This window comes from Mobula birostris, chromosome 17 (assembly GCF_030028105.1).
Source record: "Mobula birostris isolate sMobBir1 chromosome 17, sMobBir1.hap1, whole genome shotgun sequence".
Lineage (NCBI taxonomy): Eukaryota > Metazoa > Chordata > Chondrichthyes > Myliobatiformes > Myliobatidae > Mobula > Mobula birostris.
Window position 1 is genome coordinate 11,601,663 of NC_092386.1, and position 144,179 is coordinate 11,745,841.

General features: G+C 42.4%; 1 protein-coding gene across 2 annotated transcripts; it reads left to right on the forward strand.

Annotated features, from left to right (window-relative positions):
- The first annotated feature begins 427 nt into the window (after nt 1-427).
- hapln1b (hyaluronan and proteoglycan link protein 1b) lies at nt 428-119,512 on the forward strand. 2 transcript variants are annotated; one of them, XM_072281039.1, is made up of 6 exons: nt 429-504; nt 47,064-47,240; nt 60,264-60,407; nt 94,646-95,020; nt 104,742-105,044; nt 118,056-119,512. In XM_072281039.1, exons 3-6 carry the CDS (start codon nt 60,302-60,304, stop codon nt 118,340-118,342), a joined length of 1,071 nt encoding a protein of 356 aa, XP_072137140.1. In that variant the 5' UTR covers nt 429-504; nt 47,064-47,240; nt 60,264-60,301; the 3' UTR covers nt 118,343-119,512. The 2 variants fall into 2 exon arrangements, with proteins under 2 accessions (XP_072137139.1, XP_072137140.1); XM_072281038.1 differs by lacking the exon at nt 47,064-47,240 and having other exon boundaries at nt 428-504.
- The last annotated feature ends 24,667 nt before the right edge of the window (nt 119,513-144,179 follow it).

The following is a 144,179-nucleotide window of genomic DNA, read 5'->3' on the forward strand; positions in this document are numbered from 1 at the left end:
CACTTCTCTCTCTGTCCAAAGAAGGAGCATTACTGACAGCCCACACACTATGAAAGGGCACCGAACCTACACAACGCCACACCCGTTGTCAGGGCATGGAGCCAACACTGAATAAACAGGCGGAGGGAGGAAAAACACTTCAAAACCACATTTGAACTCATAAAATGCCCCTGTGTTCGCGCGGCGCGTCTGTCGTTTAAGCCATTCCTTTCTTAAACTGGACTGTCCCTTCTTGCTGTAAAATCAAAGCTGCTTTTTCCAGTTGCTTGCTTTTGCAAATGGCCATGTATTAGTATCAGATATCGCCGCACGTTTCCCGCCGGTCTCTCGCACTTTCCAAACTTGATAGGATAGTTGACTTTATTCCTTGTTCTGGCCGACGCGCGAAGCTATTTATGACGTCGTGGCTATTTCCTCTTGGTGGGAAATGTGTCTTCTTCTTCTTCCTCTGTGAACCCAAAACACCACCACCCGGAGCAACAGACGGACACAGATCCCAAGAAGGTGAGCTCAGTGCAAATCTGAATGAACTCCGCTGGGGAACCAAAGGCGGGCGCAAAGACACCGGGCAACGCGGAAAATTCAGCGGAAACCCCGGCAAGGTGCTTGTGTGTGTGTGTGTGTGTGTGTGTGTGTGTGTGTGTGTGTCTGTTTTTGACAGGTCTTCAGACTGAACGACAGCTATCAAGTAAGTGTGAGCAATATGTAGGTGCCCAGTTCACCACAGAACTGGGTCCGTGGTAAAACAAGGGGGTCCTAGACCTTGGAGTGTGACTGCATCCGATTCTTGACTGATCAGTGCATTGAGATAGTGAATGACAGTTCGTGCGGGATACTGCCTCGCCTTTCTCATTAAAGGCAGCCAAAACAATCCAGGAAAAGTATTTAAGATTTTGAAAGAGAATGAAATGACTTTTTTTTGAAAAGTGGTTCATCGTCGGCATCAGAAAGCCAACGTTCGTATCCTCAGCGTCGGACTGAATGGTGACTTGAAAGGGATGTTGAGCGCAAGTTGTTGGTGTGTAGGTTGGTAGCTTGATGCTGGTAGATGGGGAGGTGATGGTTGAGATACACAAACTGCGGTCTACAAGTGGAGAAGTGAAATTGATAGTTCTGCTGTGAGATCCGGCATGGATTCGATGGGCCGAACAGCTCCCGTTCCGTGAGGAAATATTAAGTGTTCCGCTGCGGCGCGGAGTACCTAGCCCGGTGTTCACGGGTACAGCTGTCTGTTCACGTTGCATCTCAGAGCCCGATTGTGCGTTCAAAGTTCATTTTAGAGATCGAGAGGGGACATTCCAGTTTAACAAGAGCTCCGAGGCATCTGTAGGGAAGATACGGTATTTGTGACTGGCTGCGCGTTTGATTCATGTGGATTTCGTTAGCGAATTCTTTGCAAAAAAAAAACCCTTCCCAAATCTGCAGATGTAACAGAATTTAAATATATGTTGTTTGACCTGTTTTAGATAGGGAATGTCAATATTTATATGAAAAAAGGACCTTGCAGTTATCATAGTGACAAAAATTCTGGGCATTAAAATTTCCCAGGATTATTATGTGGTCTTCTTTGATAATACTCAAAAAGAAATCAGATCCAAGTCTATACTGAGATTCATCAAGCGTGAGTAATTAAGTTTTTGACATTGTCCGGGTGGTGATGGAGGGGAGTCATTTTTTTAAAAATCTAAAATAAAATTTCCCCAAACCAAACCAGCATAGTCCAGCGTCTATCTAATAACGAAAATCTAGAAATCCCACTTCTAGTGCGTATCGCCCGTTTTGATACATTAGCAAAACTCTACATCTCCAGCGCTACTTTCACTTAAACTTGTTGCGAAAACCCCGTACGCACGTGCAAATAAATGATGTGCGTTTTATGTCCAAACAGTCTGTTTTTCTTCACAAGGTACTCTGGAAGACCGAAATAACGATCAGTTAATCCGGCCAGTTTCAAAAATATGGAGAGGCGGTTCGCTAAGCAAAATAGTTGGCGTAGAGTGTGAGGGAACCCAGTACTGTACACTGAGTACAGTAATTCCCTTATTTTTGTTCGAGTGAATGGGTACTTGTGAGATTCGCTCTGCGCGCTGGGAACTTTATACGGAGGCTACGCGCCACCTAGTGCTAATCAGGAAAACCTTTTTCTTCCGTCTCGACGGCAGGAAACGCACACAAACTACTAGAGGAGCTCAGCAGGTCAGGCAGCATCTATGGAAATGAATAAACAGTCGACGTTTCGGGCCGAGACCCATCATCAGGCCTGGACAGGAAGGTGGGAAGAAGCTAGCATAAGGAGATGGAGGCTGGGGAAGGAGTACGGGCTGGCAGGTGGAGATCGGTGAAGCCAGGTGAGGGCGAGGGAGGGGAGGGGCGTTAAGTCAGAAGCTGTGAGGTGAAAGGTGAAAAAGGTAAAGGGCTGGGAAAGAAGGACCCCGATATGAGAAGAGAGAGGACCATGGGAGAAAGGGAAGCAGAGAGAAACCAGCGTAGGGAAGGGAGATGGGGAGAAATTACCGGAAGAAGGAGAAATTGATGCTTATGCTACCAGGTTGGAAGCTACCCAGAAGGAATATGAAGGAGGCCCTGAAGAAAATCTCGGCCCAAAACATTGACTGTTTATTCGTTTCCATCGATGCTGCCTGACCTGCTGAGTTCTACCAGCATTTTCTATATATTGCTTAGGAATATGAGGTGTTGCTCCTCCAAGCTGAGAGTAACCCTTCCCTCACCCACCTTCCCCCTCACCTGGCTTCACCAGCCTGAGAGTAACCTCACCAACCTTAATATTGACAGCCTTTTTTAGATGTATGGATTTAGAGTGACACAGCGTGGAAAAGGCCCTTCAGCCCAACTAGTCCATACTGACTGTGTTGCCCAGCTTGCTGAGTTCATCTGACCACGTTTGGATCACAGTCCTCTTAACCTCCCCTTGATGACTTTTAAATATTGTTAAAGGGCCAGTTGTCAACCCCAAATACACATCAGACTCTGTGTCCTTTTAAATCTCACGCCTCTGATCTTAAACCGATTTCAAGCTTTGTTCTCAGAACAAATTAGTTGGTCAATTAATGTATAAATTAATTGATAAACTAACGGTACCCAGGTATTTATTTATTTAATTTATCTAGAGATACAGCATGGAACAGGCTTTTCTGGTCCAATATGTAGAGGACCCCGTAACACCTGATTTAATCGTAACCTAATCACGGGATAATTTACAATGACCGATTAACCTACCAACTGGTACATCTTTGGACTGTGGGAGGAAATGCATGCGGTCACGGGGAGAACATGCAGACTCGTTACAGATCCCCGAGCTGTAGTCGCGTTGTGCTAACCGCCATTGCTACTGTGGCGCCCCGTCACATTTCGAATTATAAAGGTGGCTGGCAGCTGGGTTGCAATGTCTGTGATTCTCACATCTCAAATACCACAGGAAAGCCCTTTTGAAAATGATAATATGAAGAGGACATCTTTTTATTTGTTAATGATTCCAATGTGTCAATCTATGTATGTGCGTACGTTACTGGTCAGTATATCAGTCCACACAGTTAACTGAAGTAAACATATACAAACATGCAGAACTCGGGATTTTGTTGTGTCCTAGGATTCCCAGTATCTTGTGGAATCTCTGTACCAGGCAGAATACTTTGAGTGCAACATTCAAGTTTGTCAAATGTACATCACAACATAGAGTACTGTCCAAAAGTCTGAGGCACATGTATATAGCTTGGGTGCACAGTACTGTAATAATATTAAATATTGCACTGTACTGCTGTGCAAAAAATATATGTTATAAAAAAAAACAAATTTCATGACATATGTGAGTGATGATCAAACTGATTCTGATATGGGTCTCGATTGTGGACTGAGAGTGAGAAGGGGGCAGAGAGAGGGGAATCATAGTTGGGGAAAAGGGGAAGGGAGAGGGGAGGGAATGGGAAGCACCAGAGAGATATTCTGTAATGATCAACAAACCAATTGTTTGGAATCAAATGACAAACACAAAATACTCTGCAGATGCTGGGATCAAAGCAACACTCACAACACGCTGGAGGAACTCAGCAGGTCGGGCAGCATCCGTGGAAACGATCAGTCAACATTTCGGGCCGGACGAAGGGTTCTGGCCCGAAACGTTGACTGGTCGTTTCCACGGATGCTGCCCGACCTACTGAGTTCCTCCAGCGTGTTATGAGTGTTGGAATCAAATGACCTTGCCTGGTATCTCAGGGCTGGGTGTGTCTGCACCTGCGCCACCCCCTGCCCCTGGCACCCCTTCTCTGCCACCTGTCCCACAACCCTACCATAGCGCTCCACCCTCACCATTCCCAACATCCTTTCCTGCTGCCAGATTTACAGACTTGCTCTCCATTCCATGTTGGCAAATACAGTACTGTACAAATGTCTTAGGCGCCCTAGCTATATATATGTGCCTAAGACTTTTACACGGTACTGTACATTGAAATGCATTATTTGCACTAACAACTAACATACCCTAGGGTGTGCTGGGGGCAGCCCACAAGTGTCACCACACATTCCAACGCAAAACTATCATGTCCACAATGCTTGCAGAAGAATATAGAACACAACACACAACGAACAGTAACAGCAAAAACTAAACAACATCCGTTCCTCCTTCCCACACACACACACACACACACACACACACATACACATTATGCAAAACACTGTGTTGTTCCTCTCCGCTCCTTGTGGTGTACCAGGTGGCAACTGAGCCATTTCTTTAGCACTTGCCTGTTTTTACGAGGCCGAGTTGCTAGCTCGATGCTCAGCCCAGCATAGATGGAAAGGGTGCACGGAGCCAGCTGGATTCAAACCCAGGACCACTCACCTCAAAGTCTGGTGCAGATGCCTCTACACCACTGGCTGGCAATATCAAAATGTAGATCTCAGCATAACATGTGCCCTCATGTTTAATAATGCCATACCAATTCTTGCAGTCATCTTTGGCATGCTAACAACGTCTGAAAGCTTCTAAAAACATTTATTCTTAAAGAAAAGAATATTGTCATGTTAATTAAATAGTTGGTCAGATGCCGGTGCTGTTTGGCAAGCTTAAGCTTTTAATGAGATTCATCTGGAACTGGGCAGTTTAGTCCATCGCATAACCTACAAGGTTTTGCACAATGTCCTCTTCACTGAGGCAGCCCAGAATGTTGTGCAAATGTAATGCAGTTCAATACTAAAACTCTATAATGTGTCATATCGAGTTCTGCTGGAGATTTTGAAGTGGACGGGAAAAATCATTGCAGACACTTCAGGAGAGCAGTAAAGGCTATTAAAATAAAAACTTCACATCATCATAAAAGTTTCTTCCCTCAGGCAGTTAATCTGATCAACCATTCTAGTCTTTTACCCCACTCACTGCACTATAAACACTTTATATGAAGTTATTTACACTGTAAATAAAGGCATCCATTAGTCTTCACTCTCCAGGGCGCAGGCCTGGGCAAGGTTGTATGGAAGACCAGCAGTTGCCCATGCTGCAAGTCTCGCCTCTCCATGACACCAATGTTGTCCAAGGGAGGTCCATTAGGACCCATACAGCTTGGCACCAGTGTCGTCATAGAGCACTGTGTGATTAAGTGCCTTGCTCAAGGACACAACACACTGCCTTGGCTGGGGCTCAAACTCACGACCTTCTGATCGCTAGTCGAGTGCCTTAACCACTTGGCCATGTGCCCACACACACTGTAAATACATGCCAGTATTCATGTGTTCCTGCACATTGTATTCCCTAATCATGTACCTCTAACTTCATTTTGATATGATTCTTTATTCTTTATTATTGTTGAATGTTGTTGTTTTTTGTTGCATGTCAAACCACAACAAATTACTAATATATGTAAATGTATCTGGTGAATAAAGTTGATCATTGATAAAGTTCATTGGTTCAATGGTTCCATTTAATAACAGCGAATGTGTGCTATATACAACCTGAAATTCTTGCTCTCTGCAGACACCCATGAAACAGAAGAAAACCCAGCAGAATGAATGACAGAAAAACATTAGAACCCCAAAGCCCCCCTCCCACTCACAAGCAGCAGCAAAGTATCAACCCTCCCCCTCCCCTCCCTCCACTTTCCCAGTAGGAAGCATCATCCCGCCCCCCCCACCACCACCGAGCAAGCAATAGCAAAGCCCCCAAAGAGACCATGATCTAGGTCCATCAAAAACTACAGTCAATAACCCAGCACTTCGACTTGCCACAGGCTCTCTCTCTCTCACTAACCAGGGAGAGAGAGGTGTCACCCTCCCACAGTGAGAGGGAGACTCACAGATCGCTGTTTCAACGTTACAGTCTGCAGCGACACTTATTCGAGCCCACCTGACTTGGGAACCAGCAGACTCTCGTCTCCCTATCGAGAGAGAGAGTGAGAGAGGTCACCCGAGTGCAGAGGCCTCCAAAATCTGCACCCCGTCTCGATGTTCCAATCTCCCACGACCGTGCAGTTGATCATTGGAAGAATATTCTAATTAGTTCCTTATAAACCTACAGTCCTTTTCCTTTTTGTATACATAAGATATGTAAAACATATTCCCAGTTTCCTTTTGCATGCTGTAAGGTGATGTACATTTGAATCAAGAATTATTACTGAACACCATTCTCTGCAAGGATCAAGGTTCAATTTTATTTGCCATACACATTTGCATGAATTTTTCTTTTGTAGTTGGTAATGGACTGAAGGACTTTCTAGACTGAAGAACAGTCACTTGCAAAGAAGTGGTTTCTACTTTGACTGAACGTCAGTTTTGTCAGCTTGGAATGTTGTTTCCAGCTTGTATCCGGCCTTTTTGACCTCCCCTTTATCTCCACCCTTGTAGACCTCCTCCTTCGCCAGACACAGCTGTGTAAGCTCTGCGTTGAACCAGGGATTATTATTGCTGAAGCCTGGTGATTGTTTTACTGGGGGTGCAAACATCTTCACAGAAGCTGATATAGGAGGTAACGGTGCCAGCGTATTCATGCACTGTTGGTACTACAAGACCATAAGACATTGGAGCAGAATTAAACCATGCAGCCTTTGAGGTCTACTGTGCCATTCCATCATGGCTGGTTTATTTTCCTGCCCTCCCTGTAACACCATGCTCCTGCCTTCTTCCCTTAACCTTTGATACTCCTACTAACCGAGAACCCTTTAACCTCCACTTGAAATGTACCCAATGATTTGGCCTCCACAGCCATCTGTGGCAATCAGTTCTACAGATTCACCAACCCCTGGCTAAAGAAATTCCTGCTCATCTCTGTTTTAAATTAGCATACCTCCACTGAGAAGTTGTGACTTTCTCACAATAGAAAATATCCTCAGCATCGTATCTGGACCTTTCAGTAATCAATATTCACTGAGATCCCCCCTCTTTCTTCTAAACTCTAGTGAGTGCAGGCCCAGAGCCATCAAGTGCTCCTCAAATGTTAACCCTTTTATTCCTGGGATCATTTTCATGATCATGCTCAGAAGTCTCTCCACTGCCAGCATATCCTTTTCTAAATACCCAAAACTGCTCACAGTACTGCAAGTGTGGCCCGATCAATGGCTTTATAAGGCCTCAGCGTTGCAGCCTTGTTTTTGTATTCCAGTCCTCTTGAGGGGAATGTTAACATCACATTTGCCTTCCTTACCATCAACTCAACTTGCAAGTTAACCTTTAGGGAATCCTGCACGACGACTTCCCAATTCCCTTTACATCTCTGATTTCTGAATTTTAAAAAGTTAATTAAAATCATAATTATGAGGACACGCAGTCCCTTTTTACTGTCATTGAGTAATGCATGCATTAAGAAATGATAAAAATGTTTTTCCAGAATGATATCATGAAAACACATGACAAACCGACTTAAAAACTAAGAAAAACCACATAATTATAATCTATAGTTACAACAGTGCAAAGCAATACTGTAATTGGATAAGAACAGACCATGGCACAGTAAAAGTCTCAGACTCCCTCGGAAGTCCCATCATCTCACGCAGACGGTAAACCTCCAGCGCCGCAAACTTGCCAATGCAGCATCCCAGAAGCATCCAACCACAGCCCGACTCCGAGTCCGTCCGAAAAACTCCGAGCCTCCAACCAGCTCTCCGACACTGATGCACTGAGCACCATCTCTGCCGAGTGCTTCGACCCCGGCCCTGGCAACAGGCGATATGCAAAGCCGAGGGATTTGGGGCCTTCGTCTCCGGAGATTCTCGATCACACAGTAGCAGCGGCAGCGAAGCAGGCATTTCAGAAGTTTCTCCGGATGTTCCCCTGCGCTTCGCAGCTGTCCCCCATCAAATACGGATTGATGCACGGCCCCTAGTTACACATATCGATATCAATTCGGAACGGTCGCGCGTGCTGCGTCGCGCCGCCTTCTTCTCCTCCCTCCTTTCAATTGATTGTCATTTTAAAGATGCGCAAATAGGGTGTCAGATACGGGAATATTTTGGAGAGTCAGGAAAGTACACTTTGTGAACAGCAATTTACTTTGTGAACACAAATCCAACAAAACAGGACGATCCCGGTCATTAAAAGTTTTTTTGCTAATCTCTCACGCTGTGACAGAGAATACACTTTAAATAGCAACACACACACACAACGCTGGAGGAACTCAACAGGCTAGGCAGCCAATACGGAAAAGAGTAAACTGTCGACGTCTCAGGCCAAGACCCTTCACCAAGATGGGAAAAAAAGATGAGAAGTTCAAGCAAGAAGATGGGGGGAGTACAAGCTGGTAGGTGATAGGTGAAACTGGGAGGGGGGAGTGGTGAAGTAAAGAGCTGGGAAGTTGATAGGTGAAAGAGATAAAGAACTGGAGAAGGTGGGAAGGGGGCAATTATTGGAAGTTCGAGAAATTGATGTTCGTGCCATCAGGTTGTTGGCTGCCCAGGTGGAATATAAGGTGTTGCTTCTCCAACCTGAGTATGGCCTCATTGTGGCAGTAGAGGAGCCCATGGACTGACATATAGAAATGGGAATGGGAAGTAGAATTGAAATGATGCATGAACATCAATTTCTCAAACTTCTAGTAATTGGTCCCCCACCTTCACCTTCATTTCCATTTCCTCCTCAGAACTTATTGCCTACCTCTTTCTATATGGGCGCATTGATGACAGTTTACAAATGTGTGAACTATTTTGCCATTTTACAGTCTGCAGGTTCTCTGAGAAATTTAAGAGAATTTTCGGCAAACTTTCAGCCTTTGATAACCTAATCTACATTTATCAAAGTCAAAGTCGAGTTTATTGTCATCTGCACAGGTCCATGTGTGCACAGGAGAAATGAAAACGTACTTGCTGCAGCATCACAGGTCACACAGTGTCAGGTCCACAACGTTCACAAGATAAGAAATGTAAATAGTATGCAAGTTTTAACAGAAAGAACACAATTAGAACGAAAAAGTCCATTTTAGTGCAAAGTCATCAAAGTGATCATAATGTTGATAAATTGCAGTGATCAGGGTATCACAGATTGGGTCACATCCAGTAGCTGAAGGGAAGTAGCTGTTCCTGAACTTGGAGTTGTGGAACCTCTGGCTTCTGTATCTCCTGTCTGACGGCTGCTACAAAATAATGGCATGGCCCAGACGGCAGGGATCTTTGTTGATATATGTTGCCCTCTTGAGGCTGTGTTGAGTAGTACGCTGGGTCATACCACTGAGCAAATCAAGTTTATCATCATCTGACTTTACATATCTACCACCAAACTAAACAACAATCTTCCAGACTACAGTGTGCCCACAAAATATACATCACACGTGGCACATAAAACAATATATTACCACAAAAAAAGTTAAAATCTAATTTAAAATGCATGTACTGCACAACACAGGTAAACAGCTGGTTGTCCTAGTGATGAGGCCTCAGTGGTGGCAGGGTATTTATTAGTCTGACAGCCTGAGGGAAGAAGCTGTTACCCAGTCTGGTAGTGCTAGTCCTAATGCACCAGTGCCTCTTTCTTGATGGTAGTGGGTCAAAGAGATTGTGGGATGGGTGGTAGGGATCTTCAGCTAATTTTCTCCAGTCCTGACGAAGGGTTTTGGCCTGAAACGTTGACTGTACTTTTTTCCATAGATGCTATCTGGCCTGCTGAGTTCCTCCAGCCTTTTGTGTGTGTTGCAGGGATCTTCAACGATGCTTTGGGCCCTTCATATACCACACTCGCAGTAAACATCACAAGTAGGGTGAAGGGGGCCTCGGATGATCCTCTTAGCAGTTTTTACTATCCTCTGTAGGGTCTAGTGCTCTGATCCCTTGCAGCTTCCTCGCCACCCAATGATGCAGCCAGTCAGGAGACTCTTAATGGTGCTCCTGCGGAAAGTTATGAGAATGGGGGAAAGGGAGCCTTGCACGCCTCAGTCTTCTCTGAAACTGCAAACACTGTGTGCCTTCTTAACTAATGAGATGTTCTGGGGCCAGGTTAGATCATCCATTATGTGTACACCAAGGAACGCTGTGTGCTTTTCACTCTCTCCATGGCAGAACCATTGGCATACAATGAGGAGTGGTCAACCTACACCTTCCTGGAATCCAGAAGCATCTTTCTTGTCTTGTCCACAGTGAGATTCAGAAATTAATTTTAATTAGGATAAAACTAAAAGCAATAAAGATAAAGTAATGGAAATTATTTTCAGCTGAATTAGTGATTTGCCCTATCTGTTTATTTAAAACCATTTGTCGGTATTCAGGATTATTGTCCACACTTCTCTGATTCAGCAAATACACACTTAAACTCAATGGCTGCTTTATTAGGTACACCTTCTTATTAATGTAAATATCCGATCAGCCAATTATGTGGCAGCAACTCAATGCATAAAGGCATGCAGACATGGTCAAGAGGTTCAATTAGAGAGTAGTAGGGCAGGGTTTGGGATGTATGTGTCTCAACTTGGAGTTAAGATTGTTCACCGGGTTTCAGATGGTGTTTCTGTCTTTGCAACAGAATTATTAGCAATCCCCTGGGCATTATGGTGGATAGAAGACTCCTGACCATGTAGGGTTATCATCTGTTCGGATTCTGCTGCTGCCTTAGAGGGTATAAAAAGGGAATAAATCAAAAGCTCGTCCTGACATAGTTATTGAGATTCTCTTAGTGTTGTTTAGAGTAGGGAAGATGGGTTGTGCCGTTAGGTTTTCATTGATACCTGGGCATGCTGGGGTGGAGGGAAATGAAATTGTGGATGGCATTGCAGAGCAGGCAAATAGAAATTAGAATTCCCCTAGGCAGAGCAGAATTGAGAAGTAGGATTAAAAAAGGTATAGAGAAGAAGTGGCAGGAGGATTGGGAAAATGAATTAAGGAGCAGGCATTATTTTTCTAGTCACCCACTAGTTAAAAAGGTCTCAGACTGTTTCCTTTTAAGTCGTAGAGATATGGTGAAATTAACAAGACTTAGGTTGGGGCATTGTGGGTTAAACTATTATTTAAAGATAATAGGAAAACATCCTACTGGATTATGTGACTGTGGTAGTCCAGAGACAGTCCAGCATGTTTTGCTGAGCTGTAATCGATACAAAAATTGAAAGAAGCATGTCGTTCAAGAGGCTATTTGGCTTAAATTTATTTTGGTTTTCTATTAAATCTTTGTTTGGCCATCAAGAGAAGCAACATCTGATTGAAGAGTTTATTATTCAGTTTATGTGTGAGACTAGGTTATATTCGAGAATTTGAATTCCTTGAAGTTCTATAATTAATTATACGTCCTGTGGAGGGCTGTAATACGCCTAGATGCATCTAAACAGCCAGAAGGAGAAGAAGAAGTTCAATTGCAGTTCAGACCAACCATCGGAAATGGAAAGAAATGCGAACTAAGTGACTTAGACTGTGGAATGATTGTTGGTGCCAGATGGGTTGGTTTGAGTATCTCAGAAGCAGCTAATCTCCTGAGAATGTATAGAGAATGGTGTGATTTTAAAAAATATTTTCCAGTGAGCAGTGGTTCTGATAGTGAAAAGGCCAAGTTAATGAGGGAGGTCAGAGGAGAATGGCCAAATTGGTTCAAGCTGACAGCAAGATGACAGTAATTCAAATAACTACATGTTACAACAGTGGTGTGCAGAAGAACAAATCAGAATGTATAACATGTCAAATCTTGAACTGAATGGGCTACAGCAATGGAGATTCAAAGTTTAAAGTAATTTTATTATCAAAGTACATTTATGTCACCATATGCAACCCTGAGATTTATTTTCTTGTGGGCATTCTCAGTAAGTACAAAAAACACAATAGAATCAATGAATAACCACACACAACAAGACCAACAAACAACCAATGTGCAAAAGACAACAATTTGTGCAAATACAAAAAGAAAGCAAAACAAATAGAATAATAATAAATCAATAAACAATAAATATCAAGAACATGAGATGAAGACCCTTGAAAGTGGGTCATAGGTTGTGGGAACATTTCAGTATCAGGGTGAGTGAAGTTGAATGAAGTAACCCCTCTGAATCAAGAGGGGAGGATTGACAGGTTATAACTTTTCCTGAACCCGATGGTAGGGGCCCTGAGGCTGTTGTACGACCTTTCTGATGACGCAGCGAGAAGAGAGCATGGCCTGCATGGTTGGGGTTCTTACCAGTGGATGCTGCTGTCCTGTGACAGTGCTCCATGTAGTCGTGGTCAGTGGCGGGGAGGATTTTACCTGTGATGGACTGGGCCGTATCCATTACTTTTTGTGGGCTTTTCCATTTAAGGGCATTGGTGTTTCCATACCCGGCCAGGATGCAATGTACTGTCCGCCCTACACCTATAGAAGTTTGTCAAAGTTTTAGATGACTTGCCAAATCTTCACAAACTTCTAAGAAGGTAGAGACACTGCCATGACTTCTTTGTTACGGCACTTACATACTGAACACAGGACAAATTCTCTGAAATGATAACATCAAGGAATTTTAAATTGCTAACCTTCTCTACCACTAGTCATCCAATGAGGACCTCCAATCATTATCATTCACTCAGTGGCCTCGTTATTAGATACAAGAGGTACCTAATAAAGTAGCCCCTGAGTATATTACTGACTGCCCATTAGGGCAGCCATGAAGGTCCTCCGTCTCTGGCGGTGTTCAGGGCTTCCTCCTTCATGCCAGTAACTTTGTTTCAGTTTTCACTACTCTCAGTCACGCAAGTCTCGGGTGGAGACTCAGGAATACTGCCACACTCAGATGTAGGAGGACGTTTCTTCACTGTTTCCATAACAATTTTGTTAAACCTGAGCTGAACCCCTGAACTCTCTTAGTCTGGCCTCTACCCTTTGTACCCCTTGACCTGTCTGGCAGGGCTGACCCTACCAAGAGCCAAAGCATAAAGTCCTGACTCCAGCCTGCATTGCTGTCTGAATTAGTGAGGCATGCAAACCTCCGAACACAAAGACAAGTTCATGGTCTCTTTGGAGGACTGAGTATATATGCAGTTCTTAAAGATGTTCTACACCACAGACTTTAGAGGTAATTCTAAATCTTCCAACTTTTAACATGCCAGTCCTGGCAACATTTGAAAAATGTAAATATATGTGTAATGTTGAGTAACAGTGTTGCAATTGTTATCTATAAGTCTGGCTATTCATTTAAATTATGTATGGGCAGTTGTGAAGTAATAATACCAGGAAAGCACAATTAATCACATTTAATTGCATGGTTTTATGATTCACTGAAGAACTATGTGCTCCTAAATTGTCAGTGGTTTCCAGATGGGCTCTATTAATTACGTAGAAAATTGTTTCCTCCGTTCCATCATCGATTGTTTTCTGTTTGTTCTTGATTAGAAATTCATTTGCTCGGCGGTATAAATGTGCAAGTACCGGCTGAGATGGAGCTTTGCTGTTCCTCCGCAGAATAATTGACCTTTTAACTGCAAAGAAGCCGTGGACTGTGAATGGTTAAATAGCATAACAAATTGCAAATTGTCATTTTGTGCTTGGGTACCAGTGCCAGTGGAAATGGTAGATGCAAGTATGATTTCAGCATGAAAGAGAAATGTGGATAAGTTCATGGATGGGTGGGGTATGGAGGGAGGGCTATTGTCCAGGTGTGGGTGATGGGACTAGGCAGAATAATAGTTCAGCATCGACTAGATGGTTGAAGGGCCTGTTTCTGTTTCTGTCTCTAGCGCTCTGTGACTCTATGACCTATCAAAGTTCAAAGTACACTTATTATCAAAGTACGTATACAACCTTGAGATCCACCTTCCCCACAGACAGTCACAAAACAAAGAAGAACCGTGGAACCAGCCTGTCCAAAGAAAAACATCAACCCCCCCCCCCCCACACTGCACGCAAGAAATCGTACAAATGGCAACAAAAAAAATGAGCAAAAAACACAAAATATAAAACACTAAAGACAGTCCATCAATGCATCCATACAGAAAGAAATAGGCGGTAAGATGTGAACACTTTGAATACATGATAGATTAACCACAGTAACTACTTGTAAAGTTTAACAAAATACACCAGGCCCTGGCTTCGGCCTGCTACGGACATGTTTCAACTTCATGTTCAAACATCTCCAGATTTTCCAAACATATGCAGATGTTTCACTGAGGTATGTGCTGCCATCAGGTGGCAATAATCAGGGCTCCAGCCAGAAGATTTCATCCCCAGTACGAAGTCTGCAGTTTCAAAATAAAATGTAGGTACTTGGTTACAATTTTCAGCAAAGCAGACATAGTCCAGTTGCCGTGGTAGAACTATGTGGTATACAGTCTGCAGTCAAAGACAGTTTATTTCAGAAAATGAAGTTTGATTCCACTACCTTACTGTCTTCTCCAAGCTGCTTGTAAGTTCAAAGTACAAAGTAAATTTATTAACAAAATATGTATATACTACCATATGGTACCCTGAAATTCACTCTCTTGTGGCATTCACAGTAGAACAAATAAATACAACAGAATCAATCAAAAACTACACACAAATGAAGACTGACAAACAACCAATGTGCCAAAGAAGACAAATTGTGGAAATATAGAAACAAACAAATAAATAAATAATACAGAGAACATGAGTAGTAGAGTCCTTGAAAGTGAGTCGATAGGTTGTGGAATCAGTTCAGTGTTTAGATGAATGAAACGAAGTTATCCACGGCGGATCCAGAACCTGATGGTTGAAGGGTAATAACTGTTCCTGAACATGGTGGTTTAGGACCTAAGGCTCCTGTACCTCCTGCTTAAAGGGAGTAGTGAGCAGAGAGCTCAGCCTGGATGGTGTGGGTCCTTTATGATGGATGCTGCTTTCTTTTGGCAGCCCTCCCTGTAAACATACTCATTGTTGGGGAGGACTTTTCCCTATGATGGACTGGGCTTGTATGCAGCACTTTCTGCTGACTTTTCTATTCTTGTGCATTGGTGTTTCCCTATCAGGCTGTGATACAGCCAGTCAGGATACTCTGCACTGTGCATCTATAGAAGTATTAGCTGACATGCCAAATCAGGGCAACTTCTAAGATGGTTAGGTGCTATCGTAAACGCGAGAAAATCTACAGATGCCAGAGATCCAAAGCAGCACCTATGAAATGCCAGAGGAACTCAGCAGATCAGACAACATGTATGGAAAAGAGTAAACTGTTGAAGTTTCAGGTCCTAATGACAGGTTTCGGCCCAAAACATTGACTGCTTACTCTTTTCCATCAGTGCTGCCTGGCCTGCTGTGTTCCTCCAGCATTTTGTGCGTGTTGCAGTGGGGCTGGCAAACCTTCTCTGTGATAGCCCTTGTATCAGCAGCCATGCCTTCACTTACAATGCTTTGGATAATAATCTTCAGCTGAGGAAATATCCATGACACTTCACGTGTTCTCCCCCAATGAACACGCATCTGCTTAATTTTGCTCCACTTTGTTCCCCTTGACTCCCCTGAACCTACATCCACATACCTCAACTACATTTTGCCATCCTTGGTTCAGTCCCTTCCTACCTACAGCTGTGAAACTTCTTAGGTTTTAGCTTATTCTCCTCCAGCCGCCTGACCTGCTAAGTTCTTCCAGCATCTTGTGTCTGATACCAAAGATATTCTGTGGTGATATGCTACTGAATTTACTGGGGGAACTATAGGTCTACCTCTCCATAGATGCTGCCTGACCTGCTGAGTTCCTCCAGAATTTTGTATGTGTTCCTCTGGACTTCCAGCATCTACAGAATCCTGACGAAGGGTCTCGGCCAGAAACGTTGACTGTACCTCTTCCTAGAGAAGCTGCCTGGCCTGCTGCGTTCACTGGCAAATTTGATGTGTGTTGCTTGAATTTCCAGCATCTGCAGAATTCTTCGTGTTTACATCTACAGAATCTGCTGTTTACTATTAAGGTTGTCACAGTGGCCACCAGCCGCATTTGGGCATCTCGGCTGGTTTGCTGGAGTTACTGATGACTCGCTGGAAGTTGCACGCAATGGATTATGGGGGAGTGTATGTCCTTGTGATTGTAGTTACATGATTTATAGTTCTGTCAAGAGCAACATATGCCATTAAGCCAGCTTTGACTTATAGATGACACACTCTTGGCTGCAGAAATATTTACCTTAGTTGAATAAGCAGGTGGAGTGTCTGAGAAGTACGAGTAGATGAATGTTTTCACTGAAAGAACTTTTTGACTCCATTTCTCATCAGCCTTGCCCCTTGGCAACGTCAGCGGAAAGCATAACATCAGTTTCCACGTTTACTCTAACTGCACCCTTCCTCACCAGCACCTCCCTCATACCTTCCAATCTATCGTACAGCTCATCTGCACGCATTACTCAGTCAGTCATGTCTTCCTGTTAAATATATAAAAAGAAACTGTTGTCCATTCATCAACGGAACTAGGATAAGAAACTCACTACACAACTTGTGATTAATTGAAGCTCATACATCTGCACAAACGACAACGTAACTATATTGACCCGGAGCCAACAACTTAGAACATGAATCCTACTGTTCCCTTTGTATCAATACTGTACTCACTCAGACAACTTTTCCAATTTATAACACCTCTCCAGAGTTATCACTGATAGTGCACTCGATGTGTCCACCATTACATTTATTCCTTACCAATTCAAATGTAGCATTGAAGCAGTTTCAATGTAGCATGTAGCAGTTTCTTTGAATATATATCACCTGATTGACCCTTGACACATTTTTATTGGCTCTGGTCCAGGGCTACCAGCAGCAATGTTCTATGGTTCCTGGCCCCAGCCTTGTACCTTTCAACATTGACTGGTTCAAACCATCAAAGTAGGTGACCCAGTCTAATGAAATTACGGATTGCCTGTTCAGCAGGTCAATTTACATAGTGAATAGCTACTTGCCTGAGAACGCTCTCAGGTTTAGCTGGTCATGAGCTGAAGTTCCTTGTGTCTATATATAATTGATCTCACTAGATTATCCCAGAACAAGAATCATTTCAGAGTCCACAAATGGTGGGGAAGGTAGGGGGGAGACTGCAAGGACGGTCTCACAAAATGCGCATCTCCATCTCCTTCAAGCCCATGGCAAAAATGAAGAAGATTGAGTTGTCTGCTTCCAATGTCCTTGAGCCATTCAGGTTCAATGTTTTCATCCATATTTCAAATCTGCTATGGCCAACGAAACAAATCCATTGTCTTTGGACTCTGGCATATTCCCACACAATCAATTCCATCCCCTCTTCTGGTCCTCTCAAACAAAAGTTCAAAAATCAATACACTGTTTGACCTTGAGTTAATATGATGAATTAGTTTATTATGGTAGTTCTCAGGTAAGGACATGTTCGGCACAGCTTTGTGGGCTGAAGGGCCTGTATTGTGCTGTAGGTTTTCTATGTTTCTATGTTTCTATGAGGATGGCTCTCGGGAGGCTGTATCGGACAGGCTGCTTGGAAGCTTGGAGTTTTCGGACGGATGGACTCAGGGTCGGCTGGGGTTGGCTGTTTCCAAGGTATCGGCAAGTTGATGGTGCCTGGAGGTTTATGGCAGGGAGTTTCTCCCTTTTGCCGCCTGCTATCAGGGACTCAGAAGTCAATCGACTCGGGACTTTGAGACTATTTTTACTGTGCCTATGGTCAGTTCTTTATCAAATTATGGTATTGCTTTGCACTGCTGTAACTATATGTTATAATTATGTGGTTCTGTCAGTGTTAGTCTTTGGTCTGTCCTGTTTTCTGTGATATCACTCCAGAGAAACATTGTATCATTTCTTAATGCATGTAGGTATTTCTAAATGACAATAAAAGAGGACTGAGTGTTCTCATAATCTAATCTAATCTATGCTCACATGTTCTGAGGAATAACAGTGAGAAACTTCAATTTGCATACCATCCATACAGACCATTTTCATCAGATTCAAATTAAGATTTATTTACCACATGTACATTAAAACATGGAGTAAAATGCATTATTTGTGCTAAGAAGACCTTTTCCACCTTCACACACACACACACACACACACACACACACACACACACACACACACACACATGTACACAGAGAATCTTTTAACCCCAGGACAGGCCACCTCCACGCCTCCAGCCTCTAGTAGATTCACATTCTAATGTCACAGACATTAGGTACCTGATTCCCCAGGGGACTCTGAGACCCAGGGTGTTGGTTTCACGTCAGTGCATTGAGGTTGAAGGGGGAAAGCAATAACAGGTTGTAGAATGTAATGTTGCAGCTACAGAGAAAGCGCGGTTCATACAGATAATAAGGAACAAGGCCATAACGAGTCAGTTTGTGAGGTCAAGAATCCATCGTACTTGGGAAACACTCAATTGTCCTACAACAATGGGGTTCGAAGCTGTCCTTGAGCCTGGTGGTACGTGGTTTCTGGCTTTTGTATCCTCTGCTCATGGGGAGGAAGAGAAGAGAGAATGTCCAGGATGAGAGGACTCTTTGATTTAGCTGCCTGCTTTACTGAGGCAGAGTAGACACAGTTTTTTTAAATTTCCTCAGTTCATTTTCTTTCCATTCTACAACTGAACATGAGGTTTGTAGGGGAATCACTCTGCATCCATTCTTGAAACGTTAATATCTAAATAAGAAATGAATATCAAAAATAAACTGCAGGTGTTAGATAGATTTTGGATTAGGTTGAAGGGTTGGTGCAACTTTGTGGGCTGAAGGGCCTGTACTGTCCTGACGAAGGGTCTCGGCCCAAAGCGTCGACTGTACCTCTTCCTATAGATGCTGCCTGGCCTGCTGCGTGCACCAACATTTTGTGTATGTTGCTGTACTGTGCTGTGCTGTTCTGTGTTCTATGTTTGAAATAAAAATAGAAAATGCTAGAAATACTCAGCAAGTCAGGCAGCATCTGCAGAAAGTGAAAGAGAGCTAACTTTTCAGGTTGAAGCCTTTTTAATTTTTCCCACTGTAATTCATGTTATGATGAGTTTCCGGTTTTTTGTTACTCCTATTTTATTGCTAACTTGTGTAATTTTGATCAGCTCTGTGGCCTACAGTCAATGAACAACACCGTGCTAAATTGAAACGATCTGAACTAAACTGTACATTTCTAGATTGATTCAGTGACTTTGTGGTCTGATGTTTTATATTCAGCGTTTTTCACTCTTTCGTTTTGCCATTTGTGTGATTTGTTCTTTTTTGCGTGTTGGGTGTTCGATGTTTTCTTTGCATGGATTCCACAGTGTTTCTTTGTTTTATGGCTGTCTGTGTAGAAGATGAATCTCAGGGCTGTATACTGCAGGTACTTTGAATCTTTGAATCTTTTGAAGTATAAGCTGAATAGTTTCTTCTTTCACAGTTGTTGTTTGGTTTGCTGAGTATTTTCTTTTATCATTTTCTGTGTTTTTTCAGCAACTATGTTTTACAAAAACAATCTTTTACTTTAAGATTGTAAGCTGGTCACTGCAAAGCAATATTTGACAGCTGCCATACTACGCAATCTCAAACACCACTGTAATCTTTACATTCTCACGTTAAGTATCTATAATCATCTCTCAGTAAAGACTTCTATCACACGTGCAGTACATATGTCTCACACACCAACAGGAAAACAATATAAAACTGCATTACACGCATGTCTTTTATGCTTTAAGATTAGTCAAGAATATATTGTTTTTTAAATTATTGTGCTCTTGATCTTATAATGTTTTTTGTGCTGCATTGGACCCAGAGTAACAATTATTTTGTTTTCCTTTGCACGTCTGTACGGCAAATGGCATTATATGGCAATGAATTCTTCATTCAAGCCCAGTTGCTTTGTTAGTTTTAATATGAATCTTAGAAAAAATGCGCATTTAGAAAACAACTGGCAAGATACTGAGGAAGAAATTAGCAGCAGATGTAGAAACGTAATTGAAGACAAATAAAAAGACACTAAGGATTAGCTGCAGTTGGTGGTGTGATTACTTTAGAACCACCTGATAATAAATCTGACTTGCTTTGAAGTCAACTGGCCTGGTGTTAATAATGTATGATGTGAGATTAGATGACTGTTCTAGAGTTTAATTAGCTAACTTCGATGAGACAAGGAGAACATTCTTCATGAGTAAATTTAATAATTTTGTATGATCGAGTTTATGGACTCACTGGAATAAACCGATTTCAGTTGATGAATAACCTTTTCCTTTTACAATTTATGTATATGTTTTAATTTTGTTCACTGATCAGTCAGCCAGCATGGCTGAGTAACAAAAATTGAGGACAAGATGACTGTAATTAAAATAAGAGAGATGGAAGAGAAAGTGAAATACAAAAGGTTTAACTCAGCTTTCAAACTCTCCTGCAAAAACAACAATGTATATTAATTGAATGTGCTCAATATAGTAAACACAGGGTGCTCCATCACAGAGAAATAAGACCATAAGATATAGGAGCAAAATTAGGCCATTCGGCCCACTAAGTTTGCTCTGCCATTCAATCATGGCTGATGTATTTTCCCTCTCCTGCCTTTACCCTGTAACTTTTGTCACCCAATGACACCACTATTATTGACAGAGTCTCGGATGGTGACGATGAGGCGTACAGGAGTGTGGTAGTTTGGCTAGTGGATTGATGCTGCAACAACAACCTTGTACTCATCGTCAGTGAGACCATAGAATTGGTTGTGGACTTCAGGATGAGGAGGCCAGGAGAACACGCAGCAGTCCTCTTCAAGGAGACAGCAGTGGAAAGAGTAAGCAGTTTCAAATAGTCATAGTCATAGTCATACTTTATTGATTCTGGGGGAAATTGGTTTTCGTTACAGTTGCACCATAAATAATAAATAGTAATAGAACCATAACTAGTTAAATAGTAATATGTAAATTATGCCAGTAAATTATGAAATAAGTCCAGGACCAGCCTATTGGCTCAGGGTGTCTGACCCTCCAAGGGAGGAGTTGTAAAGTTTGATGGCCACAGGCAGGAATGACTTCCTATGACACTCTGTGCTGCATCTCGGTGGAATGAGTTTCTGGCTGAATGTACCCCTGTGCCCACCCAGTACATTATGTAGTGGATGGGAGACATTGACCAAGATGGCATGCAACTTAGACAGCATCCTCTTTCAGACACCACCGTGAGAGAGTCCAGTTCCATCCCCACAACATCCCCCTTACGAATGAGTTTGTTGATTCTGTTGGTGTCTGCTACCCTCAGCCTGCTGCCCCAGCACACAACAGCAAACATGATAGCACTGGCCACCACAGACTCGTAGAACATCCTCAGCATCGTCCGGCAGATGTTAAAGGACCTCAGTCTCCTCAGGAAATAGAGACGGCTCTAATTCCTGGGCATCAACATCTGGGTCAATTCTGGGTCCAACATATTGATGCAATCATGAAGAAGGCACAGCAACAGCTATACTTCATTAGGAGTTTGAGGTGACTTTGTGCATCACCAAAGACTCCCGCAAATTTCTACAGATGTACCATGCAGAGCATTCTGACTGGTTTGCCTTGCTGCCTGGTACGGAGGCTCCTATGTGCAGGATTGAGAGAGGGTGTAGAGGGCTGTGAACTCAGCCAACTCCATCACAGGCACAACTCTCCCCACCGTCAATGACACCTTCAAAAGATGTTGCCTCAAGAAAGCAGCATTTGTGTCGGTGCTGCCCTCCAGTGTCTGCTCAGGGTAAAACAAGCTATATTACATTCATCTGTGGCTGCACTCGTGTGAGATAGATAGATAGATATACTTTATTGATCCCAAGGGAAATTGGGTTTCGTTACAGCCGCACCAACCAAGAATACAGTGTAAACATAGCAATACAAAAACCACAAACAATAAAACAGCAAAAAGCAAACTATGCCAGATGGAAAATAAGTCCAGGAACAGTCTATTGGCTCAGGGTGTCTGACCCTCCACGGGAGGAGCTGCAAGTTCCATGGCCACAGGCAGGAACGACCTCCCATGACGCCCAGTGTTGTATCTTGGTGGTATGTGGCCGAAGTCCAACAGTAAAAAGTTCAATATCTGGTCTACAAACACGTTCCTCGATCGTAATATGACCCAGATTGCACCATCTGTTGTTAGCCAGAACAGTAAGCACCAAACTCCTTTACGCTTACCGCTCTCAGTGCACTTCCAGTCAGATGCGGGACTGTGTACTTGTCGTGCAGAACCATACCTCCAGGACAACATCTCATGCACCATCGATCTATAGGCCAAGACACTCGGGGACCTGGGCTATATTTTGTTGTGACTGCACCACTCCTCTTTTCTGAAGTCAGTGACCAGCTCTTGACATTGAGGGAGAGGTGGTTGTCATGACACCATCTCACTGAGCTTTCTATCTCCTACCTGTACTCCAACTCATGGTATTTTCGGATACGGCCCACTATGGTGCTGTCATAAAAACTTCTTTCACAGTTTAGGTGACAGGAATGAAAAGCAATATATAGACACCATATACATAAATAATTAAAATATTACATTAATATATATTTAAGTGACAAAAAGTTATTTAAAGACATTAATATGAAGTACACTTAAGAGGATAAGGTGTGAGTGTGTGCACTTCCCTTTACAATTAAGGATAAGTAATCCCATTCTAAAGAGTGGTATTGCATTGCAACACACACAACATGCTGGAGGAGCTCAGAAGGTCAGGCAGCATCTATGAAAATGAATAAACAATTGACGTTTCAGGCTGAGACCCTTCATCGAGACACGAGCCCAGCTAAAGGGTCTCGGCCCGAAAAGTTGACTGTTTGCTCTTTTCCATAGATGCAGCCTGGACTACTGAATTTCTCCAGCATTTTGAGTGTGTTGCTTAGATCTCCAGCATCTGCAGACTTCCTCGTGTTTGAGGTGAATTGCGTTTTCTTGCGATCACCAGGCTTAAGTGACTGATGAAATTCAATCTGGAAAACTGTGAAGTAATTCACTTTGGAAGGTCAAATTTGAAGGCAGAGAACAGTGTTCTTAACACGATTCTTAGCAGTCCATAGATCCATCAAAGTTGCTGGGCGAGTTGATAGGGTTGTGAAGAAAGTGTGTTGGTCTTCAATAGTTGGGGGATTGAGTTTAAGAGCTACAGGGTAATGTTGCAGCTCTATAAAACTTGGAGTATTGTGTTCAGTTCCGGTCACCTCATTATAGGAAGGATGTGGAGGCTTTAGGACGGGTGCAGAGGAGATTTACCAGGATGCTGCCTGCATTAGAGAGCATGTTTATGAGGAAATGTTGAGCAAGATAGGACTTCTCTCTTTAGAGCAAAGGAGGAGGAGAGGTGACTTGCTTGAGGTGTATAAGATAATCAGAGGGATTGACGGAGTGAACACTCAGCCCCTTTGACTCAGTGGCCCAGGGCAGATGTAGCTAATAGAAAAAGGTTTAATAAGGTGATTGGAAGAAAGTATAGGGGGAGTGTTAGAGGTAAGTTTTTATTACACAGTGTGATAAGTGCACGGAACGCTCTGTCAGGGGTGATACTAGAAGTGGAGACATTCAGGACATGTAAGAGAATCTGAGACAGGCTCACAGATGAAAGGAAATCGGAGAGCTATGCAGAAGGGAAGAGTTAGATTGACCTTGGAGTAGGTTAAAAGGCCAGCAAAATATTGTTCGCCGAAGTGCCTGTACTGTGCTGTGCTGTACTGCTCTGTGTTCCATATTCTACATTGTGAAAAGCTTTGAAGGCAGAGGGAAAGTGCATCTGTCCCCTAGTTAGGGGCAGTTGTGCTGAGCTCAGTTGTAGGCTGTGCATCTGTCCACCAGTGAATTCCTGAGAATGCTCAGGCCTGGTACTGAATTCTCTGCAGGACCTCCAGCAGAAAGCCTCCTTTTGAAGATCTTTCCAAAACTGTATGTCTTGGTTTCCTGTTAATTTATGACTTTGGTTGTTTTCTCTGAACTGAAAAGATAAAACTTCTGTTTTCAATCAAACTGCACACATCAGGGGGATGGTGAACCATAAGATCATCCGAAGACATAAACAGTGAATTCATGAGGCAACAATTCATGGATGAAAATATGCTAATGCTCTGACAGCCAGCGACCCAGGTTCAAATCCGCTGTTGTCTGTAAGGAGTTAGCAGGTTCATCCCATGGCACTGTGGGCTTCCTCCGGGTGCTCCAGTTTCCTCCCATGTCCCAGAGACAGACATGTTAGGTGACCAATTGGTCATGTGCGTGCAACAGGATGGTGAGGGCATCAGTGGGTTAGAAGGGCCTGTAACCATGCTGCATCTCTGAATAAATAATGAAAGAAAAATACATATATGTGTGTGTGTGTGTGTGTGTGTATGTATATAACCATATAACAATTACAGTACGGAAACAGGCCACCTTGACCCTTCTAGTCCATGCCGAACTCTTACTCTCACCTAGTCCCACCAACCTGCACTCGGCCCATAACCCTCCATTCCTTTCCTGTCCATATATCTATCCAATTTAACTTTAAACGACAACATCGAATCTGCCTCAACCACTTCTGCTGGAAACTCGTTCCACACAGCTACCACTCTCTGAGTAAAGAAATTCCCCCTCATGTTATCCCTAAACTTTTGCCCTTTAACTCTCAACTCATGTCCTCTTGTTTGAATCTCCCCAATCTCAATGGAAAAAGCCTATCCACATCAACTCTATCAATCCCCTTCATAATTTTAAACACCTCTATCAAGTCCCCCCTCAACCTTCTACGCTCCAAAGAATAAAGACCAAATTTGTTCAACCTTTCTCTGTAACTTAGGAGATAAAACCCAGGCACATTTTAGTAAACTTTCTCTGTACTCTCTCAATTTTATTGACATCTTTCCTATAATTCGGTGACCAGAACTGTACACAATACTCCAAATTTGGCCTTACCAATGCCTTATACAATTTCAACGTTACATCCCAACTCCTATACTCAATGCTCAAGTATATGTATGTTCATTTTAAATTATTCTTCAAATGAACAACTGAGTTTTTGAGTGACCTTTATTTTGACATCAATGGTCGAAATATCTTTATGGTGGCATGATAACATGGTGGTTAGCATAGCGCCCTACAGTACCCGCAATGCTGGTTCAATTTCCACGGCTATCTGTAAGAGTTTGTGCGTTCTCTCTGTGGCCACGTAGGTTTCCTCCGGGTGCTCCGGTCTCCTCCCACAGACTAAATATGTACCAGTTGGTGGTTTAATTGGCCATTGTAAATTGTCCTGTGATGAGGCTAGGGTTAAAGTGGGGGATTTGTAGACAGTGCCCTCAAAGGGCCAGAAGGACCTGTTCTGTACTGTATCTCAATCAATCAATCAATCAATAAATAACATTTATAAATTAGTAGTTGGGGTGGATCGCAAAGATTGTCAACTAATGTCAGGCATCATGTAGCTGGAAATATTTCAATTTCTATTCATTTCCAAATATACTGGCAAATAACATTCAACAAAGAAAAATATAAAAGCATATGTAGTAATGACTGTTACCTTCAGAACTATTAGCTTAATATATTCAAGAACGCTTCAGTTTAAAACTTACTCTACAGTGAGGGTGATCAATGAAGGTAGAGCTGTGGATGTTGTTCCCATGGATTTTCGTAAGGTGTTTGACGAGGTCCCTCAAGGAAGACTCATCCAGAAGATTAAGGTGCATGTGGTCCATAATGAATTAGTCATTCGGATTCAGAACTGGCTTGCCCGTAGAAGACGGAGGGTTGGGGTCGAAGCGTCTTAATCTATCTGGAGGTCTGTGATTCGTGATGTTCCGCTGGGACCTGTACTGGAACCTCTGCTGTTTGGGATGTTTGTAAAAGACGTGGACGATACTGTAGATGGGTGAGTTAGTAAGTTTGCAGATGATACGAAGATATATAGTGTGGATAGTGTAGAAGACTGGCAAACAATACAGCAGGATATAGATCAGTTGCAAAGATGGGCAGAGAAACGGCAGATGGAGTTTAACTCAGCCAAATATGAAATGTTGCACCTTGGTAAGTCAAGTGTAAAGAGACTGTATACTGTTAAGCCAAGATCCTAACAGTGTTGATGAACAGAGGTATCTTGGGGTCCAAGTTCATAGTTCCCTGAAAGTGCCTACACAGATCGATAGGGTGGGGAAGAAGGCTTGTGGTATGCTTGCCTTTATTAGTTGAGGCACGGAATTCAAAAGTTAGGAAGTTATGTTGCGGTTTTATAAAAGTCTAGTTCAGCTGTGTCTGGGGTATTGCATACAGTTCTGGGCTACCCATTACAGGATGGATGTGTAGGCTTTGGAGAGGGTGAAGAAGTGGTTATTCCAGGATGTTGCCTGGATTAGAGATCATAAAATTATAAAACATACAAACAGAATTAACCCATTCAGCTTATTGAGTCTGCTCCTCCATTCCTTCATGGCTGATTTATTATCCCTCTCAACCACATTCTCCTGCCTTCTTCCATAACCCTTGACACCCTGATTAATCAAGAACCTATCAACCTCCACCTTAAATATACCCAATGACTTGGCCTCCACAGTTCTCTGTGGCAATTAATTTCGCAGATTCACCACCCCCTGGCTAAAAAAATCTTTTCCTCATCTCTGTTCTAAATGGATGTCCTTCTATTCGGAAGCTGTGCCCTAGTCCTAGACTCCCCCACTATAGGGAACATCCTCTCCACACCCACTCTATTTAGTCCTTTCAATATTCAATAGATTTCAATGAGGACCTCCTCATTCTCCTAAACTCCAGCAAGTACAGGCCCAGAGCCATCAACCATTCCTGATATGTTAACCCTTTCATTCCTGGGATCATTCTCATGAACTTCCTCTGGACCTTCTCCATTGGCAGTACATCTTTTCTTAAATAAGGGGCCCAAAACTGTTCACGATATTCCTTTCTTTCTTTTTAAATCTTTTTATTAATTTTCCAAAATTATAAACAGAATAACAGTATTGATACAGGGAGATTGGAATAATCTTATTGTTGACAAACACGTACAAAAAAGACTTCAAATAATACAGGTGTAATAGACTTCCAAACTCTTAATATAGTTAATCATAGAGAAAAAAGAAATTTTAAAAAATGCAAATAAACCCCCCCCCCACAAAAAAAACAAAAAAAACTAAATACTAAACCTGAAACAAAAGCAAACAGAACAAAACAAGGCTAGACCAATATCTTAAATTGAATACATTCAATAATGTCGTCAACTCCGCTCCTCTATTCATATATTTTAAGTTAATAAGAAGAATTCGGAAAAGGTCAAATTACATCATGTGAAAATGTTGACTAGATGGTTTCCAGGTCTCTTCAAATCTAACTGAAGGATCAAAAATGTCACTTCTAATTTTTTCAAAATTTAAACATGATATAGTTTGGCAAAACCATTGAGATGTGGTAGGAGGATTGGTCTCCTTCCAGTTCAATAAAATGGATCTTCTGGCTATTAAAGTAACAAATGCGATCATCTGACAGGCTGAAGAGGATAAAGATCTATGTTCTGTCATTGGCAAACCAAAAATTGCCGTAATAGGATGGGGTTATAAGTCAAAGCGCAAAACTGTTGAAATAATATCAAAAATATCTTTCCAGAATTTTTCCAAGAGAGGACAGGACCAAAACATATGAGTTAAGGAAGCCACCTCAGTGACATCTGTCACAGATAGGGTTTATATGGGAATAAAAACGAGTTAGTTTATCTTTAGACATATGGGCCCTATGCACTACTTTAAATTGTATTAGCGTATGTTTGGCACATATAGAGGAAGAACTAACTAATTGAAAAAATTTATCCCATTTCTCTATAGGAACGATATTCCAAATGCGATATGACCAATGCCTTACAGAGCATCAGTATCACACCCTTGCTTTTGTATTCTAGTCCTCTTGAAATGAATGCTAACATTGCATTTGCCTTCCACATCACCAACTCAATCTGCAAGTTAACTTTCAGGGAATCTTGCACAGAGACTTCCAAGACCCTTTGCAACTTGGATTTTTTAAAATTTCTCCTCATTTAGGAAATAGTCCATGTCTTTATTCCTTCTACCAAAGTGCATGACCACGCACTTCCTTACACGATATTCCATCTGCCACTTCTTTGCCAATTCCTCCAAAATGACTAAGCCTTTCTGCAGACACTCTGCTTCCTGACCACTACCTGCCTCTCCACCTATCTTCGTATTGTCCACAACCTGACAACAAAGCCATCAATTCTTTCATCCAAATCATTGACATATAACGTGTAAAGAATCAGTCCCAACACAGACCCCTGTGGAACAGCACTGGTCACCAGCAGCCAACCAGAAAAGACCCCCTTTTCTTCCCACTCTTTGCCTCCTGCCAGTCAGCTAATCTTCTATAGAGGGCATGTGCTATAAGAAGAGGTTGGAGGAACTTGGTTTGTTTTCTCTGGAATGGCGGAGGCTGAGAGGAGACCTGATAAAGGTTTATAAGATTATGAGGGACATAGATAGAGTAGACAGACAGGATCTGTTTCCTAGGGTTGAAACGTCTAATACCAGAAGGCATGCATTTATGGTGAGAGGGAATAATTTTGTAAGAGATGTGAGAGGTAAATTTTTTACTCAGAGTGTGGTGGGCACTTGGAATCTGCTGCTTGGGATGGTGGCAGAAGCAGATATCATGGACCTTCAGGAGGATTTAGGTAGGCACATGAATGTGAAGAAAATGGAAGGACATGGACATTGTGTAGACAGAAGGGATTTGATTAGTTTTTGTATTTGATTACTAATTTAGTTAGGTCTGCACAGCATTGTGGACCGAAGGGCCTGTTCCTTTGCTGTATTGGTCTATGTTTTATGTTCTGCAGTTGAAGGAGAGAGTAGATTGAACACACGGATCTATTTGGCTCTGAAGTGACCCAGTGGAATTCCAGGTGATTAATACGTGCCTTTGGAAAAATACCAAAAAAACACCGCCAAAGATTCTTCAAATAAATCTAGGCGAGCTTTTCTAAGTTCGGGTACAGATTCATGGTATAAGTCAATCAAAAGTGACAGAAAGGAATTGCTGTCAGGTGAACTAAATTCAAAGATAAAGTTATTCTTGAAACCTATTAATCATCCGTCTCAGCGCAGAGAAGTGCTTGAAGAGAATGCACACAGAGGGCAGGGTTCGAGCACAATTAGTGTCAGTTCTGTAGTTCCTGTGAGCACAGTTTACTTTAGCAGTGTAGGTCGGTACATTTACTTTTGTGGTCCCTACCCAGAGGGTAAACATCTGAGTGTGGTGGACTAATTTCTGTGGTGGAACGGTCTGTCAGTTAGTCATGGGGCTGAAACAGTCAGCTGACGTAAAAAAAGAAAATTAACTGTGAATGAAAAGGAAAAGGAGGGTAATGATAGCTCGAGAGCCCTGACTACAGGGACTATGGCCTGACCACGCTTGGAGTATTGTCAGCAGTTTTGGGCCCCTTATCTAAGAAAGGATGTGCTGACATTGGAGATGGCCCAGAAGAGGTTCACAAGAATGATGCCAGTAATGAAAGGATTAACACATTGGCTGTGCTTAATGGCGTGGTAGCGTAGTAGTTAGTGTAATGTTATTACAGCGCACGCAATCCGACTTCAATTCCCGTCGCTGTCTGTAAGGAGTTCATACATTTTCCCCTTGACTGTGTACGTTTCCTCCAGGTGTTCTTGTTTCCACCTACATTCCTAAGATGTATTGGTTAGTAGGTTAATTGGTGTACTTAATGTGCCTATACTGTGTTGTACTGTTCTGTGTTCTATATTATATCTCCAATGAGATAACTCTTAATGAGCAAAAGTCATTTGCATAAAATAGACCAAGTCTATTTCCACCATTGCGAAATGTTGCATAATATCATGGCAGATTGAAATGTTTTTGCATGTGAAAGAGGTGGATGCACGCACAGCGACTAATATCACTTTTACACTTCTGAAAAAAAAAGTTTCATTCTGATCAAATGAATTTAACTTATATTAAAGAACTGTGCAGAAGAACTATCGGACAATTAGTCTCAGAAACAAGCTACTAGATTGAGTGAACGACAAATGAATGATCACAGTAGAGTTATTCGAATATTACAGGACACAGACCTGGCTGGTGGTGTAGTGGCATCAGCACCGGACTTTGAGACGAAAGGTCCCGATTTTGAATCCAGCCAGCTCCCCTGCACGCTTTCCATCCGTGCTGGGCTATGAGCTGGTGATCTCTTTGGAAACTCACCCGGCAGAAGGCAATGGCAAACCACTGCTGTAACATGCCTCGTACACGATTCCCCACTACGTCAGAGAGGCGTGGACGAAAATCATCCGCTAACCTGAGAAACTCAGGATGCGACGTACAGGACACAATTTCTCTGCCCAGTGCTGAAGGAGGTAGTCCAGTAGGTTGTAAATGTGAGCAGCACAAACAATTAGATGAAAGCAAGCAGAGTAGGCCATCGCTTACCATACCAGCAACCCAGGTTCAATTACCACTGTTGTCTGTAAGGAATTTGTATGTTCTCCCCTTGACCACGTGGTTTTCTTCCCACAGTCCAAAGACCTACCATTCAGTACGTTAATTGGTTATTGTAAATTGTCCCATGATTAGGCTAGGGTTATGTTGTGTATGTGGCCGGGTTACACAACAATGCTATTAATAAAAACGCTGGAGACGGGAGCTAAGTTTCATGGTTCTTTACTGGCAGAAACCGAACTCAGCACACACATATAGATCAATATGTGCCTAATAGCACAAGCAACGATGTGTTACTAAAACATAAAGTAATCCCTTATTATAATGTAGACTATACAGTACAGGTTAAATCAGGGGTTACTGGGCAGCGCAGCTCGAAGGACCAGAAGGGCCTGTTTCACCCTGTGTCTCAATAAATAAATAAATATTTTCCCCAGGGAAGAAATTTCAAACACCAGAGGACATGTTTTGGAGTAAAGTATAGCGGGGATGTCGGAGGTAGGTTTTTTACTCAGAGAGTGGTGGGTGTGTGGAACACACTGTCAGGCTGGCGGGAGATGCAGATACATTCGTGACATTTATGGACCTCAGACTGACAAGGAAAATGGAGGGCTGTGTGGAAGGGAAGCGTTAGACTGACCTTGCAGAAAGTTAAAAGGTCAGCACAACATCATGTGCCGACGGGCCTGCTCGTACTGTGCTAGAATGTTCTATATTCTACACTCTTAATGATAGAAGAGGGGACGCTTACAGGTGACATGAGGGGCAAGTATTTTACACAGAGAGTGGTAGGTGTCTTGAATAGGTTACCAGGGCAGTCAGTTAAGTGGAGTTTAGAGGCTTTTAGATAGGCACGTGAATATGAATGGAATGGAGGAATATGGATGATACTGGGAGAAGGACAGTGAAAGTGGTGGATACGGGTTCAATTTCAACATTTAAGAGAAGTTTGGATAAGAAGATGGATGGGAGGAGTGTGGGGGGGGACTGTGGTCCAGGCAGGTAGACGGGACTAGGCCAATTAACAGTTTGCAATGGACCAGAGGGCCAGTTTCTCCACTGTAGTGCTCCATGACTCCATGACTTATGACTCAGTGTATAAGCGTTCTCTGTGTTGTCCACTTGTGCTTTTTGCTGTTTGCACAATTTGTTCTTTTTTTTTTGCACATTGGCCGTTTGATGTTTTCTTGAACAGTTTTCATGGTGTTTCTTTATTTTGTGGCTACCTGTGGGAGAATGATTTCAAAGTTGTATTTTGCATACATACTTTGCTAATAAATGTACTTTGAATCTTTGAAGTGTACTGTAAATTGGCATCAAGATAGGCACAGCACTTTTGGTCGAATGGTCACTCCAGTGCTGTATGGTTCTGTGTTCTACTTGTGAAAGGCAAAAATGTTATTTACGTACAAACATTTTAAGATTAACTCTGAGAGAAGAACCCCCGTCTGTGCGGGATCCCTTAAAGGTTAACTTGCAGGTTGAGTTTGTGATAAGGAAAGCATTCTTTTCAAGAGAATAGAAAAGCTAGGATGTAAGGCATTGGTCAGACCGCATTTGGAGTATTGTGAGCGGTTTGGCCCTCTCCCCTATTTATGAAAGGATTTACTGGCATTGGAGAGGAGGTTTACAAGAATGATTCTGGGAATGAATGGTTAACATATGAAGAGCATTTGATGGCATTGGGCCTGATCTCACTTGAATTCGGAAGGATGAGGGGGGATCTCAGTGAAACCTATTGAATATTGAAAGCCTTTGGTAGAGTGGACATGGAGAGGATGTTTCCTATAGTCCGGACCGGATGGCACAGAGGGCACAGATTCGGAATAGAGGGATGTCCCGTTAGAACAGAGATGAGCAAGAACTCCTTTAGCCAGAGGGTGGTGAATCTGTGGAATTCATTGCCACAGGCAACTGTGGAGGCCATGTCACTGGGTATATTTAAAGCAGAGGTTAATAGGTTCATATTATTAAGGGTGGCAAAGGTTACAGGGAGAAGGCAGGAGAATGGGGTTGAAAGGGATAATAGATTAGATTAGATTAGATTAGATTATGAGGACACGCAGTCCACTTTTATTGTCATTTAGTAATGCATGCATTAAGAAATGATACAACTTGTTCCTCCAGAATGATATCACAGAAACACAAGACAAACCAAGACTAAAAAAAACTGACAAAAACCACATAATTATAACAGTTACAGCAGTGCAAAGCAATACCGTAATTTGATGAAGAACAGACCATGGGCACAGTAAAAAAAGTCTCAAAGTCTCTCGAAGGTCCCATCATCTCACGCAGATGGTTGAAGGGAGAAACTCTTCCTGCCATGAGCTTCCGGTGCCGCAAACTTGCCGGTGCAGCATTCTGGAAGCACCCAACCACAGTCCGACTCTGAGTCCGTCCGAAAACTTTGAGTCTCCAACCAGCCCTCAGACACTGAGCAGCGAACACCATCTCTGCCAAGCGCTTCGCCCCCAGCCCCGGCAACAGGCAATAGGCAAAGCCGAGGATTTGGGGCCTTCCCCTCCGGAGATTCTCAATTGCACAGCAGCAGTGGCAGCAAAGCAGGCATTTCAGAAGTTTCTCCAGATGTTCCTCTGTGCTTCTCACGTCTGCCTCCATCAAATCAGGATTGTGCATGGCCCCTATTTAACAAATACGATATCAATTTGGAGCGGCTGTGCGCGCTGCGTCGCGCTGCCATCTTCTCCTCCCCATTTCAGCTATGGTGGAATTGGTGCTGATGTGGTGGGCAGATGGCCTAATTCTACTCCTATGAGTTATGGTGTGTGCACAAAATGAGAATTATTAATTCTGATCACAGATTATTTCACGATAATCTGTTGAACACATCTGATGATAATTTTGAAGTTGAGGATTTCCAGAATGTAGCTTTTGGCATACAGTACCTATTACATTTCTTGTTATCTTGATGCCAGTTTGATGTATTTCTCCATTGCTTAATTCAATAGAAGCTGATTTCAGTGTCCCAAGACCTCTCCTGTCAATGGTTTTCATTTCAAAGTCTGTGAATAATCTATTTCTCTGGTTTCAAACATTTGAAAAGCACAGCGGGTTGGGGAGGGAGTTGAGAGCTGGATCCGTGCATATTGTTAACAATTACATATGCAGGGTGCAAATCTAAATGAGAATATGCAAATTTATGAGTACTAAGATATATACTCAGTGGCCACTTTATTAGGTACACCTGTACACCTCCTTAATGCAAATATCTCATCAGCCAATCATGAGGCAACAACTCGTGCATAAAAGCATGCCGACATGGTCAAGGGGTTCAGTTAATGTTCAGACCAAACATCAAAATGGGGAAGAAATGTCATCTAAGTGACTTTCATTGTGGAATGATTGTTGGTTTTTGAACATTTGAAAAGCATAATGGGGTTGAGAATTGGATCTGTGCATATTGTTAAAGAGTTCAAAATGCAGTGTTCAAATCTAAATATGCATTTTTATTAGGACTGAGATATATACTGCTTTGTAAAACTTCCCAGGCAGGAAAGAGTAAATATGTCTCTTGTTCGGAGAGCAGATGGTTTCCCCCTGCCCCCACTAGTAAAAAGGAAAACAATGTAACTCTGCATATCTTAGGATAGGAAGAAACAAATTCACGAGCAGTGTTTTGATGATCTGAAACAGCAGTTTCTCATTACTTGTATTGCACAGTTGATCTGTCTTTTTGAGGAAATGCCAGGAATTCTCAAGCATTTGTACTTGGTAGAGCAACCAAGGGTCCTCATGCACTACATGAGAACGACCTCCGCTGTGCCGCAGACAACGAGCGGCAGCTGCGAGAAGGAGAGACCAAACAACCAAAAGTCCCAGCCACCACCCACTCTTGCCCACACCGCACCCGAATATGCAAATCCTACATCTCTACAGCCAGCTGAGGACCCACTAATAGACAACACCTTAGGAGAACATCGTACTCAACTCGAGTGATTACTACTAGTCCTCTGTGCTTGTCTGTTCCTATGCTTTGCTTCCATTCTACCAATGTGCATTGATTTTGCACAGGTCATTGTATAATACGCTGTTATGAAATGTTTTTAACAGCTATGCGTCTCAGTGCAATCCGCTCTGCAAATTGATCCTGGTGAAATATTCAATTCCTCCACAGATGAGGGATTAGCTGTGTTTGTCACATTGAAACATATAGTGAAACATGTTGTTTTTGTCAACAATCAACACAGTCCGAGGATGTGTCGGAGGCAGCCCGCAAGAGTCAGCATGTTTCTGGCACCAATAGGGCATGCCCACAGATCATAACCCCAACCGTCTTTGGAACGTGGGTGGAAACCGGATCAGGAGGAGGAAATCCACGCGGACATGGGGAGAACGCACTAAATCCTTACAGACCGTGGTGGGAATTGGACCATGGTATTGATTGCTGGATTTAAGCGCTACACTGCTCTAAGTGTGAGAATAACTCTAACACTTTCATATCATCATATATCAACATTTTTCAGTAAAAAAATGTCTCCCAGTGCTTAACAGTATGTTGTCGGAGATCAGAAAAAAAAAAATTCTGGAAAATGCACACGCATAGTTGAATGTGAAAATCTAGATTCTGCTATCAGTGACTCTCTTTTCCTCCATAAATACTCCATAAATTGGACAGTCATTTAGCCTTAATCCACTTGATCAGCAGAATTCAGTGGAATTACAAAAAATAAAAGTATTTACAATTTATGCCTGAGGTAAAATTTAAAGGTAGGCTGAGTGATCTGGGGCTTTTTTCTTTTGAGTGAAGGAGGATGAGAGGTGACTTGATAGGGGTGTACAAGAGGCATAGATTGAGTGGACAGCCAGAGACTTTTTTCCTGGGTGGAAATGGCTAATACCAGGAGAGGCATAAGTTTATGGTGATTGGAGGAAAGTAAAGGCCGTTGTCAAGGATATGATTTAACACAGAGAGTGGTGCATGTGTGGATCGCCCTGCAAGGGGTGGCACGGAGGCAGATACTTTAGGGGCATTTGAGAAAATCCTAGATAGGCACATGGGTGACAGAAAAATAGAGGGCTATAGAGGAGGAAAGGGCCTGGTTGATCTTAGGTCAAAAGGTTGGCACAACATCATGAATGAAGGATCTGTACTGTGCTGTGGTGTTCTACTCTCAGCAACCACTTTATCAGGTACACCTGTACATCTACTTATTAATACAAATATCTAATCAGCCAATCATGTGGCAGCAACTCAAAGCATAAAGCCATGCAGACATAGTCAAGAGGTTCAGTTGTTGTTCAAACCAAACATCAAAATGCAGAAGGAATGTGATCTAAGTGACTTTGACTGTGGAATGATGGGGTGGGTTATAGTATCTCAGAAACTGCACATCTGGGATTTTGAATCACAACAGTCCTAAGAGTTTACAAAGAGTGGTGAAAAAAATAAAAAAAAAAATCCAGTGAGCATCAGTTCTGTGGACAAAAACATCTTGTTAATGAGAGAGGTCAGAGAAGAATGGCCAGACTGCTTCAAGCTGACAGGAAGGCGACAGTTACTCAAATAACCTCGTGTTATAACAGTGGTGCGCGGAAGGGCATCTCTGAATGCACAACATGACAAACCTTGAAGTGGATGGGCTACAGCAGCAGAAGACCAGTACAGTAGGTATCTGAGTTCCACCAGCATCTTGTGTGTGTTACAGTACGTATCTAACAAAGTGGTCAATGAATATATGTTCTATGTTAAAATGCTCTGAAGGTTCTCCATTTTGTTTCCTGAAACATAGCAAACCTACAGCACGATACAGGCCCTTCGGCCCACAAAGCTGTGCCGAACATGTCCTTACCTTAGAAATTACCTAAGGTTACCCATAGCCCTCTATTTTTCTAAGCTCCATGTACCTATCCAGGGGTCTCTTAAAAGACCCTATCGTATCTGCCTCCACCACCGTCGCCAGCAGCCCATTCCACGCATTCACCACTCTGTAAAAAAAAACTTACCTCTGACATCTCCTCTGTGCCTACTTCCAAGCACCTTAAAACTGTGCCCTCTCGTGCTAGCCACTTCAGCGCTGGGAAAAAGCCTCTGACTATCCAAACGATCAATGCCTCTCATCATTTTATATACCTCTATCAGGTCACCTCTCATCCTCCATCTCTCCAAGGAGAAAAGGCCAAGTTCACTCAACCTATTCTCATAAGGCATGCTCTCCAATCCAGGCAACATCCTTGTAAATCTCCTCTGCACCCTTTCTATGGCTTCCACATCCTTCCTGTAGTGAGGCGACCAGAACTGAGCACAGTACTCCAAGTGGTGTCTGACCAGGGTCCTATATAGCTGCAATATTACCTCTCAGCTCCTAAACTCAATCCCACAATTAATGAAGACCAATGCACCATATGCCTTCTTAACTATAGAGTCAACCTGCGCAGCAGCTTTGAGTGTCCTATGGACTTGGACTCCAAGATCCCTTTGATCCTCCACACTGCCAAGAGTCTTACCATTAATACTACATTCTGCCATTATATTTGACCTACCAAAATGAACCACCTCACACTTAGCTGAATTGAACTCCACCTGCCACTTCTCAGCCCAGTTTTGCATCCTACCAATGTCCCGCTGTAACCTCTGTCAGCCCTCCACACTATCCACAACACCCCCAACCTTTGTGTCATCAGCAAATTTACTAACCCATCCCTCCATTTCCTCATCCAGGTCATTTATAAAAATCAAGAAGAGTAAGGGTCCCAGAACAGATCCCTGAGGCCCACCACTGGTCACCGACCTCCATGCAGTATATGACCCACCTACAACCACTCTTTGCCTTCTGTGGGCAAGCCAGTCCTGGATCCTCAAAGCAATGTCCCCTTGGATCCCATACCTCCTTACTTTCTCAATAAGCCTTGCATGGGGTACCTTATCAAATGCCCTGATCCCTGCAATCACCAAGATCCTTTTCCATAGTGAATACTGAAGCAAAGTATTCATTAAGTACCTCTGCTATCTCTTCCGGTTCCATACACACATTCCCACTGTCACACTTAATTGGTCCTATTCTCTCACATCTTATCCTCTTGCTCTTCACATACTTGTAGAATGATTCATTCTACGTTACCTGAAGTTTAAGTGTATTTTCTGTGTCACAATAAGTTTAACTTCCATGGCCATCACAAATTCCCATATCAATAAATCCCACCATTTTTGTACCTAATCTTTTCCTCATGTAGCTACTGCTGGCTAGAAAAGTATCATTGATCAAGTGAGTAGTGCCTCCTCAGCAAGTTCTATCATTTTACCCCTCCTTTCAGAATCTACAATTTAGCCAAAACTTTGGGACTCATACCTCATCTTTTGTACTGTGTTCAATGCCCTTCACTGATTTCCCGTATTGGCGGCAGAATGAGTGGCGACACTGGCGGGCTGACCCCAGCACACTCTTGGGTGTGTTGGTTGTTAACAGAAGCAGCACATTTTACTATTTCAATCTGCACTTCATTTGACATGTTCTAGTGTTCACTCAGTGTACCTCCTGTACCTAATAGAGTGGCCCCTGAGTGTATGTCCATGGTCCTCTGCTGCTGAAGCCTGTCCATTTCAAGGTTCGACGTGTTCCGAGTTCAGAGATTCTCTTCCACACACCGCAGTTAGAGCACATGTTTATCTGAGTTGCTGCCACCTTCCTGTCTGCTTGAAACAGTCTGGCCAATCTCCTCTGGCCTCTCTCATTAAAATAAATCCCATTAGAAATCATTTTCATCCACAGAACTACCGCTCACTCAATGTTTTTTTTTGTTTATCGCACCATTCACTGCAAACTCTCGAGACTCTTGTGCATGAAAATCCCAGGAGGTCAGCAGCTTGTGATCACCCTGTCTGGCACCAGCAATCATTCCACAGTCAAAGTCACTTAGAACCCCATTCTGATGTTTGGTCTGAACAACAACTGAACCTCTTGACCATGTCTGCATGCTTTTAGGCACTGAGTTGCTGCCACGTGATTAGCTGATTAGATATTTGCCTTAACAAGCAAATATTGGGTATTAACAAGTATTAGGAACAGCTGTACCTAATAAAGTGGCCACTGAGTGTACAATGCCTTGAAAATGTATTCAGCCACCAACCCTTTGTTCACATAAATGAGTATTACATTCAGGGATTTTGATCAATTTTACAAGAATTTTTATTTGTGACTCATTTGCTCCTTTTTTTCACCTTAGAGCCCCAAAAAACTGGGAAAACTATAATCCATGAAAAACTAAGAATTCAAAACCTGAGATGTCAGCAGTTCAAAAGTATTCATCTCTCTTTGCTCAGTACTGAGTTGAACCACCTCTCCTGGCTATTACAGCCAGTGGTCTTTTTGGTTAAGTCTCTATTAGCTTTGCACAATGTGATTGAGCAAGATTTTTCCATTCCTCCTTGCAAAATTGCTCAAGCTGTGCTAGGTTAGTTGGGAATGGCGGTAGACAGCAGTCCTAAGGTTTTGCCAGAGATGTTCAATTTGTTTGAGCTCAGGTCTCTGACTGGACCACTCAAGATGAACTTTCTTCATCTGAAGCCACTTCCTCCCCAGTTTAAGCTTTCTGGCAGAGGCTTGCAGGTTTTTATCTGGGTTCTCTCTGTATTTAGCAGCATTCATCTTCTTATCAATCCTGACCAGATTTCCAGTCCCTGCTGCTGAAAAGCATCCCCCTAGCATGATGCTACCTCCGCTATATTTTACAGTCGGAATGGTATTACCTGGCTGATGCACAATATTAGATTTATGCCGCATGTTCCACCTAGTGCTGAGGCCAAAATGTTACACTTTAGTCTCAAACAACCACAAGACCTTCTTCCATATCATTACAGTATCTCCGAAGTAATATGTTGCAAAGTCTTTACAAAGAAGAATATGTTTTTTTTTAGCTAGGACTTCTTCCTTGTTACTCTTCCATAAGTACTCTTGTAGTGCAAAGCCTTAGAGATGGTGGAGCAATGAGCTTCACCTCCATCTGCAGCCATTGGCTTGAGCAGCTCACTCAGGGTGACTGTTGGTATCATCGTAGCCTCTTTTACAACTGTGTACTTCTCTGGCGACTAAGTTTAGGGAGGGTGGCCTGACCTAGGCACTGTTACTATGATTTCATATTTTTTCCACTTTTCACAATGGACTGCATTGAGCTCTAAGTTATGTTCAGTGCTTTGAGATGGTCTTATAACCTTCCCCAGATTTGTGCTTCTCTATTATCATTTCCCTGACTTGTTTTGCGTGCTCTCTTATCTTTGTTTTGGTTTGGTCTGTCGAAAATCTACCATACTGTTGGACCTTACAGAGCGAGGGGGTACTTATTCTTATGAATTCCTTGAAAACAGGTGATCCTCCAATTCTCAGCAGGTTCGGTGAGTTGGTAAGGTACAGTATTGCATCTGAGGAAAGTTAGTGGAGTAATTACAAAGGGAATTAATACTACTTCAGCCTCGCAAATTTGGTTTATAATTATATGTAAATTATGGACATGATTTGGAATGTTTCTTTTGATTTGATATGATGCACCATGTTTTGTAGATTAGCTCAACAATCTTACTTCAACGTATTTTAAATTTAGAAAATGAGACAGTAAAATGTGAAAATAGCTGTGGGATCTGAATATTTTTTCAAGACACTGTATGTGTGATAAATGCCTAAATCAGAATTGGAATCGGAATCTAAATCTGAATCTTCTTGTTCTTCCCTTTAAAATCCTTACAGCCCCACCTCCACAGGCTGTTCCAGGCATTAAATTGCTCTGTTTCATCGTCCCAGGCTCATTTATGTAATTCCTCTCCAATAGCTTTCTCATCAGTGAACGTCTTCAGTCAATTTGACCCTGCTGATTGGATATAGGTCCTCAGACCATTTCCAAATCAGAATCAGGTTTATTATCACTGTCATATGTTGTTAAATCTGTTGTTTTGCAGCAGCAGCACTGTGCAATGCATAAAATTACTATAAGTTACATAAACGTAATGCCTATTCTACCATTTACATCCTCCAGTGTTTGCTCGGTGGAAGACAAGCTGGACTGCATTGGTCTGCAGTCAGGTGGGGGCTTGTTCTTGCTGACAACATCCATTGACTCGGGGACTTGGTCTATATTATATATTTTGTTTTGTGTCTGCCCGCTTGCTGCTATCTTATATGTGCTCTAAGTGCCTTTCACTGTGTATGACTGTTGGTATTGTGTTTTGCACCGAGGTCCTGGAGGAACACTGGTTTGTTTGGCTGTATTCATGGGTGTTCACGTATGGTTGAATGACAATTAAATTTGAACTTGAACTTGAAATAAATATCTAACAAATAAACAGTTAATGCAAAAACAGAGCAAAAATACTAAGGTAGTGTTCATGGGTTAATCGTCTGTTCAGAAATTTGATAGCCTAATTCAATTCAATTCAATAAATGGATACAGCCAAACAAGATGGCATTACTCTGGGGTCAGTACCAACAGGCTCATACACAGAGCACAAAACACCACATTGCATATATAAGATAGAAAGATACAGCCACTCAATAAAAGAGACCAAATTCAAGCCATCCAATGCCTCCGAAATCTGCACATGCCCACAACAGAGCTTGTCTTCGGCTAAGTGAACACTGGGAAGGGAGCAGCACCAAGTCCAGCCTGGACACCACGCCACACCGACCCCAGTGGAGCACACCAGTTCCAACCTCTCTCCTTCAGCAGCTGTAAACAGGCGACACCACGGCTTGAGGCCTAGTCCGCACATACATAATAGCAAACACATATACAGAGGTGCCTTAAAGTTAGTGAAGTCTGTAAAACTTTCTATATATTTATGAACTAAAATATATCAGATCTTCACAGAAGTCCTAAAACTAGATAAAGAGAACCCAATTAAATAAATAACACAAAAAATTTGTACTTGTTCATTTATTTATTGAGAGAAATGCTCCAATATTACATGTATTTGATGGAAAAAGTATGTGAACCTCTGGGGTAATGCCTTTACAAAAGCTACTTGGAGTCAGATGTTCCAATCAATGAGATGAGACTGGAGGTGTGGGTTGCAGAGGTGCCCTATCCTATAAAAAGACACACAAAGTCCTGTTACTGACAAAGCCTGATCTTTTCAGAAAAGATCTGTTTATGTGCATCATGCCTCGATCAAAACAACTTTCAGAGAACCTTAAAAGAAGTATTGTAGAGATGCAAGAAGCTGGAAAATGCTACAAAAGCATTTCTAAAGACTTGAATGTTCAACAGCCCACAGTAAGAGAAATTGTCTACAAATGGGGAGGGAGGGAACATCGACTCAGACCATGAGAGGTCTGCGTCGGGCATTTTCATGCCTTACAAGGCGCAAGTTGGAAGTCTGTGTGGGGTGCCAAATGGAGGAACTCTGTACTGTTGCTAGTCTCCCTAGGAGTGGATATCCTGCAAAGATCAGACCAAGAGCACAACGTGCAATGTTGAAGGAGGTGAAAAAGATCCCAAAGGTAACAGCAAAAGACCTGCAGAAATCTCTAGAACTTTCAGAAAGTCTCTATTCATTTGTCCACTATAAGAAAAACACTAAACAAGAACAGTGCTCATGGAAGGACACCACGGAGGAAACCACTGCTCTCGGAAAAAAAAACATTGCTGCACACCTCAAGTTCCAAAAGACCACCTGGATGTTCTACAACTCTTCTGAGGCAACGTTCTGTGGACAGATGAGACCGAAGTTGAACTTTTTGGCAGAAATACACATTGCTATGTTTGGAGGGAAAAGGCCACTGCACACCAACACCAAAACCTCATCGACAACTGTGAAGCATGGTGGAAGGAGCATCATGGGTTAGGGCTGCTTTGCTACCTCAGGGCCTAGACAGGTTGCAAAGGTTGAGGGAACAATGAATTCAAAATTGTATCCAGACATTTTGCTGGAGAATGTTAGGGTAGCTGACCATCACCTGAGGCTTAATAGAAGATGGATAATGCAACAAGACAATGATCTGAAAGACAAGAGTAAGACAACAACAGAATGGTCTAAAAAGAAGAAAATTTGTGTTTGGGAATTGGCTGAGTCAAAGTCCTGACCATAATCATATAGAAATGGTGGAAGGACCTGAAGCAAGGAGTTCATGAAAGAAAGCCCACCAATGTCCCAGAGTTCAAGCAGTTTTGTAAGAGGACCAGCCCAAGATTCCTCCAAGCTGATGTGCAGAACTGATAACAGTTACTGGAAATGTTTGGTTGAAGTTATTCCTGTATAAATGGGTCACACCAGTTACTGAAAGCAAAGGCTCACATACTTTTTTCCAACAAATACATGTAATATTGGATTAGATAATTTTTCTCAATAAATAAATGACCCATTTCTTAATAAATAAATGTTTTGTGATATTTATTTAATTGGGTTCTTTTTATCTAGTTTTAGGATTTGCGTGAAGATCTGATCACATTTTAGGTCAAATTTATGCAGAAACAGAGAAAGTTCTGTAGGGTTCACAAACTTTCTAGCTCCACTGTAGATATCAGTAAAATACAGTCCCACAAAATATATATGTATATAATCCAGACCCTGAGTCCATCATTCTGCTGAGCGAACACTGGGGGGGGTGGGGGGTAGCAGAATCAAATCCAGCCCGAGTGCTGTGTCCCGCACCTCCTGAATGGTCACTTGATCCATTCTATATCCTTTATAAGGGGGATGTCAGAGGGTAGGTTTTTCCACATAGAGGACAGTGGGTACGTGAAACGCACTGCCAGGGTTGGTGATAGGGGCAGATATATTAGGGACGTTAAAGAGGCTAGTAAGCACATGGATGAAGGCAAAATGGAGGGTCACGTGGGAAGGAAAGGTCAGATTGGCCTTGGAGCGGGTTAAAGCATCGGCACAACATCGTGTGTGTGTGTGTACTGTGCTGTACTGTTCGATGGTCCAGACAGGACGACTTAATTAAGTAACAGACTAGGTCCTCATTACAGAAACAAATGATGATCCACAAGTCTAACAGTAACTCCAGTTCTCTATTACAACAGGTGAACACCATAACGGAACTGGTGAAGTTGCCGAAACTTGGAAGTTGTCACTTCTGCATTCCATGTCTCCGCTTGTAGACTTTGTCCATGGTTCACTGTTTCCACATGACCACATAATCCACCTCCCGATTCACCGTTAATTAGCCCTCACCATTCTTCCCCCTACAAAATGGCCTATCAGAATCGCTAACTCTTGAGCTTTTAGATCTTTGAGCAGGCCCGGTTTCCACAGACTCAGCAGGGAGCGATGAGGTGGAAAACTAGGCAGGGAAGTCTAGTCTGTCAGTGTTGAATGGGATCTGCAGAGTGAATAAATACTGTTTACAGAGATAGAAATAGTCACAGTTCAGGAAGGAAGTGGTTGACCTGATTAAGCTGTTAAGGTACCTGGACCAAGCTGATGTACCCTGATGAATGGCAAGTCATTTTGTACTGAGAGATATTTATAGTTAATAGAAGCTTGTTCTGCTCAAATTAAAACAACACACTAACTGTGTCCTGTAATTTGCTGAGCTTCTAAAAGTCCAAGACACCGGGAAGGAAGGAAGCAAAAACTTGCAATTATATAGCACTCTCCACGTACTTTTATGATTATGATTATGAGGACACGCAGTCCCCTTTTATTGTCATTTAGTAATGCATGCATTAAGAAATGATAAGAATGTTTTTCCAGAATGATATCACGAAACCACATGACAAACCGACTTATAAACTAACAAAAACCACATAATTATAACATATAGTTACAACAGTGCAAAGCAATACCATAATTTGATAAGAACAGACCATGGCACAGTAAAAGTCTCAGAGTCTCTCAAAGTCCCATCATCTCACGCAGACGGTAAGGCCCCAGCGCCGCCAACTTGCCGATGCAGCATCCCGGAAGCATCCGACCACAGTCCAACTCCGAGTCCGTCCGAAAAACTCTGAACCTCTGTCCACCTATTCGACACTGAGCACCGGGCACCATCTCTGCCGAACGTTTTGACCCCGGCCCCGGCAACAGGTGATACACAAAGCTGAGGATTTGGGGCCTACATCTCCGGAGATTCTCGATCGCACAGTAGCAGCGGCAAAGAAGCAGGCATTTCAGAAGTTACTCCAGATGTTCCTCTACGCTTTTACGGCTGTCCCCATCAAATCCGGATTGTGCACGGCACCCGTAGTTACACAAATCGATATTCATTCGGAACAGATTCAGATTCAAATTTATTTATCAAATGTACATTGAAGCAAACAATGAAAGGTGTTGTTTGCATTAACAACCAACACAACTTTAAAATGTGCTGGGGGCAGCCCACAAGTGTTACTTCGCATTCCAGCGCCAACATGCCTTACCCACAGTGCTCAGCAGGACAGCACAGAGCATGACAATTGGAACACAGCAAGCAACAAAATAACAATAAAACAAGTCCCTTTCCTCCCTCCCAACACACTCGAACAGTCCTCCAACTCTGGGCCTCCAGTCTTGTGCCATTGGGCTATAATATCTCGACTTCTAACTAACCTTTGGTGTCGATCCCCAGCTAGCCAATGCCGGGAACGTAGCCGTATTGCAAAACAAGATACATGACGAGTCAGTATGTTAGGTAAGCCAAGTTAGTACAAGTGATTACTGGCTAGTATCAGGAAGGTTGCTGAAGAACTTCCTCCGGGTACTCTAGTTTCGTCCCAACGTCCCAGAGAGTTACAGGTTAGTAAGTTGTGGGCATGCTATATCAATGCCCGAAGTGTGGCGACCCTTGCCCCTAGCATAATCCTCACTGATTTCATTTGATACATACGTATATGTACAAATAAAGCTATACTTATCTTTTAGTTTGTTTATATAGACCCACAGTAACAAACAAAATACTTCAGACAGCGCTAGTATTTCAGTGTACTCCCATTCCACTCATCAACATTTCGAAGTAGGAACACCAGCATACTCTGCAACTGAGGGTTGGACTTAACAATGAACAGATCTCAAACAGTTGGGATGCACAACTGCTCCTCCCTCCCCATCATCCAAAATATGGATACCCCCCCCCCCCCACCCAGGGCTGTGCACTGAGCCCCTAGCCCACTCTACTCACACGTGACTGCATGGCCAAACACCCGAGTAACCACATCGTCAAGTTTGCTGATGACATGACAGTCTTGGGGCTCATCACCAACAACGATGAGATGGCCTACAGAGAGGAGGCAAAGGAGCTCAAGGCCTGGTGCCAGGCAAATAACTGTTTTAAGACAAGACAAAGGAGGTGGTTATTGATTTCAGGACAACTCACACTCTCACACTCTCTTTTACATCCTCGACACAGCAGTTTAAAACTCCTGGGAGTGCACATCACACACAAGCTTTCTTGGCCCCAGAACACATTCTACACAGTCTGGAAAGCTCACCAACACCTCTTCTTTTTGAGGAACCTGAAGAGAGTTTGACTATGCACATCAATACTCATGTCTTTCTACAGGTGTGCAGTAGTGAGCATCCTGACAAGCTGCATCACTGTTTGGTACGGAAACTGCACTGCAGTGGGCAGGAAGGCTCTACAGCGGGTAATCAAAACTGCCCAGCGCATCGCGGGCACCAGCCTACCTGCCATTAAGAACAAATATACAGAAAGCTGCCAGAAGAGGGCCAGTAACATCCCACCCACCCTGCTCATGGACTATTGCCCCACTCCCATCAGGGACAAGGCTACAAGGCATCTACACCAGGACCACCAGACACAAAAGCAATCACCTTCTCCAAGCAGTAAGGGTGATCGACACCTCCACCCACTAACCCACCCCTCCACACTCCCAGCCACCACTACTTTATCATTTCCTGTCAATCATCTTATGTACAGACACTCCTGTGCCCAGTGTCTCTTTATGGATATACAATAGAATAGAACAGAATGTTGTGGAGCAACGAAACACAGTTTAGCAGCTCAACGTTTTGCAGCATGACAAAGAATATATACATAAAATAAACTCTAATACCTCAGGAATGCAGTCCAAAATTAATAATATATGGATGGGGGGAGGGGTAGGACTATTGCACACCTGCCATTCCTGGAAGTGAGATACATTTAGCTGCCGCCATCTTAGGAGGGGGGCAGGAGAAGGGAAGGGGGTGTTATACATTTCACTGCTTGTGGGTAGAAGATAAGCTATATTGTGTATTTATAGTTTTATCATTATTTTCTTTATTCTTTATCTTATTGTGTTTTTAAGTTGCATCGGATCCACAGTAATTTGTTCTCCTTTACACTTGTGTACTGGAAATGACATTAATCAATGTTGAATCTTAATCAGTCTTGAAGTGCAACGTAAATTTATTATCAAAGTATGTATATATCGACATATACTACCCTGAGGTTAATTTTCTTGCAGGCAATCACAGTAGAACACAGAAATACAATAGAGTCAGTGAAAAACTACACACAAAGACTGACAAACAACCGGTGTGCAAAAGAAGAAAACATGCAAATAAATAAATGATACTGAGAACCTGTGTTGTAGAGTCCTTCAAAGTTAGTCCATAGGTCGTGGAATCAGATCAGTGTTCAGGTGAGTGAAGTGGAGCCTGATGGTTGAAGAGTAATGCTGTATATCTGAGCTCATAAATAATAATCTTTTATTTTGTTTCGGATGTGGATGATAGTATAAATTACTGATCCATGGTTTACAGGAATTTTCTAAGACAGATGAAGATAGATTTTATAAAGATGGATTCACTTTACTTGTCACACGTACATCAAAACACACAGTGAAATTTGACTTTTGTGTCATAAACAACACATTCTGGGGTTGTGCTGTGGGCAGCCTGTGAGTTTCGCCACGCTTCCAGCGCTAACATAGCACGTACACAACTTACTAACCCTAGCCATGTGTGGGATGTGGGGGGAAACCAGAGTACCCAGAAGAAACCCACACGGTCACGGGGAGAACGTCACAGACAGCGGCGGGAATTGAACACCGATTGCTAGCACTGTAAAGCATTACACTAACTGCTACGTTACTATAAGAGTTGATCAATGAAACAAGGGGGGTGTTACATGGAGCTCAAAGCAAGTTCTGCAGTTATAACTGACTGGGTTTTAAACATTTTTATGGATAATTTAACACAAAGTCACACACAGCTGGCTATTGTTAGATTTGTTATTTATAAGTTGTATATTTAGAATAAATATTTAGTATTAAAATATTCAGTTTAAAATTAAGCTTTCAATGTGGTGAAAAATAACTTTTGAGGCATACCGGGTGTGATTAAGAATGGTAATGAATTATCAGAAAACGATGTTACCATCTGAGAGGGTTATCAGGGAAGACAGGATTTAAAATACTTGCAAAATATTTATTGATCAGTACAAGTTCAGGAGAAAAGTTGATGATTCATACATCAGGATAAATGATATTTTCATCATTTCACTGGGGATTTCTGCTGTTTCCCATTCCCTCCTGAAGGTCACCCCACAGTCTACTGGCTGATGCCTTGAACTCACAGAACAACCATACCAAGTTTTTGTAGCTTGGTTGGGTCCATCAACACCAGCCACAATAGTTTGCACCATAACCATAATCAAAACTCAATAGGTCAGGCAGCATCTATGGAGGGGAAAAAAGAGTTGATGTTTTGGGCCGTGAACCTTTATGAAGACCTGGGAAGGAAGGGGACAGAAGCCAGAATAAGAGGGTAGGGTGAGAGGAAGGAGTACAGTCTGGCAGGTGATAGGTGAGGCCAGGTGAAGAAGAAGGTGGGTGGGGTGGGGGAAGGGGGATGATGGTAGGACATGGAACATAGAACAGTATGGCACAGTACAAACCCATCGGCACATAATGTTGTGCTGGCCTTTTAACTTACTCCAAGATCAATCTAACTCTTCTCTCCCACATAACCCTCCATTTTTTGATCATCTAAGACTTTCTTAAATGTTCCCAATGTGTTTGCCTCTTCCACCACCCCCAGCATGTGAAATGTTGACTGTCCATTTTTCGTCCACAAGTATTAAGATAGAATGTGCATCTAAATTGATCTGTAATTGGTCATAGCAAGGACTAGGCCTCTAACCAGGGTATCACCTATTTGCAGCCACCCAGGAGAGAGGCGTCAGAGTGCCAGAGGTGGTGAGGGGTGGAGTCCATGCTGGACTCGGTGCTGCCCACCGGTGTTGTCTCAGCAGAAGACAAGATGTATTGTATTCAACTGGAGACTGCTGCAACATTCATGGACTCAGGGACCTGGATTAGATATTTTTTTTTGTGTGCAACGGTATTTTACTGCTGTCTTATATGTGCCTTGTGCTGTGTGTGACTCTTGGTACTGACTTGGCACCTTGGCCCCAGAGTAATGCTGTTTCATTTGGCCATATTCTTGGATATTCACGTATGGTTGAATGACAATAAAACTTGGACTTGAAATAATTGATAATAATTTACACGAACAAGAAACTTTAGTGATAAGCAATAAGGTATAGATATGCCTACCATGTCGGTACGAACCATCACTTGTTACGGAGCTTGGTTAAAGCCAAGGAACCAGCAATGCAGGGGGCGTTGATATGTTTAGGTGAGTTTTCATGGATTTTAAATCACATTGACATTCGGAGAATTTTAAAAACTATTAAATATGATGTAAATACCTAAAAGCAAATAAAATTGTTAAAATGGAAACAATAAATTTCAGTCAAAATGACCGTATAACGCAAAGACAATTAGGACAGTACAGACAGGTATAGGACCTTCAGCCCATTTTTTTTCAGAAAGGTGAAGATTAATAAAAATTGTTGGTCATTTGTAATGAAAGCAAGTTACTTTCCTGCTCGCATTGAAGTTTTTCAGCTGACAGAGCTACTGAGCTTAAAACATAGCACATAGAACATTATGGCACAGTACCTACCCTCCAGCCCACGATATTGTGCTAACCTTTTAACCTACTCTAAAATCAATCTAACCCTTCCCTCCTACAAAGCCCTCCATTTTTTTTTTATCATTGATGTGCCTCTGTAAGAGTTTCTTAATGTCTCTAATGTATCTGCCTCTACCACAGCCCCTGGCAAATTGCTCCATGCACCCACCACCCTCTAGGTGAAATAAAATGTACCTCTGGCATCATCCCTATACTTTCTTCCAATCACCATAAGATTGATCTTAGAGTTGGTTAAAGGGTTGGCACAACATCGTAGGCCGAGGGCCTGTACTGAGCTGTAATGTTCTATGTTCTCTGAACACAGATGGCAAGTTACCTGGAGTTGTTGATTTTGAAACTGAGTTCAGTGGTCAGCAGTGTGTCCAGGTACAATTATTAGTCAGTTTGTCTCTCTTTAGAACATAAAGCAGTACAGCACAGCAGCACGTCCTCCAGCCCATGATATTGTGCTGAACTATTTAACCTAGTAATTAAATGCCTCACCAAACTAATCCCTTCTGCCTACTCAATGTCCACATCCCTCCATTCTCTGTACTTATGTGCTTGTCTTAAGAGCCGTTTGAATGTCTCTGCCATACTTGCCTTCCCCAACACCCCATTTCAGACACCCACCAGTTCGATAAAAATATGCCTCGCCCATCCCTTTTGAACTTACCCCCTTCTCAACTAAATGCACGCCCTTGCATGTTGGATGTTTTGACCCTGGGAAAAATGATACTGTCTGTCCACTCCATATCTATGCCTCTCAAAATCTTATAACCTATCAGGTTTCAGGTAAACTAACACTGTTTCAGTTGCTGGGTTTTTGCTGTTCTTTTGCATGTTCCTTCTCTCTCTCTCTCTCTCTCTCTCTCTCTCTTCCCCACTTCTCTTTCTCCCCTCTCTCCCTCTCTCCCTTCAACTACCCCCACCCCTCACTCACCCCCTCACCCCTCTCTCCCACTCCTTCTCCCTCTTTCTCTCTCCTCCTTCCATCTCTTTCTGTCTCCCCCCTCTCCTCTTCTCTCTTCCCCTCTCTGTCCCTCTTCCCTCCTTCTCTCCCCTCTCCATCTCCCTCTCTCCCCACCTCTCCCTCTCTCCCGACCATCTCTGCCTCACTCTCTCTCCTCTGTCCCTCCCCCTCTCTCTCTCCCCCTCTCTCTCTCCCTGTCTCTCTCTGTCAGTCCCTCTCTCTCTCTGTCTCTGTCCCCCCCTCTCTCTCTTGCTCTCTCCCCCTCTCTGTCCCTCTCTCTCCCTCTGCCTGTCTCCCTCTGTTTCTCTCTCTTGCTCTCTCTCCCCTCTCTCCTCTCTCTCACTCCTCTCTCTCTCCCTTTCTTTCTCTCTGTCCCCCTCTTTCTCTCTCTCTGACCCCCTCTCTCTCTCTTGCTCTCTCACCCCTCTCTGTCCCCCTCTCTCCCTCTGCCTATCTCCCTGTTTCTCTCTGTCTCCCTCTCTCCCCTCTCTCCTCTCTTTCACTCCTCTCTCTCTCTCTCTTTCTCTCTGTCCCCCTCTCTCTGTTTTTTCTCTCCCTCTCACACTCTCTCTCTCTCTCTCATTCTCCCTCTCTGTCACTCTCTCTCTACATTTTGTCAATTTTTTTTTACAATATTAACACTTTGCAGTGACAATGAGTGAAATTCTGCCTTTATTTCCTGTGTAGAGAGTTAACTTTCTACACATTGTGAAGGAAAACTTGGGCATTTATAAGCCTCTACACTGTCGTTGTTTCTTTATGGGATACAGACAGAAATTTGAACACGACCCAGCAATTTAATAAGTTCTGCAAACTTCCAGATGGCCAAACTAATTGCCAGTAAAATTGTCACCAATCATCTTGAGCTCATTATTTCATACAGTTATTGGAAGATTGCTTGTGATAACAAAAATGCAAATCATACTTTTCTTGCAAATTACATTTTAAGCTGGGTTTTGTTGGTAAGGCTAACAATTTTTGTCTTTTGTAAATAGCGCTGGAAAAGATGGCGCAGGATCATTCTTGAGCTATGGCAAGCCGTTTGCTGCATGTGTTTCCATGGTGTTATTGAGACAGGGATTCAAGGTTTGAGGTTCATTGATAGTGAAGGAATAATTATAATTAGTTTTATTCGTCGCAGGATAATGGGGAAGTTCCAAAAACAATAATCAGGAACAGAATTAGCAGTCATTTCAAGAGGTTTGCTCTACTTGTCACATGTACACCGAAATATCAAAACACACAGTGAATTGCATAACTTGTATCAATGGCCAACATCTTGGATTGTAATTCTGTTCCTGATTATTGTTTTCATAACTTCCCCATCAAGTTAAAATGACTGGTCTGTCATTACAATGTTTCTCCTATGTAAATACTTGACGATATTGGCATTGATAGAGGGTTGGCTCAAAATTGGGATTGATGGTTAGCAACCCATAGTTAATGAGGTGCTATGGTTACCAATGTTACAGTCTCAATTATTTACTAGCTACATTAATGGAGTAGATAAGACCATAGGCCATAAAATATAGGAGCAGACTTAGGTCATTTGGCCCATCGAGTCCCATTCCATCATGGCTGATGTATTTAAAACGCAAACAACAGGAATTCTGCAGATGCTGGAAATTCAAACAATACACATAAAAGTTGCTGGAATGGTCTCGGCCTGAAACGTCGACTGCACCTCTTCCTAGAGATGCTGCCTGGCCTGCTGCGTTCACCAGCAACTTTTATGTGTGATGGCTGATGTATTATCCATCTCAAAGCTATTCTACTATCTTCTCCTCGTAACCTTTGACACTCCTACTCAACAAGAATCTATCAGCCTCTGCTTTAAAAATAACCAGTGATGTGGCCATCACAGCCATCTGTGACAGTAAATACGACAGATTCACCACCTATGCCTAAAGAAACTCCACCTTATCTCTGTTCTAAAGGGACATCCTTGTATTCTGAGGCCATGCCCTCTGATGGTAGACTCACCCACTACAGGAAACATCCTCCCCCAATGGCCTGCAATATTCATTAAGATTCCCCCCCCCCCCACCACCACCACCACCCTCACCTTTCTAAACTCCAGCAAAGTGCAGGATCAGAACCTCTAAACCTCGTCGTACATTAACCCTTTCATTCCCAGGGCCATTCTCATGAGATGAAAAGATTGAGTGTATGGTGCTGAAATGTACCAAGGTAGGTAGAAAAGCAAGTTGTGAGAGAACACAAGGAGTCTGCGAAGAACCAGAAACCGATTGAGTGAACGTGTAATAAAGTTGTCCAATGGGGAATTGTAAGACAGTCCATTTGTTTAGGGGGAAATTAATAAAAAATCAGCAGATTGTTTAAATGGATGTAGATTCCATCCTTTTACTGTACAGAACTGTAGAAAAGTGTTTGACACATATATGTCACTAGAGAGCCTAAGTCTTTAGCACAGTACTGCAGTAATTTTATGTATTGCACTGTATGCTGCCACAAAAAAAAAACAAATTTCTTGACATATGTGGGGGAGGGAGTGGGAAGCACCAGAGTGACATCCAGTGGTACAAACAAGCATCACAAATTGGGATCTTCCTTGGTTGCAGTGAATGACACCTTCTCTGCCTTGTCAAACCCTTTGCTCTCTGTGGAGTGTTGCAGAACCACCCTCCTGACTGTTAGATTTCACTGTAGATCTCATTCGCCCAGTCTGCCGGAGCCGACGACACATGCTAGGGCAGACGTGTTCCTATCCCACCAGAGCATGAGGCTGCCGGCTACCTTCGCCTGGTTTAGCCTGTTGTCGAGCAGTGTACCGGGGTGTGGCCACTGTCACATGAAAGTGCTTACTTGCAGCCACATATAAGAGCTGAGTGTCTGGTGGGGACCAAAGGCAAGTGAGCTGCCTCAGAATGGGCATGACAGGCCCCTTCACCAGAGGTGCTATCCCTTCCTCGACACGCCGTACACCTGGAGTACGATGCACAGTTTAGTTACTTCCATCTAAAGGGGAGTTTTCCTGCGTTGTAGATAGCTCAGGAGTACTTCACCAGTGTTGATTTGTAGGCCACAAACAACAGGAATTCTGCAGATGCTGGAAATTCAAGCAACACACATAAAAGTTGCTGGTGAACGCAGCAGGCCAGGCAGCATCTCTAGGAGGAGACCCCTTCAGGGTCTCGGCCTGAAACGTCGACTGCACCTCTTCCTAGAGATGCTGCCTGGCCTGCTGCGTTCACCAGCAACTTTTATATGTGTTGCTTGATTTGTAGGCCGAAGGGATTATTTTATGAGGATCAGTTGCGTAGGCTGGGACAACGCTCAATGGAGTTTTGAAGGATGAGACATCTTACTGATATTTGATCCAAGTGAAATTCTGCGGGGCTTAAGTGGCAGATGCTGTGATAACGTTTTCCATTGCAGGAGAATCTGGAATTAGGGAACTAGTTTCAGACTAAAAGCAGAGATGAAGAGGAATTTCTTTTGTCAGAGATTGAATCACTGGACACCATGCATTCAATCATTTTATCTACTCCAACTATCTACATGAAACAACGTCATAGGAAAGCAGCATCCATCATCAAAGATTCTCACCACCCAGGTCATGCTCTCTTTTCACTGCTGCTATCAGGTAGAAGGTATAGGAACGTCACAAACAGTTACTACCCCTCAACCATCAGCTCCTGAACAAAAGGGGATAACTGCACTTACTTACTTACTTGCCCATCCAATGAGATGTTCCTACAACCAATGATCTCACTTTAAGGGTCTTTTTCTTGTTATTTCATGTTCTCGTTATGTATTGCTATTTACTTGTATTTATATTTGCACAGTTTGTTGTCTTCTGCACTCTGGTTGATTTTTCATTGATCCTGTTATAGTTACTACGCTATAGATTGCTGAGTATGCCAACAGGAAAATGGATCTCAGGCTTGTATGTGGTGGCATGTATGTACTTTGATAATAAAATTTTACTTTGAGATATGAACTTTGAACTTAATAAATAATTGAGACACCCCCTTAGTTATGGATTGCAGAACTGAAACTCATTGTTTATCCCATTCCTGAGCCAATTCTCTGTCAATGTTCACAGCTTCAAAGTACTTATCTTGATGCACTCTGTTAGTCAGGGTCGAGAATGGATGTTGTGTCCCAGCTGTCCATGTGATACGCAAACCAGGGCCATACAATATGGCCATACAACATGCAGCAGGCTCCCTCTTTCCATGCAGCTGGTGAATTCCAGTGAACGGCAGAGACCAATACAGTTTGGCACCAGCGGGTCGTAGGATTTGCCCATCATAGTAGTCGCCTATAACCAACCCAACATAGGACTGCCTCAGGGACTCCAGATTTTTCATCAGAGTTTACTCCCGAAGCCTTCCACGTGAGTGGGTATAGTCAGAGGCTGCGGAGATTTGAGGTCCAAGATTTCCTTCTCCTAGGTGAGCTGCCAACCACGGTTGACAAGCCCCATCTTCCCAAACTGACTGGCTTTAAGGCTCCCATAACTTGCCTTTGCCCTTTCTAAGCCACAAGTGAATACAAGTAGCCGGATTTGGTTGTGAGAGGTTATTTCAGGTACATGCCATTGGGAGGATTTAATAGGTATCCACACTACCACCCCTGACTATAACAACCTAAAGGAACTCTTCAAAATACTACACAGGTATAAACTCAGTAATCTACAGGCCAATCAGAATCAGGTTTAATATTACTGGAATATGTCATGCAAATTGTCTTTATGGCAGCAGTACATTGTAAAGCATAATAATAGAGAAAAAATGTGAATTACATTAAGGATATAAACACAAAATAGTTAAATTAAATAAGTAGTACAAAATAAAAGTAGCGCAGAATAAAAAAGTAGTGAGGTAGTGTTCGTGGGTTCAATGTCCATTCAGAAATCTGATGGCAGAGGGGGAGAAGCTGTTCCTGAAAGATTGATTGTGTGCCTTCAGGCTTCAGTACCTCCTTCTTGATGGTAGCAATGAGAACAAGGCATGACCTGGGTGATGGCACTCCATCCTCACCATTCGCAACATCCTGTGCTTCCACCAGATTTACAAACTTGCTCTCCGCTCTACGTTGACGAATACAGTACTGTGCACCCTAGCTATGTATATACGTATACGCATATGTATATTATCGGCACCCAATTGCCCACCATTGAGAACATCTACCATAAACACTGCCTGGGCAGGGCGAAAAGCATTATTAGATTAGATTAGATTATGAGGAGACTCAGTCCTCGTTTATTGTCATTTAGAAATGCATGCATTAAAAAATGATACTATGTTCCTCCAGAATGATATCACAGAAACACAGGACAAACCAAGACTAAAACTAACAAAACCACATAACTATAACATATAGTTACAACAGTGCAAAGCAATACCATAATTTGATAAAGAGCAGACCGTGGGCACGGTAAAAAAAAGTCTCAAAGTCCCGATCGACTCATCACCTAACGCAGACGGCAGAAGGGAGGAACTCTCCCTGCCGTGAACCTCCATGCGCCGACAACTTGCCAATGCATTGGAAGCACCCGACTGCAGCCGACTCTGAGTCTGTCCAAAAACTTCGAGCCTCTGACCAGCCCCTCTGATACAGCCTCTCCGAGCACCATCCTCTGCTGAGCACTTCGACCACGCCCCGGCCGCCGAGCAACAAGCAAAGCCGAGGGCTCGGGGCCTTCTCCGGCGATTCCGGACCACACAGTAGTAGCAGCAGCAGTGAAACAGGCATTTCAGAAGTTTCACCAGATGTTCCTCCGTGCTCTCACGTCCATCTCCATCAAATGAGGATTGTGCATGGCACCCTACTTGACAAGTAACAGACATCACCACCGGAGTGGCCGCTGCAAGCTGCGTCGCGCCGCCATCTTCTCCTCCCACCGTCATCTCCTCCTCCCATTATCAAGGATGTATCTCACCCTAACCATGGCCTTTTTACTCTCCTCCCATCCGGTAGGCGCTACAGGAGCCTCCGCTCCCACACCAACAGGCTCAGGAAGAGCTTCTTCCTTGAGGCTGTGACTCTGTTGAACCCCTCATCACAGCGCTAAGCAATAAAGTATGACTATGACTATGACTATTGCATCCGTATTGTACTGTGTCTGTACTTATATATTTGTATGCTGTAGCACTTACTTTTTATTCACAGTTATTTTTTAAATAACACTATTCTTACGCACTTCTGGTCAGATGCTAATTGCATTTCATTAGCTTTGTATCTGTACTCTAAATCTAATCTAATCTAATATGTGGCTAATACTTTTGCAGAGCACTGTACATTGGCACCAGGATGTGTGGCGGCACTTGCAGGCTGCCCGCATTACAGCGTAGGTTGTTAATGCAAACAATGTAATTCCCTATATGTTTCGATATGCATGTTATAAGTGAGGCGAATCTGAATCCCAATCTGTGTGATTGACTTCGCATTTTTTAATCAGGAGCCTCAGGCAGAAAGCTGTTATGAAATTTGTTACTTGGCAGTAGTGATGCAGTGCGATACACATAAATTACCATAAATCACAATAAGAAGAGACAATAAATTCATAAATAGTGCAAAAAGAGCAAAACAGTGTGGCAGCGTTCATGGATTTGGGGACCGTTCAGAACTCTGACGGCAGAGGGGAAGAAGCTGTTCCCAAAGTGTTCCTAATACCTTGTTATCATCTTATACTTCATTGTTTACCTGCACTGCACTTTCTCTGTAGATTTTACACTTTGTTCTGCATTGTTATTGGTTTACCTTCTTCTATTTCAATGTGCTGTGTGATGATCTGATCCATATGAACAGTATGAAAGACAAGCTTGTCCCTGTATCTCGATACATATGACAATAATAAACCAATTCTAATTCCAATACCTGACCGCATAAGTGGCTCTCTCTCCTGTCAAGGTGGACAGATGGTTAAGGAGCCATCCCACTAGACCACAGTTGAAGACCATACCAGCGCAGAAGCAATGTAGTTCATGTGAAGCAACTCACCCCAGTGAGTTGAAAAGTCAAAAAATGATGCCTAAAATTCAATTTCTAGTATCATCTTATGTGACAATTTCAATGCATAGCTTGAACATGATTGGAGGAGAGTACGGGGGTGGTGATGTCACAGGTAGGTTTTTTACAGGGAGAGCGGTGAGTGCTTGGAACATATTGCCAGGGGTGGTAGCAGGGGGAGATACAGTAGGAACATTTAAGGGACACTTTGATAGGCACATGGATGATAGAAAAATGGAGGGTTATGTGGGAAGGAAGTGTTAGATTGATCTTAGAGTACGTTGAAAGGTCGGCACAATACTCTGTGTTCTATATTCTATTTTTTTTAAACTGGCCTCTACAATTATGGAATGGTCTCTGCAGGGAATTTCTGATTGCCTCATTATAGGAAGGATGCGGAGTATTTAGATTTGGTGCAGAGGAAATTTACCTCAACACCGTCTGAATTAGAGAGCATGTCTTATGGTGATAGGCTGAGAGAGATAGGGCTTTTCTTTCTGGAGTGAAGGAGGATGAGAGGTGATTTGATAGAGATGCATAAGATGATAAAGGGCATAGTGTGGCGACCCACTTTCCAACACACTCGAACCGGCTCACGAAACAGCGCGCGCAGACAGAGAGACCGGTCCCAAAAAGGGCGCCAGGCCATCTTCACCAGCAGGGGGAAAATCCCGCACGTGGAAAGGGTCTGCGAATATGTATTCCCCGGGGAGGGCGGGATTGGGAAGGCTTTAAAGGAGGCCGCAAAGTTTGAATAAATCTCTTTTATCACAACTCCAACTCACCGACTGCGTGTCGTTATTCTAGCGCTGTGTGTAGCACACCGCTACAATAGAAAGATTTTTTTTCCCTAGCATGGAAATGGCTAATACGTGGAAGCATAATTTTAAGGTAATCAGATGAAAGTATCTGGGGAGGGTGAGATATCAGAAGTAAGATTTTACTCAGGGAGTAGTAGGTAAGTGAAATGTGGTGCTAGATGCACTGGGGGTATTTAAGAAACTCCTTAATAGGCTTATGGAGAGAGAGAATTGAAGGTCTGTGTAGGAGAGGAAGGTTAGATTGATCTTAGAGTAGGTTAAAGTTTCAGCCCAACATTGTGGGCCAAAGGGCTGTAATATTCCGTGTACTATGTTCAATGTTGCATGAGAGGAAAACAGAAGGCTCTTTTGGAGGGAAGAGTGAGATTGGTCCTGGAGTAGGCTAAAGGGTTGGCACAATATTGTTGGTTGAACTGTGCTGCATTGTACTGTTCTACACATTGATTGGTGTTCATTGCTGGCGTTTTCTCCAAAAGGACCACAGCCTTTGGGTTTGGAGGCTCGTGTGCATCAATGATCCAAAGAGCTATGTTGGCTGGAGTCAGGACTTTGTGCTTTGGCTCTTGGTCGGGTCACCCTTGCTAAATAGGTCAAAGGATTGGTCCACCGGTCTTCCAGGTTTGGGGGTTCAGCTCAGGGCTAACAACCCCAGCTGGTAAAACAAAACTGTTATGGAAACAGCAATGAAGAATCCTTCAAGTGCAATGGTATTCCTGAGTCTCCACCCAGGACTTGCATGACTGACAGTAGTGAAAACCGAGAGGAAGCTACCAACATGGTGAAGAAAGCCCCAAACACCATCAGGGATGGAGGATCTTCGTTGCTGCTCCAAACACCAGCGACGTAACAGGCCGTAGAGAGATTGATGGAGTTTCAGGATCTTTCTTTAATGCACTTTGACCTTGTAAAATGAGTGCTGTTCGGTTTTAACAATGTCTTTAATGATGTGGTTCAGTTCATGTGGACTGCAGCACATGCTTATGTATTTCCATATTATTGCCTGTCGTTCTCTTGTTCGGCAGCACAAGTACAGTAGCAGAGACAGACAAAGTACCCTGCAACTGCTGTAAGAACGAGTTATAAATGGAATCTGCCTTATTTTGTTGCAGTCTGTTCATTGCAATGCAGTATCCCAGATCTCTTTCTAAGTACCCTGTACATCTATGCTGGCATTCAGCTTAAATCTCGTGGCTGTACAGAGAGCCTGGTGTGCCCCTCTGCTGCATGCAGCTTGCTGACTGCGGACATGCTACCTAGCACAATGAGTTTGTGCGTCAGCATCCTAGGTTAAAAATGAATGAAAAATCAATCTGTATGACTGCAGTGCGAGCACTGTCCACTCTAACCTAGTTTCCTCATCTTATTCTACATTGCTACCCCAAGTGATAGCACTGGTTAAAATGGTAAGTAGACTTCAGGAGTTTTAGTTTCATGTTTTGGCTCTGTCTGAAGGGATAAACTAAAATGCTGCAAATGGTTTCCTGCAGTTCTGAGCATGATACTGATTACTGTGCTGAACTGTTCATTGCACTTTTCATCATCCTTTTAACTCTGGGGGTTTTAAGCCAAAAGTGATCTATATGAAATGGATGTCATTTGAAAATATTGTGTGCAATAACGTGACTAATGCTGTACAAAAGATTGTTTCTACTTGTCTCTATAGTACGGCTCTTAAATAACGTAGCAACTGTGTTTCAGCTGCTTTTTTTTCTTTCTGTAATTTATGCATGAATTTTGTTAATCTTACAAAAATTAGACTTTCATAACAATCCATGCTTCATGTTATTACTTAACCGGTCAAATTTAACTGTGGAGTAGGATAACGATTATTTGACTGCAGCAGGGTTCAGCTCAGTTTTGCAGCTGCCGGGATCTCTGCTCATTTATTCAATTAACCCAAATACTTTCAGCTTTTCCCACAGTGAAGTGAACCTCTGCAGCCTCAACAATGACTTCTCTGCTGTTACTTGCTCTGCTGTCCGTCTGCTGGGCTGATTCCCATTTTAACCTGAACTCTACAGGGTCTAAGTACTTCAGAACGATCTACATTGCAGGTAAGGGCACTCAGGATATGGATTGGGGACGGTGGTGGTGGTGGTGGTGGTGGTGGTGGTGGTGGTGGTGGTGGGGGGGGGGGAAGAGGTCGCTGAACTGAACAATTTACCTTCCTTTAGACCAGGGCTTCCCAACTTGAGGTCCACAGACCTCTCAGTTAATAGTAGGGGTTAGTGGCATAAAAATGGCTGGAAATCCCTGCTTTCATGAATATCAGATGTATTGTGCATCTACTAATTCTTGTATTTATGGATTCTGTTTTCTTTAACTCATTCTGCTTTTAAAGATTATTGAAAGCATTTAATTTATAAAGTATACATTAATATTTAAAGTATCATAAATTGTGCAGTAAATTCAATTAATTATACATCATATATGAACTATGAGGTCAAATTGTTATTGCTTTTTCATGTTTTACCACAGTTCTCACATATGCTTGGTAATTATTCTACTTGTACTATTTTAAGCAGCACTCACAAGGTACCAAGCAGGATTCTTCCAACTCTTCCTTCCCTAGCATATTCTGTTCAATAACATAACACTTGTCTTCCTCACAGTAGGTTCTCAGTTTTTGATCTGTTTTGCCAGCTGTTGTTCCTTTGCCCCCCCACACCCCGTGAATGTCTCTGATCTAAATGAGATGCATGGCCTTGAATCAGCACAGATCACACTGCAAGATTCTAACCTTCCCAGATTTTGCCAATTCCTTTTGTGTGAAAAGAAATTCACACTTAGCAGGAAACCCAGCTTAACGTATCACTACGAAACATAGAACACAGAACATAGAAACGTGCAGTTTAGGAACAAGACATTTGGCCCACAATGTTGTGCCAAACCAAATAAACTAGTAGTCAAATGGCCATCTAAGCTAATCCCTCATGCCTTCACAATGCCCATATCCCTCCAGTTTCCTCTCATTTGTGTACCTTTAAGACACATACAGAAATCTTTCAGATAAGGGATGTGGCTGTCCTTAAGTAAGCATGGCGGCCATTTTGCAAGACAATTGAACTGAAAAATGAGATGTTTAAGAGGTGAAATTATCATTGGGGAATTTCCTGTCCCTCTGTACTTAGCACTCCGTGATCATTAAAAAATCACCCAGGTCAATGGAATAGATGAGTAAGAACTTGTTTAGATAACTCACCCATTGAATGTCTTGCCTTCGCGGGTAATACAGTCATGGTCAGAATGCTATCAGCATCTGCCTCAGATTAGCTGTCTTTCAAGTTCTGACATTTTACAGATAGCACAATTTACTAAACTAAACATCCCATTTGCTAAGGTACAATTATGGAACCGGCACCAAAATTTGGCCGCTTTTTTTTAATCAGAGATCTATAATCATCTTTTCAAATGTTTTCAGTTTTCTGATCTCATTCTCACTATGAATGTCCAGTCCCTCCTATCCTCCATCGGGAAGGCCTTAACGCTCTCCACTGGATAACAGACCTAACCAGTTCCCCTCCACCACCACCCTCAATCATCTGGTGGAATTGGTCCTCACACTCAACAATTTCTCTTTCGGCTCCTCCCACCTTCTCCAAAGACAAGGTGTAGCCACGGACATGCACATGGACACCAGCTATGGCTGCCTTTTCACTGGCTACATGGAACAGTCCATGTTCCAAGCCTTCAGTGGATAATGCTCATGTGACCAATCTGCCAATTGTTGATTGCTCATGGCTGTTTGCGCTATTGTCTTGGAAATTGTTGGTTGCTATTGTGTTGTCTATTAAATGCTTGACACCGACCCATAATTACTTCTGGTAAGTTTCACATTCTGGCTGTAAAGAGGTTCTGATTCTGATTTTGATTGATGACTGCATTGGTGTTGCTTCACCTGTCATCTGCGAGCTTGTACGCCTTCCTCTCCCCTCACCCCCCACCTTCTTATTCTGGCTTCTTCCCTCTTCCTTTCCAGTGCTGATGAAGGGTCTTGGCCCAAATTGTCAACTGCTTATTCCTCTCCATAGACACTGCCTGACCTACTCAGTTCCTCTAAAATTTTGTGTGTGTGACTTTCTAAACACCTTGTTGAATTCCATTGGCTAAAAAATCCCAGAGGCAAGAACCTTCTTGATCATTGTGAACAGAGCAAGTTTAGATTCACCTCATGAATTTTCAGAAAGATGACTAGTTTTCCTTGCCAGACACACAAAATGCTAGAGGAACTCAGCAGGCCAGTCAGCATCTATGGAAAAGAGTAAACAGATAATGTTTTGGGCCAAAACCCTTCATCAGAACTAATTTTCCTCTCTATGGTTAACAGCTATTGTCCAACAAATAGCGCATACCATCAAATTGGTTCTTCCTTGTTTTCTTTATTTTTTTTTTATGATTTTGATGATGTTTTCACAAAACTATGCCCTTTCTTTTGCTCCAATGTCTTTGTCTATATTCTGTTTACAAGTAGTCAAGATGGACATGCAGCTGATTGAATAATCAGAAGGGGTGATGGAAGTAAGTATTAGGAAAAGCAAGCTAGAATTAAACAGAACATTGGATAGACCATATCTGGACTACTATCTTTTAGTTTCCTCTAATAAAAATGCATTTTCTTTGGAAGGGTAGAAATTCAGTGCAGAAATAACAGGATAGACAAAGGAGAGTTAGTGAATGTTATTTACTTGGAACAGGGGTTCCCAATCTTTTTTATGCCATGAACCCCTACCACTAACCGAGGGGTCTGTGGGCTCCAGGTTATTAATCCCAACTTGGACTTTCACGAAGTGCCACACATGATGCTGCTAACTAAGATAAGATCCCATGTAATTACAGGAAAGGTACAAGCATGGATAGAAGATTGGGTGACTGCAAGAGGCAGAAAGTGGGAATAAAAGGGGCCTTTTCTGGTTGACTGCATATCACTAATGGTGTTCCACAGGGTTTGGTATCGGGACTGCTGATCTGGATCATGGAACTGATGGCTTTGTGGCCAAGTTTGTGGATTACAGTAAGATAGGTGGAGGGGCAGGTAGTGTTCAGGAATCAGAAAGTGTGCTGAAGGACTTAAACGGATTGGGAGAATGGACAAAGGCATGGCTGACAGAATACAATGCAGGGAAGCGCATGGTCTTGCACTTCAGTAGAACGGATAAAGACGTTCACTATTATCTAAATGGCAAGCAAATTTGGAGATCAGAGGTACAGGGACTTGGAGTCCCAGTGCAGGATTCTTTAAAGATTAATTTGCGCATTGAGTCATTAGTAAGCAAGGCAATTGCAATATTAGCATTCATTTCTAGTGGAGCAATGATATAATGCTGGGGATTTATAAGGCATTAAACAGACTGCATTTGGAGTATTGTAAGCAGTTTTTGGCTCCTTATCTAAGAAAGGTTGTGCTGGCATTGGAAAAGGTACAGAGGAAGTTCACAAGAATGATTCTGGTAATGAAAAGGTTAGCATATGAGGAGTGTCTCTTAGTTCTGGGTCTGTACTTGCTGGAGTTTAAACTAATAGGAGAGGGGGAGAAGTCTCATTGAAACCATCAAATTTAAAAGGCAGGACATTTCTATTAGTGGGAGGGTCTAGGACCAGAGAGCACAGCCTCAGAATATTAGGATGTCCCTTCAGAACAGAGAGAACTCTGGTGAATTTCTTTACCAGAGGGTGGTGAACCTGTGGAATTCATTGCCAGAGATGGCTGTGGAGGCCAAATCATAGGGTATATTTAAAGTGGATGGTGATAGGTTCTTGAATAGTAAGTGCATTGAAGATTATGGGGAGAAGGCAGGAGAATGAGTTTGAGAGGAAAAATAAAGCAGCCATGATGGAAAGTCTAATTCTACTCCAATGTCTTATGGTCTTGTGATGAGGTAGTCCTCTCACAAATGTTTGAGACTGAAAATGTACTCACTGGAGTTTATAAAAACCGTTATCTTATTGAAGTATCATCCTCATCATTACGTGCTGTGTCATATGATGTGGGCAATCATGATCTTTCACCATAACTGTTCTTGGCAATTTTTTCTACAGAAGTGGTTTGCCATTGTCTTTTTATGGGCAGGGTCTTTACATGATGGATGACCCCAGCCATTATCAATACTCTTCGGAGATTATCTGCCTGGCGTCATGGTCGCATAACCAGGACTAGTGATCTGCACCAGCTGCTCATACGACCATCCACCACCTGTTCCCATGGCTTCACATGACCCTGATCGGGGGGGCGGTGCTAAGCAGGTACTGCACCTTGCCCGAGGGTGACCTACAGGCTAGCAGAGGGAATGAGTGCCTTACACCTCCTTTGGTAGAGGCATATCTCCATCTTGCCAGCCATATTGAAGTAAATGTGACTTTAATGGGGCTTGATAGAGCAAAGCTGAGAGGATGGTCCCCTTCATAAAACAGATCTAGAGCCAGATGGCAGAACTCTGAAACCAATATCACACATTTTGGATGATTTTTTTTTTCTTTCCAAAGATCGTTAAATGTTTGGAAGCCCCAGTGAGTTGAGGAGGCTGAGTCACTAAAGTTATTCCTGGCTGGGACGGAGAGATTTTTGGAGCTGAGGCTGAGATCAGATCAAGCACAATATTATTAACTAGAAGAATATCCTGCAGGGACAAATCGGCCTATTTATTTCTTATGAGACAGTATCATTGTCAGGCTAATGACTCTGTTACAGGTCCTCGCTCCATTTAGCTGATAAATGTTGAAGTGGTGGGGGGGGGGGGTTACCTCAGAACAATGCTTTCAAACAAATGGATGAGTAGCCCCTGCTGGCTGCTAAAAGGAGGCTTGCAGAGTCTACAGTCTCCAGATGGTACAGGCTGTCAAAATGGCCCTTACGGCCATTGACGTGCTTCTCTCTCCATGTGCAGTAGCTGTGAACCATAGCAGGGAAAGGGTGCTGGTACTTTTCCCATAGCTTGCTGAAGCTCTCCTTGTAAGACGTGCTCTCTGATCCAGGCAGCATCTTAGCAAATCTGTTCTGCATCCTCTTTGGACCCCAACCATCCAGATCATGCTCGCTTCTTGCTGCTGCCATTGGTCCCACATCACTAGATTCAGGAGCAGTTATGACCCTTCAACCATCAGGCTTCTGAATAAGTATGGATAATTTCATTCCTCTCAATTCAGAACCGTTTCTAAAACTTATGGACTCGCTTCCATAAGGAGTCTACAACTCAACTTCTCAGCTTTATACATCGATCTATCTACTTAATTATTATTTGCAGTTTGTCTTTTTTTTACATTGGTTGGTTGTCAGTCTTTGTTTACATCTGTCGTTTTTCATTTAATCTATTGTATTTCGTTGTTCTACTGCGAGTGCCCACAAGAAAATGGATCCCAAAGTAGTATATGGTGACATATATAGTACGTACCTTGATAATACATTTACTTTAAACTAAAGTGTCTTCATCCTTCCTATAATGGGGCGACCAGAAATGAACTCAATACTCCAACTGTGAAACCCTTTCCAACGTTCTATTCCATGGACCGTTATCTCTAACCGAGGGTCTGTGGACCCCAGGTTGGGAACCCCTGCCCTAAACTCCCTATGCCCTTATGCCCTGAGGCACCCTTAGCCAGTGATGACACAATTAATGGAGTACAATATAAAGACCTACATATGAGACCACACAAATAAGAGGTAAAACAACAGTTCAGTGATGGGTAGCATATTTATTTGCAAAATGCGCAGGACTTGAAATGATTTAGCTGCAGTGTCTCACCTTCATGCTTCACGCAGTGCCACAATAAAATTTCTTCACATTCTGCTCAAAATAATTACATTTCACTGGAAGAGACAGGTGTTATTGTTGGCAGGGAAATCTGCCATGGAGCCTCCCTGGGTCAGGACTGTTAAACATGATTCATATTCCTTTCCTGATGCTCCCAAGAAGATATTGGGCCAGCCATGATTGCTGAGTGAATTGTGCATTGTGGAAATTTATTGTATTTCAAGTTCAAGGTTATTGTCATTCAACCATACACATGTATGCAGCTAAACGAAACATCAATCTTTTGGGACCAAGGTGCAAAACACAGTACATACAGTCACACAAAGCACATATAGCTACAATCCAGCACATACAGACACAAAATGATATTAGCTGCAGTTGTCTTAATATAGAGAAACTGGATATAAAGAAGGCACAGTGAATATGTTTGAATTAAGTCCATCATAATATTTCTCAGCAGTGTTGAAATTCCACTGTGGTTTTTGTGGTTTTATACCATAGAGAAACAGTGGAATATGACTGTAAAAGATGAGGCAACGGAAGATCCATTAATTCCTGTGGAGTTTATGGATCTGTATGTTATGCAACAAGGATAGAACCACGGATTTCTACATTCTCAGGAGCATAAAGACTTCTCTCTAAGCCTGTATGTTATTCCTTTGAGTTCTATAACCTGGTTAATTTATAATCTGTACTTTTAGTTACAGGAACCCCAATGGTTGTAACATTGGCATTAAGCATATGTTTTTGTAACCATAAAGACCCACTTTATTAGCTTTATTTGTCACATGTACAGTGCTGTGCAAAGTCTTAGACACATATGTATAGCTAGGGTGCCCAAGACTTTTGCAGACTTCTGTATTTGTCAATGTGGAGCGGAGAGCAAGTTTGTAAATCTGGCAGGAGTAAATGACGTTGGGAATGGCGAGGTTGGAGCATTACTAGAGGGGTGGCAGACAGGTGGCAGAGAAGGACTGCCAAGTGGGGGTGGTGGTGTGGGTGCCTACACACCCAGCCCTGAGACACCAGGCAAGTCACTTGATCCCAAACAATTGGTTTATTGATCATTACAGAGCGTCTTTCTGTTGCTTTCCCTTTTCCCAACCATGATTCCTCTCTCCCTGCTCCCTTACCACTCTCAGTCACAACAGAGAGTCATATCAAAATCAGGTTTATCATCACTCACGTATGTCATAAAATTTGTTTCTTTTTTTAAGGTAGCAGTACAGTGCAATACATAAATTTACTACAGTACTGTCCGAAGTCTTAGGCACAGTTTCTCTATACACGTGCATAAGACTTTGCACAGTACTGTATGTCAGTGATATTGAACGTGATTTATTTTTAATGTTGAGATTAAGTTCAAGTTTAACTATTGCTCAACCACACAGGAACACAACCCAGCTTGTTATTCCACCGACAGAACACTGGAGGGTAACACCGTTGGTCTTAGGCATGTAGTGAAACATACAGAGAGTGTTGAAATGTACAGTGAAATGCATCGTCTGCGCTGAATCAAATCCGCAAGGACTGTGCTGGGCTGCCTGCAGGTGTCGCCACACTTCTGGCACCATCATAGCAAGCCTACAACTCACTAACCTGACCTGCACACCTTGGGAATGTGGGAGGAAACCAAAGCACCCGGAGGAAATCCACTCAGTCACAGGGAGACATACAAACCTCTTACAGGCTGCGGCAGGAATTGAACTCCAATCTTAGAGCTGGATCTGTAAGGAGATGCATTAAACATCGGGCCAGCCATATAGTTAATCCGTGACTTTTAATGTTGATAACGTACTGTAAAAACTGTAGAACATTACAACTCGGTACAGGCACTTCAGCCCATGATGTTCTGCTGACCTTTTAACTGACTCTAAGATCAATCTAGCCCTTCCCTCCTATATAGCCCACTAATTTTTTCTATCATCCATGTGCCTATCTAAGAGTCTCTTAAATGTCCCTAATGTATCTGCCTCTACCACCACCCTGGCAGAGTGTCACACGCACCCACCGCTCTCTGTGTAAAAAACCTACCACTAACATCCCCTCTGTAGTTTCCTCCATGAAGTAGAGAGCTGTGGTGGGGGGGGAGACTAAGTGGAAAAGGTAAATGTCACAGTGGTCCCAGGTGCGGAGGAATAGCAGACTCTGTCACGGTGAGCGCTGGCAACGACTCAACCCAGATGTGGGGGGTACGGCAGACTCCCCATGCAGAGAATAAAACAAGAGGTTAGACATAGAAATACCAACAAAGCATTGGAAGCACAACAGAGTGACACATGAGACATATCATTCTCCACAAACATGAGGATTCTGCTCCAGCACTAAGCGAGAGTCCCCTTTCGATAATCACAGAATGCAGGAAACCCGAGCCAGTCATAAATTGACAAGATTTAACCGAAAGCACAAGAACTTAATGGCTGTAGTTAAGATAACAATTAGTAAGCACACATGCTGAAGAAACCTAGAAGCCCTACGCTTGACAACAGAGGCCCACGGAACACATTGCAGGTTAAGGGCTGAAGAAGAAGGAATCTGATTAGAGAGATCAGTACACTCTGGGAGAAAAGGCAGGAGGAGGTGCACCAAAGGGAGCAAGTGAGGAGGGAACCAAAATGGGGAATGGGAAAAAGAGTAACCTACAAAGATGCAAACAACAGGAATTCTGCAGATGCTGGAAATTCAAGCAACACACATCAAAGTTGCTGGTGAACGCTGAAGGCCAGGCAGCATCTCCAGGAAGAGGTACAGTCAACGTTTCAGGCCGAGACCCTTCGTCAGGACTAACTGAAGGAAGAGTGAGTAAAGGATTTGAAAGTTGGAGGGGGAGGGAGAGATCCAAAATGATAGGAGAAGACAGGAGGGGGAGTGATGGAGCCAAGAGCTGGACAGGTGATTGGCAAAAGGGGATACGAGAGGATCATGGGACAGGAGGTCCGGGGAGAAAGACAAGGGGGGGGAAACCAGAGGATGGGCAAGTGGTATAGTCAGAGGGACAGAGGGAGAAAAATGAGAGTGAGAGAAAGAATGTGAGTATAAAAATAAATAACAGATGGGGTACGAGGGGGAGGTGGGGCATTAGCGGAAGTTAGAGAAGTCGATATTCATGCCATCAGGTTGGAGGCTACCCAGACGGAATATAAGGTGTTATCCACGGCCTCCTCTACTGTAAAGATGAATATCCACGGCCTCCTCTACTGTAAAGATGAAGCCACACTCATGTTGGAGGAACAACACCTTATATTCCGTCTGGGTAGCCTCCAACCTGATGGCATGAACATCGACTTCTCTAACTTCCGCTAATGCCCCACCTCCCCCTCGTACCCCATCCGTTACTTATTTATATACACACATTCTTTCTCTCACTCTCATTTTTCTCCCTCTGTCCCTCTGACTATACCCTTTGCCCATCCTCTGGTTCCCCCCCTCCCATTGTCTTTCTCCCCGGACCGCCTGTCCCATGATCCTCTCATATCCCCTTTGCCAATCACCTGTCCAGCTCTTGGCTCCATCCCTCCCCCTCCTGTCTTCTCCTATCATTTTGGATCTCCCCCTCCCCCTCTCCCTCCCATTTTCAAATCTCTTACTCACTCTTCCTTCAGTTAGTCCTGACGAAGGGTCTCGGCCTGAGACGTCGACTGTACCTCTTCCTAGAGATGCTGCCTGGCCTGCTGCGTTCACCAGCAACTTTGATGTGTGTTGCTTAACCTACAAAGATGTCGTGTTAAGGTCTCATTCTTACAAGATGACAAAAGTGGATAGGCAGAGACATTTTCACAGGATGGAAGTAACAAATAGAAGTGTGCATAATTTGAAGGTGATTGGAAGGAAGTACTGGGGATGTCAAAGGTGTTTTTTTTTTAACAGCTGTGGAGGCCAGAGAGTGACGTGCGCATGGAATGCATAGCCAGGGATGATGGCGTTGAGGAAGATACATTCGAGACATTTAAGAAACTCTTAGATGGGTATACAAGGATCGTTCGATGGCTTTGGAATTCAGAAGGATCAGAGTGATCTCATTGAAGCCTTTCGAATGTTGAAAGGCCTAGACAGAGTAGACATGGAAAAGATGTTTCCCATGATGGGGGAGTCTAGGACAAGAGGGCTCAGCCTCAGGATAGAGGGGCGTGCATTTAAAACAGAAATGTGGAGAAATTTCTTTAGCCAGATGGTGCTAAATTTGTGGAATTTATTACCACAGGCAGCTGCGGAGGCCAGGTCATTGGGTGTATTTAAGGCAGAGCTTGATAAGTTCCTGATTGGACACAGCATCAAAGGTTACGGGGAGAAGGTCAGGGCATGGGGCTGAGGAGGGCAAATAAGGATCAGCCATGATTGAACGGCAGAGCAGACTTGATGGGCCAAATGGTCTGATTCTGCTGCTATGTCTTATGGTCACTAACTGCCTATTCACCTTCCCATTCCTTCTCCTGAAAGTCACCCAACTACCTACCTCTTGCAAATTAGGGGTGACAACTTCCCTGTAACTCAGTCAATGATCTCCTCACTCTCCTGTACAAGCCAAAGGTCATCCAGCTGCTGCTCCAGATCATTTCAAGGCCCTGCGGCTGGATGCACTCCACACAGAGGTAGTACCCTCTCACCACTGGCCCACTCCCAACAATGGCTGCTCTGCTTGTCCTTACTGTACTTTTATTTACTCCTCTCTGCTCTGCTCCTGCTGCTGACTGGGCCACCGGAATGGCACCGAGCGCCCGCGTAGCTCTCCTTTTAAATGAGTGCAGCCAACCTGCGAGAAACCTCCTCTGATTGGGACACCAGAAAATATCTAATCAGCCAATCATGTGACAGCAACTCAAAACATGCAGATGCGCTCAAGAGGTTCAGTTGTTGTCCAGACCAGACATCAGAATGGGGAAGAAATGTGATCTAAGTGGCTTTGACCGTGGAATGATTGTTGGCACCATACGGGGTGGTTTGAGTATCTCAGAAACTGTTGGATTTTCACACACAACAGTCTTGAGATTTCACAGAGAGTTGTGTGAAAAACAACGAAAAACATCTCCTGAGCAGCACTTCTGTGGGTGAAAATGCCTTGTTCATGAGAGAGGTCAGAGGAGAATGGCCGGACTGGTTCAAGCTGACAGGAAGACGACAGTAACTCAAATAACCACATGTCACAACAGTGGTGTGTAAAAGAGCATCTCTGAACACACAGCATATCAACTGTTGGCATGGATAGACTACAGCAGCAGAAGTCCACACCCTGTTCCATTCATGAACCTAGTAAAGTGGCCACTGATTGCATTTTCAAGTTCAAGTTTTGTAATTATTCATTTATTTTATAAATTATTCATAAATATTTTGTAAATATTTTCAAGTGAAACAGGGTTCCTCCACAGGTGCAAAACACATTACCATCAGCGCACAGCACCCTGCACATAGCGCATAGCACAAAAATCATATGATTGCAGAAAAACAGTCACAAAGAAATAATTAGATAGCCAGGTCCCTGAGTGGCATGACTCTAGAATGATGGTAAGTTATCCTGGGCAGCTCGTTCTTCCATGAATGAACACTAGAGGGCAGCCCTGATGGAATATCAGAGGGCAGCACCGAGCAATCATTGGAGGGCAGCACTGATGGGGGGAGCCAGCCGCTAAGCCAGTACGAATTCCAGCATGCCTATAAAGGCTCTGCGCTCTCCTACACCACCTCTGGCATCTCTCCTCCTGGGTGACTGCAACAGGCAACCCCAAGGCAAAGGCCTAGTCCTCACGACAACACAGCTCCCCCGCCACCAGTCTTGCCAATGAACCAGTGAACCGGATTTGCAGTATAGTATATTACCAATGTCTTGTGATCACAATAAAAACATCATAGGCGGTCACTCGCACTGTGCAGCATTGCGGCACAGTGCTACGTAACTAGGCCACAACACACCAATGATACGCACTAAGTCCAGATCCATCACTATCAAGCAACTCGCCGATGGGCTAGTCCGGCAATACTTGATGTTCTTAGTCTCCAACAATGACTTGCAATCATAAAAAAGACGTAAAGGATGAACAAATACGTCTTTGACTAGATCTGGCATCGCCGCTGCATCCGTGCACGCTGCCATCTTACATAGAAGGCAGCTAAGGAAGACAAGTTAGCTCATCTTAATTGCTTGTTCTGTTTAAATACAGCAACTTGTTGGAAATCTCATGGGAGTTAAGGGTGAGATGTAGCTATCACAAGGCTAATTGTGAAGTGGTGCCATGTGTCCAGCAATCTGTGACAGCTCACATTAAATAAGGTATCTCAACCTCACCACTAATACTTCCGCAGTGGACAAATCCTGGGTGGAATGGGAGGGAAGAAACAGCCCTGAGGCGAAACAGCAATAAATAAAACAATAGACTGTGTTTTAATGGAGTAGATATTGAAAACAGCAGAATTATAAATTGGATAATTAATTAATTTCATATATACAAAAGATAATTATCAGTTATAATGGCTTCACTTAGGAAATAGTTCTTTTCTGTGGAGATTATTAAAGAATAATCAATGGTCCTAGACGTCTTCCGATGACCCTGTGTTCTCTGACTCTATGATGAGGACAAAGGCTTATTCATACCAATTATACAAACCCAAAATAACTTGAAAACAGCTGAAACCAACAGAATGGGTTATAAAATTTCTACATTTAAACAAGCATCTTCAAAAATAATTACCAGTTAATGCCAATTAGTCCATGATGTTAGAATACCATAAAACATAGGAGCAGAACTAGGCCATTCAGCCCATCGAATCTGCTGCACCATTCCATCATGGCTGATTTACTATTTCTCTCAACCCCATTCTCCTTGTAGCCTTTGACATCCTTACTAATCAAGAAGCAAACAACATATTTCACTGTATGTTTTGATATTTCTATATACTGTATACGAGGGGTGATTGATAAGTTTGTGGCCTAACGTAGAAGGAGTCAATTTTAGAAAACCTAGCACATTTATTTTTCCTACATTTACACACTTAGTCCAGCGGTCGTGGAGCACATGGATCCCTTCTTTGTAGAAGTCGGCGTCTTGGACCTCCAGAATTGGTCCACAGCAGGGGTGATTGATAAGTTCATAGCCTAAGGTAGAAGGAGATCAGCTATTAACTTCAAACTTTCTGCATTTTCACTCAAAGAGTTGAACTGCACGTGCATGTAACGAGAGCTGTATAACTCATCTCCTTCTACCTTAGGCCACAAACTTATCAATCATCCCAGCTGTGGACCACCTGGAGGTCCAAGACACTCTCGTTACATGCACGTGCAGTTTAACTCCTTGAGTGAAAATGCAGAAAGTTTGAAGTTATAACTCATCTCCTTCTACCTTAGGTCACGAACTTATCAATCACCCGTGCTGTGGACCACTTTTACAAAGAACGGATCCGTATGCTCTACGACTGCTGGACTAAGTGTGTGAATGTAGGAAAAGTAAATATGCTAGGTTTTCTAAAATTGATTCCTTCTACCCTAGGCCACGAACTTATCAATCACCCCCCCAGTATGTGACAAAAAAATTTAAATTCTCTTTCAGTACTTAAACTATAATTTAACCACACAAAACATATTATGAGCTCAAATAATAGTACTTTAACAACGTACTTATATTGAAATTCATCAAACTTGAGATAAAAATATCTTTAATACTAGAGAAAACATCCAACAGTACCATGAGACACATCTCTATTATGTAGGCCAGATTTATTTTACTTACTGAGTGACCCAGATAACGAGAGGTTCAAATGTAACTCTGAATACTTATTTCATCGTTCTCATCATGGTGCAGGTTTCTTAGTCCTTAAATTTAAAAGTAGTTTAGCTTATTTAAAAATAATGAGTTAGATTATGCTTAAGATCATAAGATGTAACAGCAGAATTAGGCCATTGACTCTGCTCCACCATGCGATCATGGTTGATTTACTTTCCCTCTCAACCAACGTTCCCTCTAATTTTTTTTACATCTGTACGGACCAACCATTGCTCTGAGCAGGAAATTTTTACATAGCCTGAAAATTGCTTGGGCACTTTAAATGTTTTTTCTTGTAATATGCATACTATGAATATCTACAATGAAAATTGAAAAATCACACACTTTTGATTTTATTTATTACTAATTGAAGGGTATAATGGAATACAATACAATATGGAAAATCTTTCACGTTTTGTAAACTTTTTCTTGTCTGTCTTTATTACAAATTCTTTGTCTATAAACAATGTCCAGATTACTTTTGCGTCCAGATGAAGGATATGTCTTAATGCTCATTAGGTCATCCAAATTTTCCACTTCTAGCCTGTTTCTGGATTTATGTTTGATTGAATGCATAAGACTGAATCCATGTTCACAATCAGCACTAGAAGCTTGAAATGTTCCAGTGATATCAACAAGTATAGACAGTTCTTCAAATTCTTAGTTTTTAAGCCCATTGTTCAACATATCAGTGGACGCCTCAATTGAGCCAGTCTTAACTTTCTCAGAAACAACAAATTTGAAATCATAATACTACTGAAATATTTTTGAGGCAACGTTTTCATCATATATAAAAGAAAGTTCTGGCTGCATGACAACAAATGCTATATTCACAGGAGCATTTCAGTTACTGCACAGCCATGCATGCACACAGCTTAGAGGGAACAATGCTCTTTACCTCATTCTCCTGCCTTCTCTCTGTAACCAGTAACAGCCTTACTAACCAAGACCACAAGATATAGGAACCCACTCGGCCCATCGAGTCTACTCTGTCACTTGATCATGGCTGATTTATTATCCCTCTCAATCCCATTCTCCTGCCTTCTCCCTGTAACCTCTAGCACCCTTACTAATCAAGAATCTATCCACCGAGGCTTCAACTATACCCAATGACATGGCCTCCACAGCCATCTGTGGCAAAGAATTCCTACAGATTCACTACCTTCTGGGTAAGAAGAAATTCCTCCTCATTTCTGTTCTAAAGGGACATCCTTCTATTCTGAGGCTGTGCCCTTTGTTCCAAGACTCTCTCACTAATAGAAACAACTTTTCCATGCCCAGTCTATCCATGCCTTTTGAGTTTTGATTGATTTCAATGAGATTTCCCCCATCATTCTTCTACACTCCAGTGAATGAGGCTTTATAGGGCATTGGTCTGACCACATTTGGAGTATTGTAAGCAGTTTTGAGCCCCTTATCTAAGAAAAGATGTGCTGTCATTGGAGAGGGTTCAAATGGGGTTCACAAGAATGATCACAGGAACAAATGGAATAACATATGAGGAGTGTTTGATGGCTCTGGGCCTGTACTCACTGGAGTTTAGAAGAATGGAGGGGATGGGAGAATCTCATTGAAACCTATTGAATATTGAAAAGCCTTGATAGCCTGGATGTGGAAAGGATGCTTCCTATATATAGAGACTCAGACTAGGACCAGAGGGCACCCAGTCAGAATAGAGAGACATCCATTTAGAACAGAGATGAGGAAAAATTTCTTTAGCCAGAGAGTAGTGAATCTGTGGAATTCATTGCCACTGATAGCTGTGCAGGCCAATCATTGAGTATATTTAAGGTGGATTCTAACAGGTTCTTGATGAATCAGGGAATCAAAGGTTAGAGGGAGAAGGCTGGAGACTGGGGTTGAGAGGGATAATAAATCAGTTGTGATGGAATGTCAGAGCAGACTCTGAGCCAAATGGCTTAACTCTGCTGCTATGTCTCATGGCCTATGGTTTTACAGACCCAGAGCTATCAAAAGCTCCTCATACGTTAGTTAACATTTTCATTCCTAGAATCATTCTCATGAGCATCCTCTCTACACTCCCCAGTGCTAGTATATTCTTTTTTACATATGGGACTCAAAAGTGCTCAGAATACTCCAAATGTGCTCTGATGAATGTCTTATAAGCCCTCAGAATTACACCTTTGCTTTTATATTCTAGTCCTCTCTAAATGAAAGCTAAAATTGCAATTTCCTTCCTTACTACTGACTGAATTGGATTCCTAGTCCCTATGTTTGAATGTATTTTAGCTTGTTCAGAAATAATGATACATAGGTATCCGTTAGTCACATGAGACCATGGATTTGCGTCTTGGAAGGTTTCCAGGGCGCAGGCCTGGGCAAGGTTGTATGGAAGACAGGCAGTTGCCCATGCTGCAAGTCTCCCCCCTCCACGCCACCGATGTTGTCCAAGGGAAGGGCATTAGGACCCATACAGCTTGGCACCGGTGTCGTCACAGAGCAATGTGTGGTTAAGTGCCTTGCTCAAGGACACAAGCTGAGGCTCGAACTAGCGACTTTCCGATCACTAGACCGACGCCTTAACCACTTGGCCACACACCAACTGCAATAATGAATTATTGTAAGTAATGATTAGTCATAGTCATACTTTATTGAACCCGGGGGAAATTGGTTTTTGTTACAGTTGCACCATAAATAATTGAATAGTAATAAAACCATAAATAGTTAAATAGTAATATGTAAATTATGCCAGGAAATAAGTCCAGGACCAGCCGGTTGGCTCAGGGTGTCTGACCCTCCAAGGGCGGAGTTGTAAAGTTTGATGGCCACAGGAGGAATGACTTCCTGTGACGCTCTGTGTTGCATCTCGGTGGAATGAGTCTCTGGCTGAATGTACTCCTGTGCCCAACCAGTACATTATGTAGTGGATGGGAGACATTGTCCAAGATGGCATGCAACTTGGACAGCATCCTCTTTTCAGACACCACTGTCAGAGAGTCCAGTTCCATCCCCACAACATCACTGGCCTTACGAATGAGTTTGTTGATTCTATTGGTGTCTGCTACCCTCAGCCTGCTGCTCCAGCACACAACAGCGAACATGATCACACTGGCCACCACAGGCTCGTAGAACATTCTCAGCATCGTCCGGCAGATGTTAAAGGATCTCAGTCTCCTCAGGAAATAGAGTCGGCTCAGACCCTTCTTGTAGATAGCCTCAGTTTTCTTTGACCAGTCCAGTTTATTGTCAATTCGTATCCCCAGGTATTTGTAATCCTCCACCATGTCCACACTGACCCCCTGGATGGAAACAGGGGTCACCGGTACCTTAGCTCTCCTCAGGTCTACCACCAGCTCCTTAGTCTCTTTCACATTAAGCTGCAGATAATTCTGCTCACACCATGTGACAAAGTTTTCTACCGTAGCCCTGTACTCAGCCTCATCTCCCTTGCTGATGCATCCAACTGTGGCAGAGTCATCAGAAAACTTCTGAAGATGACAAGACTCTGTGCAGTAATTGAAGTCCGAGGTGTAAATGGTGAAGAGAAAGGGAGACAAGACAGTCCCCTGTGGAGTCCCAGTGCTGCTGATCACTCTGTCGGACACACAGTGTTGCAAGCACACGTACAGTGGTCTGCCAGTCAGGTAATCAAGAATCCATGACACCAGGGAAGCATCCACCTGCATCGCTGTCAGCTTCTCCCCCAGCAGAGCAGGGCGGATGGTGTTGAACACACTGGAGAAGTCAAAAAACATGACCCTCACAGTGCTCGCTGGCTTGTCCAGGTGGGCGTAGACACGGTTCAGCAGGTAGACGATGGCATCCTCAACTCCTAGTCGGGGCTGGTAGGCGAACTGGAGGGGATCTAAGTGTAGCCTGACCATAGGCCGGAGCAGTTCCAGAACAAGTCTCTCCAGGGTCTTCATGATGTGGGAGGTCAATGCCACCGGTCTGTAGTCATTGAGGCCGCTGGGGCGCGGCATCTTCAGCACAGGGACGAGGCAGGACGTCTTCCACAGCACAGGAACCCTCCGAGGTTATGCATAACCCAGCCTGTTGTTCACACTTGGATCTCAGAATATCCTTGTGGCTGTGCTAGTTTAATGCCTACAACTGGTGCTCGGATGGCATTTCCTGAGTTTCCTCTCCCTGGAAACATACAGTGAAATGCATCATTTTGCTTTAAGGTACAGTACAGTCCAAGGATTTGCTTTGAGCAGTCCACAAGTGATGCCATGCTTCTGATACCAACATAGTCTACCTACAATTTACTAACCCTAACTCGTACAGTACATTTTTTTTTGTAACTCCAAAACATAAAAACTAATTGAAAGGAAAACAATTGACCCTGGAGATAACTCGCGTCCGTTCGTTTTTAGTTTAAGCGAGGCACATGTTTGACACGGTAGTAACATGACGTATGCAATTCACATATTTTTACGTATAACCCATAATTAATTAAACAAACAAGAATACTTAAACAATATACTTATAATATTACTCAAGTATTATCAAAATATTAAATACACCCAGTAGGGATCCAGAACACCCAGAGGAAACCCATGTGGTCACAGGGAGAATATAGAAACTCATTACAGACAGCAGCGGGTATTGGACCCTGATCGCTGGTATTTTAAAGTTTTACATTAACTGTGAGGCTGCTCCAGCACTTTGTGTGTGAAACATCCACTGAAATGCATCATTTGTGTGAATGACCAACGCAGTCCGATGATGCACTGGTCTCCACAAGTCTCCGGCGCCCACACAGCAGGCCCACTACTTACTGATCCAAATCCGTATGTCTTCGGACTGTGGGAGGAAACTGGAGCACCTGGAGGAAACCCGCATGGTCACGGGGAGAAAGCAAAGGACTCTAAGACAACACACCCACCCTCGCTTGCTTTAGTGTTCAGGTCGGTGAATTAATTCTAATGAACGGGACCACAACAGAGAGCTGGTGTAAATCTGAGGGTTCAGGACTGAGGTACAGCTGGGGGTACTTGTCATCACGGTGATTCTGGCGTAAGACTGGGTGGTCAGCTGAGACAGTGGATTCTGTACATCCTGCTGAAGAGCAGTGGGTAGATGAGTGGTGTTTACATTTCAGCTTGATGCCATGCTCACGTAAGTCCTGGGCTACGGTTTTACACTGCATTCCGCTGCTAGGTGTATCACAGTCCATGGGGTGGCATGGTAGTGAAGCGGTTAGTGTAACATGTTACATTGCCAGTGACCTGGGTTCAAATCCCGATGATGTCTGTCAGGATTTTGTGTGTTCGCCTCTTGACTGTGTGGGTTTCCTCCTCTTGGATCCCGGTGCTCTTGTGATCCAAAGGTTAGATTAGATTATGAAGACACGCAGTCCTCTTTTATTGTCATTTAGTAATGCATGCATTAAGAAATGATACATTATTTCCTCCGGTGTGATATCACAAAACACAGGACAGACCAAGACTGAAAAAACTAACAAAACCACATAATTATAACATATAGTTACAACAGTGCAACAATACCATAACTTGATGAAGAAGTCCATGAGCACAGTACAAGTTCAAAGTCTCTCAAATGTCCCACATCTCACGCAGACGGGAGAAGGAAGAAAAACTCTCCCTGCCATACCCCACCACGGTCCGACTCTGAGTCATCCGAAAACTTCGAGCCTTCGATCAGCTCTCCGGCACCGAGTACTGAGCGCCATCTCTATCCGAATGATTCGACCTCAATCTCGGTTGCAAACAGCAGGCAAAGCCGGGGATTTTGAGGCCTTCCCTCCGGAAGATTCCCGATTGCGCAGTAACAATAGCAGCGAACTGGCATTTCAGAAATTTCTCCAGATGTTCCTCTGTGCTTTCACGTCTGTCTCCATCAAATCAGAATTGTCCACGGCCCCTATTTAACGGATACGATATCATTTTTCACTGGAGGGCTGCGCACGCGCGGCACGCTGCTTTCTCTCCTCCCGCCCTTAGGTTCTTGAGAAGTCAAGAATAAGCCATAGTACTAGTTCTTTATGGCTACTTTATTAAATGTTACATGAACAAAAACTGAACAAGGGAGAGCTGAGAGAACAAAGGAAAAAGCGGTCATGGTTTTCTTATACCCAAACTAGAGGTAACAAAATTTCCATTGACGACAATTAACCTTTAATTATTTCATTATAGGTTCAATTACAATTTCAAATACCATGCCACCTGCTACTGAAAACTAAGGTGCTTCTAGAGAAGTACAGAATTACTGGAGAAATCACTGAAAATTACATGTATATGGGTGATAATACAGTATAAAATAGTATAAAATTACAAGCAAGCATAGGAAAATTAACCTACAAGAAAAGTGACAGTTTAACTCCCAATCCAACTCCATGTGTGCTTCAGTTTCCTCCCCCAGTCCAGGGACATGTGGGTTAGCTTAGTGAATTATGGGCATGCTATGAGGGGTGATTGATATGTTTGTGGCCTGAGGTAGAAGGAGTCAATATTAGAAAATCTACCAAATTTATTATTCAACATAGTCCCCTCCTACATGTACATACTTAGTCCAGCGGTTGTGGAGCATACGGATCCCTTCTTTGTAGAAGTGGTCCACAGCAGGGGTGATTGAGAAGTTTGTGGCCTAAAGTAGAAGGAGATGAGTTATTAACTTCAAACTTTCTGTATTTTAACTCAGAGAGTTGAACTGCATGTGCATATAATGAGAGCGTCTTGGACCTCCAGGTGGCCCACAGCAGGGGTGATTGATAAGTTTGTGGCCTAAGGTAGAAGGAGGTGAGTTATACAGCTCTTGTTACATGCATGTGCAGTTCAACTCTTTGAGTGAAAATGTAGAAAGTTTGAAGTTAATAACTGATCTCCTTCTACCTTAGGCCACAAACTTATCAATCACTCCTGCTGTGGACCACCTCTGGAGGTCCAAGACGCCGACTTCTACAAAGAAGGGATCCATGTGCTCCATGACCACTGGACTAAGTGTGTAAATGTAGGAAAAATAAATGTGCTAGGTTTTCTAAAATTGACTCCTTCTACCTTAGGCCACGAATTTGTCAATCAGCCCTCGTACGTTGGTGCAGGAAGCGTGGTGACACTTGTGGGCTGCCCCCAACGCAGTCCTCAGACTGTGCTGGGCATTGTTACAAAATAACTCATTTCACTATACGTTTGGTTATTTCAATGTACACAGGAAATATAAAGCTGATCTTTAATCTTCAATTACCATGAACATATTGACTCTATGTCCATCTTTTTAAGAAATGTGCTTAGTTTTAATAAATTTTAAAGTTTTAATCATTTAAATAGCTGTCACTGGTGTTAAAATGTTAAGCTGCCATTAAAGATGCTCCAGGGAGTTAAAACGCAGGATATGCCATCCAAGCCCCAGTCACTGTTTGTAGACTATAAACCAGCATGGTCACAAGGATATTCTGAGGTCCAAATGTGAATGACAGGCTGAGTTAAGCATGATCATTATTTACAAAAACTCATTGTTCGAAACTGCATTCTCACTGTATGTTTCGAAGTGCATGTGACAAATGAAGCTAATCTTCATACATTCGAAGAAAGGCAGTTCCCCTGTACAATGTATTTCATACCTGAGTAAATAATTCAGTCAGTAATCCCTGCCAAAAGTCCCAGGGAATAAGCAGCACCAATCCAGTATTTTACAGGCTCAGGGCATTCATTTGAGAGGCCACTTGTACAAATTAACTCATAGCCATTATTTCATAATCAGGTTTAATATCACCGACATATGTTGTGAAATTTGTTGTTATGCAAGAGCAGTCCATTGAAATACATAATAATAGAAAAAAACCTGTGAATTACAGTAAATATACATATATCACATTAAATAAGTAGAGCAAAAAGAGAAAAATAAAGATGGTGAGGTAGTGTTCATGGGTTCAATGTCCATTCAGAAATCAGATGGCGGATGGGAAGAAGCTGTTCCTGAGTCATCGTGTGCCTTCAGGCTCCTGTATTTTCTGATGGTAGCAAAGAGAGATGAGGGTATGTCCTGAGCGGTAGGGGTCCTGATGGATGCTGTGCCTTTATGAGGCATCGCTCCTCGAAAATGTCGTGAGTGCTGGGGGGGGGGGATGGATACTGCCCATGATGAAGGTGACTGAGTTCATAACTTTCTGCAGTTTTTTCCAATCCTGTGCGGTGTGCCCCCATGCCCTACACCAGATGGTGATACAGCCAGTTAGAATGCTCTCCACAGTACATCTGTAGAAATCTGCGAGTGATTTTGGTGACATACAAAATCTTCTCAAACTCCTAATGAAACATAGCTGCTGTTGTGCCTTCTTTGTAGCTGCATCAATGTGTTTGGCCCAGGATAGATCCTCAGAGATGTTGATACCCAGGCACTTGAAAATGCTCACTCTTCCCACTTCTGATCCCTCGATGAGGACTGGTGTGTGTTTCCTCATCTTACCCTTTCTGAAATATGTCTCTGAAGATTGTTAGTAGTTAGTGATATATTTCTGATGAAAGCCTGCTGTGATTTGTTGCTTGTCAGGGCGGATTCTCTCATATATTAAAAAAAGCACTGTGCACACAGTCTGTCGGCAGTTCCACCACAGCCATTGCCAGCAAAAATAGAGGAAAGTAGTAAAAATCTTGGAGGCGCTTCAAGTCTGTAATCTCATCCTGGGGCCATTTGCCGTTGTAGCTGATGATATCATTTGATCTGTCTGAGCCGGGTTGCCAGTTTTTAATCATCGTTACTTGTCCATTTTTCTCCCTTTACAGATGTTTCGTATAGTCTCATAATCAGATCCTGTTCAATCCTCCTGCTTTGTATTTGGAATCGGATGCCTACTTTCATTGGTCCCCTCCTGAGCTGCATGTTCATGTTGTTCTGTAAAGACCGTTTCCATTCAGCAGCTCAATAACGTGGCGGTCAGCATAATGCTATTACAGCGCCGCGAGCCGGCTGCAATTACTGTATGGAGTTTGCACGTTTTCCCCGTGATTGAGTGAGGTTTTCTCTGTGCTTTCTCAAGGTTGTATTCCAGAGACGTACCAGTTAGAAGTTTAATTGGTTGCATGGGTGCAATTTATGGCGTGGTCTCCTTGGGCTGTAAGGACCTACCTTGCCATATCGCTATATAAACTAAACCTGATTAACCAACAAATTAATAGTTAAAGCAATGCACAAAATGCCGCAGGAACTCATTAGGTCAGGCATCATGTATGGAAGGGAATAAACTGTTGAGAGAAGAAACACGGGGAGAACGTGTTTTGGGATGCAAGGTCTTGGCCTGAAATGTCAACTGCTTATTCCTCTCCATAGATACCGCCTGGCCTTCTGAATTCCTCCAGCATTTTATGTTTATTGTCCTGGATTTCCAGCACCTGTAGAATCTCTTGTGTTTAAAATTAATAGTTATGCCAGCACTGTATAGCTATGAACTTCTTGTTAAAATCAGATGGCCAGCAGGTAAGGCAAGGATGAGGTGTATGGTGACGGTTTTATCCTCTGGGTTGGGCAGTCCAGAACTAGGAGGCAGAGATATGTGGTGAGAGGGGAAAGATTTTAAATGGAGGGTGGTGAGCAGTGGAGGGGCATAAAGGGATATAGGCCAAGTGCAGGAAATTGAAGCTAGCTGTGTGAACACCGTGGTGATCATGGTCTGGTTGGGCTGAAGGACTTGTATCTGTGGTGTTTTGATCTATAACTCTTAGATTCTGTAATGCTATATCTGTTCTTAGTCTTGTATTATCTAACCTCTTTGGCATATTTGATTAGTTCTTGTTCTGCTGAAAAGATTTATTTTCATCTTCTATTCTTCCTTTGCACGATCCTAAAATATTTTCTTAATTGTTCTGATTGTCACATGTACAGTATAAATAATTAGAGCACATTTGAAGTATCTGGGCCTGTACTCACTGCTGTTTCGAAGAATTGTGGTGGGGGGGGCGGGTGGGATTCTCACTGAAACCTATATTAGAAGGCCTGGATGGAGTGGATATGGGGAACCAGTTACAATGTGTCAACGTGAACCTGTATGTGTCCAGGACACAGAAATGGACAGAAAAAAAATCATTGTAGACACTACCCACCCTGCAAACTCTCTTTTCCAAAAGCTCCCTTCAGGAATGCACTGTAGCACCATTAAAACAAAACCTTCATGCCATCTTAAAAGCTTCTTCCCCTGGGCATTTAATCTGATCAACCGTCCTAGTTAACCTCCCCCACTCCCTTCTATCACCACAGTCACTGCACTGCACTTTAAACATTTTAAACCACTTTTTATAAAGCTGTTTACATTGTAAATGCATGTTGGCATTTATGTATTTATGCACATTTTATTCCATACCTGCACTTCACCCTCTAACTTTATTTTATATAATTCTCTATTCTTTGTAATTGTTGAATGTTGTTCATTTTGTGGCATGTTGTGCTCCGATCCACGCACCGCAGCCAATTCCTAATACAAGTAAATGTATATGGAAAATAAAGTTGATCCTTGATGTCACACTTGTGTAGAAGGAATATCACTTACCCCTTACCAACTCCCGCCAGAGTTCTGGTCTGATGCAGAATGAGAAACAGAATCAGGTTTCTCATCACTGACGACATGAAGTTTGTTGTTTGGTGGCAGCAGTGCAGGATATAAAAAATTGCTGTAATTTACAATTAAAATATAGTGCAAAAGACGACTTTTTTTTATAGGCATCCATTAGTCTCTTGAGACCATGGATTTGCGCCTTGGAAGGTTTCCAGGGAGCAGGCCTGGACAAGGTTGTATGGAAGACCGGCAGTTGCCCATGCTGCAGGTCTCCCCTCTCCACGCCACCGATGTTGTCTAAGGGAAGGGCATTAGGACCCATACAGCTTGTCACCAGTGTCGTTGCAGAGCAATGTGTGGTTAAGTGGGTTGCTCAAGGACACACACGCTGCCTCGGCCAAGGCTCGAACTAGTGACCTTCAAATCACTAGACGAATGCCTTAACCACTTGGCCACGCGCCAACGCATGCCAAGAGACGACTAGCAAGGTTGTATTCATGGATTCTTGGACCACTCAAAAATCTGATGGTGGAGGGGAAGAAAGCGTTGAGTGTGGGTCTTCAGGCTCCTGTACCTCCTCATCAATGGTAGAATGAGAAGAGGTCCCAGATAGTGAAGATCCTTAATGAGGGATGCCGCCTCCTTGAGGTACTGCCTCTTGAAGATGTCCTTGATGGTTCAGAGCAGTGATTCTCAACTGTTCTTTGGCCACGGCCCCCTTAGGAGCTCTTCTCAAGTGTCAGGGCCCTCCCTTCAAGTGAATTGGGGAAACTCACTACGTATGTTTAGTCGCCAAATTAACCAAATTACTGTGAAAATTTACAATTTCAACTGAGATTTAGCAAATGACATAGTATAAATGCATAATAATACAGTATTTCAATTCTCCTTCTCATTTGCATTGGCTAAAAACTACCAAAAATGAAAAAAATAAAAGAAATGATTTTTCAATTTTTTCTCTAGCTAAATTGACAACATCGACTGGGAAATGGTTTAGGAAGGCTGCCTAAATGTTTTTGACTTGGGTATAAGCGTGCAAAATACAGATACATTACTAACAAAAAATGCTGTCACCCGAAGCCAGGGATTTTTTTTTTCGGTGACTTCATATGCAGTAATAAACACTTTTCACAACCTACCTTTACGTATAATATATCCAAACACGTATACTTTAAAGTTACTAGGCTAAAAAAGGCCTAGCAAGACATGCTGTTCTTCGGAGAATGCAGTATGGCGATAATAGATGCGAGAACTGTTGATTGAATACGTTGACCCGGTGCAGTCTGGTTCACGACTGACTCTGCTGTGTGGGAGGAGCTTAAGCAATGAATTTACCAGGTGCGCCAAATGCAAACGGTGTGTTGACAAGATATGATAAATAGGAAGGAAACTATTGACTCCAATGAAGTTTGCTGCTTGGGTATTTCATCGGTTCAGTTACCAGGGCCCCCATAAACCCTTGGGGCTCCCCTTCTCACAGTTTTCAGTCAGCGGCCTCCTTCAAATGTGCCAGGGCCCCCAAGGGGGCCATTTGGTCGCCGTTGAGAATGGCTGGTTTAGAGGGTTAAGCCTGTAATGGAGCTGGCTGTGTCTACAACTCTCTGCAGAAAAATGGAGGGCTATACAGAAGAGAAGGGTTAGATTGATCTTGGGGAATGTTAAAAGATCAGCACAATATCGTGGGTTGCAGAGCTTCTACTGTGCTGTAATGTCTATGGTCTGTGTTCGAAGCTCCTATGCGTGTTCTCTACACATGGCTTATTACTCTGCAGTGGAGATCATGCTAACTATTCTCCTGAGAATTCCTCAGTGAGCTATTCAAATACAAGCAGAGAACCACAAAGAAAAAACGATCATTCTAACCTTTTGATCATTTATTAATTTTTGAAATAGCCAATCAATAATTGCATTGTATTATGTCTCATGTTGCTTATAGACCTGTCAAATTGTACTTCAAGTATGCCTCAATAGTGTACTCTGATCAGAGAGGTACCAGTAAATATTATGTTGCATGAATTGATTTACTGAGAATTACCAGAAATTAATAATAGATGCAGTGAAAAAGTGTTATGATCTGCTCAGGTATAAGTGGGGATAAAAATAAACTGTTTACACTACTGGGACAGATATCATAAGGTCTCAACAAATGATCTGGAATCATGGGTTAATATTCCACCGCGGCCGCATTGAAATTTAAATTCAATTAATTAAGTTAAAAGACCATGTGGTCTCTCCCTCTCTTAATCTGGATTTCATCTGACTCCAGATCGTAGTAATGTTGTTAACAGTTGACTACCTTCTGTAAGACTTTGCCAAATTAGCCAGTTATATTGAACTAGTGTGAAACACTATGATTAAAACAATGAATCCAGATGGACTAACAGCATCAAACTGAGTACCAGACAAGCCAAGACTCATCAAAGCAAAAATTGTTGGAAACACTTAGCTGGTCAGGTGGAAAATGCGAAAAGAGAAACAGAGTTAAGGTTTCATGTCAAAGACTGTTTGTCAGAACTGGGAAAAAAGTAGGAGTAAACATTGGCAGAACACAATACACATGAGGACTTTGTCAAAACTGAGAGAGCTGCCTCACAGATCAGTCACAAAATATCCATGTTCTCTTGCATAGGATCAAATCATTCAACCAACACTCCAGCATCAAAATCCCCAGAAATATCCTGTTCGACCATCTGTCGGAATGTCCTGTCCTTTCAACTGCAGGAATGTCCTGTCCTACCAGTTGAGGAATTTCCTGTTTAACCAGCTGCAGGAATGTCCTGTCCTACCATCTATCGGAATGTCCTGTCCTACCATCTGTCAGAATGTCCTGTCCTACCATTTGCAGGAATGTCCTGTCCTGCCATCTGTCGGAATGTCCTGTCCTACCATCTGCCAGAATGTCCTGTCCTACCATCTGTCGGAATGTCCTGTCCTACCATCTGCCAGAATGTCCTGTCCTACCATTTGCAGGAATGTCCTGTCCTGCCATCTGTCGGAACGTCCTGTCCTGCCATCTGTCGGAATGTCCTGTCCTACCATCTATCGGAATGTCCTGTCCTACCATCTGCCAGAATGTCCTGTCCTACCATCTGTCAGAACGTCCTGTCCTACCATCTGTCAGAACGTCCTGTCCTACCATCTGTCAGAACGCCCTGTCCTACCATCTGCCAGAACGTCCTGTCCTACCATTTGCAGGAATGCCCTGTCCTACCATCTGCCAGAACATCCTGTCCTACCATTTGCAGGAATGTCCTGTCCTACCATCTGTCGGAATGCCCTGTCCTGCCATCTGTCAGAACGTCCTGTCCTACCATCTGTCAGAATGTCCTGTCCTACCATTTGCAGGAATGTCCTGTCCTACCATCTGTCAGAACGTCCTGTCCTACCATCTGTCAGAATGTCCTGTCCTACCATTTGCAGGAATGCCCTGTCCTACCATCTGTCAGAACATCCTGTCCTACCATTTGCAGGAATGTTCTGTCCTTCCAGCTGGACAAATATCCCAGTTGTTGTTAGACAGATGTAGCCCTGGAAATCCATAATATTGACTACACCGTTTAATGGAATTTTGTGGCATTAGCCTATGTGTTGGCAAGGAAAGTACCTTAAGGTTATTATAGCCAAGTATGGTAGTGGGGACAAGCTTCCTCGATCTATTAGATGCTCTCAAAAACCGTGCATCTCAAATAGCCTCTGACAACCAAGTCCAGCTCCTGGCTTTCACGTGTGGTTTAGCTACTAAGCCCAGCAGAACTGTTTTTACTGACAGGAGAAGGGGCAAAGACAGGTTACTGTCACCTTAAAACCAGCTGCTTTGGACTGATAGAGGTTGAGAGCTCATCTCAGAGAAGGATCTCAAACCTCCGCTGCCTTGTAGCTATACACATTCATGGTGAAAGCTTCAGGAGTAAACGCCAAGAGAAAAGTCAGGAGCCAGAGTCCCTAAGGTAGTCCAACGTTGAGTTGTACACTGACTGGTAACTCCTGCAAGGCTGCTGGCGCCAAATTCTATTGGTCTCCACCGTTCTTTTGGATTCATCAGCTGCATGGAGAAGGGAAGCTTGCCACATGGGCTCTCCACATCGTACTACCCTGGCTTGCATATCACGTAGAGAGCTAGGACCTAACATCCATGGTCAACTCCAACTAACAGAGGGCCTCGTGATGCAAGGAAACCTTTGGTTGATTGTGACTAGCAATCCTCCTGTAACAGTTAATCAATAAACCTTAAATAGTGAAATTTGAGGCTAAGAACAAAAATATGGACTCCCAGTGGAGGGATTATTCCAACCCCATGGATATGATGTAAGAAGTCCAATGTCTGTGAAAATATGATGTCATTTTAGTTGTGTTATGCTTAGTGGATTGCTTTGCAGCACCAGTGATTGGGGTTCAATCCCCATCAATGTCGGTAAGGAGTTCGTATGTTCTCTCCATGATTGCATGGATTTCTTCTGGGTGCTCATGGTATACAGAACCACACTGACTCTGAGTCTGGATGACCTTCAGCAGGCTTCCCAATGCATCAGAAAATCACCATTTGCCTCTTACTCCTTCTCTCTTTTCCCATTTCCCCTTCAGGTTCCCCTCTTCCCCCTCTCTGCCCATCACCTGCCTCTGTTCCCCCTCCTCCTTCCCTTTCTCCCATGGTCCACTCTCCTCTCCTATCAGATTTCTCCTTCACCTATCACCACCCAGCTTCTTGCTTCATCCCTCCCTCCCCCACCCATCCATGTACCCCCTCACCTGATCTCACCAAATCACCTGCCAGCTTTACTCCTCCCGCTCCACCCACCTTCTTATTCTGGCTTCTGACCCCTTCCTTTCCAGTCCTGATGAAACGTCTCAGCCCAAAACATCGACTATTTCTTCATATCCATAGATGCAGCCTGGCCTGCTGAGTATTTCCAGTATTTTATATGTGCTCCTCTTAATTTGTAAAAGATTTGAAGGGAATGGGTAATTTCTTGACCATTAATTGATCACAAGTAGAAAATACCATGCTATTTTGATGGATATTTAAAAAATGGATAATAATAAAAATCTATGGCTCCAGTCTCTGATGTAGTGCCACTGGGAACTTCATTGTCCTTTCCTGCACATAACTTCTCTCTCCTGGAAATGATGCAGAATCACATACTTTTAAATCCAATTGACTTGTCCTTCTCCTACCCCACCTTCTTATTCTGGCTTTCTCCTCCTTCCTTTCTATTCCTGATGAAGGATCTTGGCCCAAAACAGTTTATTCCACTCCACAGATACTGCCTGACCTACACCTTATGTGTGTTGCTCTGGATTTCGAACATCTGCAGAATCTCTTTTGTACAGGAAAAGCCCCAGTGAATCATCCAAGTCATCCAATAAGTTAAAGAGTGAGGTTATGTAACAGTGATAAATGTACAAGCGGGGTCTTGTACGTTCTTGGCCCGGTGTTCTGCATTTAAAGCAAATCTCACCTAACACAGAACATAGAACAGTACAGTATAGGAAAAGGCTCTTCAGCCCACAGTGTTGTGCTGAACCAGCAAAAAATAAATCAAAAACCCAAAATCTAATCTCTCCGATGTACACAATGTCCATATTAGAAACATAGAAACATAGAAAATAGGTGCAGGAGTAGGCCATTCGGCCCTTCGAGCCTGCACCGCCATTTATTATGATCATGGCTAATCATCCAACTCAGAACCCCGCCCCAGCCTTCCCTCCATACCCCCTGACCCCCGTAGCCACAAGGGCCATATCTAACTCCCTCTTAAATATAGCCAATGAACTGGCCTCAACTGCTTCCTGTGGCAGAGAATTCCACAGATTCACCACTCTCTGTGTGAAGAAGTTTTTCCTAATCTCGGTCCTAAAAGGCTTCCCCTCTATCCTCAAACTGTGGCCCCTCGTTCTGGGCTTCCCCAACATCGGGAACAATCTTCCTGCATCTAGCCTGTCCAATCCCTTTAGGATCTTATACATTTCAATCAGATCCCCCCTCAATCTTCTAAATTCCAACGAGTACAAGCCCAGTTCATCCAGTCTTTCTTCATATGAAAGTCCTGCCATCCCAGGAATCAAACTGGTGAACCTTCTTTGTACTCCCTCTATGGCAAGGATGTCTTTCCTCAGATTAGGGGACCAAAACTGCACACAATACTCCAGGTGTGCTCTCACCAAGGCCTTGTACAACTACAGTAGTACCTCTCTGCTCCTGTACTCGAATCCTCTCACTATAAATGCCAGCATACCATTCGCCTTTTTCACCGCCTGCCGTACCTGCATGCCCACTTTCAATGACTGGTGTATAATGACACCCAGGTCTCGTTGCACCTCCCCTTTTCCTAATCGGCCACCATTCAGATAATAATCTGTTTTCCTATTTTTGCCACCAAAGTGGATAACTTCACATTTATCCACATTAAATTGCATCTGCCATGAATTTGCCCACTCACCCTGCACCCTCTTAGCATCCTCCTCACAGCTAACACTGCCCCCCAGCTTCGTGTCATCCGCAAACTTGGAGATGCTGCATTTAATTCCCTCATCCAAGTCATCAATATATATTGTAAACAACTGGGGTCCCAGCACTGAGCTTTACGGTACCCCACTAGTCACCGCCTGCCATTCTGAAAAGGTCCCGTTTATTCCCACTCTTTGCTTCCTGTCTGCTAACCAACTCTCCACCCACACCAATACCTTACCCCCAATACCGTGTGCTTTAAGTTTGCACACTAATCTCCTGTGTGGGACCTTGTCAAAAGCCTTCTGAAAATCCAAATATACCACATCCACAGGTTCTCCCCTATCCACTCTACTAGTTACATCCTCAAAAAATTCTATGAGATTCGTCAGACATGATTTTCCTTTCATAAATCCATGCTGACTTTGTCCAATCATTTCACCGCTTTCCAAATGTGCTGTTATCACATCCTTGATAACTGACTCCAGCAGTTTCCCCACCACCGACGTTAGGCTAACCGGTCTATAATTCCCCAGTTTCTCTCTCCCTCCTTTTTTAAAAAGTGGAGTTACATTAGCCACCCTCCAATCCTCAGGAACTAGTCCAGAATCTAACGAGTTTTGAAAAATTATCACTAATGCATCCACTATTTCTTGGGCTACTTCCTTAAGCACTCTGGGATGCAGACCATCTGGCCCTGGGGATTTATCTGCCTTCAATCCCTTCAATTTACCTAACACCACTTCCCTACTAACATGTATTTCGCTCAGTTCCTCCATCTCACTGGACCTTCTGTCCCCTACTATTTCTGGAAGATTATTCATGTCCTCCTTAGTGAAGACAGAACCAAAGTAATTATTCAATTGGTCTGCCATGTCCTTGCTCCCCATAATCAATTCACCTGTTTCTGTCTGCAGGGGACCTACATTTGTCTTTACCAGTCTTTTCCTTTTTACATATCTATAAAAGCTTTTACAGTCCGCTTTTATGTTCCCTGCCAGTTTTCTCTCATAATCTTTTTTCCCCTTCCTAATTAAGCCCTTTGTCCTCCTCTGCTGAACTCTGAATTTCTCCCAGTCCTCAGGTGAGCCACTTTCTCTGGCTAATTTGTATGCTTCTTCTTTGGAATTGATACTATCCCTAATTTCTCTTGTCAGCCACGGGTGCACTAACTTCCTTGATTTATTCTTTTGCCAAACTGGGATGAACAATTGTTGTAGTTCATCCATGCAACCTTTAAATGCTTGCCATTGCATATCCACCGTCAATCCTTTAAGTATCATTTGCCAGTCTATCTTAGCTAATTCACGTCTCATACCTTCAAAGTTACCCCTCTTTAAGTTCAGAACCTTTGTTTCTGAATTAACTATGTCACTCTCCATCTTAATGAAGAATTCCACCATATTATGGTCACTCTTACCCAAGGGGCCTCTCATGACAAGATTGCTAATTAACCCTTCCTCATTGCTCAAAACCCAGTCCAGAATAGCCTGCTCTCTAGTTGCTTCCTCGACATGTTGGTTCAAAAAACCATCCCGCATACATTCCAAGAAATCCTCTTCCTCTGCACCTTTACCAATTTGGTTCACCCAATCTACATGTAGATTGAAGTCACCCATTATAACTGCTGTTCCCTTATTGCACACATTGCACACATATTCCACTATCTTTCTTACATTCATGTCCCTCTCTAAACATCTCTTAAAAGCCTCTAGTGTATTTGCCTCTGCTACCACTAGGCAGCGCATTCCAGGCATCCACCACTCATTGAGTAAAAAAACTTACTCCTCACATCCCCTTTGTACCTACCCCCTCTCACCTTCAATACATGCCCTCTGTTATTAAACATCTCTACCTGGGAAAAAGATACTCCCTGTCTGCTCTACCTATGCCACTCATAATCTTATAAACCTCTATCAGATCTCCTCGCAATCTCTGCTGCTCCAAAGAAAACAATCCAAGTTTGTCCAGCCTCTCGTGATAGCATTTTTCCCTCTAAACCAGGTAGCATCCTGGTAAATCTCTTCTGCACCCTCTCCTAAGGCTTAACATCTTTCCTATAGTAGGGTGACCAGAAATGTATGCAGTACTCTAGATGTGGTCTAGCTATAGTTTAATAAAGTTGCAACATAACCTCTTGACTTCTGAACTCTATGCCTCAACTAATAAAAGCAAGCAGTCCACAAGCCTTCTAAACCACCCTTAACAGTGTATTGCCTCCTGACATTTGCAATACCTCACATTTATCTGGATTAAACTCCATCTGCCATTTCTTTGCCCATATCTGCAACTGATCTATATCGTGCTATATTTTTGTTGGTCTTCTACATATAACCATATAACAATTACAGCACGGAAACAGGCCATCTCGGCCCTTCTAGTCTGTGCCGAACTCTTACTCTCACCTAGTCCCACCGACCTGCACTCAGCCCATAATCCTCCATTCCTTTCCTGTCCACATATCTATCCAATTTAACTTTAAACGACAACATCGAACCTGCCTCAACCACTTCTGCTGGAAGCTCGATCCACACAGCTACCACTCTCTGAGTAAAGAAGTTTCCCCTCATGTTACCCCTAAACTTTTGCCCTTTAACCCTCAACTCATGTCCTCTTGTTTGAATCTCTCCCACTCTCAATGGAAAAATCCTATCCATATCAACTCTATCTATCCCCCTCATAATTTTAAATACCTCTATCAAGACCCCCCTCAACCTTCTACGCTCCAAAGAATAAAGACCCAACTTGCTCAACCTTTCTCTGTAACTTAGTGCTGAAACCCAGGTTAACATTCTAGTAAATCTCCTCTGTACTCTCCCTATTGATGCTTTGAAAACTTACTTCATCATCCACAACTCCACCTATCTTAGTATCATCTGCATACTTACTAATCCAATTTACCACCCCATCATCCAGATCATTAATGTATATGACAAATAACATTGGACCCAGTACAGATCCATGAGGCACACCACTAGACACCATCCTCCAATCTGACACACAGTTATCCACCACTACTCTCTGGCTTCTCCCATCCAGCCACTGCTGAATACATTTTACTACTTCGATATTAATGCCTAACGATTGAACCTTCCTAACTAACCTTCCATGTGGAACCTTGTCAAAGGCCTTACTATCTACAACTCCACCAATCTTGTTATCATCCGCAAACTTACTAACCCACCCATCTATATTTTCATCCTGGTCATTTATATACATCACAAATACCGGAGGTCCCAGCACAGATCCCTGCGGAACACCACTAATTACAGACTTCCAGCTCGAATAAGTCCCTTCAATCACTACCCTCTGTCTTCTGTGCACAAGCCACTTCTGAATCCAAGCCGCCAATTTGCCACAGACCCCATGCATCTCAATCTTCTGGATTAGCCTCCCAGAAGGGGCTTTGTCAAATGCCTTACTAAAATCCATGTAGACAACATTCATTGTCTACCTTCTTTAATCTTCTGCGACACCTTGTCAAAAAACTCAGATCTAACTAGTAGGACGCGACCTGCTCCGTACCAAAGCTATGCTGACTCTCAATAATTGGGCCATGGGTTTCCAAATACTCATATATCCTATCCCTAAGGATTTTCTCCAGCAATTCCCCCACTACTGACAAGAGACTCACTGGTCTATAGTTCCCAAGGTTTTCCCTTGTTCCTTTCTTAAATAGAGGCACAACATTAGCCATTTGCCAGTCCTCCAGAGCCTCACCTGTGCCTGGAGAGGACATGAAGATACTAGTCAAGACTGTAATACCCATGATTTTGATTTTCACTTATCAAAATTGATTTGGTTTGGTACCAATTTCTAAGCATTACAGAAAAATAATACAACTGAACCTCTGTTAACATGTTTCTTTTGTTTTGCTTTGTAGATAGTGAATCACGGCTGGGCATAACGATAGATCAACCTAAAGTTATCTCCTTTCGGGGCAGCAACGCCACTCTGCCCTGCAAGTTCTACTATAAGCCGGTTCCTGCTCGCGGATTTTTCGGTCCTTTCAAGGTCAGGATCAAGTGGACCAAACTCACCTCAGATTACCTCAAGGAAATTGATGTCTTTGTTTCATTGGGAAACAACTGGAAAAGTTTTGGAAATTACGAGGGAAGAGTTTTCCTGAATGACGATGATGAGAATGATGCCTCTATAACAATTACAGATTTAACTCTGGAGGACTACGGCAAATACAAATGTGAAATCATTGAGGGGCTCGATGATGTCACTGGGACCGTACTGCTGGATCTCCAAGGTATAATAACATGTGTCTTGATTTATTTCGATTGATTCATTATTCTTATCCACATTTGTAAAAGAGCAAGCCCCAAAGACCATGTTGGACAACAGTTAAGACCATAAGACATGGGTGAAGAACCAGGCCACATGGCTCATTGAGTCTGCTCTTCCATTCCATTGTAGCTGATTTATTCCCTCGCAACCCCATTCTCCTGATTTCTCGCTGTAACCTTTGACGCCCTGACTAAACAAGAACCTGTCAAACTCTGTTTTAAATACACTCAATGACTTGGCCCCCGCAGCCAACTGCAACAATGAATTCCACAGATTCACCATCCTCTGGCTAAAGAACTTCCTCCTTATCTCTGTTCTAAATGGATGTCCCTCTATTCCAGAAATTCCCAACCTTTTTTTGCCAGGGACCAATAGCATTAAGCAAGGGTTCCGTAGACCCCTGGTTAGGAAACCCTGCTCTATTCTGAGGTTGTTAATTGAAGTTCTTGATCGTTGTTGAGGTTGAGGAAGGCTGACAGTCATGCTCATGACAAGTTCCTGATCAGCAGTGAGTTAATCTGATCCAATGGATACTGCAGTGTAGCCTGACCCAGGTAGCGAAAGGCAGTTTTAGATCGTCACCAACACGTTATTCACAAATGGTTCTCTCACTGCATCTTTAGGGTATCATTAACAGCAGGTATGATCAAATTAATTGACAAGGCTCCTATCAAGATTAGAAGATTAGAGTGGAGGGTCTCAGCCCTCTCCATAGATGCTGCATGACCTGCCGAGTTCCTCAAGCATTTTGTGTTTGTTGCTCTAAGTCAGGGCTTCCCAAACTTTTTAATACCATGGATCCCTCCCATTAACCAAGGAGTCCATGGACCCCAGGTTGGGAACCCCTGTTCTAGAAGATTAACCTTATTTGTCACATGTATACTGAAACAACGAAACACACAGTGAAATGTGTTGCTGGAATCAACGACTAACAAGGTCCAATGATGTGATGTGTACAAGTGCCCCCATGTTTCTTGTGTAATAGAGCATACCCAAAACTTGCTAGCCCTAACTTGTATGTATTTGGACTGTCGAAGGAAACCAGGGCACCCAGAGGAAACCCACAGGGTCACGGGGAGAACGTACAAACTCCTTACAGACAGTGGCAGGAATTGAAACCCAGTTGATGATTGCCGGCACTGTAAATCCTTGTGCTAAACGTAACGCTATCAGACCACCCCCACTGTAAAATAACACATAGTTTCACCTGAAGAAGGTGCACTAAATTAATTATTAATTGTAAACATTTATTTGCTTTAAACACTTCTCCTGATAAACCTAATTCTTATACGGGTCTCTGTTGTGGACTGAGAGCAGAGGGAGGGGAATCATGGTTGGGAAACGGGGAAGAGAGAGGGGAGATAATGGGAAGCACCAGAGGGACAATAAACTAATTGCGCCCATGCCACACCCCCCCAACACTCCTTCTCTGCTACCTGTCCCACCTCCCTCAGCACTCCACACCTGCCATTCCCAACATCCTTTGCTCCCGCCAGATTTACAAACTCGCTGTCCATTCCACATTGACAAATACAGTACTGTGCAAAAGTCTAAGGCATCCTAGATATATATTTATTTATATATCTCTATCTATCTATATATATCCGTATCTATCTATCTATATATATCTATATCTTCCTCTTCCTCTCTCTCTCTCTCTCTCTCTCTCTCTCTCTCTCTCTCTCATATATATATACACACACAGTACACTTTCACACAGCACCGTGCTGCATTTTTATTGTAATTGCTGTGTTCATTCACGTATAACTTCTGATTGAACCTGAAAACAGGAGAAAAAAAAAGCCAGAACTTGATATAAACCTTTATTCAGTAAACCATACAACTACAAAAAACCCCTCAAAACTCAACAGTGCATCCCAAAGCTTGATGATCTAAATGGTTTACCCAAGAACATTTGAGATGTTGGTAAGACCAACAACCTGTCATTGGAAGTCAGTTGGGGATTGGTTGTCAGCTGACCGATATGTGTTGGTTGTTTCAGTTCACTGTTACAGTAATTTATAGTTTGTTTTTAATTGCACTGCACTGCACCCACAAAACAGCAAATTTCATGACAAATGTCAGTGATATTAAACCTGATTCTGATTTATTTTTAAGGTTGAGATCAAGTTCCAGTTGATTATCATTCCACCACACATGAATACAGCAGAACAAAACACCAGTCCTTCAAGGCTGAGACGCAAAACATGCACAACACAGCACAGGGCAAGGCACACATAGCACATTCAAGATAGCATGCAAACATATAGTCACACAAAAATACATACATATATAACCCAATTCCCTGAGTGACATGTCCCACAAATTAATGCTGCTGTTCAGGTAGTCCACAAATGCACGCAATCCATCTTGTCATTCCACCGATTGAGCAGTGGAGGGCAACACCAACAGGAGATGCCAGTCCCCAACCACCCGAGCATGGACCCCATGCTACACTGCCTCCAGTGTTTCCTCTCCTGGACTACAACAGCAGGCAAGCCCACGTCTTGAGGCCACACAGCTTCCCCGCCATCTGTTGCACCAATAGCAATACCTGCGACACCTTACACTATCAATGCCCATCCGGGTCTTGCGATCGCAAGAGCAATAGCCAAGCTAAACACCCGCTGTTATGCTGCATGCCACCTTCCGACACCAACTCCAATGCTTTTGATGGTTTCCTGTAGCTGTCAGCAAATGGTCTGCACCAAGTCCAGCTCATTGTCAGGGTAGCCCTGCAGTACCCAAAGTTCTTAAAGTGAAGCATTGTATTGTAAAAGTAAAAAAGACATTTTAAAAAAGAGAAAAACACTTTTGGTTGGCCCCTGAGAGGCTGCTGTGTCTGAGCACCCTGCCATCTTACTGCCATCTTTTCTGTTCATAATCTGTGTTTAACAGTTACTTCCAATATGCTTTCACAGAGAGCGAGTCAGAGAGCTATGGTGTTGAACAGCACAGAAATGGGCCCTTTCATCTATCACATCCACACTGATCTTTTTGCCTTCATTAGGTCTGTCGCTTTTGATGCTTTGTGATGCTCAGATGTCTCAATATGTCACTGAAGCATGCTAAACCCGAAATAATATTTGTGCTTTGGGAAAAATGCAACGTACTAAAGGAAAATTCATTCCCCTCCAAGTAGCATAGCATTCTGACTTGAAAATAAATCATTTCCCTCAGCCCTGCTGGATCTAACTCCCTTCCCTAACAGCACATCAGAATGCCAGAATTTTAAAAAGATTGTTCAACACCACTTTGTCAGGGACGGTTAGGATGGAGCAGTGAATAATGTCCTTGCCAGTGAACCCACCCAAAAAAGGGGGAATTTTAAAAAAACTTTGGTGAGAGATCAGATAGAAAATTAGGACTCGGGGAGGAGAAAGGAGAAAACACAGCAGGGGAGGAGTGATGTTACAATGGGGCATCTAGAATGAAAAATTGGGAAGTCTGGAATTCAGGGCAGCAAATCATTAAAACATCAGCAGAGAATTAATGTGTAGGGTAAGGAGCAGCCAGTGATCCAGGAATGAGGTTAGAAAATGTCCAGCAATACATCTGATAACTAGGGCAGGAGAAAACAGCAATACTTGGGGAATCCAGCAGCAACAGAAACGCAAATCAGATCTTTACGTCCCTTGCTAAATTATCGCAAGATGCTGGCCCAAACTTTAAGCAAGCATAGGAACTCCATCTTGCAAATGTGGTATGACTGACTCAGACCTGTGTTATGTGGGGGAATTGTGAACATTAGCTGTGTCCTCAATTCCTTGTGCTTTTCCAGTTAACTTTGAGTAGCACAATAGCGTAGTTCTTAGTGTAATGCTATCATAGTGCTGGTGTAACGAGCTGTTTGGGCCTATGTAGGGCACCAGAGAGCTTTGGGCTCTGAAGTTTTTAAAGCACCTGAATTGGTTAATTGTTATTTAACGAAAGTTGCTAATCATTTAGAGTTCCTTGTGTTTTTCTTGAGCGACTCGCTCTTGGTAATGCGGTCTCCTGGTGCTTTCTGTTTAAACTTGTTCCGTTTATTTGAGAATTCATGTTACTGGTATTTCTTAAGCAGACACCTGATTAGAGCTAATCACGGGGTCCTAGTTTTTGAGAATGTTATGTCTCACGGTGTCGCTTTGCCACCAATATTCTGTCGGAATTCTTATAAATAATCTCTGGTTGCCGTCTCAACATTGGAGTAAGTCCTTCCTCTACACTTGAATTATGACATTGCCAGTGCTCATCATGACATCCGGTTTCTCAGGTTTAGTTCCACTTCTGTCTGCAGAGAGTTTGTATGTTCTCCCTATGTGCATGGGTTTCCTCCCACAATCCACGGATGTACAGGTTAGGGTCAGTGAGTTGTGGGCATGCTATGTTGGCGCTGGAGTCATACTGAGACTTGTGGGCTGCCGCCAGCACATCCTCAGACTGTGTTGGTTGTTGATGCAAATGACGCTTTTCAGCGCATGTTAAACACAAGAGATTGTGCAGAAGCTGGAAATCCTGAGCAGCACATACAAAATGCTGGAGGAACTCAGCAGGTCAGGCAGCATCTATAAAGGGATTAACAGTTAACATTTCATCAGGAGGTTTCATTCTCAACCCAAATTGTCAGCTGTTTATTCCTTGCCATAGCTGCAGCCTGACCTGCTGAGTTCCTCCTACATTTTGCACTCGTCACCACATGTTGCAATGTTTCGATGTACATGTGAAATACAATGCTAATCTTGCAAACAAAACTTAAGAATTCCATCTTGCAAATGTGGTGTAATCTACTCAGATCTGTGTTACAGGGGAATTGTGAAGTTTAGTTGTGTCCTCCCTGCTCTCTGCTGTTAGAGTTAACTGAGAACTATGTGTTGCATTTAAATAAAGCCACAGCCTGCCTTATATACTTTGGCACAGCCCCGCATTTCTCCATTGTAAAGCTGAGAGTAAAACATTGGGAATCTATTAAAAGAGGCTTCGTGTTTCATGAGCATTATCTAAATAAAATACAGTGATTTGATGGGACAGCTCTTTAACACATGGGACAATTGCTTAGAAAGCAGACAAGGGTTGATACAAAACCGAATAATTAGCCAATCCCTTTACAAAACTAATACCAAATAATTAAATAGTTCATCATTCTTATAAAAAGATTCATTCTCTGGAAACTAGTTCCAAAGTAAATATTACACCATAGAAGAGAGTGGGGAATGAGCTGCCAGCAGAATTGGATCTGATTTCAACATTTAAGAGAAATTTGGATAGGTACATGGATGGGAGGAGTATGGAGGCCTATGGTCCTGGTGAAGGTCGGTGGCACTAAGCAGATTAATAGTTTGGCATAGCCTACATGGATTGATTGGCCTGTTTCTGTGTTGGTGTGTTTAAAAAAAACAGAGCATAGAATGAGAATCAAAATCAGGTTATATTACTGGCATACAGTATGCCATCAAATTTGCTACTTTGTGGCAGCTGCATTGCAATATATAATAAAAAATATATATAAATTACATTAAGAATATAGTTGAAAAATTAAATTAAGTTAGTAGTGCAAAAAGTAAACACATGGTGAGTTTGCGTTCATGGGTTTATTGTCCATTCAGAAATCTGATGGTAGAGGAGATGAAACTGTTCCTAAAATGTTGAGTATGTGTGTTCAGGCTCCTGTGCTTCCTCCCTGATGGTAGCAGTCAGAAAAGGGCATTTCCTGGGTGACGGAGAGAGGGGGGTGGTTGGTCCTTAATGATGATGTCATCTTTTTGAAAGGATCCTGAATGCTTGTGCCCATGATGCAACTGGCAGCTTACAACTTCCTGCAGCTTTTTCTGGTCCTGTGCAGTGGCCCCTCCATACCAGATGTTGATGCAACCAGTTAGAATGCTCTCCATGTACATCTGTAGAAATTTGCAAATGTCATCAGTTACATCCCAAGCCCCATCAAACTCCTGATGAAATATACGAGTTGCTGTCATGCCTTCTTTGTAAATGTTGGGCCCAGGATTGATCTTCAGAGAAGCTGAGACCCAATAACTTGAAACTGCTCACCTTTTCCACTGCTGATACCTCAATGAGGTCTGGTGTAGGTTCCCTCGTACATCCCTACAATACTGTACAGGCCCTTCAGTCCACAATACTGTGCCAACCTTATAATCTACTCTAAGAGGCAGCAACTCAACGAATAAAAGCATGCAGACATGGTCTAGAGGTTCATTTGTTGTTCAAACCAAACATCAGAATGGGGAAGAAATATGATCCAAGTGACTTTGACCATTGAATGATTGTTGGTGCCAGACAGGGTGGTTAGATATCTCAGAAACTGCTCATCTCCTGGAATTTTCATGCACAACAGTCTCTAGAACTTACAGAGAATGATGCGAAAAATAAAAAAAACATCCAATGAGTGGCAGTGCAATGCTTGGAAATGCCGTGTTAAGGGGAGAGGTCAGAGGAGAATGGTCAGACTGCTTCAAGCTGACAGGAGGGCAACGGGAACACAAATAACAACACATTACAACAGTGGTGTGCAGTAGAGCATTTCTGAATGCACAACCCAGTGAACATTGATATTGACAGGCTACAGCAGTAGAAAAGACCACAAACATGAACTCAGTGGCCACTTCATTAAAACAGGAGGTACTTAGTAAATTGGCCACTATGTGTATATGAAGATGTTAATGAGATGGAGGCTAACCAGTTTGCTGCAACACAGTGAGAAGATTTGCAGAATCTAATCAGTCATAAATTATTTAAATTTGCTTTCTGCTTTGAAAGTTGATTTGATTAATTTATTTGATTAATTTGACTTGATTTATGCAGAACGGTTGCTGGCATGCATATGTATATATGAATTAATTTATATTAATGACACCAGTATAACCAAGTACATTTGCAGTCCTTATAACAGAATTTAGGAACAGTAATTTGACAATGCCAGACAATTAATAGTGATAGACAGAATTTAGAACTCATGGTCAATGAGTTTGGAGGGATACAATAAAGAAATGGGACACCATGGTAGTGCAGCATTTAGCATGATGCTAATACAGCTCAGGGCATTGGAGTTTGGAGCTCAATCCCGGCATCCTCTGTAAGGTATCTGCACGTCCTCCCCGTGGAATGCTTGGGTTTCCTCCGGATGCTCCAGTTTCCTCCCACAGTCCAATAATATACCGGTTTATAGGTTAACTAATTATTGTAAATTGCCCCAGAATTAGGCTAGGGTTAAATCGGGAGTTTCCTCCCACAGTCCAATAATGTACCGGTTTATAGGTTAACTAATTATTGTAAATTGCCCCGGAATTAGGCTAGGGTTAAATCATACCATATCGCCAAATAAAAATAAATTAATCAATTAATTGGGGTTTTTCTGCAGGAAATACATGCAAGTCATGTTTATTGTCATCTGCACAAAAAAACTTACTTGTTGTAACATCACAGTTGCATAGCACCAAATAAGAAGCATTCACAAGACAAATATAAACTATGCACTGTTTTTAATTGTACAAAATTAGAACAACGAAAAATAAAGTCCAGTTTAGTGCAAAGTGATCAAAGTGTTGCGGAATTGTAGTGACGCAGGTCTTGCCAGTTGGCTTAAGAATCAAGTGGTAGATGAGAAGTAGCTGCAAATGGACTTGGTGGTGTGGGACTTCAATTTTCTGTACCTTCTCCCGGATGGCAGCTGAGAGATGGCACGGCCTGGATGCTGGGCACCTTTGATAATGGATGGTGTCTTCTTGAAGCAGCACCTCCTGTGGATGCTACTGATGGTGGGGGGGTGGGGGGGGGTGGGGGTATGTGCTTGCGATGTACTGGGCAGAGTCCACCAACTTCTGTGGCTTGTTACATTCCTGTGCATTCGAATTGCCGTACCACACCATGACGCAACCAGACAGAATAGATTCAATAATTGTTGATCAAACTTGTAGAAGTTTGTTAGAATGTTTGTGAAGTGATTGAGTTATGTGAACATCACCATCAAATTTCAGCACTATGGAGAAAAGTAAGTATGACTAATTGTCATTATTAATGATAACTGACTTTTAACAGGTTTGGAGTTTCCTCTGGCCTCAGTTAGTAAATGTGATATGTTGTTAAATAAGGACATATTTGAATGGCTGTTTCTAAATATTTCTGACCTCATATTCCATCTGAGTAGCCTCCAACCTGATGGCATTAACATCAATTTTTCTAACATGTGGTAGTTTTTCCACTCCTCTCTTCCCTCTTCTGCCATTCCCACTTTGGCTTTGGTCTCACCTCTTCTCTTCTCCTCACCTGCCTACCAATTTCCCTAGGTCCCCTCTTCCTTTCCTTTCTCCTATAGTCCACTCTCCTCTGCTATCAGATTCCTTCTTCTTCAACCCTTCATCTTTTCCATCTATGCCCTCCTGGCTTCTTAACTCATCGCCGCTTCCCAACCCTCATGGCTTCACCTATCACCTGCTAGTTTGTACTTCTTCTCTTCCCCACATCTTCTTATTCTGACTTCTTTCCCCTTCCTTTACAGACCTGATGAAGGATCTCAGCCCGAAACGCCAACTCGTCAATTGTTTATCCTTTTCCACAGATACTTCCTGACCTGCTGAGTTCTTCCAGCATTCTGTGTGTGTTGCTCTGGATGTGCGGCATCTGCATGATCTGTTGTGTCTCTGACAGATTTTGTTCATTTGTACTTCTGCTTCTTACAATTATGTCAACTTTATTCGCCATAGACATTTCCATGTATTTGGAACTTGCTGTGGTATGTTCGTGCGACATGGAACAAAAACCACCATGCAACAATTATAAAGAATAATATAAAAATAAGTATGATGTTAAAATACGGATATGGAATAAAATGGTCAAACCAACACATGCAAAGTGCTGGAGGAAATGAGCAGGCCAGACAGCATCTATAGAAAAGAGTAAAACAGTTGTCATTTCGGGCTAAGACCCTTCATCAGGAGTAGAATAAAGGAGGGAGAGGGAACCTCGAACCAGACCATGAGAGGCCTGCATCGGGCATTTTCATGCCTTACAAGGTGCAGATTGAAAGTCTGTGTGGGGCGCCACTCCTCGCACAGACACTAGAGCAATGTGTGGTTAAGTGCCTTGCTCAAGGACACAAACACGTTGCCACAGCTGAAGCTCAAACTAGCGACCTTCAGATCACTAGACGAACGCCTTAACCACTTGGCCACGTGCCCACGGAACAAAGATGAGAAATAAGGGTAAGAAGGTGGGGGAAGGGAGGAAGAAGTACAAGGTTGTAGGTGATAGATGAAACCGGGAGGGGGAGGTTCAAAGGAAAGTTCAAAAGTTCAAAATAAATTTATTATCAAAGTACATATATATCACCATATACAACCCTGAGATTCAGTTTCTTGTGGGAAAACTCAATAATAGAGTAATAACTATAACAGAATCAATGAAAGGCCACATCAGCTTGGGCGCTCAATCACTGAGCAAAAGACAACAAACTGCAAATACAAAAAGAAAGAAATAATAATAATAATAAATAAGCAATTAATATCAAGAACCTGAGATGAAGGGACCTTGAAAGTGAGTCCGTAGGTTGTGGGAATACTTCATTTATGGGTCAAGTAAAGTTGAATGAATTACCAGCATGTATTTACAATGTAAACAGTATTGCACTTCATATGGTAAACATCCTTTAACCTTACTTGTTTCCTTTCTTTTTGTCCTGCTTTGGCTTCTAGGGGTGATATTCCCATACTTCCCACGACTAGGTCGCTATAATCTGAACTTTATTGAGGCTCAGAAGGCATGTCAAGATCAAGATGCGATAATTGCTTCATTTGATCAACTTTATGATGCGTGGAGAGGAGGGCTGGACTGGTGTAATGCAGGTTGGCTGAACGATGGGTCCGTACAGTACCCCATCACCAAACCCAGGGAGCCATGTGGAGGGGAAAACACAGTGCCAGGTATCCGCAGCTATGGATACAGAGACAAGATGAAGAACAAGTATGATGTGTTCTGCTTTACGTCCAACTTCAATGGTAAGGAGTTCTAAAGTTCCTTCTATTTAAACAGTTCAGGTTTCAGATCAGGATCACTTTTATTATCAAGACATATGTTGAGAAATTTGTTTTGCAGCAGCAGTACAGAGCGATATATAAAATAACTATAAATTACAGTAAGAAATGTACTGTATATAAAATATATTAAATAAGTAGTGCAAAAAGAGAAAAAAAAATAGTGAGATAGTGTTCATGGGTTGGTTCATTGTCCCTTCAGAAATATGATGATGGAAGGGTAGAATCACTGAGTGTGTGTCTCCATGCTCCTGTACCTCCTGCTTGATGGTAGCAATGAGAAGAAGGCATGTCCTGGGTAATGGGGGTCTTTAATGGTGGATGTCATCTTTTCGAGACATGACCTTCTGAAGATGTCTCCAATGGTGGTTTGAAGCATCAACTTTTAAAGATGTCCTCGATGGTGAGGAAGCTAGTGCCCATGATGAAGCTAGCTGAGATTACAACTTTCTGCAGCTCTAGATTTTGCCAAAAAAAAGACTGGAGCAACTGTGGTGTTTAACCTTAACCTTATTGTTAGATGTAAGGATTGAGTAGATTCATGTTGATTTCTCTACATCAATAGAAAAGAAAATCAGTTAATGTGAAAGAGTCTCATAATCATCCTCATGGCTTGTTGTTAATAGATTAAGGAATTATTGCTTTTGAATCCCCTAATTACAGAATAGTAGTAAAGTGTTGACTTTTTCAGACGTAGCTGTACACTGCAATATCGACTGAAACATCAGCAGAGTAAATGTTCTTCATAAGACATAGGAGCAAAGTTAGGCCATTTGGCCATTGCATCTGCTCCACCATTTCATCATGGCTGAATAATTATCCCTCTCAACCCCATTCTCCAGAGGACTGTTGACACCTTTATTAATCAAGAATCTATCAACCTCCACTTTAAATATACCCAATGACTAGATCTCCACAGCTGTCTGTGGCAATGAATTCCACAGATTCACACATTGGGTAAGATAGTTCCTCCTCATCTCTGTTCTAAAGGGACATCTTTATATTTTGAGGCTATGCCTTCTGTTCCAAGACTCTGCCACTATAGCAAACATCCTTGCTATGTCCACTCTATCAAGGCCCTTCAATATTTCATGGGCTTCAATGGGAACCACCCTATTTATTCTAAACTCCAGCAAGTACTGGAGCAGCGCCATCAAACATTCATAAGACCATAAGACATAAGAGCAGAATTAGGCCATTCAGCCCATCGAGTCTGCTCTGCCATTCCATCATGGCTGATCCCGGATCCAACTCAACACCTGCTTTCTTGCCATATCCTTTGATGCCCTGACTGATCCGGAAACAATTAACTTCTGCCTTAAGTATACCCACGGACTTGGCCTCCACAGCAGTCTGTGGCAGACCATTCCACAGATTCACTACTTTCTGGCTGAAAATAAAACCCTCCTTACCTCTGTTCTAAAAGGCCGCCCATCAATTTTGAGGCTGTGCCCTCTAGTTCTGGATAGCCCCACCATTAGAAACGTCCTCTCTACAGCCACCCGATCTAGTCCTTTCAACATCCAGTAGGTTTCAATGAGATCCCCCTGCATTCTTCCAAATTTCAGTGAGTACAGGCCCAAAGCTGCCAAATGCTCCTCATATGTTAATGCCTTCATTCCTGCATTCATCTTCATGAACCTCTTCTGGACTCCCTCCAGCGACAACACATCCTTTCTGAGATATGGAAACCAAAACTGTTGACAATACTCTAAGTGTGGCCTGACTCATGTCTCATAAAGGCTCAGCATTATCTCCTTGCTTTCATATTCTATTCCCCTTGAAATAAATATCAACATTGCATTTGCCTTTTTGACTACAGACTTGATCTGTAAATTAATCCTCTGGGAGTCTTGCACAAGGACTCCTAAGTCCCTCGTGCAGATGTTTGAACCTTCTCCGCATTTAGATAATAGTCAGCACTATTGTTCCTTTTACCAAAGTGCATTATCATATATTTCCCATCACTGTATTCCATCTGCCACTTTTAATTACTCTTCCAATTTGTCGAAGTCCTGCTGCAATCGTATTGTTTCCTCAGCACTACCTACCCCTCCACCGATCTTTCTATCATCCACAAACTTTGCCACGAAGCCATCAATTCCATTATCCAAATCACTGGCAAGCAATATGAAAAGTAACAGTCCTAATACTGACCCCAGAGGAACACCATTAGTAACTGGCAGCCAATCAGCAAAGGACCCTTTATTCCCACTTGCTGCCTCCTGCCTGTCAGCCATTCCTCTATCCATGCCAGCATCTTTCCCGTAACACCATAGGATTTTATCTTGTTAAGCAACCTCATGTGTGGCAGCTTATCAAATGCCTTCTGAAAATCCAAGTAAATGATATCCACTGCCTCTCCTTTGTCCACCACACCTGTTATTTCCTCAAAGAACTCTAACAGATTTGTCAGGCAAGACTTCCCTTCACAGGAACCATGCTAACTTTGATTTATTTTATCATTCGTCTCCAAATACCCCAAAACCTCATCCTTAATAACTGACTCCAACACTTTCCCAACCACTGAGATTAGGTAAACTGGCTTATAATATCCTTTCTTTTGCCTTAGTCCCTTCTAAAAGAGTGGAGTGATATTTGCAATCTTCCAGTCCTCCTGGACCATGCCAGAATAAAGTGATTCTTGAAAGATCATGACCAATGCGTCTGTTATCTCTTCAGCAACCTCTCTCAGGGCTCTAGGACGTAATCCATCAGGTCCAGGTGACTTATCCACCTTAAGAACTTTCAGTTTGCCTAGCACTTTTTCCTTTGTAATAGCAATGGCACTCACTCCTGCTCCCTGATGCTCATGGACCTCTGGTACACTGCTGGTGTCTTCCACAGTGAAGACAGATACAAAGTACCCATTAAGTTCATCTGCCATTTCTTTGTTCCCCATTACTACCTCACCAGCATCATTTTCCAAAGGTCCAATATCACCTCTCACCTCCCTTTTACTCTTCATGTAACTGACAAAACTTTTGGTATCCTGCTTTATATTATTGGCTAGTTTGCCCTCATATTTTATCTTTTTCCTTCTTATGGCTTTTTAGTTGCCTTATGTTGGATTTTAAAAGCTTCCCAATCATTCAACTTCTGAGTCATTTTTGCTACATGATACGCTCTTTCCCTAGCATTTATGAAGTCCTTAACTTCCCATGTCAGCCATGGTTGCCCACCCTAGTTCAACTCATCTATTATTCTGCCTTCCGTGGGACATATCTATCCTGCGCCTGATGAACTATTCCCAGAAACTTCAGCCATCTCTGCTCTGCCGTCATCCCTGCCAGTATCCTTCTCCAATCCACCTGGGAAAGCTCCTTTCTCATGCCTCTGTAAATCCCTTTATTCCACTGCAATACTGATACATGTAATTTATGCTCCTCCCTCTCAAACTGCTGTAGAGTACAGAGTCATAGAACACTACAGCACAGAAACAGACAGTTCAACTCTATTATTCTGCCTAGTTCCATCGACCTACATCTGGATGGTAGCCCTTCATACTCCTCCTGTTCATGTACTGTTCCAAACTTCTCTTAAACAGTGAAATCGATCCCGCATCCACCACTTCTGCTGGCACCTCATTACCACTTGTACTACCTTCCATGTGAAGTTTCCCCATGTACCACTTAAATATTTCACCTTTCACCCTTGACCCATGATCTTGAGTGTTAGTCTCAGTGGAGAAAGCCTGCATCCATTTACCTGATCTGTACCACTCATAATTTTGTATGCCTCTATCAAATCTCCCACTATTAAATCACAGTGTTCCACAAACTCACCACTCTTTGTACAAGAATACTTATTCTTGTACAGTTATAAGATAGTTATAAGATATAAGAGCTAAATTAGGCCATTTGGCCTATTGAGTCTGCTCTTGCATTTCATCATTAATGATCCATTTTTCCTCTCTGCCTCAATCTCCTGCCTTCACCCCGTATCCCTTCATGCCCTGACCAATCAAGAATCTATCAATCTCTGCCTTAAAGAAATGCATGGTCATGCACTTTGGTAGTGGAAATAAATGTGCAGACTATTTTCTAAACAGAGAGAAAATCCAAAGATCTGAGATGCAAAGGGACTTGGGAGCCCTTGTGCAGAACACCTTAAAGTTTAACTTGCAGGTAGAGTCGGAGGAAGGCAAATGCAATGTTGGCATTCATTTCAAAAGGTCTAGAATACAAGAGCAGGGAGGTGATGCTGAGGGTTTATAAAGCACTGGTACGACTTCACCTTGAGCATTGTGAACAGTTCTGGGCTCCTCATCTAAGAAAAGATGTGCTGGCATTGGAGAGGGTTTAGAGGAGGTTCACCAGGATGATTCCGGGAATGAACGGGTTAGCATATGAAGAACATTTAATATCTCTGAGTCTGTACTTGTTGGAATTTCGAAGGGTACAGGGAATCTCATTGAAACCTTTCGCATGTTGAAAGGCCTAGACAGAGTAGATGTGGAAAGAATGTTTCCAGTAGTTGGGGAGTCTAGGACAAGAGAACACAGCCTCAGAATAGAGAGATGTTCATTTAAAACAAAGATATAGAGAAATTTCTTCAGCCAAAGGTTGGTGAATTTGTGGAATTTGTTACCGCAAGCAATTTTGGAGGCCAGGTCATTGGGTGTATTTAAAGCAGAGCTTGATAGGCTTTTGACACAGCATCAAAGGTTAGAAGGCTGGGGAATGGGGCTGAGAAAGGGGAGAAAAAAGGTCTTCCATGATTAAATGGCAGAGAAGACTCGATGGGCCGAATGGCCTAATTCTGCTGTAATGTCTTATGGTCTTATGGTCTAAATATATGTGAAAGCTTGGTCTCCACAGTTGCCCATGACAACAAATTCCACAGATTCACCACTCTCTGGCTAATGAAATTCATCTTCATCTCTGTTCTAAAAGGATGCCCCTCTATTTTGAGGCCGTGTCCTCTGGTCTTAGACACTTCCACCAGAGGACACATCCTCTCCACATCCACTCTATCAAGGCCTTTCACCATTTGATAGGTTTCAGTTAGATCACCCCTCATTCTTCTGAATGCAACTGAATACAGGGCCAGAGTCATCAAATGCTCTTCATATGATAAGCTGTTCAATCCTGGAATCATTTTTGTAAACTTCCTTTGAGCCCTCTCCAGTTTCAGTACATCCTTTCTGAGATGAGGGGCCCAAACCTGCCCACAATATTCCAAGTGAGGCCTCCCCAGTGCTTTATAAAGTCTCAATATTACATCCTTGCTTTTATATTCTTGTCCTCTTGAAATGAATGTTAACATCGCATCTGGCTTCCTCACCACAAACTCAACCTGCAAATTAACTTTTAGGGAATCCTGCACAAGCACTCCCAAGTCCCTTTGCACCTTAGATTTTTGTGTTTTCTCTCCATTTAGAAATTAATCAACCTTTTCATTTCTTCTACCAAAGTGCATGACCTTACACTTCCTGACACTGTATTCCATCTGCTATTTCTTTGTCCATCCTCCTCATCTAAGTCCTTCTGTAGCCTCTCTTCTTCCTCAAAAGTACCTGCCCCTTCACCTATCTTTATATAATCTGCAAATGTGGCAACAAAACCATCAATTTCATCATCCAAATCATTGGCATATAATTTAAAAAAAAAATTGGTCCCAACACAGACCCCTGTGGAACTCCACTAGTCACCAGCATTCAAACAGAAAAGGCTCCCTTTATTCCCACTCTTTACCTCCTGCCAAACAGCCACTGCTTTATCCTTGCTAGAATCCTTCCTGTAATACCATGGGGGTAATAGCTTGTTATGTAGCTTCATGTATGGGACCTTGTCAAAGGACTTCTGGAATTCCAAGTACACAACCAATTCTCCTTTGTCTATCCTGCTTTTTGTTTCTCCAAGGAATTCTAATGGATTTGTCAGGCAAGATTTTCCCTTGAGGAAACCATGTTGATGATGCTCTATTTCAGGGGTCGGCAACCTTAAGCACAAATGATTTTCTAGCATGCGTTATTCATTAATTTGAGGCAAAGCATAACTAGATGTATTTAAATGGATAATTCCCATATTTCAAGTTTTTTATGGCACTTATCTGGCCCACCGTCCGCTCATTAGTACGCAATCTGGCCCACAGAGGCAAAAAGGTTGCCGACCCCTGTCTATTTTATCATGTGCCTCCAAGTACCCAAAACTACCTCCTTAGCAATTGACACAAACATCTTCCCAACCGCTGGCATCAGACTACTGTCTATAATTGCCTTTCTTCTGCCTCTCTCCCTTGAAGAGTGGAGTGACATTTGCAATGTTCCAGTTTTCCAGAACCATTCCAGAATCTAGTGATACTCGAAAGATCAGTACTAATGCATTCACAATCTCTTCAGCCACCTCTTTCAGAACCCTGGGGTGTTCACCATCTGTTCCAGGAAACTTAACTACCCGTAAACATTTTAATTTCCCAAAAACCTCCTCCCTAGTAATGGTAACTTCACTCACTTCATGACCCCTAACACCTGGAACTTCCACCATACTGCTGTCTTCTACAGTGAAGACTGATGCAAAATACTTTATTAGTTCATCTGCCATTTCCTTGTCCCCCATGACTACTTCTCCAGCATTGTTTTCTGGTGGTGTGATGTCCACTCTTACCTTTCTTTCACACTTTCTATATCTGAAGAAACTGTTGGTATCCTCTATAATATATTGGCTAGCTTACTTAGTATTCCACCTTTACTTTCTTAATGATGTTACGTACCTCGTAACTGGGTTGCCAAACCAGCAGAAATGGAACACTCGTTGGAGTCTGTGCTTACTAGGAACTAATAAAGTTTTATTAAAGAAATAAGTAATACAGTACACTAATCGTAAGGATATAAATGTAACAGATTAGCAACGATAATACACACCTATACACAGAACTAGGGTATTAGGAATCAACCAAGCTCTATCGCAGTCTAGGGATAAAATGATCAGTCTTAAGTGAAGCAGAGTTCAGTTCAGTTTAGTGCGGTTTGCAGTAATCGCTGTTGACATACCATTGGAGAGAGAGAGATGCGATTTGGTTTCAGGCAGACCTTTTGATGCCTTCGCAGTTGGTTTCGGGCAGGCCTTTTGATGTCTTCTAATCCAGCTGTGGTCACCGACTGTGACCCCTCCATTCCGGATACGATCGTTCTTCCACGGTGAACCCAGCACCCAGGCAAGGGCGGACACACACCCCAGGTTCCCACCAATCATACCTTTACACCCTGTGAGCTTCTGATCGGTTCTCGTGAACCGGACCTCCAAACTCCCACCACTTGTGGGGGCACACTGCTCTTTCCAGGGTCTCGTGGTGTGTTGCGTGCCTTAGCAAACCTGCTCCTTTTAACCCCCCGCTGGGGTATCACCTGTCCATCAAACTTCAAACAGTTCAGGTTCAAAGCAACCGGTCTGTCAATATCTGAATTGTGTTTCTTTATCGTTAATCTCTCCCTTCTCTCTCATTAGCATTTTGAATGTTCCTCCATTGTCTTCCGTTATCTCTCTCATTAGCATCATCCATCCGGTAACTCTGCTTGGCGTCACACATGACAATGATTTTTCTAGTTGCCTTCTACTTCCCATTAATTTGTGCTCTATTATATGCCCTCTCTTTGGCTTTTATGGTGGCTGCGACTTTTCTTGTTAGCCACGGTTGCGTCATCTTGCCTTTAAAATACTTCTTCCTCTTTGTGATGTATATGTCCTGTGCCTTTTTGAATTGCTTCCAGAAATTCCAGCCATTGCTACTCTGCCACCATCCCTGCCAGTGTTCTTTTCCAGTCAATTCTGGCCAACTCCTTTGTCATGCCTCTGTATTTCCCTTTACTCCTCTATATTACTGATACATCTGACTTCAGCTTCTCCTCCTCAAATCTCAGGGTGATCACGTGCCCCTAAGGATGCTTTTCAATTCAATTCACGCTTAGTTGTCATTCAACCATACATGAACACTCATGAATGCAGCCAAACAAGACAGTGTTTGCACAGGGTCAAGGTGCAAAGGCACATTACCAACATTCACAGACAGTGAGCACACAGAAGATTACCATCCTATAATAAGTCCCAATGCCCACCATTTTGACATCGTGGATTCAAGCATCCTGATCAAAAAAACCATATAGAATATCAGTAAAAAGTACAGCATTGTCAAATATGTGTATATATGTAGTCCAGACCCCCCCAACCAAATGATATCATCTGTCATCTGGCTTCCACCACATCCGTTAGGTGAATTGGGGCTTTGAGGCCCAGTCCTTGCATACACAACCACATATAGATTAGTAAAAACACGAATATATATGTACCTAGGCCAGACCCTTCAGTCCATTTTTAAATCCTCAGTTGCCACGATTACGTTACGCCACCCCCCAGTAGAGCGCAATGGCTCGGACACCTCTTCTTCGGCGGCTAAACAGCACGCAACCCCACAGCCTGAGGCCCGAGACCACTGGGTGCCATCAAACAAATGAAAAAAATCTGCAAATGGCCACAACAGAGCTCGTCTTCTGCCGAATGAAACCCTGGGAGGGCAGCTCCGACTTCATTCTGGACTCCGCACCACACCGCCCCTGGTGAAGTGTAGAGGCTGCGTCCCCTCACTCTGAGCAGCTGCAAACAGGCAACACAGTGGCTTCAGGCCTAGTCCTCGCTACGACTGAGGACTAGATCCCCTCTGTCCGCCCCTGCTCGCATCCAGCAAATCTGACCAGGGTTTTATGGAGCTGCAACATTACTCCGCTGCTCTTGAACTCAGTCCCCCAACTAATGAAGGCTTACACACAATACGACTTAGTAACTACACTGTCAACTTGAGCAGCGACTTTGAGGGATCGATGAATTTGGGCCTTTCATTCTGTGTGATGTGGACTTCTCAGCTGGCTTGTGGAAGTCATTTGAATTTGGCAAAATCTATTTCCTCAAAGATCCTGGGATTGCAATTTGAAATAATTGTGCTTGCTTGGTTTGGCGACAATTACAAGTTACGCAACCAGTGACTAATAGGATTCTGTTGTGCCATAATGTCTGTTATCGATGAGAAGCAAAAGCAAAGTGTAAACCATCGCTATTCAATAGATAACTATTGTCCATTTAATTAGTTTGAATGTTAACTTTTCTGTGAATGAATAGATATAAAAACAGTCTGTTCAATTGCAGACTTCATGACATGCATAAGTCTGGTAAGATCGTCAAAATTACTTCTCCATAGATTACTCAACTTAGCTGTACTCAAAGGAAGACATGGGCCTGAAATAAATGTCTGAAATATAAGACAATTAAAAAAATGCAGGGAGAAGGAACCCATTGTGCCTGTGCCAGCTCCCTGCTGGGCCAATACCAAAATTAATCCTTTGTTCATTTCCAAGGCTCTCTAGTTCCCTTCATTTCATCTTTCCCTTGGAAGGTGCAGTAGCATTCGTCTCAACCAACTGCCCGATCATTGCCAAAAGGTATTTAACATAACCCCATAAAACAATGTACAAAGGATTGCTCCTAACTTACAGCTTCACTGCTTCACTGTATCAAGGCACAATGGTTCTGTTTAATTGGGACACATCGGGACCACTGTACTTTGGCCCAATTAAGCAACTGCCCCTATTAGCCAAATTTTCATGGAAATAGTTAAAAACGTATAAAAAAGACAAACTATGGTTTAACTGGTAACAAATTGTGTATTTAAATGAAATGCAGAACAAATTAGAATGCTACCAATACTACTACAATGCTATAAAACTATGTATCAGTGCCTAAGAGTTATCAAGGAAGGAATTCATCCGGTGTACACTGCCATTTCTTTTGATTGATTGTCAGTGAACAAAATCAGCATTGACACCTAGTGCAGATACTGGAATGCCTTCATATAATGCTTTCAATGACTGCCTCCTCCAGAACTTCATCTTCATTGTGACATTCAAGATTATTACCAATACCTTTAAGTTCTTCATACTTCCTAACGTGTGAGTTATCCTTAAATTATCCTTATGGGGATAACTTATCATCTTGTACACCTCCATCAAGTCTCCTCTCATCCTCCTTTGCTCCATAGAGAAAAGCCCAAGCGCACTCAATTTATCCTCATAAGACATGCTCTCTAATCCAGGCAGCATCCTGGTAAATCTCCTCTGCACCCACTCTAGAGATCCCACATCCTTCCTATAATGATGTGATCACAACTTAAGATAATATTCCAAGTGTGGTGTAACAATGGTTTTGTAGAGCTGCAACATTACCTTACAGCTCACTCCTCCCCACCCCCTAAGTCATAGTTAGGTTCACTGGGGGCATTTAGCAGGCACCAAAGTATATCCTGGCAATAGAAGAGATGGAGCTGTATATTACTTAAAATTACGTAATTAAGGTGGAGCCTTAAAATGCCATAGCATCTCTCTTTCACATGAAAATTGTAGGGCCGCTAGGTACTTTCACCAACCAACAGCAGACCCCTAATCTTAATTAAGGGGAATGTCAGCATTTACAAACTGTAAAGCTCTATGTTCAGTTTTCAGCCTTATAATAACATTTCTGTCAGGATAAACTATGTAGAATAGATTGTTTCTACTTCCACTGTTCCTTGTCACGTACGAGGGGTGATTGATAAGTTCGTGGCCTAAGGTAGAAGGAGTCAATTTTAGAAAACCTAGCACATTTATTTTTCCTACATTTACACACTTGGTCCAGCAGTCGTGGAGCATACAGATCCCTTCTTTGTAGAAGTCGGCGTCTTGGACCTCCAGAAAGCGGTCCACAGCAGGGGCGATTGATAAGTTCATGGCCTAAGGTAGAAGGAGATGAGTTATTAACTTCAAATTTTCTGCATTTTCACTCAAAGAGTTGAACTGCACGTGCATGTAACGAGAGTTGTATAACTCATCTCCTTCTACCTTAGGCCGCTAACATCAATCACCCCTCATATCTTCATAATGTTAAACACCTGCTGAGGCCTCCAATGGTCAGGGTCGACCATGAATGTTGCATCCCAGCTGCCTACATGATACACAAGCCAGGGCAGTACGATGTGGAGAGCAGGCTGTTGCCCTGGAGCAGGTCCCCACTCTCCACGCATCTGCCAGTCAGCATTAAACTCAACGTAGGACTGCCTGAGGGACTCCAGCTCCAGGTTTTTCCCTCAGGGTTTACTCCCGAAGCCTCCCCCATGAGTGTGTATCGCCACAAGGTGGCAGAGGTTTGAGATCAGAGTTTTCCTTCTCCTAGATGAGTTGCCAACCATAGCCGACAAGCATCATCTGCCCAAAGCAACTGGTTTTAAGGTACCAGTAATGCACCTTTGCCCCTTCTCCTATCAGTAGAAATGGTTCCACCGAGCTTAGTAGCTAAGCCGCACGTAAAGACGAGAAACTGGACTTGGTTATCAGAGGCAATTTGAGGCGCATGTCATTGGGAGCATATAATAGGTAGTGGGAGCTTATCCCCATTACCATCCCTGGCTATAACAACCTTCAGAACCAAATACCTGCAAATCATTGTATAATCTCTCCTAAGCTAACAAAAGCTGCCAGCATTCTGCAAGATTTCCTTGTATTTCTTCATATCTAACTTAACGTCCTATCATTGCTGCTGCAAACCTAGAGAGCTAACAGGAAGGAAGAAATAGCAATGACATTTAATGCGGTGTGGAGATCCAGCTGCAGGAAAATGGCAAATAATATCTGAACATCCAAACTCAGGAGCCAGATGAAATGTAAACTCAAGAGATTCTGCAGATGCAGAAGCAAGAGGATTCGAGTACAGGAGCAGGGAGGTACTACTGCAGTTGTACAAGGCCTTGGTGAGACCACATCTGGAGTATTGTGTGCAGTTTTGGTCCCATAATCTGAGGAAAGACATTCTTGCCATAGAGAGAGTACAAAGAAGGTTCACCAGATTGATTCCTGGGATGGCAGGACTTTCATATGATGAAAGACTGGATCAGCTAGGCTAATACTCGTTGGAATTCAGAAGATTAAGGGGGGATCTTATTGAAACGTATAAAATCCTAAAGGGATTGGACAGGCTAGATGCAGGAAGATTGTTCCTGATGTTGGGGAAGTCCAGAACGAGGGGTCACAGTTTGAGGATAAAAGGGAAGCCTTTTAGAACCGAGATTAGGAAAAACTTCTTCACACAGAGAGTGGTGAATCTGTGGAATTCTCTGCCACAGGAAACAGTTGAGGCCAGTTCATTGGCTATATTTAAGAGGGAGTTAGATATGGCCCTTGTGGCTAGAGGGATCAGGGGGTATGGAGAGAAGGCAGGTACAGGGTTCTGAGTTGGATGATCAGCCATGATCATACTGAATGGCGGTGCAGGCTCGAAGGGCCGAATGGCCTACTCCTGCACCTATTTTCTGTGTTTCTATGCTGAAAATCAGAGCAACACACAAGGTGCACTAAGCACTCTGGTTAATGATTTTATCAACACTTGAAAGTAAATTTACTCTCAAAGTAATATACAACCCTGAGATTCATTTTCTGGTGGGTATACTCAAAAAACCTGTGGAATAGTAACCATAACAGAATCAATGAAAGACTGCCCAACTAAGGCCTTCAACCAGTGTGCAGAAGACAACTTCTGCAATTACAAAAAGAAAGAAATAATAACGGTAAATAAATAAATAAACAATAAATATCGAGAATATGAGATGAAGAGCCCTGAAAGTGAGTCCTTAGGTTCAAGGGCCTGATGATTGAGGGGTAGTAATTGTTCCTGAACCTGGTGGCATGAGCCCTAAGACTCCCGTACCTTCTTCCTGGTGCAGCAGTGAGAAGAGAGCATGTCCAAGGTGGTGGGGGTCCTTGATGATGGATGCTGCTTTCCTATGACAGTGTTTCATGTAGATGTGCTCAGCGGTGGGGATGGCTTTACCTGTAATGGACTGGGCCATATCCTCTACTTTTCATAAGATTTTCCATTCAAGGGCATTGGTGTTTCCATTCCATATCTACCTCTTAAGTAATGATTTATTCTAACTAATTTATCAACTTTGTATTCCTCTTAGGTCGATTCTACTATCTGATTTACCGTCGAAAGCTCACCTACAGCGAAGCTGTGCAAGCCTGCATCAGGGATGGATCAAAGATCGCTAAAGTTGGCCAAATGTACGCTGCCTGGAAGTTGCTCGGTTACGACCGCTGTGACGCAGGTTGGCTGGCGGACGGCAGTGTCCGCTACCCGATCTCTAGACCCAGGCGTCGATGCAGTGAAACTGAGGCAGCAGTGCGTTTTGTTGGCTTCCCCGATAAAAAGCACCAGTTATATGGTGTCTACTGCTTCAGAAGCAACTGATACTTCATGTTAAAGCTTAGTCGGAGATGAGTATTATTTTACTTCTGCACATGTGAAAGATGTACTTTCAATAATATGAACTCATGTTACCAAAACTGTGATAAAAAAAGATTTTTTCTTACTGTACAATGCCATTTTCATGCAAACCAAAACATTTTTCTTTGTTGTAATGTATCATACAATCATTAAATATTAAAAATAATATAATTTTATAGGAAGTTGTACCAAGATTTAGCACCAATTTGCTTTATGTTTAAGTAGCATTTAGCAAAAGCTACCCTAAACACTGTTCTGACTGTGCCTAAAGGATTGAATATTTGGGATTGTGTGGGCATGCCATAGCTAGACATTAAGTGTTGTAATATCATTCAAAATGAGCATTTCTCAGGCAATATTTTAATATTTTTGTGAAAATTTTCAGGATTCATTTTGCTTTGTAAGCTCATTAAAATTTGGTGCATTTCTAGTGATTCAAGAACATGGACAGAGATGATGCAACACTATTTTCTCCACAAGAAACTAACAGCTTGTCCAAAATTTAACCCTTTGATCAGGCTGTCATTGATGTTGTGTGCTTTGACAAAACCATTGATATCTAGAACTGTTTCATGTTGCAGTTAATGAATTTACCAGCAAAATTTTTATTGTTAAACTTTAATGCATGGTGCAAATTCTCCTGACGCCCCGGGCAAATTATTGAAATTTTCGTGCTGAATGATGAATTGTCGGAGAAACGCAGTAGTTTTTTTGCCTGCTTCATATCATTCCACTGAAGGTCACCTGTGTTTCTTTAAACAGAGGACAAGCTGTCTTTGAAGAGGCAATACTGTGTGGGTGTCAGTGAGTGTGTGACATCACAAAACAGTATTCGAGTACAGTTAACCATCCTTTCCCGGTCTGGCTATGCACACATTCTTCCAGCAAAGATAAATGCATCAAATAAAGGACAAATTCTGTCAGTTTCAGTGTGTCAGTAGATTTTATATCAAACAAAAGAAAACCCTTTCCTTGAGGTGACAGACCTTTTCATGAGGTTTGTTATCATTTATTGAGGAACTCCTGTAATAAGAAATCATTGATAGAATGCTATCATTTTCTCATTCTGTAGCTGAAGAAATTACATAGATCTTATTTTAAACAAATTTTCATATTCATTCAATAATATATTTATAAAAGGTAGAATTGCTCTTAGTTATAGTTTCTTACATTTAGGAATTAAAACTATTCTGAGATTATTTTTAAAAATTTAGTTCACTTCCAAACACCTGGTGGCTGTACTTGCTGGTAAAGCCATGGGTTCATTGTTAATTCCCACAAAGGTCAGTGATTACAAATGCATTGCAACCACGTTTTCAGAGCAGGAAATAATGCGTGCAAGTTGAAAAATTGTTTATAAACAAAATAAGCACATTATTTAGAGCTTAAAAATAAGGCACAAGACCATAAATCCTCTGTGTGGTGGACCAGAAGCCACAGCCTCAGATTAGAGGGGCGTTCTTTTAGAATGGAGCTGACGAAGAATTTCTTTAGCCAGAGAGTGGTGAATTTATGGAATTCTTTGCCACAGGCAGCTGTAGAGGCCAAGTCTTTATGTATATTTTAGGCAGAGGTTGATAGATTCTTGATTAGTCAGGGCATGAAGGGATATGGGGAGAAAGCAGGAGACTGGGGCTGAGAGGAAAAATGGATCAGCCATGATGAAATGGTGGAGCAGACTCGAAGGACCAAATGGCCTAATTCTGTTTCCATATCTCATGTGCTTATGATAAATCACATCAAACAAACCTTACAGATATAGAAATTATAACTGGGTAGTTTTGAATATTTTCATACTTGGACATTGGTCTCATGAGAACATTATATTTTAGATCTTCCCAAACATGGTGGGCAATGTTACCGCCTCACAACTTCAGAGTGGAGCAGTTAGCAGTGCCGGAGACCGGGGTTCAAACCTGACCTTAAGTACCAAGTGTCTCAGTTTTGCTCTTCCTCCACTCACAGTGTGGATTTCCTCCGAGTACTGTTGTTTTCTCCCATTTTCTGAAGACATGGGTCGGCAGAGTAATTGACCTCTGCAAATTGGAGAATGCATGTTATGGAATCAATGGAGGTTTAGTGTAAATAGATTGTTTAAAGTTCAAAATAAATTTGTCAAAGTACATTTATGTCATCATAGACTACCCTGAAATTATTATTACTTGTGGGCATACAGTAAATAGAAAGAAATACAATGGAATCAATGAACAACTGCACATAACAAAGACAGACTATCAATGTGAAAAAGACAAATTGTGCAAATACAAAAATATTATATTAATAAATGGATAAGTAATAATTATTGAGGATCAGTTGTAGAGACCTTAAAAGTGAATCTGTAGGCTGTGAAATCAGTTCAGTGTTGAGGTGAGTGAAGTATAATACTCTGGTTCAGGAGCCTGATGCTTAAAGGATAATAACTGTTGCTGAATGTGGTTGTGTGGGACCTAAGGCCCCTGTACCTCCTCCCTGGTGACAGCAGCTGATGGTCTATGCCAAGGGGCTTGTTTCCTTCACTCTATCAATTACTCTTTGTGCTGTTTTGCTGTGATGCCACATTCTTGATGTTAACTTCAGTAATGAAATACTGGACATGGCATCAGTTGAGGTTACATTCTGATGGAAAAGCAGTTTCCAGTAGGAATGAAATTCTTCATGGAGACCATATGGTCTGCTTACCAGGAAATCTAGGTCGAGAGAGAGCAAGCAACCATGAATGAAAATGAGAAGTTGGTGTGGTTAAGTATAATATTTCATAAGAAGAACTTATTTGATTTCTTGAGGAAATAGAACAATTGCTGTCCTTCCAATTGACAGCCTTATTCAACGTCCAAACTAAAAATCTGAAACTTTGACAAGGACTCGCATAATTTGGTTCATAGAACATGGAATACATCAGCACAGTACAGGCCCTTCAGTCCTCAATGTTGAGCTGACCTTTTAACCTTCTCTAAGGTCAATCCACTCTTCCCTCCATTTTTCTATCCATGTGCCTATCTAAGAGTTTCTTAAATGTTTCTAATGTATCTAATGCTTCTCTATATGAAATATGATGAGCTCTTGTTTTCCTGTTTGTATCTGATTATTTTTTCTGGTTTTGGTTTTAACTTGTTTCATTTTTTAGGTTGAAAACATAGAACAGGCTGTTGAGCCCACAATTTTGTTCCAACATTATAACCTACTCTAAAATCTGACCCTTCCCTCCTAGGAAGCCCTCCACTTTCTTATCATCCATGTGCCTATCAAAGAATCTCTTATCCCTCTTATGTATCTGCCTTTACCACCATTCCTGGCAGGGTATGCCACACACTCACCATTATCAGTTCTGAAATTCCGCCACCCCCATACTTCCCCCCCCCCCAAACAGTTTAAAATTATGCCCCCTCATATTAGCCTTGGTCATTTCTGCCCTGGAAAAAGTCTCTGGCTGTCCATTCATTCAATCAATGCCTATCATCTCATACACCTGTATAATCTCACCTCTCTCCAAAGAGAAGAAGCCCTAACTCACTCAACCTCTCCTCATAAAACATACTCTCTAATCTAGGCTGCATACTCGTTAATCTCAGCACCATCTCTAAAGTTTCTCCACGCCCTTCCTATGATGAGGTAACCAGAACTGAACACAATATTCCAAGTGTGGTCTAAGCAGGGTTTTATAGAGCTGCAACATTAGCTCACAGCTCTTGGACTCAGTTCCCCAAATAATGAAGGCCAAAACATCCTATGCCTTTCTTAACCACCCTATAAATGGACATGGCAACATTGAGGGATCTACAGACATGGACCCCTATATCTCTCTTTTCTTCCACACTGCTAAGCATCCTGTGTTCTACCTTCCCCTTCTTCTTCTTTTGTGCCAATGGTGGCTCGCACCCATCAGAAAGGTGTGTTACTGCTGCCTGCTGTAATGGAGTATGGCAGGAGCCACAGTGGGAATCAGATCCTGCCTCCCACACCTGTTTTAACTAAAAAGCTCATCAAGGCCCTACACACTTAACTGTCCCTGTCTCAGGTGCCTGAATATCCTGCAACCTAGGCGTTCCAGATAAAAATTGCTTCAACCATTACAATGAATATCTGTGGCACATATGATCACATATTCCACCATCTAAAGAACCTTACAGAAATCACATCACTCATTCCCACGCTTACCAACAAGTGCCAAAGTGGAGTACAGACCCATGTATTCAAATCTCAGTCTCATCAACCACACATCATCCCTCCTATTGCTTCACAAAAGGCCCCTGCGCTGGATTGATGGAAACAAATTTTAATCCCACCTCCCTGCCCCTCTCCTAACTTGACCTTCAATTCAGCCTTCCAAAGTTAATTACATTCAAAGATTTTGTGGTGATTATATTCACAGCTGTCCTTGACATCACAAAGAGTTTATTAATTGGGGTTGATTCTCTCTGCTGGTAGAAATGAGACTGTTCTTTTGATTGTCAGACTTTTATTGCACAATATCATGAGGGCTGTTAATTTAGAAAGAATATGAGTTCTCTAACCCCTTTAGGAAATGCCATTTAGCTGGCTCTACCCCCAATGAGAAGAGTACGTGTCACTCACTCACCACTCTGTGGTACCTGAAAATTGCATCTGAGCCTCCCAATTAGCATAGGATTGAAATCTAACTGTGCTAATTAGGCAGCTGCCTCATTCTGGGACAGGAGGAATGACCTTAAAGAAATGTGGCCCATTGAAAAGTCAAGAAAGGTGTGATTCAGAAAGTCAGTAAGTGATAAATGTCCTTTCTGTTGAAAAAAATAGTTATGTTTATTACCAGATTTATAATCAGAGAAGTTATAGGGACAGAAAGCACCTGCTGTCTAATGTTGAAAATATAGGTAATACTAAAGTGCCATGTTTGTGGTGAATGAGAAATGAAGAATTGCCTCCTGTGGCTTTGCTTTGTCAAGGTTGTTGTAGAATTAATTCATTTATAATACATGGTTGTGTCTTGAGCTGCCAGAATCCTAAGCTTTAGTATCAATTCCCTAAACCTTTCCACCCCTCTATATGACAATTTGCCTACCTCTTCAGATAAGCTTTTGATTACCTGCCCTAATGTTAGTATCACTTTTTTTTAATAATACTCCTGTGAACTGCCTTCTATTATTAAAGGTGCTATTTACGTGAAAGTATATTTAAAAATGCATACTAAGTTTTGATATCTGGCTTTGGTAAGTGTTAAGTTTTTTTTTCCCAGAAAGGATAAGATTTGATCTAGGGACATTGTTTCTAGGGTGTGGAAAGGCTTTTTAAGTTGGATGAAATTTGTCTTGGACAGGAGTCGGAATTGAGAATGCTTGTGTGTTTAAAATGGTGATTTCCAACCTTTTTTATGCCATGGACCCTACCTTTGCCTGAGGGGTCCATAGGCCTCAGGTTAGGAACTCTTGGTTTAAAAGTTCATAACGGAGTGATTTTTGGTCTATCCTTTGTTATTTTAATCATGTGTATAGTGAGCTAATTTGCATGCTCTAAAGGTCCCAGAGCTTCAGTCTGCAATTCAATTATGTTCCTGATGCAGTTTCTATTTATGCTTCTGTTTGTGATCAACATGCTTTCCTACTATGCCGTTGTTAGGCAGTGCATGTGTTTTTTTAGTCGCAAAATATCATATACTCTAAACTTCTTTTAGTGAGATGTTGAAAATGCTTTGCTTAAGGTCTGCCTGGGAAGTATTACGTGACTTTACAAAGATACATATCTGCTAATGCCAAGGTAAATTTGTTGAAGAACTCAGGATAGCTATCTAAAAACAAAACTGCAGGGCAGAAAAAAAAATGATGAGTTATATATTTGTGTCACAGCATTTCTAATATATCATATTTCTATAGCAACATAGAAAACACAATATAATTGCCTTTAAGTTAGTGAATAGAGCTGTTACCCACTTAATTAATCAAACAACCCAAGGTTTCTAACTAACCAATGACTCACTTCAGTTATCTAAAGAACAGAAAGCCACATGTATGAATCTGTTCAAAAAGATTTAAATTAACAGTTGCTTTGAGACTTGGACAGAGAAAGTTATAAATTATATTAAGGAATATAATGGGGTGTAAGCTACAAAAAATTGGGTTGAATTTATTATTTGTACAGCAGGTGATCATAGAAGCTCTGTGGTTTCAGTAATCGCCGTAATCCTTAGCTCTGTTAGTTTCTGTGAAGTATACATATTAGCTTTTTTAACCTGTTTGAGCATTGCATATGGATAAGTGAGAGCTTATTTTCCTAAGCAACGACTGGAGCATATGCAATTAATTCTAATTTAGATTTTGTTCTTTTAATGTCTTTGAAACCATATTAGTTATTTTGAGCTGGAGTAAAAGACCTAACAATGCACACCGATGTTTCTGAATGATTCTTTAAGGATTCTTGTATCATTAATTGAATGAAATGTACAGAATGTGATTGAATGCATGTATTTAGCCATAGATACTAATCCTTGCAGGGATCTTCAGATCAATATAGAGTCAATGCTATCTTATATTCTTTGACAGTTAAGTATCTCACCTCAAACATATCACCCTTTGTCAAATATTAAGATTTCAGTTGTACATTGAGCATGCAAATCATTCAAATACAGCTCACCATTAGCAAGCAATTTCTACGTTGATCCTTGTGAACCAATGACAAGGTGAAAGTTTATTGCTGAGTCTGTTTAAGATGGTGTCAAGCTTTGCTGCATAGGATGTGCCCACGGGGAAGGATGCTGGCTCTGTTATTTTCCTGCTCCAAGATACTGCAGCGTTTTATCAATCTGTGTAATTTGTAATTTAACCCTCGGAGACCTGGGTACTTCACTGCAGCTTGTGAAAAACAACAGAAATCCAGTGTCATAGAGGGGAAGGGATTGTAAATTCATTTTTTTAAGAATATGCGCATCAAAAAATTGTTTTACTATCAGTAAATTTTGATCATGCTCATGGATGCAGTGAAGCTTTCAGGACTTGGTGGGCTTTGCGTGAATAGAATTTACAATGTGCTTCTATGTTTGAATGCCATCCTTGCGTCTATTTGCACTGTACTGCATTAGTACTATTAAAGTGTCCTCTAGGAAATTACTAAAGTACATTATCAAATGAAGCAATTGATTTAATATAATGTAAATTGTAGCATAACATGGAAAGTTCGGTAATAAACCTGAAAGTCAATATTTGAATGGACATATGTCAAGTAGAAAATTAACCCTTTTTTTGCATTTGTGACAGGAGCACTCCAATGCTAATAAAAATTTGAAACTTATTCTTGAGTGTTCATTATTAACATAGGACATGAGATTCTGCAGATGCTGCAGTCCCAATGAAGGGACTCGGCCTGATACGTCACTTGTTTATTTCTCTCCACAGCTGCTAATTTGTTTCCCCCAACATTTTGTGTATGGTGCTCTGGATTTTCCTCACCTGCAGAACACCTAGTGTCTAGATCACGTCAGGCAGAATCTATGGAGAAGAATAACCGATATAGAAAGTATAATATAACAGCACAGTACAGGCCCTTTGGCCCACTATGTTGTACTGACATTTATATCTGCTCCAGGATCAATCTAACTGTTCTTTCCCACATTGACCTTCATTTTTCTAATGTCCACATGCCTATCCGAGAGTCTCTTAAATGTCCCTTATCTATCTGCCTCAACCACTACCCTTGACAGCGTGTTCCACGTACCCCAGAAAATCTACATCTGATACGTCCCCCTATATTCTCCTTCTATCACCTTAAAATTATGCCCCTCATATCAGCCATTACTACCCTGGAGTAAAATGTCTCTGACTGTCCACTAAATCGATGCCTCTTATCATCTTGCACACCCCTATCAAGTCATCTCTCATCCCCTTTCAATCCAAAGAGCAAAGCCCTGGCTCACTCACTCAGACACGCTCTCTAAACCCGGCAGCATCCTGGTAAATATCCTCAACACCCTTGCTAAAGCTTTCATATCCTCCCTATAATAAGGCAACCGGAACTGAACACAATACCAGTTTCTCATTATCCAGTACAATGCAATACTCAATAGCACAATATTGTGCTAATTTATCAGGCTAAATTGTTTCATTTTGTAAATGCAAACAACACATTTCACTGTTTCTTTTGATGCACATCTGATAGATAAATCTGAATCTGTTTGCTTTCAAAGACATTCCTAGTAAAAGATCCACAGTATCATACTTCAGCTTTATTGCCATGAAACCATACACATGATAGAGGTGTACAAGGTAATAAGAGGAATAGATAGAGTGGATAGCCAGTGCCTCTTCCCCAGGGCACCACTGCTCAATACAAGAGGACATGGCTTTCAGGTAAGGGGTGGGAAGTTCAAAGGGGATATTAGATGAAGGTTTTTTTACTTAGGGAGTGGTTGGTGCATGGAATGCACTGCCTGAGACAGTGGTGGAGGCAGATACACTAGTGAAGTTTAAGAGACTACTAGACAGGAATTTAAGGTTGGGGGCTTGTATGGGAGGCAGGGTTTGAGGGTTGGCACAACATTGTGGGCCGAAGGGACTGTATTGTGCTGTACTATTCTATGTTCTATTACATAACTAAATGAAACATTGCTCTTCTGGGGCCAGGGTGCAAAGCACAGTACGTATAGTCACTTGTAAAATGTGTAGCTCAGGAGGCTGATGGTTGGGCTGAGTTGTTCTCTGATCTTGGCAATCTATTTGCAAATGTTTCGTCACCATATGAGGAGATATCATCCGTGAAACACTTACAACTGAATTTCCAACATTGGAGAGCAACTCAGCCGAACCACATATAGCCACGCGTAGTACATATAATTATGATTCAGCAGGTACAGTCCCAAAATAACATCAGCACAAGTCTGCGTGACATGGCCTGAAAATTGACAGGTTGGCATAAAGTGTGAGGTGCACGTTTATACAAGACAGAATAATGTTATTTGCACCAGTATAATAAAACAAGTAGTAGTGTATAAAATCACAAACAAGAGAAAGTCTGCAGCTGCTGGAAATCTGAGCAACACACGCAAAATGCTGGAGGAACTCAGCAGGCCAGGCAGCATCTTTGGGGGGGGGGTGGAGGTACAATCGAAGTTCTGGGCTGAAACCCTTCAGAAGGACTGGAGAAAAAATGCTGAGGAGTAGATTTGAAAGGTGACGGGAGAGAGAAAGGCCATGCAATAGGTGAAACTTAGAGGGGGAGGGATGAAGCAAAGAGCTGGGGAGTTGATTGATGAAAGAGACAGAAGGCCAAAGAAGAAAGAAGAAGTGGGGAGGAGCACCAGAGGGTGGCGATGGGCGGGCAAGGAGATAACATGAGAGAGGAACAAGAGAATGGGAAACCGTGAAGGGGGTTGGAGTCATTACGGGTAGTTTGAGAAATCGATGTTCATGCCATCAGGTTGGAGGCTACCCAAACGGAATATAAGGTGTTGTTCCTTTAATCTAAGTGTGGCCTTATCCCGATAGTGGAGGAGGCCATGGATGGGCATATGGAAATGGCAGTGGAATTAAAATGGGCGGCCACAGGGAAATCCGACTTGTTCTGGCGGTCTCCCCATCTATGTTGGGTCTCACCAATATACAAGAGGCCACAGTGGGAGCACCGAACACAATAGTGTATAACTATTTGTGGGGTGTTCTGGTGTACTGCACTCAGCAGACATGTTAAGCATACATATAAGAACAAAGGTAGGTGGGTTGAGTGGAGGTGCTGTTGTTAATGGAAACAACATGACCTGGCAACACCAACAAAGTAGCTAATTGGAAGGGAAATTGTTAGCATATGCCTGTTGTAGCGTGGATGAAATCACCAGAGAGACAGTTACTGGTAGATAAAAAGCAGCTTTATATCACTGTGATGATTGTGCGCTCTAGTATCAGTTGTTTGGCAAGTATAAGCTTCTTTATTCGACACAACAAGGTACAGCAGGCATCTTACGGACGGAGACGCTTTCGGTAGAAAACTCTGCTAGCCCAAAGTGGGCTCTACTTATATGCTAAACACAAAGGGCAATCGCTATTTAAAAAGTTATAGACAATGCAAAGACAATGCTTCCTTTCGAAGCTACATACAAAACATCACACCTTCTGACTTCATCCTTTCCTTCCAACACCAACGTGTCTAGGTTGGTACTCACAGCCTTTAGGAGTGCAAGTCAAATCCACAATACATTTATTTGGTATTTTACGTGCTAACATAGAGGACAATTAATATTTATAAAGTATAGATAATACTGTCTTAGAAACTACCTGTAAACTTCACACTCCACCCGCAGCATCTGGTTAGTATTCTGATATTCACAACTTTTAGGAAATGCATTGTTGTGAACTCAATCCACAGTACTTTGTCAAATAGAAGACTGGTGGCCAGAGTCACTTAAGTGTAAGTGAATCATCTACCCAAAAACTCACTCTAACAGTCCCTCCTCTTGGCCCTCCTGGACCAAAAAAAATTAAATTTGTACCAGGAAAGGCCAACCTAGGAGGATCTGTTCAAATAGGGCAACAAAAATGCCCTGTTTTGAAATTCCTCCCCCCCCCCCCCATTTTATGTACCTCGATATCTATCCTAGCATTCCCTAATTGCTACCTACCAAATATTAAGCAGAGGGGCTGTTCCAAGTCTTTGGGAATGCGACTCCTTTCGTGTGCCTGTCGGCTCTTTCCCTGCAGGCTGACTGCAGCCGAATCACATTCCTTTGTCTTCAGCCCTTTATCCTCTGGTCACTGAAACCCTCCTTCCAGGAGCACGCACAGGCCTTCTCATCGACGTATAGGAAGGGGTTGGGGTGGCTTCTGCAAGGATCTCTCCCCAGTGACACCCTCTTCCGAACTGTCCGGTCAATCACTGGCCCAACTGCTGCAAAAGGCCCAGCTCCTCAGACTAGGGGTGACTGCTTTCAGATGTCGTGTGCAGTCTGAGATGCCATCGAAGTGGTGGAACTTGCTGTCTCTGCTTTAACTCAAAAATCCCTCCCGGTCTATTTCCCAATAAATTTCTATACTATGCTATAAAATTAATCATCTATCTTCAGCAACCAACCTTCTTTACAGAGTATCACACTTTAGCTGGCTGTTCATGATTTTCCAACACGTTCTCAGTGTCTTCTGCCACATTCTCGGCATTTACAGCCTTTGCGTTTTCTCCGGGTATGTCTTCATCGGCTGTGGTCAGATCTGGCATGGCCGGCTGGTGTTCCTCTCTTAGGTTCTCCGTAATTACATGGTTACTGGGTACACTTGGTTCCCCGCTCTGTCTGTAGAAGCAACAAGAGGGTGAGTCGTATACTTTAATCTGGGTCCAGTGTTTCCACTGGCTGCATCGCTGAGTCTGTACACAGACACACGTATCATTGGCTAAGAGTACCATCTGTGGTCCTATCCACTTGGGCACAAACCCGGCCTCTCCATGACTTGGTCGCCGGGCTGTGGAAGGACTCTCCCCTTTCCCTCTGGCTCTCTCTGATCAGTGATTCGCTGCTGTCGTTTCGCTCGGCCCTTCAACACTTTCAGTTGGTTACAAAAGTCTTTCACATATTGGGTCATTCTATCCCTGTAAGCCCCAGGCTTTCCGCAACCCGTAATTACCCCATAAGGGAGTCACATAGCTCGTCCCGTCAATAACTCGTAGGGGCTGAGACCCAACGAGCGGTTCGGAGTTGCACACAATCTCATCAGGATTCCTGGCAATACATCAACCCATGTCTGTCTTATCTCAGCTATAGCTTTGGCTAACGCATTCTCCCTGACAGCAAATGTTGTAGCGTGGATGAAATCACTGGAGAGACAGTTACTCGTAGATACAAAGCAGCTTCTTTATTCAACACAGCAAAGTACAGCAGGCATCATACAGATGGAGACGAAAGGTCTGCTAGCCCAATGTGGGCTCGATATTTATACGCTAAACACAAAGAGCAATTGCTATTTAAAAAGTTATAGACAATGCAAAGACAATGCTTCCTTTTGAAGCTACATACAAAACATCACACCTTCTGACTTCATCCTTTCCTTCCAATGCCAACGTGTCTGGGTTGGTACTCACAGCCTTTAGGAGTGCAAGTCAAATCCACAATACATTTATTTAGTATTTTACGTGCTAACATAGAGGACAATTAATATTATGAAGTATAGATAATACTGTCTTCGAAACTTCACACTTCCATCCGCAGCGTCTGGCTAGTATCCCAATATTCACAACTTTCAGGAAATGCATTGTTGTGAACTTAATCCACAGTACTTTGTCAAACAGAAGGCTGGTGGCCAGAGTCATTTAAGTGTAAGTGAATCATCTACCCAAAAACTCACTCTAACAATGCCCATTTCTATTTCAGAGCGTGGACCCTTTCAATTTTGAAATCGATATCCTATGACAGGACATTAGTTGGTACCTTAGGATGGGAATAGTTGGCATCCACTGAGTTGCAGACTTGGATTTAATTAATGAGAGAGAAGAGAAGACCCTTTTCAGATTAAGTTTAGTGTGCTTCACAGCACCCGTTGAGGCCAGCGTGTTTGTCTCTCCAGCTGTGATGTCCTCCCTGGCAGAATCTCCTCTCTGGCCAGTTTCACACAAACAGATGTTTGATGCTCTGTTATTCCCTTGTTGAAATTACATATGGTTGACACCTCATCACTGCTGCAATGGTTAACGGTTCCCTAATCTCAGTGGAGTGACACATCTATTCTACATTGACCAGTACAGCACTTACAAGTGTCCCTGTGAAGGATATTATATATGTAAAAAAAAAATATATATATATATATATAATAATATAATACTACCAATGTTCCATGTATTTGGATGATACAGAATTGCAAAGCTAAGAATAAAACATATAATCTTTAATTTAGAACATAAAACACTATAGTGCCACATAGGCCCTTTGACCCATGACATTGTGCTAACCTTTTAACCTGCTCTAAGATCAATCTAAACCTTCCCTTGTATATGGCCCTCCATGAGCCTATATAAGAGTTTCTTACATGTCCCTAATGTATCTGCCTCTACCACCACCCCTGGCAATATATTCCATGCACTCACCTCTCTCTGTGTTTTTAAAACAAATAACCACCCCTAACATCTCCTCCCACTGCCCCCATATTTTCCCCCCAACACTTTAAAATTATGCCCCCTCATTTTAGCCATTTCTTCCCTGGGGAAAAGAAAGCCTCGGACTGTCCACCCTGCCTCCACCCCTGGCAGCACTCTCTGTTTTTAAAAGAAATAGTGTAAAAGCAAAAATGTTGGATATAAAATCTATCATGCCAATTGCCACAGTAGCCCTTACAGATCAGGGTATCGGCGATCAGAGCTCAATCCTGGTGTCCTCTGTAAGGAGTTTGTACGTCCTCCCCGTAGAATGCATGGGTTTCCTCCGAATGCTCTCGTTTTCTCCCACAGCCCAAAGACATATTGGTTAGTAGGTTAATTGGTCATTGTAAATTGTCCTGTGATTAGATTAGTGTTAAATCAGTGGGTGGCTGGACAAAGCACCTTGGCCAGCACGGCCTATTCTGCACTGTATTTCAAACTAAATAAATAAAATCTGTTATTTAAATTTCTGAAGATCTAAATGGAAGGAGTAACAGGGTTTTGAATTTTGAACTTTTGGTTCTTGATTTAATCTGTCAAACGTGCCAGTCATTCGATTTAAGCTTGTTCTCCTCTGCTGCAGTGACCCATTGACGAAATGTCTTCTTTGTGGATTTGCATATTGCTTCTCATTAAACTGTGCTGTCAAAACAAATCCACTGAGCTGACAGATCCTGCAGGGTTCACACCACACAGTACGGGCATTCTTAATGAAGTCGCGGTCTTTAAAAGCCTGGTATCGGGGGGCCAGTTTTGCTTTGTTGTAGCTGGTTTGCAAGCTAATGATCCCAAAGGTAGAATGATATTCAGGATTCAAGAATGCGTAGTGTCATTTCCAGTACACAAGCGTAAGGGTAATTAAAATAATTGTTGCTCCAGATTCAATGCAGCATGAAAAAACACAATAAAATAAAGAACATAATAATAAAAATCTTGAATATAAATACATATCTTGCATACTTATATTAATTATATCCTACATGTATAATTGTCCATGAAGTGTCACTAGGCACCGGAGTGCCTTCGAGCATAGTTCATGAAATATTTTTATATTCATAGTGAAGGTAAGCTGGTTCGAAGAACAGTAATGAACTCAGCTGAAATAGTGGTTATGCATCAATTACAGGAGAAATGAAAGCCGCAATTAATTATGCATTAATTAAAGACTCAGTGGCCTGGTGTTATGATGGATACGTATGGATGGTATGCGAGACAGTATTTTTTTTTCATTGTTCCTTGGTACATATGACATTTATAAACCAATTTACCAAAGAGCTGATTATTGACTACAGAAGGAGGGGACTGGATGACCATGTGCCAGCCATCATTAGGGGATCAGAGGCGGAGAGGGCCCACGAAGATAAATTTCTTGGCGTTATCATGTCTTGGGCTCAGCACACAAGTGCCATCACAAAGAAGGCATGAGAACAGCTCTACCTTCTCAGAAGTTTGAGTTGATTCAGCATGTCTAATGGAAACGTCTACAGAAAATGGTAGACCAAGTCCAGTCCATCACATGCAAAGCTCTCCCCACCACTGAGCCCATTTACAAAGGAGTACTGTCACAAGAAAGCAGTGTCCGTCATCAAGGGTCCCCACCTTCCAGGTCGTGCTCTCTTCTCACTGCTGCTATTGGGCAGAAGGTACAGGAGCCGTAAGTCCCACACCAGCAGGTTCCAGAGCAGTTATTACCCTTCACCCATCAGGCTCCTGAACTGGTGTGGATAACTTCACTCACTTCAATATTGAAGTGATTCCACAACCTATGCACTCACGTTCAAGGACTCCACAACTCATGTCCTCGGTATTATTTATTATTATATCTTATTTGCACCATTTGTCTTTTGCACATTGGCCATTTGTCAGTCTTTGTTTATGTCTAGTTTTTCATAAATTCTTATGTCTGTCTTTACTTCCTGATAAATATCTGCAAGAAAATTAATCTCGTTAGTATATGGCGACATAGATATGCTTTAATAATAAAGCTACTTTGACTTTTGCTTTTGAATTTAAATTTTCTTGAACTACTTGGCTCCTATTAAATAATAATGATTTACATTTGAAAGTGGTATCAATAACACTAGAAAACGTTGCAGAGATTCAAAGAGCAATAAAAGAATTATGTTGGCTTTTTAGTGAGAAGACACACAGCTTCATTTTCTTTGATACCGATGGAAGATCAAAGGATTTAAAAGAAGGTAAGACCAACAGACATAGGAGCAGAATTAGGCCATTTGGCCCATTGATTCTCCTCTACCATTCCAACATGGCTGATTTATTTTTCCTCTCAACCCCATGTCCTGCCTTCTCCCTGTAACCTTTGACTAATCAAGAGCCTATCAACCACCATCTTAAATATACTCAAAGACTTGGCTTGCGCAGTTGTCTGTGGCAATGAATTCCACACTCAGGCTGAAGAAATTCTTTCTTATCTCTGTTCTAAAGGGATATCCCTCTATTCGGAGATTGTGCCTGCTGGTCATAGACTCTCCATCTTTCAGAAACATGCTCTCCATGTCCACTGTAAGAGCATGACAGAAAATACAGGCTGCTCGTCAAACGTGCAGAGTCCACCCATTATTATTGCTGTCAGGGTAAGACCATAATGCCATTAGACATACTGTAGGAGCAGAATTAGGCTATTTGGCCCATCAAGTCTACTCCACCATTCCATGATGGCTGCTTTATTTTCTCTTTCAACCCCATTCTCCTGCCTTCTCCCATAACCTTTGACACCATTGCTGATCAAGAAACTGTCTATCTCCAGTTTAAATACAGCTAGTGACTTGGCCTCCTCAGCCATCTATGGCAATATCTTTCACAGATTCACCACCCTCTGGCTAAAGAAATTCCTCTTCATCTTTGTTCTGAAGGGACAACCCTCTCTTCTGACTAAAATTCAAGAAATGTCAAAAGTGCTTTGTGGAGTAGTGAGGTGTTGGAAGGTGAAGAGGAGGATGTAGGAGACCCCTAACTAAGGTCTTTAATCTATGGTTAGGGTACAGACTTTCTTGCCAATTGTACAAACGTGTCAAAATCTGGACTGAAAGTGCTGGAGACATGAAAACAAGTAGAAGTACAAATGTAGATACAGGAATGCAAGGAAACTGGACTTTGGCAAAAACCACATCTTTGCCACAATAAACAAATGTTTAAATGTTGGCTGCTGGTGTTGTTGCATGTGGTGTTCTGCCAAACATTGTGGACAAGCTATGTTGGTGCCAGGATATGTGGCAACACTTGCAGGTTGGCCCAGTACATCCTTGGGTTGTGTTGGTTGTTAATGCAAACAATGTATCGTTTCCATGTAGGTGTGATTAACAAAGGAATCTGAAATGTATCAGATTTTGTCCATTTATGATCTTTACTGGCTAATTAACTGACAAGGTGATTGAAGAAAATCATGGCTTTTTCAATACAAGTACAAATTTGCATGGATATTTATTTTCATTTAATTGAGATATGGCGTGGAACTGGCCATTCGGGCCCTTTGATCCACTCCACCCAGCAACTCCCAATTTAACCCTAACCCCCAGGACAATTTACAACGACCCATTAACCTACCGACCAGTAGGTCTTTGAACTGTGGGAGGAAACCGGAAACTGGAGCGCCTGGAGGAAATCCATGCAGTCACGGTGAGAACGAATAAACTCCTTACAGACAAGGGATGGGAATTGAACCCGGGTTGATGGTAGCATTATGCTAGCCACTACACTACTGCGTCGCCCCATGTATATTTAAATATATATCACAGTTATGAACAAGGAACATAAAACAGTACAGGCTGTTTGGCCCAAGATGTTGTGTTGAATTTTTAAACTACTCCAAGATTAACTTAGTCTTATCCTCCCACATAGCCCTTATCAATAATGAACTAAGGACCTCAAAAATATGGCAGCTATTCATAAGCAAATATATTAACTAGAATGTTTGTGGTCACTTTATTAAGTGTAATATAGAAATTATGTAGAAGTAAATTGCATCTTTTCTTAAAGGAACACACATGCTTACACTAAACACAAGAAAATCTGCAAATGCAGGAAATCCAAAGCAGCACACAAAATGCTGGAAGAACTCAACAGGTCAGACAGCATCTATGGAAAAGAGTAAAAAGTCAACGTTTTGGGTCGAGACACTTCTTCAGAATTGAAAAGGAAGGGGGAGGATGCCAGAATAAAAAGGTGGGGGGGGGTGGAGAAGTACTATAGCTAGAAGGTGATAGTTGAAGCCTGGTGAGTAGGAAAGATAAAGGGCTGGAGAGGAAGGAATCTGATAGGAGAATGGACCAGGGGAGGAAGGGAAGGAGGAGGGGTCCCAGGACGAGGTGATAGGTAGCTGAGGAGAAGTAAGAGGCCAGAATGGGAAATAGAAGAAGGTGGGGGGGGGAATTTTTTTTTGCTATAAGTAGAAATCGATATTCATGCCATCAGGATAGAGGCAGCCCAAGCAGAGTATGAGGTGTTTTTCCTCCTCCCTGAGGTGGCCTCATCATGATACAAGAGGAAGCCATGGACATGCATGTCGGAATGGGAGTTAAAATGTTTGGGCACTGGGAAGTTCTGCTTTTGGCTGATGATCTACTTCTTACCCCTTTGATCTGTCTCTTTGCAACCCTACCCCAGCCCTCCTCTGTTCTTTGCACCACACCTTTGTGAAACTACCATTTAAGTAGATAATGTTTTCCAGCTCAATAATTCACAAGACAATTAAAAAAATTATATATTATTTATTTATTTTTCTATCATTGCTGTTAAATAGATCTTTGTGGCAAGGCTATGATTTTTCCCTTACCACAAATTTCATATCACTTCAGAGAAAATTAATGCAAATAGAATTCTCCCTCATACAATTGGGAGGTAAAGATGTTCTTTAGCAAATCTCAATTATTTGAAGAGAATATAAATATTCTATTATCAATGATTATTACAGTGAAAACAATCGAACTACATGGAATATTCAGATTTCTCAACATCATTTTTAAGTTTTCTTTATCTCCAGTAGGAATGACTACATCTGGTGTGTACGAAATAAAATAAAGTTCTGATGAGACCTAGCCCTTTTGCAACGGTTGACTATTGGCATCTGGATCTTTCTAAGTGCATAAATGGGACAGTAAATAATATGCCACCAATATTTCATTAAAGACTTAAAATGTTATTCTATTAAAAGATTGGCAGTACTCCTTCTGAAATAGAGGAACTTGGGTCAAATTGGATCTGATTACAATTTCTAAAATTTCCAGGAATATGGCTCCATTCATGAGCCAGGACCTGTTGCATATCTGGTGTCTAGCACTGAGGGAAAGGATACGATCTTTTTTATGATGGACAAGAGTGCTCCCATTAGAATAGTCTACAGAGAATACTGAGTACTGCCCATGTACCCCCTGCCCAATGGTAGAGAGCATGGCAAAGCCGTCCCCACTATTAAGCGCTCCCACAAGAAAGGAACATCTAACAAGGACTCCCACCATCCAGGCCTTGCACTTTTCGCACTACTACCATTGGGCAGGAGGTACATGAGCCTTGGGTCCCACACCGCCAGATTCAGGAACAGTTATTACCCTACAATCATCATTCTCCTGATCTGGCATGGATAACTTCACTCACCTCAACTCTGAACTGATTCCACAACCTACAGACTCACTTTCAAGGACTCCACGAGTCATGTTCTCAGTAATATTTATTTATTTTTATTCATATTATTTTTGCAAATTGGTTGTCAATCTTTTATGTACAGTTTTCATAAATTCCATTGTATTTCTTTATTTTCCTGTAAATGCCTTCAGGAAAATGATTCTCAAAGTTGTATGCAGTAAGATGGCATATACCTTGATAATAAATTTACTTTGAACTATGGATTGCATTTTAAGGTAACGTGTCAAACGCATGTTGAACTATATTGATGTGTGTATTTCTCCTTGGTGAGAAGGCGGGGGAGTGGGACTAAATGGGAGAATGGATCAGCTCATGATAAAATGGTGGAGCAGACTCGATGGGCCGAATGGCCGACTTCTGCTCCTTTGTCTTATGGTCTTCCTATTGTTCATGGATCTGGGAACCAAGGTTGAGGAGGACTAGGATAGAAAACAACTTCATGAAATACACCAATACATTTCTCTCTGTGGTGCTGCACCTAGTGTGATGTGTATGGCCTCCTGTTCTTGCCAGATTAATTACCTTTGCACTGGCACCGAAAACTTTAGAATCATTCAGATGGACTATCGAGCTGGCATCCTGAAGGCATCTGGTTGTTCAGGTTATCAAAAATGGCACGATATTCCTTTCTGGACCCTTCACTGGGCAAAGGAGTGCATGGAACTCATTAGTAATTAAGTTCGTTTATGCAAGCCATCCAGCTCAGCCAGCACCACCTGCTTCTCTGAACTGAAGCCTTAAAGTGGCCATCTACTTAATGGAATAATACAAGAATAAAAATCAAACTCCCTTTTAATATGGCTGAATTTCTTACTTGGAGGAAAGCCTAGAAGATCTACAGGCAGGTGCTTACAGCTGACCTCCCCACGCTCCCACTTGGAGACCTTGGCAGGCAATCCTGGCTGTGACTGAAATCTTCTCTGATTCAACATGTTCCGTCTGTGCCGAAACCCTGTAACTGCCATCCACAGCTTTCTCCCTAAGCTTCCTGCTGAGATGGAGTATCAATCTTTGTTTTATGGGGTTAGATTGAGTGAGCTAAGGCTTTTCTCTTTGGAGTGAAGGAGGCTGAGAGATGACTTGAAAGAAGTGTACAAGATGTTGAGAGGCATAGATTGAGTGGATGGTTAGGAACTTTTTACCAGGACGGAATTAACTAATAGCAGGTGGCATAAATTTAAAATGACTGGAGGAACAAGAAGGGAGGATATCAGAGGTAACTTTTTTATACACAGTGGTAGGTGCATGCAACGTGCTGTCAGGGCTGGTGGTAGAGGCAGATACATTGGGGATATTTAAGAGACTCTTAGATAAGCACACATGATAGAAAAATAGAGAGCTTTTGCAAGAGGGAAATATTAGATTGATCTTAGTGTGGGTTAAAAAGTCATCACTACATCATGGGCCAAAGGGTTTGTACTGTGCAGAGGTGTTCTATGTAATAAGGTTAACACATATTTGTATAGCATATGGTTTATTGTTGGCACCTGTACTGAGGTACATTGGAAAAACATGTCTTGCATACTATCCATTCCAATCCATTCATTACACACTGAATTGAGGTTGTGCAATGGGAAAACAGTAACAGAATGCAGGATGAAGTGTGACAACGTCAGAAAACAGCAGTGCAGGTAGATACTAAAGTGCAAGATCAAAACAAGGTAGATTGTGAGGTCAAGAGTCCTTATTATTCTAGGGAATCATTCGAGTCTTATATCAGTGGGATAGAAGCTGTCGTTTAGCCTGGTGATAGTGCTTTTAGGTTTTGTATCTTCTGCCTGATGGGAAGGAGGAGAAGAGATAAAGTCATGTGATGACCTATACATTGTCCAATTGTCGACTGCTCATTTATTTTCACAGATGCTGCCTGACTTGCTGAGTTCCTCCAGCAGTTTGTGTGTGTGTGTGTGTGTGTGTGTGTTGCTCTTGATTTCCAGCATATGCAGAATTTCACATGTTTTGAATGAGTCCTTGCTGTTTATAGTTTAATCGAAGTGACAGCAAATGGTTAACCTGTTTCAGATTATTGATGTTCATTTGGCTTTGAAGTATGTGTTGAGGTGTTGTTCTCAGTGTATTGATGTAAAACGTCCTCATGTCTATTGACGTTATCCAGCATAGTATCTGTTTTCCTTTCTTCCACTAGCATGTCTTCAAATTGTGTTCATTCGTAAGGCCAGTGATGTTGTGGGGGTGGAACTGGACTCTCTCACGGTGGTGTCTGAAAGAGGATGCTACCTAAGTTACATGCCATCTTGGTCAATGTCTCCCATCCACTACATAATGTACTGGTTGGGCACAGGAGTACATTCAGCCAGAGACTCATTCCACCGAGATGCAGCACAGAGCGTCATAGGAAGTCATTCCTGCCTGTGGCCATCAAACTTTACAACTCCTCCCTTGGAGGGTCAGACACCCTGTGCCGATAGGCTGGTCCTGGACTTATTTCATAATTTACTGGCATAATTTACATATTACTATTTAACTATTTATGGTTCTATTACTATTTATTATTTATGGTGCAACTGTAACAAAAAACAATTTCCCCCGGGATCAATAAAGTATGACTATTCCATCTTTTACTCTGCCCTTTAATTTGTCTTTTCCAAGCATTGAATTTAATGTTCTTCATCTTTCACCAATCTTTAGTATTTAGTTTTAAAAAAAGAGTAAAGTTGATGGATAAGGCCCTGTCCATCACAGGTAAAGTCCTCCCCACCATTGAGTATGTCTACTCAAAATAGTGTCACAAGAAAGAAGCCATCCACTATCAGGAGCACCCCACCACCTCCACCCAGGACATGCCCTCTTCTTGCTGCTGCCTTCAGGAAGAATTAGTGGCAGCAGAGTAGCACAATGGTTAGCACAACGTCTTACAATACCAGCGACCCAGGTTTAATTCTCGCCGTGACTGTAAGGAGTTTATATGTTTTCCACCATGATTGTATAGGTTTTGTTCCATATTCCAAAGATATACGGGCCGGTAGGTTAATTGGTCATTGATTAGGTTAGGGTTAATGGGTGGCATGGCTCAAAGGGGCTGAAGGGCCTATTCCACGTCCTTCAATAAATAAATAAAGAAGGTACAGGAGCCTCAGGACTCACACCATCAGGTTCAGGAGCAGTTACTACCCTTGAACCATCAGGCTCTTGAACCAATGAAGATAACTTCACTCAGCTTCATGTGCCCCTTCATTGAAATTTTCCCAGAACCAATGGACTCACTTTCAAGGACGCCTCATTTCATATTCTTGATAGTTATTGCTTATTTGTTTATTATTACATTTTTTTTTGTATTCACACAGTTTCTTGTCTTTTGCACATGGTTCAATGCCCAAGTTGGTGCAGTCATTCATTGATTCTATTATGGCATTATTTATTTATGGATTAATTGAGTATGCCTGCAGGAAAATGAATTTCAGAGTTGTATATGGTGATATATACAATATGTACTTTGATAATAAACTTTGACCTTTAACCTTTTAAGCATCACTCTTATATCATCTGCATTTTACTTCCTAATAAACATGCTGTTCGGTTTTCTACTGTGTTACTTTATTGGCACCCTGCTTTCAAGTTCTTCAGTTTGATTTTATCGGTTTTACGTGAATAAACTGTAGAATTGTACATGGCAGCAGCAAACTTGAAAGAAATTTCTCTGCCACTAAAAGAAATTATCAGAATGGAGTGTATTACCACTGATCTATGTCTTAAGTTTGTTGTTTCATGACAGCAGTCCAGAGTAAAGATGAAAAATAACCTAGTTGCAATAAGAGCAAAATATTTTTAAGAGCAAAGTAATGAACTAGTGTTTATGAGCCATTCAGAAATCTGACGACAGAAGTGAAGAAGCTGTTCCTAGAGACACTGGAGGCTATGCGGGAGACAGCAGAGGTGTGGTGGGGCAATGTGGAGTCCATGCTGGGTTGGGGGCTGTCTCTTGCCATCAGTGCTGCCCTCCAGTGTTCACTTGGAGGAAGACAGGCTGGACTGCAGCTGCACTGGCACGTGATGGGAACTGTTGCGTGTTTGTTCTTGCGGAAACTTGGCTCCAGGACAACGGCCATGCACCATCAATCTACAGGCTACACCACTCAGGGACTTGCGTTATACTTTTTTTGTGGGACTGTGTGCTTTTCTGCTTTTGTAACTATATGTGTCTTGTGCTGTGTGAGACACTGAGTTTTATGCCTTGGTCCCAGAGAAGTGCTCTTTCGTTTGGCTGAATCACGGGTAGAGTTGAATGACAATTGAACTTGAACTTATCTTCAGGCTCTTGTGCCTCCTTCCCGATGGTAGAAATGAGAAGAGAGCATATCATGTTTCATCAAACATAATGAGCAATTCTTTTGTGAATTCACCACACAACAATAACACTGTCTGCACTGTTCATTTTCTTTCATTGATAAAAGCTGTAGATACGGAACATTTTATTAAGTTCAGATATTGCATGTAGCATACAGTTCTTTGTTCTGGAAGATATAGTCATAAATTTACTACACTGTGTCCTCCCAGGAACTAATATGTGAAGATATGACATTTGATTGGGGTGGCCTGCAGATAATAGACGACACAGTGCAAGATTGAACTGAACTGAATATGCCTGGCTTCTTTCAATTGTGTGTTTGTTTTTCACTCTTTTTTGCCATTTGCACAATTTGTTCATTTTGCGCGTGATGCGGAGGGGGACGGTAGTTGTGGGTTGATGATTTTCTTTGAATGTGTTCTATGGTTTCCTTTGTTTCATGGCTGTCTGCGGGAAGATGAATCGTAGGGTTGTATACTGCATACTTATTTTGACAATAAATTTACTTTGAATCTTTGATCAATATTTAGATCCGGTACTTCCCCAGCAATTCTTTCTAAAACTGGACGATGTGTTCCATTGTTTGTTCACCAGCAGTGGGGACCAGTGACAATTTCCCAAATATGTGTATATTGGGCAGGATGCAGATCAGCTCAAAGACCTGCATGTTCAAGGCGATCAACCAGTCTACACTTGTCCTATGATCCCATAATATAAATCTTTATAGAAACATAGAAAACTTACAGCACAATACAGGCCCTTCGGCCCACAAAGTTGTGCCAAACATGTCCCTACCCTAGAAATTACTAGGCTTACCCATAGCCCTCTACTTTTCTAAGCTCCATGTACCTATCCAAAAGTCTCATAAAAGACCTTTTCGTATCCGCTCCACCACCGTTGCTGGCAGCCCATTCCATGCATTCACCACTCTCTGCGTTTATATTAAAAAAAACTTACCCCTGACATCTCCTCTGTACCTACTCCTCAACACCTTAAACCTGTGTCCTCTTATGGCAACCATTTCAGCCCTGGGAAAAAGTCTCTGACTATTCGCATGATCAATGCCTCTCATCATCTTATACACCTCTATCAGGTCACCTCTCATCCTTCGTCGCTCCAAGGAGAAAAGGCAGAGTTCACTCAACCTGTTTTCATAAGGCATGCTCCCCAATCCAGGCAACATCCTTGTAAATCTCCTCTGCACCCTTTCTATGGCTTCCTCTTCCTTCCTGTAGTGAGGCGACCAGAACTGAGCACAGTACTCCAAGTGGGGTCTGACCAGGGTCCTATATAGCTGCAACATTACCTCTCAGCTCCTAAATTCAATTCCATGATTAACGAAGACCAATATACCGTATGCCTTCTTAACCACAGAGTCAACCTGCACAGCAGCTTTGAGCGTCCTATGGACTCTGACCCCAAGATCCCTCTGATCCTCCACACTGTCACGAGTCTTACCATTAATATTATATTTTGCCATCATATTTGGCCGACCAAAATGAACCACCTCACACTTAATCTGGGTTGGACTCCATCTGCCACTCTCAGCCCACTTTTGCATCCTGTCAATGTCCCGCTGTAACCTCTGTTAGCCCTCCACACTATCCACAACCCCTCCAACCTTTGTGTCACCAGAAAACTTACTAACCCATCCCTCCACTTCCTCATCCAGGTCATTTATAAAAATCACGAAGAGTAAGGGTCCCAGAGCAGATCTCTGAGGCAGACTACTGGTCACCAACCTGTATGCAGAATATGACCCGTCTACAACCACTCTTTGCCTTCTGTGGACAAGCCAATTCTGGATCCACAAAGCAATGACCCCTTTGGATCCCATGCTTCCTTACTTTCTCACTAAGCCTTGCATGGGGTACCTTATTAAATACCTTGCTGAAATCCATATACACTACATCTACTGCTCTACCTTCATCAATGTGTTTCTACTGCTCTTCCTTCATCAATGTGTTAATTAATATTAATATTATTTAATAATGTGTTGATCTTTCCACCTATAGTCAACCTGCAACAACAGCACACTTAACATGACATAATCCACAGCTGTCTGCAAGAAGCTTGTGCCTTCTTCCCATGAATTCATGGGTTTCCTCCAGGTGCTGTGGTTTCTTCCCATGTTCCAAAGATGTACAGGCTAAGGTTTGTAAGTTATAGCATGCTACATTAGCTCCAGAAGTGTGGCAACACTTGTGGGCTACACCCTGCACATCCTCAGACTGTGTTGGTCATTGATGCAGACGACACATTTCACTCTATGTTTTGTTGTACATGTGACAAATAAAGCTAATCTTTAATAATCCTACATTAAAGGTGGGGCAAGCAACTGTAATGCCAGACTTTTTCCCAGTCTGGATGAATTTAACTGTCTAAGAATTCAACTTTGAGAACCATTTCACAGACATATACAAATCCGCCCAAATTGAATCAAGATGGTACAATGGAAGGGAGCATTAAGCTGATCAAATGGACAAAGAGTATTACTTTTCTAAAATAAAATTTTGAAGGTTCAATTCGAATTTTAACAACTTCTAAGATGACTGTGCTAACATCATCTGGGATTGGGGAAGGAAAATGGTGCTCCTGATTCCTTGTACTCATGACAGCAGACTGTTCTGGGTGATATTGTGGTGAATGGAGTTTAAAACTTGTGGTAAGATAATGGCACACACGGTTACGGTGGCTTCTCCAGGTCCAACCAAAGGTGTAGTTGTCCATCCTTTGGCTTTTTTTTACGAGCGCAAGTCACTGTTG

Excerpts from the sequence above, each read along its gene's own strand:
- hapln1b (XM_072281038.1), top strand. The coding sequence starts at position 60,302 with ATGACTTCTCTGCTGTTACTTGCTCTGCTGTCCGTCTGCTGGGCTGAT. Across the intron at positions 60,408-94,645 it reads CAGAACGATCTACATTGCAG|ATAGTGAATCACGGCTGGGC; the intron begins GTAAGGGCACTC and ends TTTGCTTTGTAG. Across the intron at positions 95,021-104,741 it reads CGTACTGCTGGATCTCCAAG|GGGTGATATTCCCATACTTC; the intron begins GTATAATAACAT and ends TTTGGCTTCTAG.